Source organism: Amphibalanus amphitrite, unplaced genomic scaffold (assembly GCF_019059575.1).
Source record: "Amphibalanus amphitrite isolate SeventyFive unplaced genomic scaffold, NRLGWU_Aamphi_draft 000909F_arrow, whole genome shotgun sequence".
Classification (NCBI taxonomy): Eukaryota; Metazoa; Arthropoda; class Thecostraca; order Balanomorpha; family Balanidae; genus Amphibalanus; species Amphibalanus amphitrite.
Genome location: NW_024882403.1, coordinates 110,320 through 253,578, shown reverse-complemented (window position 1 = coordinate 253,578; position 143,259 = coordinate 110,320). Strand labels below are relative to the sequence as shown.

The window sequence follows — 143,259 nt, the reverse complement described above, 5'->3', positions numbered from 1 at the left end:
TACTGAGCTCACCGAACTGGAAGTTGGAGTAGCTGGGACAGACGTGGTAGCAGGCGCTCAGGATGCCCTCCATCATCAGCGCGGCGCCCATGGCGTAGAAGAGGCCAAAGTGGCGCGGGATGCCGTAATACTGGCGGCGTACACAGACGACGGCGATGGGTCAGTCGGGTCACCAATGGTCGGCGGTGGGATGGAAGGGACGCGGCAGGGCGTAATACTGAGCTCAAACCAAAGGCCAGCATTTCAGCCATCCTCAATATTCAGTGAGCGATGTCATCTATTTACTAGCACTCGCAACCATCGCCCCGAATCTGTCAACCATCGCTTTCCATCCAGTTCTACACTCGCGTGCGGCCCTCTCAGCCGTCACAGTCACGACGACTATCGACATTGGCGTGCGCGCGCACCTACCTGTTCATATCGGTCGTTGGCGCGCACGTGCTCCTGATGCATCAGATCCCTGCGCTTCACCAGCCCTATGAACAGCAGTCCGAGCAGCACGTAGCCCACGTTGGAGTAGACGTGGTTGAAGTCGGACAGCACGCCCAGCGGGTGGGCGCACAGGAAGTTGTAGTAGCAGATGTCCTGGTCGCCGGTCACGTTCAGTACCTGTGGAGATGGGAGATATCGTCAGGGAGGGAGAGGTAGCGGTAGAGACTGTGATAAAGCGTATGCTGGAATAATCTAAAAGGAAGGTGATCCCGGGAATCACTATCTTTTAGCAAATCTACATACCAGTATAACGCCTTTTGGGGCGACTAACGGAGCGAGCGAGAGGGTGGGCCTTGCACGTGCGAAATTTCGAGGGGGTACCTCCAACTGACTTGTGCATGGCACCTTACTAACCGGTCTCTAGCGATGTGCCAAATTTGAGCATAATCGGCCCAGCCGTTCTCGAGATCTGGGAGCGACACCCTGCACGTGCGCACGTGCAAAATGGGTCCCAACTAACTTGTGCACGGCACCCTACTAACCGGTCCCAACTGTGTACCAAATTTGAGCGCAATCGGTCCAGCCGTTCTCGAGATCTGGAAACGACCCCTGCACGTGCGCACGTGCAGCAGCACCCCAACTCTGGCACATGAATATGCAGTGCCTAGTGGGTGCCTACCTACATGCCAACTTTCAGCGCAATCGGCCAAGTAGTTACCGAGATATTGCAACAATTACAAAACTGACACCTCTTCGCTTTGCACGTGGCACGTGCATTAGGGGTCACCCACATGCATCAGGAATAGTCCAATACTTAGTAGAAGGAATGAAGCTACCCTGCAAAAATTACCGCATGTAAATCGGTCAAGTGGTTGCTGAGATATAAGCCTCGCAAAAGCGTCCGCACGGCCGGCCGGCCAGCCGCTCATACTCAGAAATTTCCGTTAATCTAAGGAAAGACTACGCTCGCTTCGCTCGCTCCGTAATTAGGCGGAAGTTAGTTGCGTCATTGTATTTCCAAGTTGCTTACCGTTTCTATTCAAATAGCAAGTGTTTAAGTGAAATGAGAAACAATTGCCATTCGCCAGCGACCCTATCCGCACATACCTTTTGATAGGTGATCACCAGCTGCACCACTGGCACCGCGTAGAAGACGGCGATCGTAATCAGATTGTAGATGTAGAGCTGTGACTTTTTGGCCAGCACGCGAGGGTTCTTCCGCGCCAGGTCGGACACGAAGAGGAACGTCTTTGTCCTGTCGGAGTCAGGTCAGGTCAGGTCCGGTCAGTGTACAATCTCAGCCAGCTTATGCAGGGAGCGATGGGTTCACCGCATCTATAGGGGACCAACACTGATGACTCCGACTGGGGACATACGATGCTTGCCATTTGCCAATGTATCGAGCTGTGACCATGGCACCTGCCAGATCAGGGCCCAGTTGGATGAAGCTGGCATCAGAGTGAGGCATATTCTATCGCGTTATTATTTAGGTTATTGAAACATCCACTGTTGAGGTATATAGGTAGCTATGTAAAAATCCTCACCTGACAGAGAAGTCCCAAAACCATGCGATCAGCGTAAAACGACGCCTGCTCCACCCCGTTATTCGCTCGTTCAATCATGCATCACAATATAACTCGTCAAAAATTGATCAAGACAGCGGCAAGTAGTGTCGGAGCACCATTAGAAACCACACAGAATATATTAACCGACACCCCCATCATTTCTAGCCGTACGTGCATCAACTAGCCACACTGGTTCGGATGTGTACCGAGGCAACTAGCTATCAAATCACTTTTGCTGCATTTATTTTCCTTTTATCGTCTCCTCGACGTCTTCATCCCAACGCAAAACAACTCGGCTTGAATGTGAATGGTTCCAATGTGGACCCACTAGGAACGAAGATATGACTAAACACCGTCAAAGCAACTACACCTTTGTATTCTACGGCTCAGCAAAGCTGTCGCAAGAAAAGGATAGCTTGTTGCGCCTGATGTTTGTCTTGGGCGCAATTCTTCGTCGAGCTATCTTTGACTGGTGCCAGTCTCATATGTCCACTTATTCATTCCTAGCACTGACAACCAATGCGCATAAGCCGCTGTTTCCAATGCCATTTTCCGGTAGAATTAGGTTGTCGCCGCCGCCTCCAAGATCGACTCGGCAGCTGTTCCTACTGCAGGACCTGTTTAGTTTGTATCTTGTCGCCGTCGTCCCAAAGGCTGAGCAGCCGGCCACGGAAGGATAGGTGCCGAAGCTGCAGCGCATTAGTCCCTGCCAGCGCTAGCAAGCCTGGCCCCGAACTTGGCCATATCCTCAGCGGCGCAATCGCAGTAGCAGCCCAGCGCTCCGTTAGTTCCTTACGGCGCAACGTCCCCGGCATTAACGCATGGAGTGCAAAGACCCAAATAAGCACCAACACAGTTTGTGAGCTGCCCACACTTCTCGCAAACACATGCGAGCGACCTATCAGTCGTCGGTACACCAGATTATCCCAGCCGCACCAAAACCAATCATGGACCACAGCAACCCATCCGCTACTGCGGTCTACGCCTCACGCCAAACCTCGCACCTCCAGCGTTGCCGTTTCCAGTTCACAAAACCAGCACCACACCCACAGCCAGACCCACTAACAGCCCCCGTGCCTGTCAAAGGAGTCGGGCCCAATGCATCGGTACCTGACGCACGCTTCCCTGTACAGCTCGTCGAGCCTCAGAGTACTGTGCCGCTCGTCAGCAGAGCATTCGTCACTGCTGATCAGTCTGTCACGGCTCTGGTGTGCCGAGCGAACACGGCTGAAACGCGCCACAGCGCCCCGAGTATAGGGTGAAAGTGGGGTGCAAGAGATAGGATGCTGCTTATACAGCATCAGCAGCTGTCGAGATGGTGATAGACAGCCCAGAAACTTGGCGCAGAGGGGAAACAGTGCCCTCAGCAGGAAACATTTAATATATAAATTTCCCGCTCTGCAAGAATAGGTAACCTCGTAAACCGCCAATCTCACAACCCGGTATACACAGACAGAGCTATGATTTAACACTCAAAACCAAACACTCATCGCCTACCCTCACTATCTAGCCCAAGCTGCCATTCAGTACCCAATCTTTCCCTCCCATCCACTCCTACCGTCCACGCACTGTCTCCTCATCAGACCATCCCCACACATCATTTCAACATATCCCCTCCCACCACCACTCAGTACCTGGAGGTATATAGTTCACTAGGGTGACCCTTTTTGCAACTTTTTTTTAGAAGTTAGCCAGCACGCCCCTAGATCGACGTGGCTTGATGCCCTGAGTACGAAAATACCATTTTTGACCAGAAATTTTGAATTTGGAAGCCCGCCCCAAAATTTAAAGATGGGAAAATGAGCACATTTTTGCGATTCTGGCACTTTCGGTGCAGGTATTCGATAGTTGCTATTTAAAAAGCATAGTGAAATGGCATAATATAAGTTACGACACTAATTCTGCGCCGGCATGGCAAGTTTCATGCATCTACACCCGTTTTACCGCTTTTTATCGCTGTTTTTTCCGACGAGAGTCAGCCGCCCGCAGCTCCCGAGTTTCATAGATCTGTCCATAGATGGCAGCACAATGGGCTTCACGTCTCGGCTTTGGGGAAGGTTTTCAGAGTGTCTTTTAGTGTTGTTTCCATTCCAGTATGAAGGAACTGGCATGTTTTTATGTTTTTGTCGCCATTAGCCCTATATTTGATCACATTTGTAATATATTCCAGCTTGAAAACTACACAATTCAGCGAAAAATCGCATTTAACTCGCGGTTGTTTCCAGTAACGTGTCTAACGGCAAATGAGAGCTGTCTGACCATGGGCTCTGGAACCTTTGGGACCTAGGAAATGGAACATGAGAGCACTGGGGCACCGTGTCCGCTTTAACTATGACAATAAACACTAATTATCCCATGGACGTTGCCAGGAAAGTGTGAGAGTTTGCAGCGTCTCTTGGCCATTTAACGGCGCTGTGCAGCCTGAAAAAGACAATTGTCTACAAATGAGATCTGTATTGCACGAGTTACCGCACTGTGTGCCCATAACATACTTCACATAAAATACGACGGACGCACAGCGCCAGACAAGCAGCGCTCATCACAGCGGGACGACGGAAAACACAGCATTGTATGTACAAGGTCTTTGCGCAGTAAATAAGTTTCTTATCGTCCGTGCCTGGCTTTTCCTGTCGCCCCGACCGGCGCGCCCGACTCCCGGTCTGCTGCTGAATTTGGTGCATTCAGCTCTCCGAGCTGTCTATCCCTCCTTCTCTGCTGTGGTTTTGACTGGGCGGTACTTCTTCTTCACCACCTGTCCTGGGTTTCGCCTCCTCCACGCCAGCTTGTTTAGCGCATGGCCGTCCTGTCGCCGAGCCCCTCTGACCTGCCCGGCCGCCTCCGTCGTCACTTTGACGGCTCGCTCCGTGGACTGCGTATGGCACGGCAGTCCGGTCAGAAGCGGGGTCTCCAAAAACTTCTCCAACTGGTCTCCGGTCATCCCTTGGGTCAGCGGCGGCTCCAGCGTGGCGCGGTCGAGGTCCACCAGGCTCCAGTAGGTCGCCGCTGAATCGTTCAGCGCCGTCGTGGCGCCCACGGACCCAGGGACTCGGAAGGGCCGCACGAGGCCCGGGACTGGTGACTCGCGTGTCGCTCGGATCCGCTTGATGACACCGACTGCTTCGGTCCGAACGGTAGGGTCGGCGTCGCCGAGCATCGCGAGTAAAACGTTCTCTTCATGCGCCATAAAGGCGTTGCGGCGCACGCTGGCCCGGAGCACCGGCAGGTCTTCAGGTCGGCAGTAGCGCTCCTGGCGGCGGAGCTCGGCGTGGAGGTGTGGCGCAGCGTGGACAGCATCGGATTTGTGTTTTATGGCCATCACCGTTGGCACATAAACACAGCACACGTACACCGCCAGGGCCGCCAGAGCATCGCCGGGTCGCTCCTGCGCCATGTAGTGTCGCAAGAGGCGACTTTGGGCGGTGTGCCAGCGGGCGGCGTAGAGCTTGCCGTGTGCCGCCGCAGCCACCCGTGGTGGGACGTCGTCCTCCGTCACGACCGCTCGAGCGGTCTCGTAGAGCAGTCGCAGGTCACTGCTGAGACTGTGAACCACAGCCGGTGGGAGGCTGGGGAAGTCGGGACAAGCCAGCCGAGGGAAACTCTTAATAGCCAGCTTCTGGACGTCCCCGGCTATTTGTCGTCCGATGGGTCCGGAGAAGGTTGAAGGCCCGGTGGTCTTGCCGTCCAGATGCTGGAAGAGCGCACGGAATGGCAGCTCGGCGTGGTGGCACAGACAGACCAGGCGTTGCAGCGGACGGCCCAGCAGGCGCTCGAAACAGGCCATCTGACCCATCTTCCAACCAGTGACCTGCCAATGAGGCCCAGTGACGCGTTAGCTTATGACAGTTTTATACAATTATTTAGAGTTAAAAACTCGACCGCTGTGGAATGAACTTGGGTGTCGAGCTCCATTTAAAATTTGTTTGTCTGAAATTAAACAAAGAAAAGTTTTTAAGACAGTACATAGGTACCCTTTTCAGTTATATTCGACGAAAGATCATTTCTGCCAATACTAGGAACTTAATAATTTGTGAATTAATAATTGATGTGCGTTTTCGGCGTTGAAAACGTAGCATGCAAAATGCAATCTATTATTTCTCATACCTGATTTGCTCCGTCGCCACCGAAGGCGGTCAGCCTCTCGCAGCTGACGCCTCGTTCCGCCAAAAAGGCGAGCAGCTTGTTGGCGTAGACCTCCCCGCTGTGTCTTTCTCCCGGCTCGCAGGAGAAATGTCCGATGTGGATGTCGCCGGGGTGCATATTGATCGTCACGTTGCCAACAGTGCGGCTGCCGCCTGGACTCAGCTCCTTGTCCTGGCGGCCGTCGCAGAACAGGGCCGTACATGCAGCTGTGTCTGCCGCCAGGCCTTGGAGCTTGTCCTCACGGCACTTGTCCAGCGAGTTCTGCACTTTCCGTTTCGTTACAAGTCCGCTGTTTTGGAAGCCCAACAGGCCCAGGTCTTCCTTTAGAGCTGTTAAGATTTTTGATCCTTTCCTAGCCCCCACGTGACTTGCGTCTAGAGCTTCGGCTGTTGCACGGAGAGGCTGCGATCCCTGCTGTGTGGCCTTTCTCGGAGGTTGGTAGCTGTCGTCCGAGTCTTCGCTGGAGCAGTCTGCGCTGCTGGCCTCCTCCCCCGTCCTCCTGTCTCCGGCAGCGATGACCGCCGTAGCAGCAACGGCAGCAGCGCGCTTGCAGCGACCGGCGGTGTGGTCGGCGACGGCTACGGCTGCGTTCTGGTGGTCAGGGCCGCGGCTGGGCCCGGCCGTGTCGCGTCCGCGCTGTAGCAGCCTTGCCTCAGCAGCCCGGCGTGCCTCGGAACGCCGCCGTGCGATCGTTGCGGTCCTGTGAAACAGAAAAACGCAATTGTCAATTCGAAATTGAAACTTGGGGATTATATCGGTGCGAAACACATAGATATCATAAACATGTATTTATCTGCCACTTACCAGTCCACAGGTCCAATATAAAGACGCCGCTTGGTGCGCTGGTCCTCGAGGAATTTCAGGTCTTCCTTCGACACGGGCTTCTGCGACCCGCTCCTGATGTCGAACAGCCGACTCATCTCTGCTGGTTTAGCGGTGACAAGCTTGCCCTTTCTTGCTCCGTGTTTTCGAACCATATCCTTCGTCTTCCACAACGTGTGAACCTTCTTGACAACCCGGAATCTCGCCAGGGTCGGCAGCGATGCGCGTCTCCAGATATCGAGGCACTCGTCCCCCACCTGTGCCAACAACGGTGACATTGCGACGCAAGATTCAGCCACACCCCTTTCGTTTCTCTCATCTGACCTTAAATACAAAATTCTGGCCACTATGTCTCGACACGTCGGAAGCTGATTTTTGGGAAGATTCGCTGGCTTGATGCCAAAGAGATGGTGTGTTTTTTTGGTAGATCGCAAAGCCCGCCGAGTACCCGCCATGGCGAAGCTGTGTCAGCGACTGCCGCCCTTTATGAGATTGACCCATTACGTGCGAGCGGCGCCTCGGGCGCTGACATGTGACCTAGAGCTGCTGGATTTATTTATGACGAACCGCAATTTTCTAAATCTGAACAAAGCATCTACCTTGCTAGTAGCAATGTCTCTCGTAACAGACTGAGTGCTCCCGCAAGTGGTTGAAAGGGAATAAACATGCATAGGTACCTATAACAGTTGTTATACATACTATACATATAGGATAAAATATAAGACTAATGGAGACAAAAACATAAAAATATGAATTTTTAATGCGGATATGGAAATGACAATAAAAGACACACTGAGAGCCCTCCATAAAGCCGGTACTCAAAATCCACACACTTTAAAACACGTTATTGAGCGTAAAAACGCATCATCGCTTTCGGGCACGCGTGTTTTTCATGCTTCAGTATGCATGCAAGGTGAAATGAATGTGATGGAAATGTGGTAAACATCGAAATGTACAAGTTTCCTTCTGCTGAAGAGGAAATAATAATACAAACCACGTCGAGAGCCAATCACAGGCGTCCCGTCCATGGTACGAATGTGCAGCCATCTACTGACCGGTTCTGAAAGCTCGAGCTAAACGGGCGGCCGACGCTCATCGGAAAATCTTCGATAAAAACTGGTAAAATGGGAGTAGAGGTATGAAACTTACCATGCCGGCGCAGAATTAGTGTGGTAACTTATATTATGCCATTTCACTATGCTCTTTAAATAGAAACTATTGAATAGCTGCACCGAAAATGTCAGAATCGCAAAAACAGGCTCATTTTTCCATCTTTAAATTTCGGGGCGGGCTTTCAAATTCAAAAATTCTGGTCAAAAATGGTATTTTCGTGCTCAGGGCATCAAGCCACGTCGATCTAGGGGCGTGCTGGCTAGCTTCTCAAAAAAAGTTGCAAAAAGGGTCACCCTAATAGTTCACCCCTTCCTTCGTGCGCGTCCAGTCCTCACCTGAACAGGTTCTTATCCTGGTCGGTCTCCGGCAGCATATCGACCTCAGTCTCTGAGAGGGACGAGTCGGAATCAGCCCGCTGCAGACTGCCCTGTCGACCGGAGCCCGAGCTGGGTGTGGAGGCCGGTCCGGCCCCCGACAGGGTGTCCCTCAGCCGCGCGCCCGTGTCGCCCGGTACGGCGTCACTGCCTGTGAGCACGGAGAGGAGGTGTTACAATAAGGAAATCGGTGGGAGAAAGAATGGGAAGAGTAAAATTGTACATGTGCATTATGCATTTGACCAATGGGAGTAAGCTTCAATTTTTGTTTTATCTGAACCGGGGTCGCCGATAGATGGCCAATAAATAGACGAAGAGGACGGCGCTGGCTCCATATCCCTTTCTCTGAGGTATGTACTTCATTGTCCTGCAGACCAATGATCGTACTGGAGCTGCCCCCTGAGGTACTTATTTCACTGTCCTACAGACCAATTATCGTACTGAACCTGGGCTGCCCCCTCTGGCGTATGTATTTCACTATCCTACAGACCAATAATCGTACTGGAGCTGTCCCCTGAGGTACATAGTTCACTGTCCTACAGACCAATGATCGTACTGGAGCTGCCGGCCGAGATGGCTCCATAGTTGGCCACTGGCGGCGGCGTGTCGTCCGGGAGCTGCTGCCGCTGACGACGCTGTCTGTGAAACAAAACAGAAACACGTCCTGTCAGAACGGTCTGAGACAATGGCGGGTAGAAGACAGAATGTCAAAGAATATGGAAAATCGCAGAAGAAATGTTGGTAGTTATTACTGCGGTACATCGCTGTTAAACCAGGGTCCAAATCAGCTATCAGTGTAATCAGCAATCTTATTCCAAATCAGTCCACATGGAATATGTGGTCAACATTTTAGTTCCTTCTTCTGCCTAGTCTATGTATACAAACGATGGCCAACAGATTTGGCTGAACGTTTCGTTCAAAGCCAACTGTAAGTTTGCTCAATAGTTTTGCTCTATTTTCATCTCCTAGTATCGTTGCTAGCGAGTTTCGTTAAATCCCGCCCTCAGCATCATCTGGTTTCATTCAATGCAACTGCGTACAGTGTCGTCATCGCTAACACCGCACACTCGGACACGCACTGCCACTGAGCACTCCCGCCACAGGAGAGCGGATGAACGCCGTCAACAAAACAGTTCTGGTGCACGGACATTGCAACACCTCGGGTGATTGGAGGACGGAAAGGATTGTGAAATGTCTACCGTCACGACATAGTTTCAGCACGGCGGGAAACCCGTCAGATGCCGCCTGCACGCACCGAGCCGTCCTCTACCGACCAGAGTGAAGCTGGCTCTCCTGATGTGTGATAGGCAGTGTTCGGTCACCGTAGAACCCGGTAGGAATCATACGCCTTTGCTATAAGCTCATGACGCTGGCGGAAGACGGATAAGGGGAGAACTGTGGCTCAACGTTTCAACGGCTCAACGTCTGTCGTGAAAATTCAAACTACCCTAAACTTAGCATTGTGCTCACTAATCCAGCCTTTGTTTTAGCTGGCTCAAACTAACGCGTGTTGCCTATTAGCTAGTATCGCTGGCTAGCTTGACCTGCGAACTAAGTACAGAGTACAGGGTCACACTCTCCCATTTATCATAAGATTGCTGGCGCTGCAGGAAGTTTTACAGGGCGATGAACCGCGGGTCGTTCGCTTATCTTAACCAGCGTAACAACACTGTCCTGTTACTTCACAGTCCACGCACATATTATCTCTCCTGCGTCCTGTTTCAACGTCACGACTGCCCTCGTAGGCAGGCTGGCAGGGATAGTTTCAGGACAGAGCAGATCCCAAACAACGATGGAGATTTCCGAGTCGCCGGGGACCGCTAGATTTATGCCAGTTGCAACACACCGGTGCGAGCTACTTTAGCGAGTGTCATTTGAGCGAACGTCATTTGAGCGAACCATTTTCAGCGGCTGTCATTTCAGCGATTATCAAGTTAAGCGATTATAAAAACTAATGTTAAGATGGGATGGTCACTTTAAGCAAGAGGGTCAGACTAATCCAGAGTTAGGTAACGGAAGTAAAATATTTTTTAATTGGGTCTGATGCAATCATGCCGGAAGCACTCCACCACTTATTCACTGACTCCCAAGTTCCAGCAGCCGATCACTCAAACGGTATATAGGGCCTTGACTCAAACCACCCAGCCTGTCCCATCACAGTGGCTGCCGCCCGCTCGTATCCATGGCAACGGCACGCGCCGACCCCCCCCCCCCCCCGAGGCATTACCCGACCACCATACGGTCTGGGTGATATCAGGCTACCGGGGGGGGGGGGCTGCTGGGGGGGGACGACCCGCATTCTGAGTGGGCGACATCCGACGACGAAAATCCGGACGTCAAAGGCTGGTGTCGTGAGATAACCCCGGAGCGACAGAAATGAGAAAATGGAGGGTATCAATTCAAGAAATATGCGCAAAAATATGCTAGCTCTCTAGCATAAGCAATGAGAAAAAAAATCAGAGACTGGTTAGGACAAAGGCAAAACAAGAATGCACTACCATACTGGACCATAAAACTACCATTTGGTCCTCCTACAACATAAAAACACACAGACAATGCCAGACACACCGTCCATGATCACTGCGACGCGTCCTCTCCAGTCAGACAGGGGCCATCGACCCGGCGCGGCCGGACCTGGCCCGATAACAAACCTAGTTATACGGGCCTGTCGGGCCGCGGGGACGGCAGGCGGGCCGCTCCCTGTGGGGATACTCCTCTGCTCCAGGAGGGGTCCCGAGTGAGGTCGCAGCGAGGCAGAGCGGTCGAGAGAGAGAGAGAGAGCCTCTCGAGTGAGATAGAGTGACCGGGGTTCTCTCGGGAGTGTCAGGGTGTGCGAGGGCCGAGGAGAGATGGAGAGAGAGAGAGAGAGAGAGAGAGAGAGAGAGAGAGAGAGAGAGAGAGAGAGAGAGAGAGAGAGAGAGAGAGAGAGAGAGAGAGAGAGAGAGAGAGAGAGAGAGAGAGAGAGATCGGGGGTCTCTCAATACTGTCAGGGTACATCATGAGAGAGGGAAAGGAGAAGAGTGAAGGGAGAGGGAAGGAGAAGGATGGAGAGAGAATAGAGAGGAGAGAGGAGAGAGGAGAGATAGAGACAGAGACAGAGACAGAGACAGAGACAGAGACAGAGACAGAGACAGAGACAGAGACAGAGACAGAGACAGAGACAGAGACAGAGACAGAGACAGAGAGAGAGAGAGAGAGAGAGAGAGAGAGGGGGGGGGGAGGGTGGACACCGACCTGACGAAGTGGACCACGCTGAGCACGATGGAGAGCAGGTAGAAGAGGCCACAGAAGCACAGCGCGCCCACCGTGGCCGTCAGGTAGTCCACGGGCGATATCTTCTCCTGAGGGACGAAAGGGTACCGGGGGTTACACATGGGGCAGTCTAACAAGTATAAGCCCACCCTCTCCCTCCGAGAGACGGGAGTGGGGAGGGAGTGCACCATCAGTAGCCGACAGTGGAAGCCTCAAATCAGACCGACTCTAATCAGAACCTCACGTCTTAATATGTGTGATCTCACGTGCCATAAATGACAGCACGTTATTGCAGGACCCGCAGGTCAGTATCATATGTTCTCACCTACCTGCATGAGCAGCTGAACAGTCTACCTGCGGTATCACACGCTCCCACCTACCTGCACGAGCAGCTGAACCGTCTTCCTGCGGTATCACACGCGGCTCCCACCTACCTGCACGAGCAGCTGAACCGTCTTCCTGCGGTATCACACGCGGCTCCCACCTACCTGCACGAGCAGCTGGACGGTCTTCCTGCGGTCGGCACCAATGTGCTGGTAGCTGCGACTGCACTGCGTGTCGTCACCGTGGACCACCAGCACGATGAACATGCCGTTCGGAAAGTTCTCCCGCTGCGGGCAGATGGCCAGTGACGTCAGACGGCTTGGTGTTGACAGTTCGATATTGACAGTTCGGTGTTGACAGTTGAATATTGACAGTTCGGTGCTGACAATTATTGAGTGGTGATGAGAAACTGAAGTAGACAAGTTGACGTGGAAAGTACACGGTGAAAAGGTTAATCTGACGACGTACAGCTAAAAGACCTCCAGGACATAGAGATCGCTAAATCGACTGAAACTCGACGACTGAGAAGTTCGGCAAGCGTAAAGATATTGAAGTATTGAATAACAAGCTTTCTAGCCGCCGCTAAAGAGACTAAACAACAGATATTGTGATCGATGTCAGCCCGGAGTGGCTGCATTATAGTGCATATTTGGCTACTCTATCGTGCTCGCCAGCTCAAAAGACGGGCTGTGATGAATTGTATCCTCACCCGGACTGTAATGCCCGCCTTCAGCGTCATCGTCTGGTACTGGTTACCGTACACGACGTCCCGCTGAGTGTCAAATATCGGGCACTGGAATACAGCAGCCGGCATTCGACATCAGAAAACGGTACATAGCGTCGTTCTTTCAATATCAGACACTGGTAACACGGCCAGTGACATTTCATATAGCGGGGAACAGTGCATAACGCTCGATATCGGACAGTGAAATAGCGACAGTCGGACAGCGTCGAGCATCCGTTAACGTCCAGCGCGATAGTAGAGAAACTGACACCTGATACAACAATCGATAACCAATAAAAACCCTTTCATAATCTACATTCCTAGAGCAATATCAACCACCTGTCCAAACACACAAAACAAAAACACTGCGACTGGGTGTGTTTTTGTTTGTTTTTCTTAGTCATAACAACACTACCCAGTACCCAGCATTTTTTCTTATCCACCACACCCAGCCCTCCTCCTCCCACCCACCCCCACATCCACACACCCACACACCCATGACACACCCACCCCCACAACCCACACATACACACAGACGCACGACCCTCACTCACCGAGACGTTTTGAATGCTGACAGTGGCGCAGATGTCATCCGGAGAGGTGGCCCGTACCAGGGCGGTGCTCACGCCCGGCGGGAACGTGAACCGCGCCAGGCGGGGCGCCGACGGGGTCACCTGGAACTCTGTGGAGTTCTCCAGTCTGAGGGTGGAGTGAAAGTGTTTCGTCATTATATAGGTTTGGGGAAGATGGAACGGAGTCGGTTTTGGGCTTGGTTACGGGGAGTGTGGCGAATATTACATTGTAGTTATATTTGTCCCATAATATAAAACGGGACAAATTTTAAGCCACGCTTCCGATTCATGCAACGCGCAACCACTCGTGTTTGGATTTGTGATGGCATCTTATCACATCACATCGCGTTTCATTTAACCAAAGCGAGCTTTATATAACTCCCTCTGATTCTGAGCTGATCTGTGCGATGTTTATATTTCCAACCATTGACCTCTGGGCTCTGGCACAGCTGCAGAAAAGCCAGCAGTATGGGGCTGGCGGTCGCCGATAGTATTGTGTGCGGCGGGCTGGGACCGCATCTGTCTGCACTCCGTATGTGTGCGACCGGCACGACCATATTAGCTTGATTTGGGGCTCGAATATAGTGAGCGGAGCCAAGGTCCGTACTTTCCCCTGCCCAGGCCTCTAAGGATAAGTACACGGATTTCATTGCAACCCAACAATTTCGCATTCCATTCTATGCGCATCTGACCATTCTATCATCCGGGATAGCGAGAGGGTGACACAATACGGACCGGCCCGCTGAGACGACAGTCAACAGGTCGGTGAGAGCAGCGGAGGAGGGGAGAGAGAGCCCGAGGGAGACGGAGACGACCCACGCTCATCTCTCGTCCTGTACCCCTACACCCACCAGTTGCGCTACCAAAGCCGCCACCCCTCCCTCCTCTGTCCCGCCCGCCCTCATCAGTTCTCCCCACCCCCACCCCCACCCCACTCCGCCCCGCCGCTACTTGGTGAGTTGGGCAGTGAACGGCCCTCGTATATCGATCCCTGAGCGCCGGCTGACAGAGGCTGACGCCACAGCAGCAGCGGCCGACCGCGGCGGCCGCCGTCACCGCTCGATGGGCGGACAAATACAGCCGAGCGGGGCACCGACAACAAACGCAGCGCGAGCCACCGGCCGGCCGGGCACTCAGGACACGAGCACCAGACGGGAGGGATGTATGTACTTCAGAGCGAGCGTAGAGGAGAAGGAACAATCTGGTTTCAATCTCAAAACACAAACAGAAATCGACTGTTATCAGAAGATATGACAAACGTCTGGTTATTGACATTGTGAACGTAGCTCAGGAGGTCTGCTGTGGATTACAAATATAAACAGAACAGGAAGGACTGGAGATCTGCTTACAAAGTTGTGTCATATTCCTTAAACCAAACAAATAAGAACGAACTAATACAGTTCCGAGTCCAATTCCGCCGCATTTAGCCCCATTCTAGTCAACATCTATGCCCGTTGAGACCGCTTCAAAAACGGGCTCCCCATAAATGTGTCTTCGATATTTTCGAGCCACATGATCACAGCTTGGAAGGAGTAGCGGCTGATCGTCGGCAAAATAACCGAATGTATGTACACTCGATGTCAGTGTATCCGCTAAGTTACCGCCGAACGCTCGCAGAGCTATATACACGCTCGGCGCAGCTCGAGCAGGCAGCAAGGTTAAGCGGAGGACCACGGAGCACTTTATACGTTATCAGTGATAGAGGCCGTGCACTTTATACCTTAGGATCAGTAGGAGATGTTTATCGTGATATTTTGGCTGGCTGTAATGCCTGAGCAAATATGAATGCAGGATAGGTATGAGCATTGATAAGGTATATCGTATGATTTGATGGCAGTTCTAAGGCCATGGACTACTACCACCGCCTTAGTAGTCCGGTGGTAGTACGTTCTCCAGCATCTGCGATGCTGGGCTCCGCATCGCGGGACCGCAGGTTGTTTGAGCAAGCACCTTTGTAAACGCAGCAAAAACGCCCGCCGCCAAACGAAAGGATGAGCCTTGCACGTGCAGACCGGAGTCGGTGTGCTACGGACTGACGTGCACGGCACCCTATTCGCCCGTCTATAGCGGTGTGCCAAATTTGAGTGCGATCGGCCCGGCCGTTTTCGAGATCTCGAAGCGGCACCCTGCACGTGCACACGTGCAAGCTGGGTCCCAATTGACTTTTGCACGGCACCCTTTTCGCCGGTCTCTAGCGGTGTACCGAATTTAATCTGAATCGGCCCAGCCGTTTCCAAGATCTGGAAGCGACCCCTACACGTGCGCACGTGCAGCTGCACCCCAACCGTGGCACATGAAAATACATACTTACTGACTTGTGCACGGCACCCTACTAACCAGTCTCTAGTGGTATGCCAAATCTAAGCACAATCGGCCCGGCCGTTCTCGAGATCTGGAAGCGTCAGCCTACACGTGCGCACGTGCAAAATGACTCCCATCTGACTTGTGCACGGCACCCTACTCGCCGATCCCTAACGGTGTGCCAAGTTTGATCACAATCGGCCCAGCCGTTCTCGAGATCTGGAAGCGTCACCCTGCCCGTGCGCACGTGCAGCTGCACCCCAACCGTGACACATGGAAATGCATTGCGTGGCAAGTGCCTACAACCATGCCAAGTATCAGCGCAATCGGCAAACTAACTACAGAGTTATTAGACTTGTTACCGAACTGACACCTCTTCGTTTTGCACGTGGCACGTGCATTAGGGGTCACCCATACGCATCGAGAACAGCACACTACGTGTAATAAAGGAAGAAGCTATCCCAAACAAAAGACCGCGAGTGAATCGTTCCAGTGGTTGCAGAGATATAAGGTTTGTAAAGGCACCCCACAGGCGGCCTACTGCTAATATTTAGCAATAATCAGTGTCGCATCCGCACACGGGAGGTATCGCCGTCACCTGTTCGTATACTCTAATGTGGTTGGGTTCAAGTCACAGTCGAGCCCTGATTTTTTACAGCTTTTCTTAAAAACGGCACATCGTGTGGTGACGTTCTATACATTGTTGGATAGAGCATCGGAAGTTGTATATTTTATTACCTTTTCACTTTGATACATAAGCAATGTAAAAAGTTATTAAGCAACAAAGACGCTCCCATTGACTTTCCATGTTAAAAATTTTAAATTTCAAATTAACTTTATAAGAAAAAATGAGTTATGCCAGCTTAACGAAGCATAACGGCATGTACAATACTCTTTCCTCTACAAGATATAAGAATATGGGCGAAATCTATCTCTAAAATTTTGTACAAAGATCGAATGAAAATGTCTCTGCAAAGTCTCGACATCGCCGTCCATTGACTTAACATGGGACACAGCAAAATTCCAACTTTGACCTCGCGCAAAGACACGTTCCGAGATTCTGAGGGGTATACGGCGCACACGGGCGTGTACCTGAACGTGTTTGCCATAAAATGCTGGGATGAAAACCACCCCTTTCTTGGCTCGTTTTTCCGCCATTCGCGATCGCGCAAAAAGTGTCCAAAACCCCGTTGACTTAACATGGGGAAAATGGAATCGCACGTGCCACGCGCAAAAGACTTCTTAGCGAGTAGCGACCGGTGCCATCAGGTAGATCGCCTGCGGGAGCCCATACCCTGAACTTTTTACGAAGATTGTACATTTCGTCTAGGCCCCCGTCAAGTTGTACTGATTCGCGGCCAGACTTGCAAAACATACCCCGGACAACGACCGCTCCGGTTGTTTTTCAATAGAAAAACACAATTCTAACGAATAGTGTTTGTCTTTTCAAATTGCCAGACGCCTCAAAAACGGCAAAAGTTCAAACGCCGCTAACATCTTCATTTTTAAAGGAATCAAGACGTAACAAAAAGGTTATACGTAGACCGGCATCTGCGATGCCGGGCTCCGCATCGCGGGACCGCAGGTTGTTTGAGCAAGCACCTTTGTAAACGCCCGCCGCAAAACGCAAAACCGCAAAACTCGCAAAACGCACTTTCAAAACGCCAACGCAAAAGCCGCAAAAAAAAACAAAAAACAATCGCCCGCACGCTCAAAACCGCAGAAAAAGAAACGCAAAAAAAGCCGCAAAAACGCCCGTCCGCCGCAAAACGCAAACACCGCAAAAAACGCAAATACCAGCATCTGCGATGCTGGGCTCCGCATCGCGGGACCGCAGGTTGTTTGAGCAAGCACCTCTTTAACGCCGCAAAAACGCCACCCGCCAAACGAGAGGATGAGCCTTGCACGTGCAGACCGGAGTGGGTGTGCTAAAAACTGACGTGCACGGCACCTTATTCGCCGGTCTATAGCGGTGTGCCAAATTTGAGTGCAAACGACCCGGCCGTTTTCGAGATCTGGAAGCGACACCCTGCACGTGCGCACGTGCAGCCTGGGCCCCAATTGACTTGTGCACGGCACTCTATTCGCCGGTTTCTAGCGATGTATCAAATTTAATCTGAATCGGCCCAGCCGTTTCCAAGATCGGGAAACGACCCCTACATGTGCGCACGTGCAGCTGCACCCCAACCACGGCACATGAAAATACATACTTACTGACTTGTGCACGGCACCCTTCTGATCGTTCTCTAGAAGTGTACCGAATTTGAGTGCAATCGGCCCGGCCGTTCTCGAGATCTGGAAGCGTCGTCCTGCACGTGCGCACGTGCAAACTGGGTCCCATCTGACTTTTGCTCGGCACCCTACTCGCCGAGCCCTAACGGTGTGCCAACTTTGATCACAATCGGCCCAGCCGTTCTCGAGATCTGGAAGCGTCACCCTGCCCGTGCGCACGTGCAGCGGCACCCCAACCGTGACACATGGAAATGCATTGCCGGGTGCGTGCCAACATCCATGCCAAGATCAGCGCAATCGGCAAAATAACTACAGAGTTATTAGACTTGCTACCGAACTGACACCTCTTCGTTTTGCACGTGGCACGTGCATTAGGGGTCACCCATACGCATCGAGAGTAGCACACTACGTTTGGGAAAGGAAGAAATTATCCCACACAAAAGACCGCGAGTGAATCGGGTCAGTGGTTGCAGAGATATAAGGTTTGTAAAGGCGCCCCCACGGCGGCCGACTGCTAATAATTAGCAATAATCAGTGTCGCGTCCGCACATGGGAGGTGTCCCCTTCACCTGTTCGTATATTCTAATGTGATTGGGTTCAAGTCACAGTCGAGCCCTGCTTTTTTACAACTTTTCTCAGAAACGGCACATCGTGCAGTGACGTTCTATGCATTGTTGGAAAGAGCACCAAAAGTTGTATATTATATTAACTTTTCACCTATATATAATACTAACGATAAAAGTTATGGAGGAATAAAGACGCTCCCATTGACTTTCCATGTTAAAAATTTTAATTTTCAAATGAACTTTATAAGAAAAAATGAGTTCTGCCAGCTTAACGAAGCATAAGCGCATGCACTATGCTCTTTCCTCTACAAGATATATGAGTTTGGGCAAAATCTATCTCTAAAATTTTGTACAAAGATCGAATGAAAATGTCTCTGCAAAGTCTCGGCATCGCCGTCCATTGACTTAACATGGGACACAGCAAAATTCCAACTTTGACCTCGTGCAAAGACACGTTCCAAGATTCTGAGGGGTATACAGCGCACACTAGCGTGTACCTGAACGTGTTTGCCATAAAATGCTGGGAAGAAAACCACCTCTTCCTTGGCTAGTTTTCCCGCCATTGGCGATCGCGCAAAATGTGTCCAAAACCCCATTGACTTAACACGGGGAAAATGGAATCGCACGTGCCACGTGCCACGAGGTTTTAAGCGAGTAGCGACCGGTGCCATAAGGTAGATCGCCTCCGGGAGCCCATACACTGAACTTTTTACGAAGATTGTACATTTCGTCTAGGCCCCTACCAAGTTGCCCCAATTCGCTGCCAGACTTGCAAAACATAGCCCGGACAACGACCGCTCCGGTTGTTTTTCAATAGAAAAACACAATTCTAACGAATAGTGTTTGTCTTTTCAAACAACCTGCGGTTACCAGCATCTGCGATGCTGGGCTCCGCATCGCGGGACCGCAGGTTGTTTAAGCAAGCACCTTTGTAAACGCAGCAAAAACGCCCGCCGCCAAACGAGAGGATGAGTCTTGCACGTGCAGACCGGAGTGGGTGTGCTACAAACTGACGTGCACGGCACCCTATTCGCCGGTCTATAACGGTGTGCCAAATTTGAGTGCAATCGACCTGGCCGTTTTCGAGATCTGGAAGCGACACCTTGCACGTGCGCACGTGCAACCTGGGTCCCAATTGACTTGTGCACGGCACTCTGTTCGCCGGTCTCTAGCGGTGTACCAAATTTGAGCTCAATCGGCCCAGCCAATTTCAAGATCTGGAAGCGACACCTTGCACGTGAGTTCGTGCAACCTGGGTCCCAATTGACTTGTGCACGGCACTCTGTTCGCCGGTCTCTAGCGGTGTACCAAATTTGAGCTCAATCGGCCCAGCCAATTTCAAGATCTGGAAGCGACCCCTACACGTGCGCACGTGCAGCTGCACCCCAACCGCGGCACATGAAAATACATACTTACTGACTTGTGCACGGCACCCTACTAACCAATCTCTAGTGGTATGCCAAATTTGAGCACAGTCGGTCCAGCCGTTCTTGAGATATGGAAGCGTCAGCCTGCACGTGCGCACGTGCAAACTGGGTCCCATCTGACTTGTGCACGGCACCCTACTCGCCGAGCCCTAACGGTGTGCCAACTTTGATCACAATCGGCCCAGCCGCTCTCGAGATCTGGAAGCGTCACCCTGCACGTGCGCACGTGCAGCGGCACCCCAACCGTGACACACAGAAATGTATTACCCGGCGGGTGCCTACCCCCATGCCATGTATCAGCGCAATCGGCAAAATAACTACAGAGTTATTAGACTTGCTACCGAACTGACACCTCTTCGTTTTGCACGTGGCACGTGCACTAGGGGTGACCCATATGCATCGAGAATAGCGATGAACGTCTACGTGTAAGAAAGGAAGAAGCAATCTCACTCAAAAGACCGCGAGTGAATCGGTCCAGTGGTTGCAGAGATATAAGGTTTGTAAAGGCACCCCACAGGCGGCCTACTGCTAATATTCAGCAATAATCAGTGTCGCGTCCGCACATGGGAGGTGTCCCCTTCACCTGTTCGTATATTTTAATGTGGTTGGCTTCAAGTCACAGTCGAGCCCTGCTTTTTTACAACTTTTCTTGAAAACGGCACACCGTGCAGTGACGTTCTATACATCAGTGGAAAGCGCATCAAAAGTTGTATATTATATTAACTTTTCACCTATATATATTACTAACAATAAAAGTTATAGAGGAATAAAGACGCACCCATTGACTTTCCATGTTAAAAATTTCCATTTTCAAACGAACTTTATGAGAAAAAAACGATTTCTGCCAGCTTAACGAAGCATACCAGCATGTACTATGCTCCTTTCTCTACACTGTATAGGAGTTTGGGCGAAATCTATCTCTAAAATTTTGTACAAAGATCGAATGAAAATGTCTCTGCAAAGTCTCGGCATCGCCGTCCATTGACTTAACATGGGACATAGCAAAATTCCAACTTTGATCTCGTGCAAAGACACGTTCCGAGATTCTGAGGGGTATACAGCGCACACTGGCGTGTACCCAAACGTGTTTGCCATAAAATGCTGGGAAGAAAACCACCTCTTCCTTGGCTCGTTTGCCCGCCATTGGCGATCGCGCAAAAAGTGTCCAAAACCCCGTTCACTTAACATGGGGAAAATGGAATCGCACGTGCCACGTGCCACGAGATTCTGGCGGGTATACAGCGCACACGGGCGTGTACCCAAACGTGTTTGCCATAAAATGCTGGGAAGAAAACCACCTCCTTCTTGGCTCGTTTCCCCGCTATTAGCGATCGCGCAAAAAGTGTCCAAAACCCCGTTCACTTAACATGGGGAAAATGGAATCGCACGTGCCACGCGCAAAAGACTTCTTAGCGAGTAGCGACCGGTGCCATCAGGTAGATCGCCTCCGGGAGCCCATACCCTGAACTTTTTACGAAGATTGAGCGATTCGTCTAGGCCCCGCTCAAGTTGCCCCAATTCGCGGCCAGACTTGCAAAACATAGCCCGGACAACGACCGCTCCGGTTGTTTTTCAATAGAAAAACACAATTCTAACGAATAGTGTTTGTCTTTTCAAACAACCTGCGGTTACAAGCGTTCTCTGGAAGCGTCATCCTGCACGTGCGCACGTGCATAACGAGTCCCATCTGACTTGTGCACGGCACCACACTAACCAGCCTCTAGCGGTGTGCCAAGTTTGATCACAATCGGCCCAGCCGTTCTCGAGATCTGGAAGCGTCACCCTGCCCGTGCGCACGTGCAGCGGCACCCCAACCGTGACACATGGAAATGCATTGCACGGCGGGTGCCTACATCCATGCCAAGTATCAGTGCAATCGGCAAACTAACTGCAGAGTTATTAGACTTGTTACCGAACTGACACCTCTTCGTTTTGCACGTGGCACGTGCATTAGGGGTCACCCATACGTATCGAGGGTAGCACACTACGTGTGAGAAAGGAAGAAGCTATCCCACACAAAAGACCGCAAGTGAATCGGTCAAGCGGTTGTGGAGATATAAGCTTTGCAAAGGCGCCCCCAGGGCGGCCGACTGCCAATAATTAGCAATAATCAGCGTCGCGTCCGCACATGGGAGGTGTCCCCTTCACCTGTTCGTATACTCTAATGTGGTTGGGTTCAAGTCACAGTCGAGCCCTGATTTTTTACAGCTTCTCTTAAAAACGGCACATCGTGCAGTGACGTTCTATGCACCAGTGGAAAGAGCATCAGAAGTTGTATATTATATTAACTTTTCACCTATATGTCTTACTAAAGATAAAAGTTATAGAGGAATAAAGACGCTCCCATTGACTTTCCATGTTAAAAATTTTCATTTTCCAACGAACTTTATTAGAAAAAACGATTTCTGCCAGCTTAACGAAGCATACCAGCATGTACTACGCTCTTTCCTTTACAAGCTATAAGAGTTTGGGCAAATTCTATCTCTAAAATTTTGTACAATGAACGAATGAAAATGTCTCTGCAAAGTCTCGGCATCGCCGTCCATTGACTTAACATGGGACATAGCAAAATTCCAACTTTGATCTCGTGCAAAGACACGTTCCGAGATTCTGAGGGGTATACAGCGCACACTGGCGTGTACCCAAACGTGTTTGCCATAAAATGCTGGGAAGAAAACCACCTCTTCCTTGGCTCGTTTTCCCGCCATTGGCGATCGCGCAAAAAGTGTCCAAAACCCCGTTCACTTAACATGGGGAAAATGGAATCGCACGTGCCACGTGCCACGAGATTCTGGCGGGTATACAGCGCACACGGGCGTGTACCCAAACGTGTTTGCCATAAAATGCTGGGAAGAAAACCACCTCCTTCTTGGCTCGTTTCCCCGCTATTAGCGATCGCGCAAAAAGTGTCCAAAACCCCGTTCACTTAACATGGGGAAAATGGAATCGCACGTGCCACGCGCAAAAGACTTCTTAGCGAGTAGCGACCGGTGCCATCAGGTAGATCGCCTCCGGGAGCCCATACCCTGAACTTTTTACGAAGATTGAGCGATTCGTCTAGGCCCCGCTCAAGTTGCCCCAATTCGCGGCCAGACTTGCAAAACATAGCCCGGACAACGACCGCTCCGGTTGTTTTTCAATAGAAAAACACAATTCTAACGAATAGTGTTTGTAGTGTTTGTCTTTTCAAACAACCTGCGGTTACAAGCGTTCTCTGGAAGCGTCATCCTGCACGTGCGCACGTGCATAACGAGTCCCATCTGACTTGTGCACGGCACCACACTAACCAGCCTCTAGCGGTGTGCCAAGTTTGATCACAATCGGCCCAGCCGTTCTCGAGATCTGGAAGCGTCACCCTGCCCGTGCGCACGTGCAGCGGCACCCCAACCGTGACACATGGAAATGCATTGCACGGCGGGTGCCTACATCCATGCCAAGTATCAGTGCAATCGGCAAACTAACTGCAGAGTTATTAGACTTGTTACCGAACTGACACCTCTTCGTTTTGCACGTGGCACGTGCATTAGGGGTCACCCATACGTATCGAGGGTAGCACACTACGTGTGAGAAAGGAAGAAGCTATCCCACACAAAAGACCGCAAGTGAATCGGTCAAGCGGTTGTGGAGATATAAGCTTTGCAAAGGCGCCCCCAGGGCGGCCGACTGCCAATAATTAGCAATAATCAGCGTCGCGTCCGCACATGGGAGGTGTCCCCTTCACCTGTTCGTATACTCTAATGTGGTTGGGTTCAAGTCACAGTCGAGCCCTGATTTTTTACAGCTTCTCTTAAAAACGGCACATCGTGCAGTGACGTTCTATGCACCAGTGGAAAGAGCATCAGAAGTTGTATATTATATTAACTTTTCACCTATATGTCTTACTAAAGATAAAAGTTATAGAGGAATAAAGACGCTCCCATTGACTTTCCATGTTAAAAATTTTCATTTTCCAACGAACTTTATTAGAAAAAAACGATTTCTGCCAGCTTAACGAAGCATACCAGCATGTACTACGCTCTTTCCTTTACAAGCTATAAGAGTTTGGGCAAATTCTATCTCTAAAATTTTGTACAATGAACGAATGAAAATGTCTCTGCAAAGTCTCGGCATCGCCGTCCATTGACTTAACATGGGACATAGCAAAATTCCAACTTTGATCTCGTGCAAAGACACGTTCCGAGATTCTGAGGGGTATACAGCGCACACTGGCGTGTACCCAAACGTGTTTGCCATAAAATGCTGGGAAGAAAACCACCTCTTCCTTGGCTCGTTTTCCCGCCATTGGCGATCGCGCAAAAAGTGTCCAAAACCCCGTTCACTTAACATGGGGAAAATGGAATCGCACGTGCCACGTGCCACGAGATTCTGGCGGGTATACAGCGCACACGGGCGTGTACCCAAACGTGTTTGCCATAAAATGCTGGGAAGAAAACCACCTCCTTCTTGGCTCGTTTCCCCGCTATTAGCGATCGCGCAAAAAGTGTCCAAAACCCCGTTCACTTAACATGGGGAAAATGGAATCGCACGTGCCACGCGCAAAAGACTTCTTAGCGAGTAGCGACCGGTGCCATCAGGTAGATCGCCTCCGGGAGCCCATACCCTGAACTTTTTACGAAGATTGAGCGATTCGTCTAGGCCCCGCTCAAGTTGCCCCAATTCGCGGCCAGACTTGCAAAACATAGCCCGGAGACGGACCGCTCCGGTTGTTTTTCAATAGAAAAACACAATTCTAACGAATAGTGTTTGTCTTTTCAAACAACCTGCGGTTACTTTGTCTATCAAATGGCTATCTCGGTTTTTTGAAAATTTTGGATTTTGGCCTAAATTTTTTCAAAAAACTGACTTTTTTGGGAAAATCATTATAAAATCCAAAATTTTGAGTCCATCGAAAAAACCGGAATATATGTCAGAGAAGTGGTCTATGTGCACCTACATACCAAATTTTAGAAGAATCGGTTCAAAAATGTGGGAGTTATTCAAAATTTTATGACGTCACGACACACAAAATTTTTGAAAAATGACTTTTTGGAAGTTCTAGACCTCGTACGGAAACAAAAATAGCACCATTCGATTCGCCGTGAAAAACTGCATCAGATAGACACCTTTTTAGGCCTTAACAAGCAACTTCAAAATTTGACCTCACTTGACCTGACCTTGACCTGACCTCGACCTGAAATTCATCCAGAGGTGGTCCATATCACTTATTGAGTGTGCCTATTGAATTCTATGAGTAAAATGACCCATAAAACATGTGTCGCATATGCCCTTTTCTATATTTTGTTTTTTGGTGACCTGACCTGACCTGACCTGACCTTGACCTTGACCTCTGAATGATATTTTATGCAACGAATATTGTCTTGGTAGCCTAAGAACACGTTTTGGGCGATCAGTCTCAGTCCATGACTCCATTCTTCGGCAACTACGGTGCAAGGCCGATACTGTAGAAACTTGCAATTTGTACCCTTGACCTGACCTTGACCTTGACCTCAAACTTTAAATTAAGTACATGTTTTTAGTAGTTCGTGATGAGAGCTTTCGATTGGCGTTTGAATTTTCCAAATCGGACCGTTAGTTCGGGAGATAACAGGGGGGGGGGGTAAAATTTACCCCCCCCCCCCCCCCAGCCCCGCGCGTTCGGCTGGAGACCCCAGCCCCGCGCGGGTTAAGGGGGGGGGGCACTGCCGACTTTTGGTCCCATTCTTTCAATGCAACGCCCATAGGGCTAATGTTAAAATGCCCAAATCAAAGGGGGGCACGGTGCCCCGGTGCCCTCCCCGTTCCGCCGTCTAGACTACCAAGCAAGCTCGCCTGGAGGCTCCCCACCGTCTCTTGGCGCCCGGGTAGCCTCGATGCCTGAATAAGGCCCCGAGACATCGACCTTGGCCAAAAAGCGTTCGTGTAGGCCCTCAGAAACTGGTGTGAGCCCTGATATTACTGTGTGGGCTGCTCAGGCATTTCTGTCGGGCCATCATGCATCGATTTGGGTCCGAGCTAGTAAGGGTTATCAGAAGCATCCTTTAGCCCTGCGACTTCAGAGGTTGGTGTGAGATCCTAAAAAAGAAAGTGAGGGCACTCCGAGGCTTGCAAAGGGCTTTTCCTCGGAGGTCGGCCTTGGCCGAACGGCGTTCCTCAAACTGGTGTAGGGCGCTGAGATTACTGAATGGGACTCTCGAGTATTGGCATGGGGCCCTCAACTATCAGCACGGAGCCCTCAGGAGCCGGTAAGGGCTCCTCTGCGGCATGCATAAGCCATCCGATCTCAGAGGCCGGTGTGAGATCCTAAACAAGAGCTGAGTGCACTTAAAAACCTGCGTAGGTCCCCCAGAGATCAGCTTTGACCAGACGGCGGTCATGGACGCCCTTAGAAACTGACGTAGGGGCCGCCTCAGTCGGTCGGCCCTCTCACATCAGCCTGGGGATCTCAGGAATCGGCCTGGGGCCCTCAAGAGCCGGTTAGGGCCCTCGGAAAGTGGCATTATACCCTGCGATAGCCGTGTTAGGCCCTCGGGTAACGGCTTGGGGCCCTCGGGCATCGGCCTGCGCCCCCGGGCATTGGCCAGAGGTCCTTGGATATCGGTCTGGGGCCCCTCAAGAGCCGGTGAGGGCCTTCAGAAAATGGTATGGGGCCCTGAGATAACTCTGTGGGCTTTCAGGTGCTCATGTGGGACCCTTAGGCATCGGCCCCAAGAGGGGGTTAAGGAGGGCAGGGGGCAGGGGCCCTCAAGAGCTGACAGAGCCCAGCATCTGCGATGCTGGGCTCCTGGGCTGGGCTTTCAGGTGCTCATGTGGGACCCTTAGGCATCGGCCCCAAGAGGGGGTTAAGGAGGGCAGGGGGCAGGGGCCCTCAAGAGCTGACAGAGCCCAGCATCTGCGATGCTGGGCTCCGCATCGCGGGACCGCAGGTTGTTTGAGCAAGCACCTTTGTAAACGCAGCAAAAACGCCCGCCGCCAAACGAGAGGATGAACCTTGCACGTGCAGACCGGAGTCGGTGTGCTACGGACTGACGTGCACGGCACCCTATTCGCCGGTCTATAGCGGTGTGCCAAATTTGAGTGCAATCGGCCCGGCCATTTTCGAGATCTTGAAGCGGCACCCTTCACGTGCGCACGTGCAAGCTGGGTCCCAACTGACTTGTGCACGGCACTCTATTCGCCGGTCTCTAGCGGTGTACGAAATTTGAGCTCAATCGGCCCAGCCGTTTTCAAGATCTGGAAGCGACCCCTACACGTGAGCACGTGCAGTTGCACCCCAATCGTGACACATGAATATACATACTAACTGACTTGTGCGCAGCACCCTACTAACCGGTCTCTAAATGTGTGCCGAATTTGAGTGCAATCGATCCAGCCGTTCTTGAGATCTGGAAGCGTCACTCTGCACGTGCGCACGTGCAAAATGGATCCCATCTGACTTGTGCACGGCACCCTACTAACCAGTCTCTAGTGGTATGCCAAATTTGAGCACAGTCGGTCCAGACGTTCTTGAGATATGGAAGCGTCAGCCTGCACGTGCGCACGTGCAAACTGGGTCCCATCTGACTTGTGCACGGCACCCTACTCGCCGAGCCCTAAGGGTGTACCAACTTTGATCACAATCGGCCCAGCCATTCTCGAGATCTGGAAGCGTCACCCTGCCCGTGCGCACGTGCAGCGGCACCCCAACCGTGACACATGGAAATGCATTGCCGGGTGCGTGCCAACATCCATGCAAAGTACCAGCGCAATCGGCAAACTAACTACAGAGTTATTAGACTTGTTACTGAACTGACTTCTCATCGTTTTGCACGTGGCACGTGCATTAGGGGTCACACATACGCATCGAGAGTAGCACACTACGTGTGAGAAAGGAAGAAGCTATCCCACACAAAAGACCGCGAGTGAATGGGTCCAGTGGTTGCAGAGATATAAGGTTTGTAAAGGCACCCCACAGGCGGCCTACTGCTAATATTTAGCAATAATCAGTGTCGCGTCCGCACATGGGAGGTATCGCCGTCACCTGTTCGTATACTCTAATGTGGTTGGGTTCAAGTCACAGTCGAGCCCCGCTTTTTTACAGCTTTTCTTAAAAACGGCACATCGTGCAGTGACGTTCTATACATTGTTGGAAAGAGCATCGTAAGTTGTATATTTTATTAACTTTTCACTTTGGTATATCTGCAACGTAAAAAGTTATTAAGCAACAAAGACGCTCCCATTGACTTTCCATGTTAAAAATTTTAAATTTCAAATGAACTTTATAAGAAAAAATGAGTTTTGCCAGCTTAACGAAGCATAACGGCATGTACTATGCTCTTTCCTCTACAAGATATAAGAGTTTGGGCAAAATCTATCTCTAAAATTTTGTACAAAGATCGAATGAAAATGTCTCTGCAAAGTCTCGGCATCGCCGTCCATTGACTTAACATGGAACACAGCAAAATTCCAACTTTGACCTCGTGCAAAGCACCGTTCCAAGATTCTGAGGGGTATACAGCGCACACTGGCGTGTACCCAAACGTGTTTGCCATAAAATGCTGGGAAGAAAACCACCTCCTTCTTGGCTCGTTTTCCCGCCATTCGCGATCGCGCAAAAAGTGTCCAAAACCCCGTTGACTTAACATGGGGAAAATGGAATCGCACGTGCCACGCGCAAAAGACTTCTTAGCGAGTAGCGACCGGTGCCATCAGGTAGATCGCCTGCGGGAGCCCATACCCTGAACTTTTTACGAAGATTGTACATTTCGTCTAGGCCCCCGTCAAGTTGTACTGATTCGCGGCCAGACATGTAGAAGAAGCTGTATCTCGTTCCGTAGCACTGGCGACAGCTGAAGGCACATCGAACCGGGAGGCTCATAACTCAGAAAAAAATAGTGGAGCTAATAGGACAGCGGATACCAGCATCTGCGATGCTGGGCTCCGCATCGCGGGACCGCAGGTTGTTTGAGCAAGCACCTCTGTAACGCCGCAAAAACGCCCGCCGCCAAACGAAAGGATGAGCCTGGCACGTGCAGACCGGAGTGGGTGTGCTACGGACTGACGTGCACGGCACCCTATTCGCCGGTCTGTAGCGGTGTGCCAAATTTGAGTGCAATCGGCACGGCCATTTTAGAGATCCGGAAGCGTCACACTGCACGTGCGCACGTGCAAAATGGTTCCAACTGACTTTTGCACGGCACCCTATTCGCCGATCTCTGGCGGTGTGCTAAGTTTGATAACAATCGGCCCGGCCGTTCTCGAGATATGAAAGCGTCACCCTGCACGTGCGCACGTGCAGCTGCATTCCAACCGTGGCACATGGAAATACATACTAACTGACTTGTGCACGGCATCCTACTAACCAGTCTCTAGCGGTATGCCAAATTTGAGCACAGTCGGCCCAGCCGTTCTTGAGATCTGGAAGCGTCAGCCTGCACGTGCGCACGTGCCAAATGGGTCCCATCTGACTTGTGCACGGCACCCTACTCACCGATCCCTAACGGTGTGCCAACTTTTATCACAATCGGCCCAGCCGTTCTCGAGATCTGGAAGCGTCACCCTGCCCGTGCGCACGTGCAGCGGCACCCCAACCGTGACACATGGAAATGCATTGCCGGGTGCGTGCCAACATCCATGCAAAGTACCAGCGCAATCGGCAAACTAACTACAGAGTTATTAGACTTGTTACTGAACTGACTTCTCATCGTTTTGCACGTGGCACGTGCATTAGGGGTCACCCATACGCATCGAGAATAGCACACTACGTGTAAGAAAGGAAGAAGCTATCCCACACAAAAGACCGCGAGTGAATCGGTCCAGTGGTTGCAGAGATATAAGGTTTGTAAAGGCACCCCACAGGCGGCCTACTGCTAATATTTAGCAATAATCAGTGTCGCATCCGCACACGGGAGGTATCTCCGTCACCTGTTCGTATACTCTAATGTGGTTGGGTTCAAGTCACAGTCGAGCCCTGCTTTTTTACAACTTTTCTTAAAAACGGCACATCGTGCAGTGACGTTCTATACATCAGTGGAAAGAGCATCAAAAGTTGTATATTATATTAACTTTTCACCTATATATTTTACTAACGATAAAAGTTATAGAGGAATAAAGACGCTCCTATTGACTTTCCATGTTAAAAATTTTAATTTTCAAATGAACTTTACAAGAAAAAACGATTTCTGCCAGCTTAACGAAGCATACCAGCATGTACTATGCTCCTTTCTCTACAAGATATAAGAGTTTGGGCGAAATCTATCTCTAAAATTTTGTATAAAGATCGAATGAAAATGTCTCTGCAAAGTCTCGACATCGCCGTCCATTGACTTAACATGGAACACAGCAAAATTCCAACTTTGATCTCGTGCAAAGACACGTTCCGAGATTCTGAGGGGTATACAGCGCACACTGGCGTGTACCGGAACGTGTTTGCCATAAAATGCTGGGAAGAAAACCACCTCTTCCTTGGCTCGTTTTCCCGCCATTGGCGATCGCGCAAAAAGTGTCCAAAACCCCGTTGACTTAACATGGGGAAAATGGAATCGCACGTGCCACGTGCCACGAGGTTTTAAGCGAGTAGCGACCGTTGCCATCAGGTAGATCGCCTCCGGGAGCCCATACACTGAACTTTTTACGAAGATTGTACATTTCGTCTAGGCCCCAATCAAGATGTCTCGATTCGCTGCCAGACTTGCAAAACATAGCCCGGAGAACGACCGCTCCGGTTGTTTTTCAATACCGGCATCTGCGATGCCGGGCTCCGCATCGCGGGACCGCAGGTTGTTTGAGCAAGCACCTTTGTAAACGCAGCAAAAACGCCCGCCACCAAACGAGAGAATGAGCCTTGCACGTGCAGACCGGAGTCGGTGTGCTACGGACTGACGTGCACTGCACCCTATTCGCCGGTCTATAGCGGTGTGCCAAATTTGAGTGCAATCGACCCGGTCGTTTTCGAGATCTGGAAGCGACACCCTGCACGTGCGCACGTGCAGCCTAGGCCCCAATTGACTTGTGCACGGCACTCTATTCGCCGGTTTCTAGCGGTGTACCAAATTGGAGCTCAATCAGCCCCGTCAATTTCAAGATCTGGAAGAGACCCCTACACGTGCGCTGGTGCAACTGCACCCCAACCGTGGCACATGAAAATACATACTAACTGACTTGTGCACGGCACCCTACTAACCAGTCTCTAGCGGTATGCCAAATTTCAGCAGAGTCGGCCCAGCCGTTCTTGAGATCTGGAAGCGTCAGCCTGCACGTGCGCACGTGCATAGCGGGTCCCATCTGACTTGTGCACGGCACCCTACTTACCAGCCTCTAGCGGTGTGCCAAGTTTGATCACAATCGGCCCAGCCGTTCTCGACATCTGGAAGCGTCACCCTGCCCGTGCGCACGTGCAGTTGCACCCCTACCAAGACACGTGGAAATGCATCGCCTGGAATGTGTCTACCTCCATGCCAAGTTTTAGCGCAATCGGCCCAGTAATTACCGCGAGCTATTGCACTTATTACAAAACAGGCACCTCTTGGCTTTGCACGTGGAACGTGCGTTAGGGGTCACCCATATGCATCGAGAGTAGCACACTATGTGAAAGAAGGAAAAAAGCTACCCAACACAAAAAACCGCACGTGTATCAGCCCAGTGGTTGCCGAGATATAAGTCGTACAAAAACGTCCCCACGGCGGCCGGCCGCTATTTAGCAGTAAAATCGTGTCGCATCCTTCTATGGGAGGTATCCCCGTCACCTGTTCGTATACTGTCTGAGCAAAGACCATACGTTACGGTCCAAACTCCATAGTGAGGCGGACATACGAATTTACGAGAGTTTAGCGACGAAATGATTCACTTAATTGTTAAGTAATGGGTACCATTAGGTAGACCATAAATTTTATCTAGCATCTCACCGTAGATGCAGTAAAAAGTGCTTTACTTTTCAATGTATATAAAGACTTGCTCAGCTCAATCAGTTCACTCTGTATTGGCTCAAGCCGTATCATGCGAACGCAATGCAAACTAGAGCACCGACAGCGCAGCGCTCCCCAACTCACTGCTCGCCCAGTCCACCCGGGCCGCCGCCACGACGGCCCCCCGCAAGTAGGCATCCCGCACTGCACCGACAGCCGCGGGCGACCAGCTGACCGGCCAGCTGACCGGCCAGCAGCCGGCGGGCGGCAGGGCGCGGATGGCCGACCCGCCGGCGCGGCGAGGGAGGGGAGGAACGCAGCTGAAAGACCCGACTACATATATATCAAAGAAACATTATATGTAATCATCGATGACGCGACATAAATCTGCTTTATTGGGGTTAGCGGTGTAGTCTGTGATGCCATCACAATGAAAATAGGCGCCTAGTTTTGTACAGCATCAAATTCTGATTCCATAACGACTCTCGCTAGTCCATTTTCAATTGTAAATAAGCCTTTTATTGCGATGCAAAGTCCCGAAATGGTGCCGACGGCGGCCGGTCCCCCGATGGTACCATACCATAGATGGTAAACAGGTTAGTTCACATTCCCGCCGCTATGCGGGCGGCGGCGGCGCCACCTGTCCTCGTGTCCGCCTGACACCGTAACGATATAGGTCTGAGCTCAAATCTCGGTAATGTCGTGCTTTTTTACTATATTTCTCAAAAACGGCACCACGTGCAATAAAGTTGTATATATCATTGGAAAGAGCATCAAAAGTTGTATAAAATATCAACTTTTCACTTGAATATGTCTTCAAGGTACAAAGTTATTAAGCACCAAAGACGCTCCCATTGACTTTCCATGTTAAAATTTTTCATTTTTAAAGAAGCCTAAAGACAACAAACGAATTTGCACAGCTTAAAGAAGCATAACAACATGTTCTATGGTCTTTTCTCAACAAGTCCTGAAAGTTTAAACAAAATCGTATCATATAATTTTGTACAATGAGCGAATGAAAAAGTCTCTGCAAAAACGCCCATTGACTTAACATGGGGAGCGAAAAAAGTTCAACTTTGACCTCGTGCAAAGACACGTTACGAAGTTCTGAGGGGTATACGGCGCACACTAGCGTGTACCTGAACGTGTTTGCCATAAAATGCTGGGAAGAAAACCACCTCTTCCTTGGCTCGTTTTCCCGCTATTCGCGATTGCGCAAAAAGTGTCCAAAACCCCGTTGACTTAACATGGGGAAAATGGAATCGCACGTGCCACGTGCCACGAGGTTTTAAGCGAGTAGCGACCGGTGCCAACAGGTAGATCGCCTGCGGGAGCCCATACACTGAAATTTTTAAGAAAATCGAGCCACAAGTTTAGGCCTGACCCAAGTTGCCCCAATTCGCGGCCAGACTTGCAAAACATAGCCCGGAGACGGACCGCTCCGGTTGTTTTTCAATAGAAAAACACAATTCTAACGAATAGTGTTTGTCTTTTCAAACAACCTGCGGTTATTCACTTTCCATGTTAAAATTTTTCATTTTTAAACGAGCCTAAAAAGAACAAACGAATTTGCACAGCTTAAAGAAGCATAACAACATGTTCTATGGTCTTTTCTCAACAAGTCCTGAAAGTTTAAACAAAATCGTATCATATAATTTTGTACAATGAGCGAATGAAAAAGTCTCTGCAAAAACGCCCATTGACTTAACATGGGGAGCGAAAAAAGTTCAACTTTGACCTCGTGCAAAGACACGTTACGAAGTTCTGAGGGGTATACGGCGCACACTAGCGTGTACCCAAACGTGTTTGCCATAAAATGCTGGGAAGAAAACCACCTCTTCCTTGGCTCGTTTTCCCGCCATTGGCGATCGCGCAAAAAGTGTCCAAAACCCCGTTGACTTAACATGGGGAAAATGGAATCGCACGTGCCACGTGCCACGAGGTTTTAAACGAGTAGCGACCGGTGCCATCAGGTAGATCGCCTCCGGGAGCCCATACCCTGAACTTTTTACGAAGATTGAGCGATTCGTCTAGGCCTGACCCAAGTTGCCCCAATTCGCGGCCAGACTTGCAAAACATAGCCCGGAGAACGACCGCTCCGGTTGTTTTTCAATAGAAAAACACAATTCTAACGAATAGTGTTTGTCTTTTCAAACAACCTGCGGTTACACAGCAAAATTCCAACTTTGACCTCGTGCAAAGACACGTTCCGAGATTCTGAGGGGTATACAGCGCACACTGGCGTGTACCTGAACGTGTTTGTCATAAAATGCTGGGAAGAAAACCACCTCCTTCTTGGCTCGTTTTTCCGCCATTGGCGATCGCGCAAAAAGTGTCCAAAACCCCGTTCACTTAATATGGGGAAAATGGAATCGCACGTGCCACGCGCAAAAGACTTCTTAGCGAGTAGCGACCGGTGCCATCAGGTAGATCGCCTCCGGGAGCCCATACCCTGAACTTTTTACGGAAATTGAGCGATTCGTCTAGGCCCCCGTCAAGATGTCTCGATTCGCGGCCAACTTTGCAAAACATACCCCGGACAACGACCGCTCCGGTTGTTTTTCAATAGAAAAACACAATTCTAACGAATAGTGTTTGTCTTTTCAAACAACCTGCGGTTAATCTGAATCGGCCCAGCCGTTTCCAAGATCGGGAAACGACCCCTACACGTGCGCACGTGCAGCTGCACCCCAACCGCGGCACATGAAAATACATACTTACTGACTTGTGCACGGCACCCTACTAACCAGTCTCTAGTGGTATGCCAAATTTGAGCACAGTCGGTCCAGCCGTTCTTGAGATATGGAAGCGTCAGCCTGCACGTGCGCACGTGCAAACTGGATCCCATCTGACTTGTGCACGGCACCCTACTCGCCGATCCCTAACGGTGTGCCAACTTTGATCACAATCGGCCCAGCCGTTCTCGAGATCTGGAAGCGTCACCCTGCCCGTCCGCACGTGCAGCGGCACCCCAACCGTGACACATGGAAATGCATTGCGGGGCGGGTGCCTACATCCATGCCAAGGATCAGCGCAATCGGCAAAATAACTACAGAGTTATTACACTTACTACCGAACTGACACCTCTTCGTTTTGCACGTGGCACGTGCATTAGGGGTCACTCATACGCATCAAGAACAGCACACTACGTGTAAGAAAGGAAGAAGCTATCCCACACAAAAGACCGCGAGTGAATCGGTCCAGTGGTTGCGGAGATAGAAGCTTTGCAAGGCGCCCCCACGGCGGCCGACTGCTAATATTTAGCAATAATCAGTGTCGCATCCGCACACGGGAGGTATCCCCGTCACCTGTTCGTATACTCTAATGTGGTTGGGTTCAAGTCACAGTCGAGCCCTGATTTTTTACAGCATTTCTTAAAAACGGCACATCGTGCAGTGACGTTCTATGCATCAGTGGAAAGAGCATCAAAAGTTGTATATTATATTAACTTTTCACCTATATATCTTACTAAAGATAAAAGTTATAGAAGAATAAAGACGCTCCCATTGACTTTCCATGTTAAAAATTTTCATTTTCAAACGAACTTTATTAGAAAAAACGATTTCTGCCAGCTTAACGAAGCATACCAGCATGTACTACGCTCTTTCCTCTACAAGATATCAGAGTTTGGGCAAATTCTATCTCTAAAATTTTGTACAAAGATCGAATGAAAATGTCTCTGCAAAGTCTCGGAATCGCCGTCCATTGACTTAACATGGGACACAGCAAAATTCCAACTTTGACCTTGTGCATAGAGGTGCTGCGAGATTCTGGCGGGTATACGGCGCACACGGGCGTGTACCTGAACGTGTTTGCCATAAAATGCTGGGAAGAAAACCACCCCTTCCTTGGCTCGTTTTCCCGCCATTCGCGATCGCGCAAAAAGTGTCCAAAACCCCGTTGACTTAACATGGGGAAAATTGAATCGCACGTGCCACGTGCCACGAGATTCTGGCGGGTATACGGCGCACACGGGCGTGTACCTGAACGTGTTTGCCATAAAATGCTGGGAAGAAAACCACCTCCTTCTTGGCTCGTTTCCCCGCTATTAGCGATCGCGCAAAAAGTGTCCAAAACCCCGTTCACTTAACATGGGGAAAATGGAATCGCACGTGCCACGCGCAAAAGACTTCTTAGCGAGTAGCGACCGGTGCCATCAGGTAGATCGCCTCCGGGAGCCCATACCCTGAACTTTTTACGAAGATTGAGCGATTCGTCTAGGCCCCGCTCAAGTTGCCCCAATTCGCGGCCAGACTTGCAAAACATAGCCCGGACAACGACCGCTCCGGTTGTTTTTCAATAGAAAAACACAATTCTAACGAATAGTGTTTGTCTTTTCAAACAACCTGCGGTTATAGAAAAACACAATTCTAACGAATAGTGTTTGTCTTTTCAAACAACCTGCGGTTATCGCCGCCGCGATTGACATCCGCGCCCTAGGTGCGGCAATCGCCAGCTCACTGCAGTGGAACGCGGGTGACTCCGAGTCTGAAGCTGAGAATGACGCATGCTGCGGCGGTTCACGGCCACCAGTTCAACAACTGCAACGCGAAACGCGACCGCTGGCTCCAGTTCGAGACACTCTCACCGGCAATAGGGAACGGTCATTTGCTGAAGCGGCTCGTACTGGCGGGGCACAAGCACAAACTCAGAGCACGAGATCTGATGACTCCCAACGAAGCCCCCCTGGTGTTGTAACAGGCACGGGTGTGCAATCATCGCTGATCATGCCGAGGACTGAACAGTATGGCCCACACAAGAAGTTCTTCATCTCAGGATTTCGACAGGAAGTCTCTGACAGCGATGTCCGTTCGCTCGTGTTCGGTGTCGTAAGGAACCTGCATGACTTTCACAGGGTCAAGTACGGTGGAAGTGCACATCAGGCGCGATCGAAGTCGTACATGATTGAAGTTGACGGCCAAGACGCTGACCTAGTTATGGACCCTATGAGATGGCCAGCTGGACTCACGGTAGCTATGAAGTTGGATGAAGGCGGACCCCGCCGACCAACGTTTCAGACCCAAGGAAGTGGACCGAGGACAGCCGAAGCACGATGGTCAGGCGGACGCCCTCCGTACACATCGTCTGAAACTGAACAGACCCATGGAATGTCAGCCGAATTCAACCGCACCAGAGTACCCGGTAACAGTAGCTTCGGCCATCCTGAAGGATGGGCCGGTGCTCAACCTCAGCGCGCAACCACCGGCTATACTTCACAGTACGGTGACTGGCAAACGGTCAACTATGGACGCAAACGAGGCAGGCGAGTCGACCAACAGCAACAGTACAGTAACAGACGCGCTCACCATTGGTAGTTACAACTGTGAGGGCTTCCTTAGTGCAGCGCATTACATAGTGGAACAGCTTTTGCCTAACAGTGATCTGCTGTTCCTGTCAGAGACATGGCTCTCACGAGCTGAGGAACCCTACCTTTCAAATGTAATTGATTCGCTAGATGATGGCGATTATTATTATGCGCAAGATTTTGCTGCAGAGCTACCACCTCGGGTGGGTGAAGGCAGACCTCATGGAGGGGTAGCCTGGATTTGCCGGAGGCGCATGAACCGCAGCTTTGAAGCTATATGCTGTAATGACCACAGACTGTGTGGTGTCACCCTTCTTGAGAGCAACACTCCCGTTCTAAATCTTATAGGATGTTATATGCCCTTCTGGGACTCGTACGGACCGAATGGCGAAGAGTACCTTACAGTTATTGCAAAACTTGATGCAATATTAGAGTCTGTCCGAGCCGACGCTCCAATTCTACTTGTCGGGGATTTCAACTGTGCACTTCTCCCTCTGGCAGACACAGCTCGCACAGTCGGATGGCAGCATCTCCGAGGTCTTACACCCAACAGTTTGGCTATGCAGTCTCTCCTCGACGACTATGACCTGACAGTTGCAGAGTTTCGGTTTCCGCAAAAAGTTGGTTACACATATTCTCGTGGTAACAGCCGCTCCCACATAGATCATATCGCGGTGCCCAATAGCCGTGTTCAAGACGTACGCAGCTGCACAATATTGCCTCCTTGCAAGGACAACCTCAGCCCGCACCTGCCAATAATCTGTGAACTTTTGATAAAAGTTCCAATGGCTATGCGTTGGAGTAGCCCGAATGATAAATCCTATTGGAATTCCACAGAGCAAGTAGATTGGAGCTGCCCCGCGAAAGTAGCCGCCTACCAGAGTATTCTGGAAGAAATCCTGCCTTCACAGCTAGCATGCTGCGGCGATTCTCTCGATAACCTGGATTCTGCTATCACACACAGCATGCATACCGCTGCTCGAGTCTCTGGTTGTTCCAGACCCAGACACCGACCAAGGGCCTGGTGGACTCCCGATGTGGCACGAGCGAGAGACCGCAGTAGGTTCTGGTTCAACATTTGGAAAAGCTGTGATAGACGGCAAGGGACAGCGGTGAGCGCCTGTTATCACGCCGCTCGACGCAGCTACAGGAAGGCTCGCCGAGCAGCAGCAATGTCTAGCATTGAAAAAGATGCTAAACTCATCCATTCATTGCGCCGTAATGGAAATAGTAATGCTTTTTGGCGCAGTGTGCAGCGTGCTAGAAGAGGAAATAATTGCACGGTGTCGGTGTGCAGTGCACCGGACTTTGCAGATTACTTTAGAGACGTCTACAGAGACTCTCAAGAAGAGCTGACCACTGAACAGCACCGGATCTCAAATACTGTCGCTGATATGGTTCGTGGTGCTGCTGCAGTAGTAGAAGAACGAGTCGTCACGCCGGCGGATGTATCTGCGCTCATCTCTCGCCTACACAGGGGTAAATCGGCTGGAGTCGACGGTATAACAGCCGAACACCTCGTACTGGGTTCGACCCCTGCGCTACTATCTGCAGTGGCTCTTCTGCTAAGTAAGTGTCTCACCGAAAAGACAGTCCCTGTGACCTTTACTGAAGGCCTGATGGTACCAGTGTTGAAAAAATCCCAGTTAGACTCCCACTCTATGGATAACTATCGGCCAATATCGATCACAACAACAATATCCAAGCTGCTAGAACTGCATATTCTTCGCGAATTGCAGGACAAGTACACCCCGCATGATCTCCAATTTGGGTTCATACCAGGACGTGGTGTCAGCGAGGCATCCCTAATGGTAGGCGAGACACTGAACTGGAACCTGAGCAGAAGTCTCCCAGTATTTGCAGCCAATCTCGATGCCAGAAAGTGCTTCGACAGGATATGGCATGACGGACTATTCTACCAGCTGCGAGATTTTTTGGACACAAGTACATGGCTTCTAATTGTGAACTGGTATCGGAAGTTAACAGCGAAGATAAAATTTTCCGGGCAAATATCTGCTGCGTTCCCTGTACTCCGCGGTACCAGACAGGGTGCGATACTCTCTCCCACATTCGCAAATATCTACCTGTACCCACTGGTAGCCTCTCTGGACTACAGTGGCCGTGGCGCCTTTTGGCACCGTCACCATGTTCCCGCGGTCTGCTACGCAGACGACTTGTTACTCATGTCCACAAACACAGGGCACCTGTCACAAATGCTTCAAATAGTAGAAGACTTTGCAAGATCCTGGAGGCTTGAGTTTACGCACCCACAAGCGGAGAGAACCAAGAGCCACATCATAGTTTTTGGAGGTGATACCCTATCCGAACTACCTACATGGCACCTCGATGGCCAGATTCTAATAAAAAAGAATCGATCAGAGCACCTTGGAGTGATCCTAGACTGCAAGTTTTCTGGCACACCTCACACAGAAATGCGCATAAAACGGGGAAGAGCCGCTTTTTATGGCCTCTCCACGGTTGGAATACTGTCCAGACGTCTATCGCCAAATGACAAGATTTTTCTGTGGAAAGCGGTGGTAGTACCAGCCCTTGTATTTGGCTGCGATGTAGCGCCTCTGAGTCCAACTGATGTCATTCGGCTAGAAGCATTGCAATCGTCGTGTCTAAAAGCTGCCCTGGGATTACCACGATTTGCCCACCATACGCTGCTTTTGGAGGCTGCTGACGTCCCTCAAGTTCACGAGGTTTTACGCAGTCGGACGCTGAAGACATTTTATTCAGCGATGAATAGCTCGGATCGCCTGGTCAGCGGCCTACTCTCCTCTGTCGCTGTTCTCGGGTGTAACTCCACAGCACTTCCCGGATCTTTCGCCCAGATTGTGTTCCAGATGTGTGGAACCAGGTTAAATGGAACCGGGTTAAATGGGATAATGGATATTGCTGCCGGACATATCGATCCAGACGTCATCACTGCACCGCGCCCCGAAAATGGCCTCAGAGACTCTTTAGCAGGCCTCTTGAGCTCCACATGCGAGATGTCGCGGAAGCTGTTGCGTTTGCTTACTGTGAATACCTGATTTGTATGAGTATGAAAGCATGTTTGTCGCTGATATGTGACGCCTAATAAACATTATTATTATTATTATTATTACTAGCACCGCCAGTGAATTACATACCTTAACGGTTATGCAGGTTGATATAAACCAAGGGAGCTGGGAGCTAAGCGATTTTCGCAATCACAGGCTTCAAAATATTACACACCGGATCCGTCCAAACATCCATTTCAGGGTTGCTGTGGACTGATCACGTCTGACGATTCTGCCACAGACTGGAATACAATGTTCTTGGAATACTGAGCGAACAAATCGCCGGGACAAAGCCTCGGGAAACTACCACTCAGGCGGTTCCTGGAAATCTCTAACCAAGACTAGCGCCTCCTGGGAACAACAGACTGGAGTGGAAATGTCGTGTCTCATAGTTATCGGCCGGTATACGGATATGTGCTTTCAGTGCTGCATGGGCTATGCATTACCGAGATTAGACGGACCGGATATACTGATGGCCGATCAAATAACAAACAATTACGTCATGATTCTCTGCTGCCTATCCAGCTACTCCCGCTCCCATACTCGGCTTTCAAGTACAAGCGTACCAGAGAAACATGTGGCGCGTTCGTTTTTCGGCCATATTTCGCTCTCAAGACTCCACGACGTTCATGTTGGGCAGCAGGGTCGTTGGGTATTTTCTGCGTGGCACTTACACGTACTATGAGTCATTAGAGGCGTCCTTTAGGATTTCACTCCACCATGAGGCAATGACAAAGGAGCAGCCGACGGCTATGGCGCGGCTCAAATCCCCACCCACACATATTCTTCACCCAGCCAGACGGCATAATGCCCTGCCATTCGGCCGACTGTCGGCACCCATTCAGGTCACGAACGGGAGACGGCAGGCTATAGGGAGGCATAAGAATGGTCGGCAATCAAAACTGGCCATTGGGAAATTCAGGGTGGAAAGAAAGCAAGCAATTCCAAATCAAGATGTAGGCCCAAGATGTAGGCGCAAGATGTAGGACCAAATCAAGACAAGTAGGCACAAACTCCATGCAGCAATACTCTGGTCACCCATAGCGCCTCCCTGCCTCCGGTAGCTCGTTTTCCGGCCTCCTGTGGCTCGTCTCCCGGCCTCAGCCCTCACACGGCACGTCTCCCACCATCGCACCGCACGCCTCCCGGCCTCCCGGGACGCGTCTCCCGTCCCGTGGCTCCTCTCCCGGCCTCTCATTGCTACTCTCCCGTCCTATGGCACACTCACCCCATGGAGACCCGCTCCTGTCGCAACACCAGGCTGAAGCCGACGTCTCGCGCGCTGGCAGTGGCCACCTCCAGGTACAGATTCTCAGTGGTGGCCGCGTCGGCCGCCTCTGCGTGCACGTAGTCCTGTACCGGGCAGATGGTTTTGCTGACCTCCATGTATAGGTGTCTGGGGGCGAGGGCGGAGGGGCAGGTCAGGTCCAGGAAGTGCAAATAGGGTGAAGGGAACATGCTGAATCCATCGTAAATTTGAGCGTCAGAGATGTGGCATGGAAAGCGCCGACGCCGTATAAGGATTGCGTCTTAACCCTGCCCGTATAGGAGGGGGGGGGGTTGAACGGACCCCCCCCCCCTCAGTCTTTCGCGAATAACTCACGTAAAAAGCGGCCGATCGCGACGAAACTTTCAGTACCCTCGCGTTAATCAATAACACCTACCCTAACAAATTTATGACCCTCACCCAAATGATCTTTGACCTGACTCTCAGACCTACTTTCCGAGACCATGTTTGGCCGGAATCGCGATTCGGCGTATGTCAGCTCGTATTAGCTGCGCGTTTGCAGTCTTTTCGTGGTTTCAAGCGTTCAAACATGTGACATGATGTTGCTCCCATGCATTACGGTGGGTGTCAAGGTCACCTGAAGGTCAGGTCAGATCCTTGACCTTAAATGACCTCGGTTCACTTTTTCGAGTTTCCATGTTTCTAGGCTAGTTTTTGGAGCTGAATTCGAATTTAGCAGCCATTTGAACATTAGCGAAGAAGATTTGGTGCCTTCGTAACATGTGACAAAGCTGTCAGAGGCGGTTGACACCTAGGAACTACGAATACGCAGCAGGACCCCTACTGGTTGACCTGACCTGGCCTAAATGCATGAAGACATCATGTGTGATCAAAATTAGCATAATATTCGTGATCAGCATCCCCAAAAACTCCATAGCAGCCACACTTTACGACATTCTAACAGGTCCCGATTTTCCCGACTTCTAGGCTATTGACCTGACCTGGAAAATCCACCAATGACCTAGGACCTTAAAATTTGGTATCATCGGCTTCCTCTCGTCACGGGCAGCACGCTCGTTTTTTTCCGCGAAGCTCTAGCTCGATCAGGGGCGAAAGGGCAAGGGGATCCAACGGACCTCCCCCCCCCCCCCCCCACCCCCGTCTTATACGTTCGCGGCTGGCAAAACACCAAAACGGGCGAGGGTTAAAAATGAAAATAACGAAATGTGACATGAGACAAAGTCGGCTAAGCAAAGGTGGAACTTTTTGACGACCCGCGGGTGCCCGGGCGCAATATATCCGCCGCCGCTCTAGCGGTGACCTTAACATTCGCCGTCCGTTGCAGTTCCACAGCCAAGTTAGCGTGGATTGGGGACAGCTCGGGTACCCCCAGTTCGGCTCAAACCTCCCCCTATGCCGCTAAGTGATTGTTTACAAAACATTACGACTACAAGAACACATTCGACTCACTGTTGATTTCCCCTCTTCAGCGAGAGTGGCACGGGCCAGGAGAGGATGCCCCTCTGCTGTCGGACGGCGAACAGCAGCGGCAGGTCTAGCGTGGCGTCATCGGAGGACACGGACACGCGCAGCGCAGAGTCCTGACGGAGGAGAGGGGGGACCTTTGTAACAGAAGGAGATATAAACACACTAATGGCAGACTCTGATAGCAGCAGTACAGCAATAAACCACCGAGTTTTAGAATACTGAATAACACAATACCTCTTTAAATCCTGTGGTAAATACTCCTGCCTTTCAAATCAGCAAGGGTTTTGAGTGAATGGACTTCCCAAGCTGGCAATCATCAGAATCACTTGGGAGGTAACTCCAGACATAAAACTATGGATCCCAAATCCCAATCTGCAGATCTTGTCAGCTCCCAACATCCACCAAGTTCATGTAGTCAGGCGTGGAGCTAGGCATTCACAAAATCATCCAGCCTGTATCATGACTCCACAACCACTGACAGAGACCACAGGCTCTCCCAGTAGGGAAAAATAGCGAGCACTGAAGTGACACAAACTGGACTCTTGCCACCAGTCCACTAAGGAATGAGACAATCTCCCTTCAAGCTACAGCCGTCATGAAAAACTAATAAGTCAGCTAATCATCCAAACATTCACTCACCGATGACATGTTGGCAACGCTGAATACGTAGATGAACTCTGTTAAAGCATTGACAACATCTTCATATGTGTGGTCCAGGCTGGCATTTATCACCCTTGGCTGGACAGTGGCTGTAAGCCTTGGAGGTGGTGGCGGAGGCTCCTGTTCTCCGGGTGCCCTCTGCCAGACATAGAGGTGGTGTTAATTAAACAATGCCAAACACCACTCACAAAGACATTTACAAGACTTTGCTTCATCTTCTATCATCTGTATCATATCAGATCATCTTCAAAAATTTAAAAAAAGTTATCCCTTCATATCATATATGATTGGAATTATACAAGAAATGGTGACTAAAGAGCAAAACAAAACACTTAGGACCTAGTCTGTTGATAATATGGCACAGTGCACACCATTCTTTCAGCCAGGTTTCAGGTATGGGGAGGGAGAGAGAGAGAGAGGGAGAGAGAGAAGAATGAGAGAGAGAGAGGGGGAGAGATAAAAGAATGAGAGAGAGAGAGAGAGGGGGAGAGAGAAGAATGAGAGAGAGAGAGAGAGAGAGAGAGAGAGAGAGAGAGAGAGAGAGAGAGAGAGAGAGAGAGAGAGAGAGAGAGAGAGAGAGAGAGAGAGAGAGAGAGAGAGAGAGAGAGAGAGAGAGAGAGAGAGAGAGAGAGAGAGAGAGAGAGAGAGAGAGAGAGAGAGAGAGAGAGAGAGAGAGAGAGAGAGAGAGAGAGAGAGAGAGAGAGAGAGAGAGAGAGAGAGAGAGAGAGAGAGAGAGAGAGAGAGAGAGAGAGAGAGAGAGAGAGAGAGAGAGAGAGAGAGAGAGAGAGAGAGAGAGAGAGAGAGAGAGAGAGAGAGAGAGAGAGAGAGAGAGAGAGAGAGAGAGAGAGAGAGAGAGAGAGAGAGAGAGAGGAGAGAGAGAGAGAGAGAGAGAGAGAGAGAGAGAGAGAGAGAGAGAGAGAGAGAGAGAGAGAGAGAGAGAGAGAGAGAGAGAGAGAGAGAGAGAGAGAGAGAGAGAGAGAGAGAGAGAGAGAGAGAGAGAGAGAGAGAGAGAGAGAGAGAGAGAGAGAGAGTAGGTGAGTAATTAAGGAGACATGGAGGAAGAACAGAAAGACTATTATATCAATCGGGAAAATATAAGAACAGGGCGGTGTTTCACGGGCTGCTGCTACCACGCTGCTATCAAATTGCGCGAGCTGACGTCACACTTGTGGTAGTGTTGGAGCAATGGGCCTGTTGATGTCTCCATGGAAACCCAATTTGACAAGTCGTAAAATCGGCGTGCTGCTATCACCGGTGAAACAGGGCCGAGATGTAAGAGTAAAATACTCTCAAGCATTTCACCGCAGGAATACTCACCAAAGGGTACCTATTATGGAACGACAAAGACCAGCATGTGCTTGAAATGGTCAAAAGAAAGAATGAAGTCTTCATGGTCCAGAAACCCATATTAACAACAACCATTGTGAATAGGCAGAAAAGTGGCCCTATTGGCCCTAGCCTTAATTCTACTGGACCAATATGATTGATATTGATGTTTTCACCCTGAAATATCAACAACCGTCAGATTTTTAACTGTATATTGTTCATTTTCACAAATGTTCACTTTAATGAAAAACAATATCAAATTATTATCTGTTATTATCTTATATTAAATTATTATAAGTTCTAGGTGACTTCAATGTAAACCCGTTTTGATTATTTCTTTATCAATACATTGATACAATACAGATATAATGAGTAATTGTGTTCATAATCATTTAGGTAATCATTATATCTGAATTGTATCAATGTATTGATAAAGAAATAAACGAAACGTGTTTACATTGAATAAGATAAGAATTTGATATTGGTTTTCATTAAAGTGAAGATTTTTAACTATCAGCACATTGAAATTATTAGGTACACATCAACATTACTAAAAACATTGCAGAAGACATCTGTTTATTACGGCGTTCGCACTTTATTGTCAAGAAGCAACTCAAACTGGTAGTAATCGAAAAAAAAGCACTCACTTTCATGTTGCACATACTGATCAATGAATTATGAAATAAAATTGCAACCTTCATAAGCATACCTTTCCCGAACAAATTTTCCTCCTCTGTCACCGACCAAACACAAATCAAAACACAGACTGACACAGACCACACACACACAACTCCACAACACAAGTGTGGAAACGTCTCAGGTGTATCAGTATGGTGAGCAGGGGGGTACGCTCCGGCTGTTAAGCATTATGAAAAATGGTGACAGACGTTTGTGGAGGATTGTCGACGAACTCTTGTTCCGTGAGCAGTACTTACACGCTAGCGGAAAATTCACCAATCAGCGCTCGGCGGTACTCGACGCTGATTGGTCCGACGCTTGTGACGAAATTGCGGGGGACCGCAGTTATTCTCTATGGACCCGAATAGGCTTTTGGATTTCGGAGGGGTTTCTTTAAAATTATATGCTGTTTCGAGCTGTTTTCGAGTTGAAATATATTTCTTATGACTGTTACCTATATAATGGCACCATAAAATCATGATTTTGATAAATATTACCGATGAAATATCGGCCGAAAAGACATGCTGTCATGGTACGGACTGCCCTGCGGCTGATGTGGGGTCCCTAATGCCAGCGTATGGTAATAATGGGGTGACGAAGGTTTATTGGAGACTCTTAGAGCCCCATCAGCATTCAGCATAGGGTCATCAGAGGCCGGGAACGTCCATCAGGGGTCTGAGTAGGCCTGTCATAGGGGCATACATGACACATCATGGCCCATGGGTCAATGTAGATCCATGGGGCCGTTGAAGGGCCAGCATTGTTCAGCGTGGGCTCGCAATTACCTCTGATGGGCATATGCCGTGCCCCGATGGACTAACGCTGGCCCCTGATGAACCATCACCAGCCCCTGATAGGTCATACAAAGCCCACTGCTGGGTCTAAATTGGTCACTGATATGCCCAAATGGGCCACTGAGAAACCCGTACAACATCCCCTGACTGCACCTGCTGGACCAGTGCCGTCCTCTCATGGGCCCACCACAGCTCTTGAATGACCTTTTCAAGTCCCTTGAAGTGCCTTTATTGGCCTAAATGGCCCCTGATTGGCTTATGTGGTCCCTATTGGTCCTATATGGCCCCCATGAGCCCTCAACGTCCCTAGACGGCCTTACATTATATGTCACTGGGCCCTGTTGGGTCAGCACCGGCCCCTGATAGGCTTGCACTGGACCCACCGGGCCTATACCGACCCATGAAGGGCCTATGTCGAGCCCTCATGGGCCTCCGATGACCACACGCCGGCATGTGTGGCCCCATCAGCAGTGGTCCGTCTATCCCATGTACTTACGGTCTTTTTGGTCGATGTGACACCGGTAGTATATAGAAATGTTATGATTAAATGTCGTTATTACACAGTCAAAAGTCACAGAAAGAATATCCAAGCTCAAAAATGGCCTCAAACCCAACAAAAACTGGTACAAATCCCCTTCAAAAGCCGTAAGTCTATTAAACGCCATAGGGGAATAGCTGCAGTCCCCCGCAATTTCGTCACGAGCATCGGGCCAATCAGCGTTGAGTATTGCCGAACGCCGATTGGTCGATTTCCGCTAGCCTGTAAATGCTGCTTGCGGATATAGTTTTGAACAAAAGAGGGTCGCGGCTACTAATTATCGCTTGTCACCACTTTTTCGTCGGGAGCGTTCTACCTGGTTTATATAGCCTTGATGGTGAGTGAATTGATAAGGGATCTACTGTTGCTAGCTTTTCAAAGTAGTCTAATGACGTCATAGTAATTGAACCAATCAGAGTAGGTTAACAATATACATTTTGCTAGTTGGGTATAAATATGACTGCTTTCAGTTGATGCCGCCTTTGTTATCGCCCCTCATTTTGAAAACTTTTCACTTTCTTCAAGACAGATCATGATGCGCAGCATCATCCAGGTAAAAAGTATAAAAGCCAGTGACGTCATCATCCTAGCTTGACTTAAGATTGACGCTTACTGACCTTGATCAAAAATAAAGAAAGAGCAATTGGTGTATATACCCTGAATTGGTGTCTAAAAAGCAGACAAGATAAGCAGGCAAGCCTAGGTTCCAAAACTACTAAAGTGATTTCAAAGAAATGTTTACCTTTCAATGCGCTGTTATCTAAGACGGGCTCTGGTATTAACTGGATAATTCGCCAGCTGACGCCGTATGGTGGCGCTAGTGGAGCAGCACCATATGACGTCAGCAGAAAACACCGTGAGCAGCTATGAAATGGGAGCGAGCACCACGGAAATATCGAAAGGTGATGGACATGTACTGACGTTGGTCATTCAAGTACCACCAACACCATACAAAAACCATATAATATCATCAAGACTGATTGTGGAATCGATTGCTTTGGGTATTTAAAACACATAAAAAATATTTGTAACCCAATTCTGAAACAGTATAAGGATATTCTTCTTTCTTACTTTTACCTTGTGGAGTACTTTTACTTGCTTTCTAGTGTGCCCATCACTATCTTGAAATCTGGATTGCAGCGCTGTAGGAAAACTTTTTTTTCATTTGTCATTTCTTCCTATTTTGAGCAGTGATAATTTATTTGGTTTTATACATTAAATAATGAAGACGGCTCCTAACTTTTTAGGGATCTGCATTGGCCCAGAGAGCAAAATCAGATATTTTCTAGAAACTTGAGGCCACTATTTTCTTATATGCTAGATAATATACTAATATTGACATGTAAAGAATGATACGGGTGTATAATTCTGCAGAAATATAAATTCAAAGTTTTTAAATTTTTCAAGAACCTTTTTAAAATCTTCCATAATGACTTCTTTCAATACAAGGTGGAAGCAATTTCAGTTAACAATAAAGCAGCACAAGGCAGTACCTTGAGCTGCGATGATCCATAACCAATCGGCACCTGCAATTTGATTGATCTTCGAGATGTAACCTGCCTCTGTTCCCTGACTTTCCCTTTTCGTTGTACCGGGTGAAGTGAATATTCTGTGAATATTCTTCTGACAGTCAGTTTTTAGTCCTACATTATGTTGTCAATCAGATTTAATTGGTTCAAAAACCGTCGTAGTCCGTCTCATTCGCAGTCTACATCTCCACATGCGCACCCATACATGCTCAAAATTTTCACTACGTATGTACTATGTACCCTGCAGCGTATCCTGATGAAAAATGTTTTGTTGAAATCAGAGACACTTCCCAAGGTAGGCCATAGTCCATGGCCATATATTTAAGTCAAAACAGATGAAACAGGTAAACACAATTCCAATCATCAAGTCAACCAGCATCGACAATCTGCACATAAGTTCTAAACCTATTGCAAGACTACTTTGTATTCAAACTTTGTATTGCAGAAGGGTGGAAGCTGCATGGAATTATGCGACAATTTCAGCGTGCATCCACGCTCGAAAGAGCAGGGTTAATTGTAACAATGTCAATACCATAACAATAACGTAATTGTAGGTGTTGTGATTCGGTTGTCTCTTGTCTGTGCTGGCCATTGCGCGGGTGTCCAGCGGCGGAACTCGGCTTCGCCGCCGTGGCGCGCTGGCAGTTGCTTCTTCTTCTTCTTCTTCTGCATCCCACCGCCAACCCGCTCAGGGGGGGCGGCGGCGCAGGCGGGTCGAGCGGCGGCTCGGTCCGCCCAACATCCTCGATGAAGGTGACGACCTTCGTCGCCGGGCCGCCGAGGACGTCGACCAGGCGAGGGTCGACACCCCAGCGGCGGCGGCGGGCCGCCTCATAGGCCGGACAATCGGTCAGTAGGTGCGCCGCGCTGTCGGGCTCCCCGCACGCGGGGCATTCGTCGTCGACTTCCGGGCCAATCTTGTGGAGCGTATCACGGGTCAGCGGTGATGTGCCGGTCCTCACCTGGGACAGCGTCACCGACCCCCAGCGCGCCAGGGAGTCGTGACCAGGCGTGGGGTCCGGGTGCGGGTGGGCAGCGGTTGCCCTCTGTCGCGACAGCTCCCGGACATGGCGCATGACGGCGGCCCGCGCACTCGACAGGTCGATCGGTGCGCTGTCTTGGTCGCCCGCCGTGGCCTCGCCAGCCAGGCGGTCGGCGGTTTCGTTGCCGTCCAGCCCGGCATAGCCTGGCACCCACTGGAGCACCGTCTCGGTGCCGTTCTCGGCGAGGGTGCTCAGCACTCAGCAGCCTCCACACCTCGGCGGCCAGGGCCATGGTCTAGTTAGCTGGGCCGCGGCCGAGTAGTTGGAGCCCAGACCTTGAGTCGGTGAGGTGAGGAGGCGGACCGACTTGGTCGATGCCAACTCCCCGTCCTCCAGGCCGGCCACAGCCGCGAACGCCTCGCGCATGGCGGTCAGTTCTGCTCTTAGGCTGGAGCAGACCGCCCCTGCAGGAGCGCGCACGGTCTCTTCTCTGTTGAGGTGGTGGAACTGGATCAGCGCCTGCGCCGCCCTGTTCCGTCCGCCGCGAGCCGAGCCGTCCGACCAGATAGTGACGTCCGGGTGCGGGAGCTCTGCAATGGCTCGCAGGGCAGCTTCCCTGCAGACTGCAGGCGGGTCCGACCGGCGGGTGGCCATGGGCAGGTCCACCCTGAAGGTGATGCCGCCGCGGTGGCCCAGCCATGGCGGGTCGCAGCTGTAGAATGCTGAACCTGTAACACAATAGAATTGCAATTGTAACAAAGACCTGCATGGTCAGCACACATCTGCAGTGACTGTCATCCCAAGTTGGTATGAATTGGCACAAAGTTGGGTCATGGTAGCAGACGTAGCACAAGCTGTTGTGATATGCCATACCGTAGGACTAGGTCGTAGGTTGTAAATTTTAGGTTTAAGGCTGTAGGTTGTAGGTCAGGTTAGGTAAGGTTTGGTTAGAAAGACCCATTCTCGTGCATCGGGCAGCTTGTGCTACATCTACCTTACCAATACCCAATTTGAATTCCCAAAATTGATGGCAAACAGGCTTTTTGTATAACAAGTGTGGTTAATTGTTCTAATCCCCGCTGCAATGTGAGGGTAACTGCTTTTCTACAATCACAATATTTGAATTCATATAGGTAGGTGTTTACATGTTCAGAAAATGATACAAAATATGACACAATTATAGCTGCAACTGGATAGTGGATACCAACCTCAACTAAAAGTTTATGAAGCCTTACAACCTAACAAATGACTTAATTGCCAAAATAAATCCCTTAGTACAATAGCTTGACCCTAAAATAACAGAAATTTTGCATGCAGACCCTGAAATGGAGGGTTTATGAAAAGTAACAAAAATAAACATTCACTAATATTGATATCAACATGTTGTTATAAATTTCATATGCAGCATAAGCGCCAATACTGCCTTCATTTACAATGTTGCTACTGTTTTCCACTCACAAACGCTGCCGTCCGTGGACAGCAGCAGCAGCAGTGAAACGTCACCCGTGGTGTGACATCATCACCCATGACGTAATGGAAATCCAGTTGTTACCAAGGCCCTCTAAGACGGTGTCATTCATGCAAATTTTTGACTGTTTCCCTCTAAGTGGACCAAATCAGTTCGAAAACCCTAACATCGTTGCAGAAGAGCCGGTGTTCCGAAACCACGTAGGTACTGGGCCGATTCGGATAAGGTAAGTACAGGGTATTCATAAGTAAAAGTATTGATAAGCTTTTATCGGTTCACTAAAAGTGGGCCACTGGCCACATGAGAGTTATCAAAAGTTGCACGGTAGTTTCGGAATATGGGTGACCTGAGCAGGCCTCCTTCAGACGACCGTACGGCGTCACTGCTGGGCTTGTCTCGTGAAAGTCCGGTGTTTGGACGTTCGGGCGAAGCTCGTCGTTCAGGTCAGACCAGTTCAGAACCAGGGAGAGACTCAGGTATTGGCTGGCTAGTGGCTGGAGTGAGTGATACAGGAGTTACTTCATATTGAACGGCTGTCTCCATTTAGTCTGCGAGAATATATATTTGTCATGAGTTGCCGTCTGCCAGAGGAAAACCCTATAGGACGCCTAAATTGGCTCTGCCAATGGAGCCTGTTGGTCATGAATTCTGCAATTATTAACCTGTATTACATGCAAGCTATGCAATACGTTATAGGATGTTGAACAGAACTATCGATGGGATAAGCCGCTACATCAACTCATGACTTACCGACAGAGACAGCGCAGGCAGCACACGAAGGCTCCGTGACGCAGCTCGGACTTCATGTCAGAGCTGGGGACTGGCCGATTGATGCTGCTGGCTTTACCGCTGTGTTGATATACCCGATGTTCGGGTCCTCTTCGTCCCCGCATTGTGGCCTGGTCTTCAACTGAGGTGCGTTAAACGAACGTCGAACACTTGGGCGTAACACGAACCTAACGGGGGTAGCGAAACTAATCCCAACGACGAGAGGTAACTAATGCTGTATGAAGGAATTCTGTTAGGACATATGACCCTTAGATAAAGCTAACACACACAGGGTATAAGTCGACGAATAATACCTGTTCATACGATGGAGCGGGTCGACCGAAGCAAGGACGGGCATCGCAAGACGGCATTTGACCGAATGACCGAATGAAGATACAATGTAGTCATCCAGGTGAACATCGACACCCGTATATGTTACCCAGTGTTCCGGCCAACTTGCCCCAGGTACCTAGCTCGACTACCACCCCTGTGTTTTCCGTACCCAGTAGTCGGCGCTGGAGTTGTCACCAGCCCCCTCCTATTGCATCCCGCGTTACACTTACGACCCCCTCCCGCACCCCCTCCCCCCAAAGGTCCTATGCCCTCTGAAACCCGACACAATCGAAGCACCATATATTTCACTATAAATATCTTGCACGCGCGCGCACGAGGGAGGCGGCCGCTGAGCAGGAGACCCGAGCGGCGGCCGCGCGACACGGAGCGCTCCGCGCGCCATCTGCCGGCCCGAGCGGCAGACTCGAGTTGGGCCGGCGCCGCACAGGTGGCGCGGCCGTGCTCTCTATCACAGTTGGGACCGGCTCTGGTGCCGGCCGGGGCGTCAGACCACGGTGCTCGTGTCGCCGTGCGTGGCCGCTGGACTCGAGCTCGAGCACGCACCCTGCCGACGACGGAAGGTGGGGGTCAGAGGCGCCGACGTGGTCGAATGGGCAGAGGACAGCTGACAGGATAGTTGAGTGGGCCCCGAGGACGAAAAGGTCTGAGGCGCCAGGGGGTCGTGTGGGACCCGTGGACGGAGGGGTAGGTTGGAGGTGCCAAGGGCGCCTGACCGCTCGGTTAAGCCCACAAGGGACGGTGCGAATGGCACGTTATTTCAGCAGCCATCGCACGGTGACCAGATGGTAGAGACAGACAGGTGACAAAGAGGACGAGAAATAAATATACACGTACAAACTTACCACATTGTAATTCCATGTTTACGATGGAACAGAAAGAATAGGTACCAAACAGATACCTGGGCATCTAAGACGATATTTTGTTTGTACCTACTCAAGCTTACGGCGTGACGCAAATTGACAAAGGCAGATTTTCAATCACAACCATCACAATCACTAATGGCAGGTCGATGTAGCCCTTTATAAATAAACACAGTCAAATGGCAAATGGCAAACTCAAACAAATGTCACTCAAATAAACACAGCGCAAATTGACTTAACCGCGTAGCGCATAGTTGGTTGCATATTGACTGGTGTGGATTCATCGCGAGATTAAATGAAAATTGTGAAGCAAGGGAAGAGATGAGTAACAGACATTTGAGTGAAACAAATAATTCATTAATCTGGTCAAGAACGAGGCCACTTTGGAATTCAAATGTCCCGGGAGAACGGCAAATCGCACAGCAGATCAACAGCCGAGAAGAAAGTGTTGCTCATCGGCTGAACGTGTTGCTGCCGCTAGTGAGTAACTAACTCACCGTGAGAACAATGCTGCTAACAATACGCGAGCCTGTTCAGTGTTCGTTCACCATACCGGCGGTAATCACCCGTGCCCCAGACTCCCACCATACCCTAGACTCCCACCAGCCCCTAGACGCCCACCTTCCTCTCGGCACTTACGGTGACGGTGCCGGGCCTCGCCCAGGTGCAGACGTAGCCGTCGCAGCAGGCGGTCACCACGCAATCTCGGCGGAAGGTCAGTGCCGTCAGGCGCTCGTGCGACACGCGGCAGCTGACGTGCGGCTCCAGGATGGGACAGTCGGCCAGCCGCGGGCAGCCCGGCGTGCCGATGAGCCGGTCACGCTCGCGGCGCTGCGCGGCGCCGCCGCCGCCGGCCGCCGAGCCGGCGCGCTCTGCGGCCTTCTCTGCGCGGTGTCCGCCGAGCAGCAGACCGAGCCGGCGGCCGGGCTCGCGCCGCTGCTCGCCGCCCAGACCCAGGGAGGAGAGCCGCGCGGACAGCGAGCCCGTCGAGGCGGGCGGCGCCGGCTCGGAGGCCACGCCGGCCACACTGGCGCGGCTGCGTCCGTACGGCCGGCGCAGCACGTCGTCAGTGAGCTCCCACAGACAGAGCTGGGTGTCCTGGCCCACCGAGCCGATCCGGTAGGTGACGAGCGGCGGCGCCGGCGCCGCGCCGCCCTCGTCCGACGAGTAGCCGTTGCCGTTGGAGGCGGGCTCGCCGCCGCCGTCCACCACGCTCGTGTACGGGTCGAAGGCGACGTCGGCCACCCAGGAGCGGTGGCCGCGGCCACGCGCCACCACGCGGCGCTCTGCCACGCTCCACACGGTCAGCAGGTCGTCCTCACCACCGGCGGCCACGTACCGGCAGTCGGGCGACCAGGCCACGCAGGTCAGCGCGCCGAAATAGCTGCGCGCCACCCCTGCCAGCTCCATGTTATCATACCGGAACACCCTTAGACAGCCATCCTGGGAGACTGTGGCCAGGTAACGCCCGCTGGGAGAGAACTCGAACCGGTTGACGGCGCCCTCGCCCACCGCCCAGCGGTAGAGAGGGTTGCGCGTGCTGCGTGCCTTGCACGTGTACACGGTGAAGCCGTCCCCCTGTTTGAAGGTCTGGTAGGTGGGCGCGGCCGGGCCGCACGGCAGCCGCTCCGAGTACAGGTACAGGTGGCCGCTGGCGTGTGACGCCAGGAACTGGTGCGGTGTGTTGGGCAGCCACTTGACGCACGTCACCCGGGTCTTCTCGATCAGTTGCTGTGGGCGAGAGAAAAGGGTAAGGGTTAGAACTAGAGAGAAGATGGAAGGTTAGATATGGCAGCCGTGAACAGGGGGTGTCAACAGGCTGGCGTATGTCGAATGCAAAGCATCAGTTTGCTTCAATGGCATAATATTGTGATCGACTTTTGTCTGAATGATCACTTGTGAACTCGGAAAGTGTGGCATAGACCCGGGAACAGGGGGGGGGGCAGCGGGGGCGCTTGCCCCCCCCCCCCCCAACTTGGGAGCCGAGGGGGCGGCGCCCCCTCAACATTGAGGCAGCGAGAAAAGATCTTTCCTCCCTTTTCCGGACTTCTTTCCTTCTTGTTTCCTTTATAATCTACACATCAACACACGGCATTTCCCTTGCCATCTGAATGGTTTCTGCTGATACAGTATCGATTTGACAACATCTACTATTGTCATCCCGCTTTGATTTGGGCCTGACCTTGGCCATAAGTTTGGCAAGCCAGATTTTATATTGCACCAGCTTGAGTCAACTTTGAGAAATACATAACGTACAACGGTGGTAAAATCGTTGCTATAGGTGTAACACAGTTTACCCGCTCCTAGTGTGATGGAGGGGTGTGGGGCAATGAGTGCACTGACGTTGCGCCCTCGGAGGGCCGGTATGGGATTAAAGCTCAGTGACACTAAGGGCTTGTGTGGTGCCTTCGGTTATCGGTAGCACCCTCAGAATCACCGGCGTAGGGCCCTCAGAGCCGTCGGTAAGGGGCCTTTAGAGGCACCGGTGTGGGGCCGCCATGCAGGTGCCGGTGTGGGCACTCAGAGGTGCTAGTGTGATTCTCTCAGAGGCGCCGATGAGGGTCCTTACAGGCGTAGCTATGGGCCCTCATAGACGCTGGTGTGGAGCCGTTACAGACGGGTGTGGGGCCTTTAGAGCTGCTGACGCGAACTCTCTACAAGCCGGCAGGGGGTCTCAGTGGTCTCAGTCTCAGTGACCGGCAAGGGGTCGTTAGGCCGGCAGAAGAAGTCCTGTGGGGTCCTTAGAGACCGGCATGGTACTGTCAGACGCCGGTGGGGCCCTCAGAGTCACCAGTATGGGCCCTCAAAAGTCACCAGTGGGTGGCCTTTAGATGGGCAGGTGTTGGTTGGGTCGTCAGAGCCGCCAATATAGGGCTTTAATAGGTACTGGTGTAGGCACTCAGAGTTGGGGGTGTGAAACCCTCAGAGACACCGGTGTGGACCCTCATAGGCGCCGAAGAGGGCCCCACAGTTGCCGTTATGGGGCCCTCAGAAAAATAAGTGTGGGACCATCACAGGCGGAAAATGCCCCTAGAACTGGTCCCTCATAGGCCGGTAAGACCTCTCAGAGGCCAGTAACGGGCCTTTGGAGACCACCGAAGTGCCCTTAAATTGCTTATAAGCCGCAAGAGGCCCTCAGAAGCCGGCGTGGGGCCCTTATGGAGATCTTAGTGTGGCTATTTAGGGCCCATGAGGTGCTCTAACGAGCACCATGGGGCCCTTCTGAGTAGAAATAGGCCATCGTTAACCCTCAGCGGTCAAATGGCGCCGCAGGGCCCCTCGGTCCCGAGGGTCCCTTTTGTCCCGATGGGGGGGGGGGGTAGTGTCCCCTTAGACCCCTAGCTACGCCACTGTTTCATATGCATCATGTCAGGCATTTTAGGCTCGCCCCCCCCCCCCCCCCAACTTGAAAATCGCTCCCGGGGCCCCTGATTAGTGTGGTGTGCGACACCAAAAAAAAAAAAGAGCCAGAGAGATAATCCCGCTTTTTATGGCTATATTGGATGTGCAAATTGTTTGACCATTGACCACAAACGCGAGATGTCTCTCGCACTAAGCGTGATGTACAAACAACATAGTAGCGTAGGTAAACAACAGGTAGGTAAACAACGTATGCGAGATGCGACTTATGGTCATTGCTCTGCAGATTAACGCTTGATTCACAAGATAATTATAAAAGAACTTTAATAATGAAACAACAATTATACGATCATTCATAAGTTGATTGTGTAACTTTGCGTCAATCAATACGTTATCGCAGCCAAATGGTTATCGCTGCCCGGTAAGCCAGGCTGACCAGCTTGGAAAGCTCGAGAGGCAATGTGTACAGTGCACATCACCCGATAAGTCCCATATGAGCTCTGCAATGTGAGAGACACCAATCCTCTGACACCATAAGACACCAAATGGAAAGCGAGAGGCACTGACCTCCAGAATATGCTATTCATCTTTTAGCGTTATTTATTTCAGCATGCGGGTGAATTATAACAAAATTAAACAAAATCAATGAAAAAAGGTAATCTCAGTTTACAAATAGCAGTACAGCTCTCTTCCCAAAGAAAGTGATCGGTTCTATAGGTCATGCATCACCCAGGATTGGTCGGCGCAGCATCCTCGGCTGCTTTAATGACGTCATAGGAGGCATTACTGGCATTTTATCGTCATTCGATCCCCAGAGATACTGTATCGCTCTCCATCATGACGCGACGAAGAATCCAATCAATCCCCAATTGAGTTGTAACATGTTATATTAGAATATTATACCGACTATCAGCCTAAAGTCGAATCCATTTAAATATGACGAAAATACTGAAAGGCAGCTGACAAGTAAGTATGTTTCAGGACGACAATACAACGAGGACATGAAACGCAGCCCTGAAATCCCTGCTCAGAAGACAGCATACTATCTCAAATCACGGTGCGTTGGTCCGTCTTAATCGTCCACGCTTCTGTCACGTGTACAATGTTCAGTGACGGATAGTATTGTATCGATGTCTGATAGCGGGTAAAGATAGCAGTCGAGAAGGTTAGCCATCTCGAAAGGCGACGGGAGCGCAAGGGTCGACAGGCTGACATCTGGAGGACAGGAGTGGAAAACGAAGCAGGTGGTGAAAGAGGCTTGAGCCTGAACTGTCCAGTGTCCAGTGTCCATTCCATCTCATACCATACATTGTCAAAAATAGCCTCAATAGTCAGAAAGGGCCTAACTATTAAAAAAACAACGTGCCCAACATAAGAAATAGTATCGGTGAAAGGATGAACATCCATTGTTCAGGTCATCCACTTCGGTTAATAAAATAGGTGCGGGAGCAAAAGTGTAAAAATAAGGTATAACCCACAGTGTATATAAATAGTAAAACCAAGCGACCCGTGTTTGGATACGGCTTAGGTCAAATCGGTCAGTTAACAAGTAACTAGGTAAAACTGGAACATCACACCTAAGGTGGGGTGACATTACTGTAAAGAAAACTGCAGAAGTGGGCAAAGATCATTAAGCGCGAACAGGATAGCCAGGATAGTCAAATAAATACCTCTTTAATCAAACACTGCGCCAGCTTTGTTTCATCATATGACAACGTCATAAAACGTCATCACACAACAGTATTCATCACTGACAGTAGCAATTAACATAGTCCCCGCATTATTGAAAGAGCCTGTGCTTGTCTATAGCATTCTTGTATCAGCATTATCTGCCTTTCTCCACGTGGCTACCGTGAAGAGTGCCGTGTTGACAGTAGGATAACGATAGGGCGTCATGTCAGCCCTCGGTGTCGACCGTCAAGGAAGCTAGACTCAAATTACGCTGATTGAAAATGTTATCTTATAAAAGTTAATAAAAGCCCCTGAAAGAAAAGTAATAAAGTGACAAAAATATTACAATCAAAGAATTTGCGCGGAAACCAAACCATTTTACCCTCATCTAATATTTGTTTGGGTGATATAGTCGCTGCTAACTTGCTCAGACGTAATTTAAAAATAACGCTTTATCAACAAAAATGCTTCTCATCCTCATCCAGAAAATGTTTTGCGCTTAGATGGATATGTTAAGTCTTAAGCTTAACTCAGTGTGCATATAGAGTGAAGCCCATCATCAATGGAGTCAATCTCCTCTCTTCCCCCTTCCCCGGCCAGCGAATCTTCTGCCTAGGCAAAACGATAGATATGGAAATGACTTTTACGGACAAGGCAAACACTCGTACGTAGCTCCCAAAACAACTGTTTTCAAACACTCCCTTATAAATTGACTAAAAATCAGTGAATGGTGACTACAGAACGTGGACATGGGTGCAAGCTATTAGAGCTCGTTCCACCACACCACGGATACGCAGACTGGCCACCCTAACGTCCTGTGCTTGACACGAGTTTTGGGATGAACGGGCACCACCAGTGTCTAACTTTGTGGCAGAGAGTCCGGAGACAGCGGCTTAATCACTTAACCCACACAGGGAACGAAACACATCGCAATTTATCAAGTAAGCAGCATGTAAGTCACACCTACCTAACGGTAGCCAATGGCGTGAAAAAGAAGCCAACTAGCCTCATGAATTACCACAAACTGACAATTAGTTGTGGCAGTCATATTACCGCCCGAAACGTCAGCGTAGGACGCGTTGGAGAACCACAATCAGTAAGGCCGCAAACAATAGGCTATCTCCTTTCATCAGTGGTGACGGCACTCGAGTAATAATACGTAAAAAGGCCCCAAAAACTAGCTCGAGAGAAAAGCAGCTTCGGCCGACATGGTAACGACCAGATATGTAGTTACTGAAACTCACGACAAATGTTCAATGTTCATTAGACGTTGTAAACGATCCGCATTACAGCGCATTGAACACATGGAAAGCAAATTCTCGCCCATTCCTGTCATCGACTACTTCAATCATTCAAATTTTCATACACTCGCATTTGATCGAGTCAGGTTGTCAAAGGGACAAGACTGGACAAGATCTGAAATGGCGCCTCAATCTTAAACACAAGGCATAATATCCGAAACACAAGACATCAACGCCAGTTATCCGCCGGATAGTTAGGTCACAGTGACTTAATGACAAACGACATGGAACGAGACTCGTGACAAGAACAAAAAGGCGAAAGGGAGAACTACACTCGCATTGAAGATGAAACGCATTTTAGCATCCATATCGATAGGTAATGTTGCTAAAAAAAAAAAAACTTGAGGGAATTTCGAAGTCACAAAGAGAGCATTAAAAAATGATATTTATTCATTTGTAACACTTCCAGATAGTAAAAGTTAAAATTTCACAAGCAGCACGCGAGACTCACGGAAATTAGCCAGCTCGAGAGTCGGGAGCTCGATCAAAAACAGAGCTGGTAGTAGTGAAGAACAATGAAAAGAAGTTTGCCGATCAATCAAGACGGCAACTACGCACGATCCTAAGTACCATCTGACGGAGTCTGCCTGCAATTCAATACATCCGTCGATAAATTAGCATAAGCAGTATTGAGTTTGGCGGGAAATTCGATGCTCCCTAGAGGCGGAAGCATGTCAAGCATGTTAGTTTATGCAGCAAGTGGAGTTATTATAAGTAGAGAACAACTTTTGCCATAACCAGTTGGGCTGAAATTCCGCAGGGCCTCGCGGCAATGTTGATGGCTAATACGTATGAATGGGTGAATTGAATGACTTTGAAGACCGGATGCTCATACGATAAAATATCGTGACTGCGGAACAGCAGACTAATGCATCCAGCTTCATACAAACACAGAAACAGCATCCGTACCGGCGGCTAAGACGCTCTCGAACAAAAATGTCCCGACACACAGCCAACTAGGCCAGAGTTTACGCCTATCTTTGAAATGATACCGGCAGGATAGTCTTTTTTGCCGGCGGAGTCACCAACAGAGATTACCGCAATATCTCGGCTCAATGGGTGGTACTGGTAACAGCATTACAGCAATGGCTCTATTGAATCAATATAATACGTGTGTGCGCGGAGGTTCAGCTGTTGCTATATCGCCACAACGCTGGAATGAGGACGACACAAAGCGACATGAGGCACAGGACCCTAAGGTTGATTCCGTGAGTTGCCCATGTAACTACTCGGTGTCGTGTTTCATGACACCAGCCTGAGAAGCTGCTAGACAGAAAACATCAATCAGCAATCGGTTATAAATGAACCGGAAACGAGACCTGGCCTAATGGTCAGTTGGGAAGACGTTGTATCGCAACGATAGTGGATTCTCGGGACTGTGCGGTTCGGGTCGCTACAGTGCTCGCTATTTACTCCCCACAGTTGGTAGAACGACCTGCAGTCGGTGAGAGGATAGTGCTGTAGGTCATAGAAAACCCACATAGGTCTGGCTACAACGGCGGTCATAAATTTGAATGAGTTTGTCATTTTCCCGATCGTTCAGGTGACTTCGTCATTTTACTATCATTTACCATTTTGAATGAGCTTCTCATATCGTTCAAATAAATCGATATCGTTCATATTATCGTCCGTCGTCTTTCAGACATTATAGAGAAATCCGAAAACAAATGGTTCAGTCGATACCTCATAAAACACCTATTGTGTCGAACAGGTTTCGCCAAAGTAAGCAAATGTTTTGACCCGGGAGGTAGATAACTCAGCCACATACAAACTGACGTTTTTTGTCAGATTCCATCCTTTAACCATCTCATAATTGAATAGATGCTAATAAAAACAATATAAAATCACACAAACCAACACACTTATCAAGCCGCTGAGTGTCATCCTGTGCAAAGATACCCCTCCACTGAGCTCACCTCATCATTGAAGATGTTGCTGGCGTCCTGCCGTGCCGAGTCGATGAGCTGAACCTGACCGCCGGTGAAGCCCACCAGCAGAGATGTTGAGTCCGGTGAGCTCTTGGACACAATGAAGTCGTGACATGTTGGACTCGTGCTCTTGTACACCCTCTTGTCCACAGGTTTGCTCAGATCCACTGCCTGAAAAGGACGGTGAACAGATCAGGTGAGAGTGGGGCAAGGGCAATTGTTGATGTCATGGGACAAGGAAAAACACAGGCAATGAAGTTTTATCATTTTCACATTGCATGGATGGTAGAAGCAGGGAATGCATTAGGTACTATATTTAGAAGATGGTAGCATCACAGGTAACATGTAACTCAGCAAGGTAGGTAATTAGTTACAACATGGCTTATTATAATTTTGTTGATGCTATGATTAAGTAATGCATAATCAATTGCCATTATGCTACATGTTTAAGAACAACAAAAAATGTTATTTAGCTCAACTTGCAAAGATTATAATAATCTAACCATAAATTTCAGACTTTGTTGAACAAAGCAAATGTTTGGGACACAGCCAATATGCAGATTTGTTTTCCAAGTCTGGCACAAAGGGATAAGCTTACCTTTTGTACACCCTTGTACACATACACATATAGTTCCCTTCCATAATTAAAGCATATCCTCTCACTTGGGCCACATGTATCATCTACAGTAACAAATGAAACTCTGACAGGAATATTCCCATGTCCTGTACTACTATAACCAACTCTATTTTGTCTGGAGTAGTCTGAATGTGTCATCAACCTATAGGTTCCCTCGCGTGCAGTAAATTGAGTCTTGGGCTCATCTTTAACACCATTCTCCATGGAATTAGCCATTCTTTGGAGATATGCAATCAATCTTCTGCAGCAAACTGATGCTCATAACACTATTGTTCATTAGTCATATCTTCATTACATCCTTCAACAGGCAGGTTCACCACCACCACTAGCTGGATCGTAATGGCTGGCGGCTTCACGGATGGCTTTTTAAAGTTGTTGCAGGTCTTCCCTTCTCTTGCAGACAAGTGGCAAACAATGTCCTTGATTTGAAGTATGGGGCAATATGTTCCCAGTAACACCTTGAAATATGCAAAGAACCATGAAACACTTGACAAATTCACTAGGAAACAGCAAACAATAATTGCATCTGAACCAGACGCTCAACCTCTTCAAATAAGCCGTTAGTTGGCAGCTTCGAATCTAAGTCTAATACTTGCGCGTCTTATTCCTTGGCACAGTTACTTTGCCTTCAACAAAACACACGACGTCTATTTTCAGTAGGCGGAACTATGGTCATGAGTACCCAAATATAGGAACGTTCCCATTTTTGGGAACGGAGTTCCCAAATATGGGAACGGGCGTTCCCATTAATGGGAACGGAAGGTAATTTTTCGGTCGTTCACCCACTAAAACTCATAAGTGCATCACGTCTCAAAAAAGTGCACGCTAATTTAAGTATCTACTAAGTCTCTATAAAATTATCTTTAATCTGACCGTTGCACAAGGAAATTGACCGTCGAATGATATTTTTAATGATTTTTTGAAATGACGGATTGGTGAAAACATGGGTTATACTACATTTAACTTGCAATTTTAAGGAAAATGAAGCGTTTTTTACATTTTGAGGTCAAGTATAATAATTTTCGCCTGGTTATGAAGTTTCATACTAGCGACACCAGATGCTGACATATGCAAGCGAACACGCGGACAGTCCGGGGGTAATATTGGTGACATTTGGTGTCGGGGCGCACGACCGCATGGAACGTCAGTGATTTTACCGAACTACTGTTGTAAACTCAGTTTCAGTGGTTTTAAATTATTCAGCTGTATTATATCATCCCAGATAGACATATTTTATTTGGATGCTAGCTGTTTCGAGTTTTTTATGAGGAGCGTCATGAGCGTGGTTTTTGTCTTCTGTGTTTCTAAGCGTGATCGTTTTGGGGGAATTTCTCTTATATAGGTCGCTCTGTGTGGCTTATTTATAATTTTTATGCTGATTTCGATCATTCCTCGTGCCCATCCTACCAGGCCTTTTGCCACTTACACTCATCAAGAAAGGAAAAAACTAGATTTTCATTGGGACTAGGTGTTTTGAGGGTGTAACATATTCAGCGTTCCCATTTTTGGATACTTCCTTGTGCTCGTCAACTATCGGTGATAAACAGACAGGTGCTTGACATGTCTCCACCCTCGGCGCGGACGGTGGATATAGGTATGGAAGACCTTGTTGAACATCGCTGAGCGTTGTGAATTACGTAATCCTGCAGAGGGGGGCGTGCCCGCTGCGAGATCGACGGGAATAAAAGCGCAGAAGACCGGGCGAAACATGCGACGGTCTTGCCGGAAAGGTCATCTGATGATTGTTGCGTTAACAATAATTTGCGGCGTTGGACGTGATGCTTGTTAATGAAAAGAGCCCCTGAAAGGCGTCGGTGAAATCGTTCCCAATTTTGGGTACGCCGTTCCCATAATAAGGAACGCTTGCAGCGCTAGTGTATGAGAGCGTTCCCAAATTTGGGCTCGCGGCCCGGATGATGGACTGCTTTAGAAATAGGGGAACGATTTGAAACTACGATGGGCCTTACAATATCAAACTCGTTCCCAACAATATTGAGACAAATATCAGGTGGTTCACGATCGTTTTATATTTTTTGGACGTCATTTAACGGTTCTTTTTCTTGTTTTAAATAATGCCTACATGGCGTTCCCATATTTGGGTTTATCGTTCCCAAACATGGGAACGAAAATGCGTTCCCGAAAATGGGTACGCTTGACCATAGTTCCGCCTACTGTTTTACGAACACCGGATAATTTCTAATTGACCCACTCTCCCGTGGGCGTCCAATTTTACAAACTTCTCCGTTGATTCACAGGGAAATACGTACATGCGTCGGTATTCTACAGCGTCACATTAGCTGTCAAAGAAAAACTAATTTTTATGCTTGTGGAAAATAAAAAGACAGCTTTGCTTTCAAAATACACGTGAAACACATGTAATCTTTCAAGTAAGACCTAACTTTTGTCTTTCATTTTTATAAAGCATATTTCTTAAAACAATACCACGCATATTTAGTAAAAAATATGAATTAAATATCGAAAATAATAAAGGTATAATACTTAATGAGAAGGATTTCCCTTCATAATTTGGTTACAATAACGCCTTGAAAACCCTAATGTTCATAATCTTTACCACAGAGCAAAGTCAGCATTTCATTGGCTTAAGATTCACGAGCAGCTGCTCATCATTTGCTTAAGCAGATTAAAGACCAATCAAATAATTTGTTTACATATCGATGTGCTGTGTACCAATTACCAAGTGCAGGAGGAGGGGGTTGGGCTCTTTTCCGATTGATTTTGATTTTTCGTCTGTTTCCTTTTGTTTGCGTGAGTGTTAGCCTACTTTACAATTTTATTATGTCCTATTCCAACAACAACAACAACAACAATTTTATTATTACTCCACTTACTCCGCATGCCAGCGGATCGTAATCGTATTTTTCAATGGCTTTCCATTTCCATCTTTTGGCGTACAATACGCCAAAAGATGGAAAGACGCGATCAGAAGATTCCAACCCGCACCTTTAACAACTTGTCGGCTTTCCATTTCCCACCAATTACCTTGGGCTGAACTTATATAGCCTTGGGCTGAACTCAAAGTAGGCACTGAGCAAGTGAGCTTCGAGATGCTGAAGTTTGATCCAGGGCATTCAATTATTGGTTTATTATCCTGGGTTATCATGCCACACAAGCATTCCTATTCAGTTGGTGACACTCCAGGGAAATAAGCTAAAATTAGAGCGCTCTATTTATTGCTCCTGCCCCATGTTGAAGAGATACCCTTAAAAGCGTGATCTTTTATCGGCCCTTACGCAGCAAGGCAGTACTTCTCAGACCGGTGGATGGTATCAATAGAAAGAGAATGCGTCAAAGATTAACATGAATTAATTAAAATAACATTAAAATGTTAATTAAGCGTGGAAATTAGTCCCAAACTTAAGCTAATTATTGCTCCGACCTCGGCGACGGCGCTCCCCGCAGTCAGCGGAGAAGCTAAAATAAAAGCCACCATCCTCCTCCGTAAGTCAATTTTAGAGCGGCCGAGCGCGGCCGAGTGGGCCGATGCGGGGCCACCAAACTGAGGTGAGACGTGGCTAGCAATTGCGAACTGCCATAGAAATCAATATCTTAAGACGTACAATATGGGATGATTACTCTGAAGCTGGAGTGAAAGCATGAGTAGATTGCAAGAAACGAAATGCATAGATTGGTTGAATTATGTACAATAGGCACGGCTCAGATGAAGCCATTTCTTTGATGTTGACATTTGACATAACCCTTCCTCTCCTCACCTACGACCTAAGTATGTTGGCAGTTACCGGCATAGTTTTTTAGCACGAGTGTAATTCGCCATCGGACCACAATGCATGTTGCTAGGCTGCTGCAATTACAACGAACATACGAATACAGCTGCCTTCATTTGTAGACGTTTGTTTTTTAGGCGGTCTTTGACGTACAAGGGGGCATACCTGTCGACAACTTGAGTTTCTCCGAATTTCAAAAACTCCCAGAATTCCAATTCCTTATGCACTGTTGTAGGTACAGCTATGTTCACAAGTTTTCGTTTCCTCCTGCTCTAAAAAGGATGATATTTGTCGATTTCGTGCGTCGCTGATAGAAGGGTGCGTTTAATAATTAGGCCCAACGCTTTCTGCATCCGCAAGTACCTTGAAAAGGGAACAACAGTTTCCATTTATTACACTATGGGACAAGTGACAAAATGACCACTGCAACACGCATGAAACGGAGCTCATATTCCTAAAAATGTCTACAATCACTTCTTTTCTGACACTATTAGCAAATACCATCTCAAGTTAGGTGGTTGACAGACAGTCAATGGAGATCTGGGGAGACTGAGTGATGCCAATTCACCACTTAACTGATAATGAGGGCCGAGGGAAGAGAAACATGCAACATGCACAACTGACAACTTGACAAGTGACAAAACACTACCACTATTGCGCAGTGCACAACAAATTACAGCAGCCAGCCCAAAAATGCTTTTGGTGGCTAATTGCAAAACAAGTCACTAATAAATGTCTTAGTTGCAGCTGAACACTGCACAATGATCACACTGTTCACACATTGAGTGAGATGCCACAGGTGGTTTGAATCACACTTTGGTACAAATGCAAATCTGAAGTGTTGTCATGAGGTTCATGCCTCCATGATCACAGCACTTTGGTTGTGGTTGGCATAACACTTGTAGTCTGCAGAGTTCCACATGAACCGCAGACACCTCATCTGGTGGTCTTCATGTTGCTCAACTTCTTCAGGAGGCAAATGTTGACCACCCAGCGGAAGCATAGTCCTGCAGAAAAGAAAGGTAATGCATAAGGTACAAACATTATCTGCTGAAACAGTCCCTTCTGTTTGCTGTTATTAAACTTTTAACATAACATAACAACATGCATTCCATGTATATTACATTTGTTGAAGTAAAATACTGCCGGCTATTTCAAAACCAGAAAATGAAATTATATTGTGGCATAATTCACATGCTCAGCTATCAGTATCATTAATTTAAAATTTGGCATATTATATATATAACACATTCATAGAATGTTCTACTTCACGTCACAAGGACTCACAATCTTTCTGTTGGGTGTTTGATTGACCCATTAACTAGGTTTGTCTTAGGTTTTATTATTGCAAAAAATTCATATTGCATTATTGTATCAAAATACTGCCAGCAATAACAAAACAAGAACATGAAATGTCAATGAGCAAGCCGCCTTTCCTAAAAATGGATTACTTTGAAAATAATTTTAGTTTCTTTTAAGGAAAAGGAGAAATGATTATCAGGTTATTATCAAAAACCACTCAACCAGCAAGTGGCTGGGTGGTTTCACAGCAAACATCAAGCCAAAACATATGCTTACATTTATCTAACAATTGAGCCATTTGACTACACAAGGATATGTGAGCAAAATAAGAATCCAATTATCCAATGTTGACTTCCTTGCAAAGTTTATGCCTTATTTTATGAAAATGTGTCACTAGAATATGATACTTATCATCGAATATTATTTAATTTACGATTTATTTCGATCGGAACGCACATGGGGTCCCGCGCCATTTTCGTCGACGATAAATATGATCGTGTTTCATGAAGAGATAAGGGGTTTCAATGGTCTTTCAAAGCAATAATTTGATGCAAAAATTTGTAGGAAATAATATAAAGCTGGTTCAAATGGCCATCAACCATTTAAAACACCGAAAATACTCACAACTCCGTCCCGACGACCACGCAGCACCGCGCACGCCACACTACTGGCACAATGCCAAAACACGTCTGTCAAACTAGCAGCGAGCAGCGAGCAGCGAATCCAGCAGCGAGAAACGGGCCATCCCGATTTAGCTGAAAATTGGCTCACAGAGCTTTCTCAGCACGCTGATTCCGAAAATCATGGTCTCTAGGGTGGAAATATTGACCGTTCTCGAGATAGAACCCTCTAAAGTTCTTACCACCCATGACCGGGCCATCCCGATTTGGCTGAAAATTGGCTCACAGAGCCTTCTCAGCACGCTGATTCCGAAAATCATGGTCTCTAGGGTGGAAATATTGACCGTTCTCGAGATAGAACCCTCTAAAGTTCTTACCACCCATGACCGGGCCATCCCGATTTGGCTGAAAAATGGCTCACAGAGCCTTCTCAGCACGCTGATTCCGAAAATCGTGGTCTCTAGGGTGGAAATATTGACCGTTCTCGAGATAGAACCCTCTAAAGTTCTTACCACCCAAGACCGGGCCATCCCGATTTGGCTGAAAATTGGCTAACAGAGCCTTCTCAGCACGCTGATTCCGAAAATCATGGTCTCTAGGGTGGAAATATTGACCGTTCTCGAGATAGAACCCTCTAAAGTTCTTACCACCCATGACCGGGCCATCCCGATTTCGCTGAAAAATGGCTCACAGAGCCTTCTCAGCACGCTGATTCCGAAAATCATGGTCTCTAGGGTGGAAATATTGACCGTTCTCGAGATAGAACTCTCTAAAGTTCTTACCACCCATGACCGGGCCATCCCGATTTGGCTAAAAAATGGCTCACAGAGCCTTCGCAGCACGCTGATTCCGAAAATCATGGTCTCTAGGGTGGAAATATTGACCGTTCTCGAGATAGAACCCTCTAAAGTTCTTACCACCCAAGACCGGGCCATCCCGATTTGGCTGAAAATTGGCTAACAGAGCCTTCTCAGCACGCTGATTCCGAAAATCATGGTCTCTAGGGTGGAAATATTGACCGTTCTCGAGATAGAACCCTCTAAAGTTCTTACCACCCATGACCGGGCCATCCCGATTTCGCTGAAAAATGGCTCACAGAGCCTTCTCAGCACGCTAATTCCGAAAATCATGGTCTCTAGGGTGGAAATATTGACCGTTCTCGAGATAGAACCCTCTAAATTTCTTACCACCCAAGACCGGGCCATCCCGATTTGGCTGAAAATTGGCTAACAGAGCCTTCTCAGCACGCTGAATCCGAAAATCATGGTCTCTAGGGTGGAAATATTGACCGTTCTCGAGATAGAACCCTCGCAGCGAGTCCAGCAACGAGAAACGGGCCATCCCGATTTAGCTGAAATTTGGCTCACAGAGCCTTCTCAGCACGCTGATTCCGAAAATCATGGTCTCTAGGGTGGAAATATTGACCGTTCTCGAGATAGAACCCTCTAAAGTTCTTACCATCCATGACCGGGCCATCCTGATTTGGCTGAAAATTGGCTCACAGAGCCTTCTCAGCACGCTGATTCCGAAAATCATGGTCTCTAGGGTGGAAATCTTGACCGTTCTCGAGATAGAACCCTCTAAAGTTCTTACCACCCATGACCGGGCCATCCCGATTTGGCTGAAAATTGGCTCACAGAGCCTTCTCAGCACGCTGATTCCGAAAATTATGATCTCTAGAGTGGAAATATTGACCGTTCTCGAAATAGAACCCTCTAAAGTTCTTACCATCCATGACCGGGCCATCCCGATTTGGCTGAAAATTGGCTCACAGAGCCTTCTCAGCACGCTGATTCCGAAAATCATGGTCTCTAGGGTGGAAATATTGACCGTTCTCGAGATAGAACCCTCTAAAGTTCTTACCATCCATGACCGGGCCATCCCGATTTGGCTGAAAATTGGCTCACAGAGCCTTCTCAGTACGCTGATTCCGAAAATCATGGTCTCTAGGGTGGAAATATTGACCGTTCTCGAGATAGAACCCTCAATATTTCCACCCTAGAGACCATGATTTTCGGAATCAGCGTGCTGAGAAGGCTCTGTGAGCCAATTTTCAGCCAAATCGGGATGGCCCGGTCATGGGTGGTAAGAACTTTAGAGGGTTCTATCTCGAGAACGGTCAATATTTCCACCCTAGAGACCATGGTTTTCGGAATCAGCGTGCTGAGAAGGCTCTGTGAGCCAATTTTCAGCTAAATCGGGATGGCCCGTTTCTCGCTGCTGGACTCGATGCGAGGGTTCTATCTCGAGAACGGTCAATATTTCCACCCTAGATACCATGATTTTCGGAATCAGCGTGCTGAGAAGGCTCTGTGAGCCAATTTTCAGCCAAATCAGGATGGCCCGGTCATGGGCGGTAAGAACTTTAGAGGGTTCTATCTCGAGAACGGTCAATATTTCCACCCTAGAGACCATGATTTTCGGAATCAGCGTGCTGAGAAGGCTCTGTGAGCCAAATTTCAGCTAAATCGGGATGGCCCGTTTCTCGCTGCTGGACTCGCTGCGAGGGTTCTATCTCGAGAACGGTCAATATTTCCACCCTAGAGACCATGATTTTCGGAATCAGCGTGCTGAGAAGGCTCTGTGAGCCAATTTTCAGCCAAATCGGGATGGCCCGGTCATGGGCGGTAAGAACTTTAGAGGGTTCTATCTCGAGAATGGTCAATATTTCCACCCTAGAGACCATGATTTTCGGAATCAGCGTGCTGAGAAAGCTCTGTGAGCCAAATTTCAGCTAAATCGGGATGGCCCGTTTCTCGCTGCTGGACTCGCTGCGAGGGTTCTATCTCGAGAACGGTCAATATTTCCACCCAAGAGACCATGATTTTCGGAATCAGCGTGCTGAGAAGGCTCTGTGAGCCAATTTTCAGCCAAATCGGGATGGCCCGTTTCTCGCTGCTGGACTCGCTGCGAGGGTTCTATCTCGAGAACGGTCAATATTTCCACCCAAGAGACCATGATTTTCGGAATCAGCGTGCTGAGGAGGCTCTGTGAGCCAATTTTCAGCCAAATCGGGATGGCCCGGTCATGGGCGGTAAGAACTTTAGAGGGTTCTATCTCGAGAATGGTCAATATTTCCACCCTAGAGACCATGATTTTCGGAATCAGCGTGCTGAGAAGGCTCTGTGAGCCAAATTTCAGCTAAATCGGGATGGCCCGTTTCTCGCTGCTGGACTCGCTTCGAGGGTTCTATCTCGAGAACGGTCAATATTTCCACCCTAGATACCATGATTTTCGGAATCAGCGTGCTGAGAAGGCTCTGTGAGCCAATTTTCAGCCAAATCGGGATGGCCCGGTCATGGGCGGTAAGAACTTTAGAGGGTTCTATCTCGAGAACGGTCAATATTTTCACCCTAGAGACCATGATTTTCGGAATCAGCGTGCTGAGAAGGCTCTGTGAGCCAAATTTCAGCTAAATCGGGATGGCCCGTTTCTCGCTGCTGGACTCGCTGCGAGGGTTCTATCTCGAGAACGGTCAATATTTCCACCCTAGAGACCATGATTTTCGGAATCAGCGTGCTGAGAAGGCTCTGTGAGCCAATTTTCAGCCAAATCGGGATGGCCCGGTCATGGGCGGTAAGAACTTTAGAGGGTTCTATCTCGAGAATGGTCAATATTTCCACCCTAGAGACCATGATTTTCGGAATCAGCGTGCTGAGAAGGCTCTGTGAGCCAAATTTCAGCTAAATCGGGATGGCCCGTTTCTCGCTGCTGGACTCGCTGCGAGGGTTCTATCTCGAGAACGGTCAATATTTCCATCCTAGAGACCATGATTTTCGGAATCAGCGTGCTGAGAAGGCTCTGTGAGCCAATTTTCAGCCAAATCGGGATGGCCCGGTCATGGGCGGTAAGAACTTTCGAGGGTTCTATCTCGAGAATGGTCAATATTTCCATCCTAGAGACCATGATTTTCGGAATCAGCGTGCTGAGAAGGCTCTGTGAGCCAAATTTCAGCTAAATCGGGATGGCCCGTTTTTCGCTGCTGGACTCGCTGCGAGGGTTCTATCTCGAGAACGGTCAATATTTCCACCCAAGAGACCATGATTTTCGGAATCAGCGTGCTGAGGAGGCTCTGTGAGCCAATTTTCAGCCAAATCGGGATGGCCCGGTCATGGGTGGTAAGAACTTTAGAGGGTTCTATCTCGAGAACGGTCAATATTTACACCTTTGAGACCATGATTTTCAATATCACCGTGCTGAGAAGGCTCTGTGAGCCAATTTTCAGCCAAATCGGGATGGCCCGGTCATGGGTGGTAAGAACTTTAGAGGGTTCTATCTCGAGAACGGTCAATATTTCCACCCTAGAGACCATGATTTTTGGAATCAGTGTGCTGAGAAGGCTCTGTGAGCCAAATTTCAGCTAGATCGGGATGGCCCGTTTCTCGCTGCTGGACTCGCTGCGAGGGTTCTATCTCGAGAACGGTCAATATTTCCACCCTAGATACCATGATTTTCGGAATCAGCGTGCTGAGAAGGCGCTGTGAGCCAATTTTCAGCCAAATCGGGATGGCCCGGTCATGGGCGGTAAGAACTTTAGAGGGTTCTATCTCGAGAACGGTCAATATTTCCACCCTAGAGACCATGATTTTCGGAATCAGCGTGCTGAGAAGGCTCTGTGAGCCAAATTTCAGCTAAATCGGGATGGCCCGTTTCTCGCTGCTGGACTCGCTGCGCGGGTTCTATCTCGAGAACGGTCAATATTTCCACCCTAGAGACCATGATTTTCGGAATCAGCGTGCTGAGAAGGCTCTGTGAGCCTATTTTCAGCCAAATCGGGATGGCCCGGTCATGGGCGGTAAGAACTTTAGAGGGTTCTATCTCGAGAACGGTCAATATTTCCACCCTAGAGACCATGATTTTCGGAATCAGCGTGCTGAGAAGGCTCTGTGAGCCAAATTTCAGCTAAATCGGGATGGCCCGTTTCTCGCTGCTGGACTCGCTGCGAGGGTTCTATCTCGAGAACGGTCAATATTTCCACCCTAGAGACCATGATTTTCGGAATCAGCGTGCTGAGAAGGCTCTGTGAGCCTATTTTCAGCCAAATCGGGATGGCCCGGTCATGGGCGGTAAGAACTTTAGAGGGTTCTATCTCGAGAACGGTCAATATTTCCACCCTAGAGACCATGATTTTCGGAATCAGCGTGCTGAGAAGGCTCTGTGAGCCAAATTTCAGCTAAATCGGGATGGCCCGTTTCTCGCTGCTGGACTCGCTGCGAGGGTTCTATCTCGAGAACGGTCAATATTTCCACCCTAGAGACCATGATTTTCGGAATCAGCGTGCTGAGAAGGCTCTGTGAGCCTATTTTCAGCCAAATCGGGATGGCCCGGTCATGGGCGGTAAGAACTTTAGAGGGTTCTATCTCGAGAACGGTCAATATTTCCACCCTAGAGACCATGATTTTCGGAATCAGCGTGCTGAGAAGGCTCTGTGAGCCAAATTTCAGCTAAATCGGGATGGCCCGTTTCTCGCTGCTGGACTCGCTGCGAGGGTTCTATCTCGAGAACGGTCAATATTTCCACCCAAGAGACCATGATTTTCGGAATCAGCGTGCTGAGGAGGCTCTGTGAGCCAATTTTCAGCCAAATCGGGATGGCCCGGTCATGGGTGGTAAGAACTTTAGAGGGTTCTATCTCGAGAACGGTCAATATTTACACCTTTGAGACCATGATTTTCGGAATCAGCGTGCTGAGAAGGCTCTGTGAGCCAAATTTCAGCTAAATCGGGATGGCCCGTTTCTCGCTGCTGGACTCGCTGCGAGGGTTCTATCTCGAGAACGGTCAATATTTCCACCCTAGAGACCATGATTTTCGGAATCAGCGTGCTGAGAAGGCTCTGTGAGCCTATTTTCAGCCAAATCGGGATGGCCCGGTCATGGGCGGTAAGAACTTTAGAGGGTTCTATCTTGAGAACGGTCAATATTTCCACCCTAGAGACCATGATTTTCGGAATCAGCGTGCTGAGAAAGCTCTGTGAGCCAAATTTCAGCTAAATCGGGATGGCCCGTTTCTCGCTGCTGGACTCGCTGCGAGGGTTCTATCTCGAGAACGGTCAATATTTCCACCCTAGAGACCATGATTTTCGGAATCAGCGTGCTGAGAAGGCTCTGTGAGCCTATTTTCAGCCAAATCGGGATGGCCCGGTCATGGGCGGTAAGAACTTTAGAGGGTTCTATCTCGAGAACGGTCAATATTTCCACCCTAGAGACCATGATTTTCGGAATCAGCGTGCTGAGAAGGCTCTGTGAGCCAAATTTCAGCTAAATCGGGATGGCCCGTTTCTCGCTGCTGGACTCGCTGCGAGGGTTCTATCTCGAGAACGGTCAATATTTCCACCCTAGAGACCATGATTTTCGGAATCAGCGTGCTGAGAAGGCTCTGTGAGCCTATTTTCAGCCAAATCGGGATGGCCCGGTCATGGGCGGTAAGAACTTTAGAGGGTTCTATCTCGAGAACGGTCAATATTTCCACCCTAGAGACCATGATTTTCGGAATCAGCGTGCTGAGAAGGCTCTGTGAGCCAAATTTCAGCTAAATCGGGATGGCCCGTTTCTCGCTGCTGGACTCGCTGCGAGGGTTCTATCTCGAGAACGGTCAATATTTCCACCCAAGAGACCATGATTTTCGGAATCAGCGTGCTGAGGAGGCTCTGTGAGCCAATTTTCAGCCAAATCGGGATGGCCCGGTCATGGGTGGTAAGAACTTTAGAGGGTTCTATCTCGAGAACGGTCAATATTTACACCTTTGAGACCATGATTTTCGGAATCAGCGTGCTGAGAAGGCTCTGTGAGCCAAATTTCAGCTAAATCGGGATGGCCCGTTTCTCGCTGCTGGACTCGCTGCGAGGGTTCTATCTCGAGAACGGTCAATATTTCCACCCTAGAGACCATGATTTTCGGAATCAGCGTGCTGAGAAGGCTCTGTGAGCCTATTTTCAGCCAAATCGGGATGGCCCGGTCATGGGCGGTAAGAACTTTAGAGGGTTCTATCTTGAGAACGGTCAATATTTCCACCCTAGAGACCATGATTTTCGGAATCAGCGTGCTGAGAAAGCTCTGTGAGCCAAATTTCAGCTAAATCGGGATGGCCCGTTTCTCGCTGCTGGACTCGCTGCGAGGGTTCTATCTCGAGAACTGTCAATATTTCCACCCTAGAGACCATGATTTTCGGAATCAGCGTGCTGAGAAGGCTCTGTGAGCCAATTTTCAGCCAAATCGGGATGGCCCGGTCATGGGTGGTAAGAACTTTAGAGGGTTCTATCTCGAGAACGGTCAATATTTCCACCCTTGAGACCATGATTTTCGGAATCACCGTGCTGAGAAGGCTCTGTGAGCCAATTTTTTGCCAAATCGGGATGGCCCGGTCATGGGTGGTAAGAACTTTAGAGGGTTCTATCTCGAGAACGGTCAATATTTCCACCCTAGAGACCATGATTTTCGGAATCAGCGTGCTGAGAAGGCTCTGTGAGCCAATTTTCAGCCAAATCGGGATGGCCCGGTCATGGATGGTAAGAACTTTAGAGGGTTCTATCTCGAGAATGGTCAATATTTCCACCCTAGAGACCATGATTTTCGGAATCAGCGTGCTGAGAAGGCTCTGTGAGCCAATTTTCAGCCAAATCGGGATGGCCCGTTTCTCGCTGCTGGACTCGCTGCTCGCTGCTCGCTGCTAGTTTGACAGACGTTGCCAAAACTGCCGTCACAGCAGAAATGTTTTTTTTTTCTCGATTGCAATTGTGGAATTATTTATTAAACAGAAGATTATCTTTCCGAAAAACCGACTGATTTCATACACAGATGCATGGAAAATAAAAAAATCCCGGTAAGTTTATTTGTATTGTTTTGTCGATTTTGACATGCTCCTAGTTTGCAGCCATATTTCGATATGTTCTACAGGGAGTTCAGAATTATTTCAGGACCAATCTTTTCCTCATTCATTTTCCCGTCGATCATGAAATTTTTAGAGCGGAACAATTAGTTTCCAGGCGGTCCGAGCGGTTTTCGTGAGAAGGGTGCAAAAATCGGCGTCATTTTTAGAGCCTCGACACCAGCTCAACACAGGACCCTATGGGAGACGGTGAAGTAGCGGGAGCAATAAATAGAGCGCTCTAATTTTAGCTTATTTCCCTGGTGTGTCACCGACTGTATTGGATGTGCTTTGGCAGACATGACACAGGACAAACTGAACCTGCATCTGTTTTTTCAGGTTTACATAAGCAACAGCCAATAGTTATGTGGATTTTTGGATATGGCTCTCTGATCTGGAAAGTTGACTTCCCATATAAGACAAAAGAGATTGGATATATCAAAGGCTATGTGAGACGATTTTGGCAAGCGTCAATCGACCACAGAGGCACACCAGAAAAGGTAATAATCATCTTCATCTCAATATCAATCTTTCATGAAGCAAAATATTTGATGCTGGTACATGATTGATGATGATGCTGGCAGTGCCACTTAATGCTTTAGATTGTGATATTTTTCACCATCATTAAACTTAGGTTCGACCAAACCTAAAATGATTATGGATTGCAGCATTTTCTTACTATTTTGGTTGGTGTGGTAGGGCTATTGTATCTTGCTACCCTCTGTTGCAGCCTGGACGTGTTGCCACATTGGTACCCTCAGAAGACCCAGAGGTAAGCCACGTACTATCACTCTCTTCTCAGTTATCAATCCCACTAAGCTGACCACTATTGCATGTGTTCAATTAATTAGATAGAAGCCTTTCATCACATTATTGTAAAAAGAAACAGACCAAGCCACCCTGCAGGGCTATTCCAATTCTTCCTTTTCCTTTTCAAAGAGCATTCCTTTTCAACACACATAAATACTGTTCTGTTTGAGTCGACATTACTGTCACCTTTGACTTGCTCCTCTCCCATACTGGGTTCTGCGTCCCATGTAACCCCCTGGTTCCGCCTTATGATCTTGGTAACCGATGTCACCTCCGTTCCCTCCCGTCTCGCGTGCCCCCGCTCCGACCGTGCGCGACCGGCGCGCCACGTCTGTTCCAGTCCCGCGTCTGGGGCGTTGCCTATGAGCTGGACGAGCACCACCCGGACGCCGCTGCGGCGCGAGACCGCCTCACCCACCGCGAGCGGTGGTTCGAGCAGCGCCGGGTGCCTTTCTGGTGCGCCACGTTCACCGAAGACGCGTCAGACTCGCCTCCGGCGCAGCAGTCATTGGTCCTTCCCCAGTGGGAGGTGGAGTTGTTCATAGCCACCTCGGAGGGACCCAACTTCTTGGGCGCGGCGCCGCCAGAGCAGCTGGCCAGGGAGATTGTGGAGCCGCACGGACCGTCCGGCAAGGCGCTGGAATATTTCCAGCGGGTACTGGAGTTCCAGCGAGGTCTGGGGCACGAGGCGCGGGATGAGCACCTGGAAATACTGGCACCGCTGGTGGAGCGGGCGGCAGCAGAGCTGGCGGAGAAGGAAGTCTGTCTGGAGCGAGACACGGTGTGAATAGATCATAAACTCCGAACGGACTGTGCAAATGGTGCAGTGGGGAAAGGTGGTCGGTCTTGAGTGTCGCCTGTTGTATTTTACTGACGTGTATGAGTTTCGTTCAATCATTGATAGTGCGTCGAATGATAGTCGTTATGAATGTCCAACGGCGTTATAGGGGCATGTTTTTAATGTCGATTATACCTTTTCGTTTCAAACTGTAACGAAGAGTTATGTAATGAACGAATTGTCTTTAGGCCATTTTAATGTGTGATGGAGGAGACTTTGAATATATATTTACTATGCTGATTGGAAAAGTCCGAAAGCCTTGTGAGCGGGGTCTCACGCATTGGGGTATGTAGTGTTTCGGAGGGCAAGTACCCACCTCATGTATGCCCAGAAGACAGATGTAGTCAACTTTTTTACTTTACGGTGCTGAATTGTATGGCATTGAACAGGAACGAGCTACTCGTCTCTCACCCGCCCGTTAGAAAATGTTACCGTAATATCGGACGTGAATGTACCCACAATACATACGCTAATCCGTAATACATCTGGATGTTTGATTGATTTGCCGACTCTTTACTGCCCGACCTACAGCTGATGGCCCATGCCCCATGGGTTGCTGACCAATGTACTCATCCCTCTCCAACGGGTGACCTCACCGCACCCTCTCACCCTCTCACCCTTTTACCTCACCCCCTCCCCGTTCCGTCGCTCAGGCGCGAGTCTGGGGCGTGGCCTACGAGATCCCGGCGGACGAAGTGGAGGCCACGATCTCCCACCTGGACTTCCGCGAGCGGTGCGGCTACGAGCGGCGCTCGGTGGCGTTTCACCCGCAGGACGAGCGCCGTCCGCCGCACCGGCTCACCATCTATGTCGGGACGGAGGATAACCCGTACTTCACCGGCCCGACCAGCGAGGAGGAGCTGGCAGCGGTCAGTTGTGGCTCGAGGGGGGAGAGGTGTCCATGTGTTGTGGTGTGGTTGATGAGGTATTGGCAGTGGGAGGTAGGAGGGGATTTGGGGTTGAAGTATTGGGAAGATTTTCAGGCTTATGCATAGAATAATGAAGCATGACAACTGCTTACAGACACACTATCTCGGTTTTAATGCGACGTTTTCTTCGTCTTATTTTTTCTTCCTTAACACATTTCAAATACTGCAGCTGTTGATCTCCTGTTACAACGCTTGGGTTATATTTATTCACAGAATGGTATCATCGCATCATTGAAGGGAGAGGGAATCGCATGCGGCGCGTTATTTGACCCAAGCTTCCGAACTCGTCCACCAGGTGGTGGTGGAGGCGCGTGGCATGGCCGGCCCCAACACGGAATACATCTACAACCTGGCTGAGGCCGTGCGAACCACCATGCCGCACGTGAAGGAGAGCCACCTCTTCATCCTGGAGGAGGCCGTCCGTAAGAGGGAGCTCCAGGCGAAGGTCGCCTCGTGATATCGGCGTTATGATAGTCCGACGTCCGCTCGTCTTGTATGAGCGGCGATGTTGGCGGTTTCCATGGCTACGCAGTGGCTGTCATGACTACATCTCTTGGAGTGGTGTTCGAACGCGGAGCTCAGGGGTTTTAGATTGAATTATGCATGGCGATTAGCGAAGAGATTGTCACTTCGATGCTCGAAAGTACTGGCTGCCATTCTGTTGGTGGAGACAAGATCGTGAGTTTTATGTGATCTCGGAGTGCAAATCCTTGTGCAATATTGTAGCTAGTTGGATCTTATGCGCTTGTCTATTTGTGTTGCCGAATGCAAATATCCTCTACCTCTATTTAATGTCAACTGATCTTTTATTTGGGGCTAACCATTGATTCCCGTGACACTTGCTCTATATTTTACCGTCCCCGATTGGTGTTATTTTTTTCACTTTGCTTCCGGGCACTTTTCCGTCGAAATCACCGTTTTGTGCAGACATTTGTAGTCCTATAAATGTTGTTTATAAATATTATTGGTGAAATTCACATTCTACGTAATAAATATGGCATATTGCCTATTTCATGAACTTCTTTCGTATCACAACCGACACTTTCATGAGACGATGTTCTTGAATGATATATGTATTTCTATAATATTTTTCTTTTGATGATATGTAGATCAAACATCAGTATCTTTATGTGTATATAGTTATTGGGGATTTGGCCGATTTTATGGCAGATTCCGGAAATAAGTGTTTATAATGTGCATCACCAGGATGTCGATATTAATTGTTGTTTGCCACCTCAGCAAACGGACCGTTTATTAGTGAGCCCTTTTTGACTTCTGAATTCTCAGTAAGCCCAAACTCGTATTGATTGGGCCGTAACGGGTTCATTCCGTTTAGCCGACCGACGGGCCGGGGTCGGTGACGGGGCCGATCGGTGATGAGAGTGAAGCAATCGGTCATATCCGCCGACCGGACCGGCGTAGGGCAGAGTCAGAGACAGAGAGTAAGGGCTGGGGAGCCCGGTCATAAACGGGCATTGCTATACTGAACTACTACCGACGCATCTGAATATCTGAACTCGGTACTGGCTGACCATATTCTCACTCCCCAATGATTCCCAGTTCCCCTCTTTTCCTCTCTTTTTTATTAAGGCCATTCGTTAATGCCTTCCGCGCCGCGGTAAGACATTACCCGATTATAACATACCGGCTTTAGCCAGCCTCTTCCAGCTCCGAAGAACAGAAACGGACCACTGACCAGAAGAACCGATGCTAATGGTATAATCTGACTGAGTCGTTGAAGAACCAAGAAAGTAAACAAAGAAACAAACAAACAAACAAACAACTGGACGCATCGAAGTACAGGTGTGTGCTTCGCCGTGAAGACTAATAAGGCGGATTGTTTGTTACGTTTTAATGTGCTTTTTTAAATGGTGATTGAACTGGGTGGGACTGTTTAACATGCGCGTTTTCGTAATGCTAAACACGAGGTTTTCATGTTTTGTCTTCCATAGTGCATACTGCATGGGGTTGATGGAATCGTGCTAAGTGTGCTCCTATTATGATGACGACTAGCCATCCGAGGAATATCTGCCAGTCGCCGCATTCGAGTGAATAATTCAAACACCGATGTGAATTGCACTCGCCACATGCATCTTACGCCAGCATTTTTATTTCCTATCCTCAGATGGCGCCTGGCAACAGCGTCGTCTCGCACTGGAAGACGTCCGGGTGACTGGTTTTTCGCGCCGGCCGGAGCCCCGTGCCCCTGTTTTTGTTCAGCCGCCGACCCTGTTTTGTTGACATGGCCCGGACTCGATAATCGGACACCCTCCGTCACCGACTCCACGGGGCCGGACGCTCGCTATCTGTCCGTTTAGCGAGTGACTCGTGGCGGAGGGGCCCGGCGCGGAGAGGGAGCGCGCTCGGCCGCGCTGGGCGGCTCGCGTCAGTCGCCGGGAGCCGAGGGACCAGGGGAGCACGGGGCGCCGAGAGGTCCGTGCGCGTGCCCCGGACAACGCTGCGGGAAGACACGATAAGCTAGGTGAGTACTGACGGGAGTTGGGGATGGTGATCGTGTGTGGACTGGTGGATTTTGCCGGGCCTGGGGAGGGCTATGAGATAGATGCTAATTTTATTTCACGGGCTTCCGTTTGCGGTTCAAATTTCGATCATGGCGATTTAGACGCCGGCGAAACGGTTTTGAGAAATTTTAGCCTCCCAACCGAACCTGAACCCGGCATCTGTCCACTGTTGTGTAATATGTGCAGGCGGTATTTGAGTGCGAGCTCGATCCATCCATGTGATTCTTCATGGTGTTTTCACTTTCACCGTCGTCTGCCGGGCGCCTTTTGGTAAACGTTTGATTGAATGTTGACGCCCACTGGGCTGATGTTCAGTATGAAATCAGAATTCGAGCACCGTCTGTTGCATCCCATGACAGTGCCATCGCGGTGACCATGAACTCGAAAAACATCCGTCACGCGCGTCCCGTCTACCGGTGGGCGGCGTCTACCCGTCTGCCCGGGTCCAAGGTCATCGGTCTGGTCCGCCCGATCGACAACTTTTCGGCGTTCACCTTGAAGGAGCGTCATGACAGTGAACCTCGCCGCCAGTTTTTCTAGATTTCGTTCCACCTCGTGAACACATGGTCTCTCAAACATCCCACACCGATCAGAGATCGAAGCGCTTAGCTGATGACGAGGCACGTGAACTTTGACGATCGACACCACCTTTGTCCACCAACCGGCAGTCTCAGCTGACACACGACACAGAGTGTGTTTGTACGGAACGCCATGTCGTTCAGGACATGGGACGCCATGACTGGACTCCAGCGAGGTCTAGCGCCTATCGCGGCCCCCAGCCTCCAGACCAAACAAAAACTGGTCACGCGTCTGTCGCTAGGCGCGTCCGGCCGAACAGGTCACGTGGTAGACTCTGTCAGACAGATACGTCGCCGTTGTCTGAGACTTGCAGATAGTCCGCGCGTGTTGAGTCGCACTCTTGACTCTGACGACGGCTGGGGTTTACCCGGGTTCATTTGGGTGGTTGTGTTTTGCTTAGGTTTTGCTCGTCCTATGCGTATTGGCATTCTGATTTTATTCGTTCCGAAGTCGAACTAGCATGGTGGAAAATGAAGGCTGAGATCGAGTGACACTGAATGTTGCATGTTGTTGTCTGAATGTTGCATCTACCGTAGGTAATAGGTATACCTAATTCTACACTTAGAGAAGAACATTGCAACACTTCAGCGATTGCCTGACCCTGGTGTTCAATCAGGGGCGTAGGCAGGGGGGGCCACTGGGCCATGGCCCCCCCTTGGGCGCCGAAGGCGCCCTCCAATCGCAAATGCAATTGTGATATAATCGAATCGAAAAACAATCGCGACTGGAGGGCGCCCTCCAATCGCGAATGTGTTTACAGGGAAAATACGGATGGAGGGCGCCCTCGGAGGACGCCCATTCCAAATACGCCCTCCAAATACGGTTGGAGGGCTCCCTCGGGCGCCCTCCAACCACATTTGTAGGCTGTAGCTCTCTAAGCGTAACGGTGGTCGCCTATGTAAGCCGCTGTCGTGTAAATAAGCGCCCTCTCACCCGAAGGCGCCCTCCTGTAGGTTTCCACCCTGCTACACATTGCCGCCCTTCTGCTGATCGGCGTCCTCATAATTATTGGCGCTCTCCTACCTATTGCGCCCTCATGTGAAATTTTGAAGGCCGCCTTTCTCCCTTTTGGCACCCTCTTGTTCAGTGCCGCCCTCCTACCTATTGGTTCCCTAGTCCTTCCTGTTGAATGTTAATCGGGGCCCTTCTCCTATTGGCGCCCTCGTGTAGATCGCCGCCCTCCTAACCACTGGCACCCTCCTGTTGATCACCGCCCTCCTATCCACTGGCACCTTCCTGTTGACCAGCGCCCTCCGCACAGACGCCCTCCTGTTCGTGTCATCCTCTTGAGCAAAGGCGCCCTCCTCACCATTGCCACCCCCATTTTAATCGTCACCCTTCCGCTCATTGGCGACTTCCAGTTGATGACCGCCCTCCCACCTATTGGCGACCTCTTGTTGATCGCCACCCTCCTATTGGTGCTCTCCTGTTCCTCGCCACCCTCTTACCTGGTGGCGCCCTCCTGTTGATTGTTGATCGGCGCCCTCCTACCTATTGGTGCCCTCCTGTTGATCGCTGCCCTTCTATCCATTGGCGCCCTCCTGCTGCTCACCAACTTCCTACCTATCGGTGCCCTACACACAGAAAAATATTAACACCGTTAGCGGTGTAATTGCACAGTACATATCTGAGCACTTGAGGAAAATTAATTTAGTCCCTTCCCCGCTTAAATTACTCGCGCTTCTAAATGAACACCAGGAAGAAGGTAATAGAACACTGTTAGGAGGGTTGAGTGTTTTGCTACATGTAGTAAAACACCCAACCCTCCTAACAGTGTTCTATTACCTTCTTCCTGGTGTTCATTTGGAAGCGCGAGTAATTTAAGCGGGGAAGGGACTAAATTAACTTTCCTCAAGTGCTCAGATATGTACTGTGCAATTACACCGCTAACGGTGTCAATATTTTTCTGTGTGTACTGTCGAAACTCGGGATGTTGATCGGGGCTCTTCTACCTATTAGTGCCCTCCTGTGGATCGCAGCCCTTCTACCTATTGGCAACATCCGTTGATCGCTGCCCTCCTATCATTTATTTACTCCTTTGGCATGTTTTTCAACTTAGTCGTTCTATTGCACATAGTTGATGTCTTGCCTGTGAAAACTGCCACAAATGAACGTGCATTCAGCACAATGAATGAAGTATCTATACCTACCAAAACTATCTACGCTCTACGATGCATAAAACACGTCTTTGGTCTTAACGGATTGATCCTACTTTACGTGCATCATGGCATCTATATGGATTACGATTAAGTATTGTCAACAGGTTCGGGCGCAACAGCAGGCATCTGAAGTTTCGGTGATTGAAACGCGTATTTGGAATTTCCGACCTCGACGAGCGTCTGTGGTAGAAAACCACCACTTTGGTAGGGGAAACTACTGCTGTCTGCTACCGTTTGCACTGCATGTCTCGCTGTAGTTGCGACCGATTGCGACATCTATGCTTAGCGATATACGTACTTTATAATTTACGTACTTTTTCGATGCGTATTTTCTTCCTTGACGTAGGTACTTTTGTCTAGGTATACGTACTTTGTACTGTACGTACCTACCTCTGCGATACCTACGCCTACTTCCGTCCTTGACGTACTTATTCCATACGTACTTTATACTCGACGTACTTTTGAAACTGGTTATGTGGGTACACTCAAGGCTATAGAACTCCAGGTAAGGACACCAGCCGTTTGACCTTGAACGCCGCCGGCCGGCCGATGACGTCATTGGAGGCAAGCCGGCTCGGCGGACACACAGGGCGAATGCATAACGGAGGGGCGTTGGAACGTTGCGGGAGCCAGGGAGATATTTTAAAGTGGTTGCATACCACCATTGTTTGTTGCTTGATCTACAGACTGCATCCTTTTAAACCTCGATGCATCCTAGGCCTGGATGGTGCGTACATTCGTGGAACGATCACCCCGTCCGACGTCCGTGGTCGAAGCTGTCATAGTATTTAAGACACTAAGACGGGTGCAATAACGGCGACCCGATCCCGTCTCTGGCGAATTTAGAGGGGTCGTAAGGACCCAGGCCGAATCTGACCGTCTATTTTTAGGGAAACGGGGTGGGTGAATTGACAACCGATGGCTTAAGAGATAATGAGAAGGGATCCCGTCGTCGATTGTTGTTTGACAGACAACACATGTTGTACTGGGCGTATGACCATCAGAGGTAATGCCTGAACGTAGGCAAGCATAATTGGTCTGTCATATTGTTTAGGAATATAAAATGGTAATGGAGATCATTGAGGATATGATCTCTACATTACGGGAATTCACTAATTACTACGGCCCATAGGGCCACCGCCGGAGCTGTTGTTTTGCCATCGGTCCCAGGCAACTCCAGGGAGCTGCAGTACCCGGCGGCCAAAGCGGCCACCTCGTCGACTCGCAGGTCCTCTGGGATTCCGTGATGCTTTAGTGCTTCATCCACAGAAGCACGGGCATAGCAGTAGGATGTGGGGCTATGTGTCTGTCCACCTCTTCATTCAAAGAACAACGTGTACAGCTGGTGTACATACAGCGCCTGGTCCCGCCGAAGCTCGGTATCGACCGTGACTTATTCACAACTGGCGGATCCAGGAAGCGGTATTGGACACTGCGGGGGCTTACCCCAAAAAGGTTTCTCGGAATTAATTTAAAAAACTCGGATTTCGATTCCTTGCGCACTGCTGTGCGGTGTGATTAACCAACATTTCCTCAGAAAAGTTGTGAAGTTTTCATTTATTCTCGAAAATCGATTTCGGGCGCTGCCCTGGTTGTTGGGGAAGACATTTGCCCCAAATGCCTTCCCCTGGATCCGCCAGTGGCCGTTGCCCCACTCCGAGCTTGACTAAAGACGTCTTCAAACCTCACCAGAAACCGATGGTAAGGTGAATTTAACTCCAATAACTCATCTCTGTCTGCCCGCGTAAATATACTATACATGGTACAGCACCCGGCCCTGTCGGAGCTATGAGCCGATCGTGATATTTTCGGCTTTCCCCATCCCAAGCTCGATTAGAAACGTTCTCCTTCCCCACCCAATTGCTGATGTCAATTCAAATTCAATGCCTCATCTCTGTCTGCCCGACCATAACCCATTCATTGCACACCGTTCAGCGCCCGGCCCCGCCAGAAGTATCCTAGCGCGCTGAGCAGTTGCCTCCAGCCGCGTCATCGCGAGGCCCCGCGCGGCCCATAAACTAATACATTGCGCGAATAGCCGTGTCGCCCCCCTGGGTACACTATGCATCTGTGAGAAGGCTATGAAGGCTGGTCTGAGGTAATTTGGATGATGTTTACGCATCTCGCGCTCCGGTATCAATCCGATACGGTGATCTGGTGCGTAGATATGCCACCGCCAATAAACTTTTATACATCGACACCCATGAGCCAAGCTTTCTGTACAGTTTGTGTCAGGGCCTCGGCTAAGGAATTTTGACTACTGGGGCAAATCGTCAAAGTGTGTTGGCGCCCTGCTGGGGGGGCCCCCCAGCAGGGGGGGGGGGGGCCGCAGGTGTTTGAACACCTGCGGTTTTTCCTGCGGTTTTTCGCGGATATCTAAAAAACGGCGGCGCTCCATCACCCATCAATTTTACACGTGTTGTAAAAATCTCAGACCAAGGTCATTCAAGATCAGGTTACCAGGTCACTTCAAGTGACCTCACCTCATGAAATGTTTCCATGTATGCCGTAGCTACACCGAGTGACCGATCGCTTTGAAACTTTCAGCGATTGATAAGGGCAACAGCATGTACAAAATTTATATCTCGGAATTTTCATATCGGTGACCTAAGGTCGGCTCACTTTTGCGACCGATCTATTATAAGTCAATGGGAGAAATTCAAAACCACCTCTTTTGGACGAAAGTTATTCTAAACACTATAAAACACTGTACGTGACTTTGACACACTGAACATGAAAATAGCACCCGTGACCCTTTTTTATGCCCCTGAGGTCATCTCAGTTCACGAATGGTATCTAACAGTTTTTCGCGAATAACTTTTGAAAGAGGCATGCTAGAGCGATGAAAATGCCTTAGATGTGTTTGGTTAGACGATGCAGATCGACTGATATGCAACATGACAATTTCCGGTCAGATCATGACTTGAACCTGAGGTCGAATTTTCAAGTTGACCTTCAAGGTCAAATTGTAGTTAATTTGATGCGTCTTGACGAGAGGAACACGATGTCGGATAAAAGAAAGCGCTTGCATTGGGCCTTGGCTCGTGCAAAGCATGAGTCAAAAGTTATTGCAGAAAAACTGTTCCCCCAAAATCGTCTTTAGTAGTTTTTGCCCCTTGCAGGCAAAACCGTTGGCGTTAGGTCAAATCTAAGAGAAAATAACCAGAAAGCATGCTAATATGGCTATCAAATGCGCTTTTCCGCGGTGCTGTAGCTCTAATTGGTTCCCGAGTTAAGCGTCGGCATCTTGTAAACTGTCGATATTCGACCTGAAAATCGGCGAAAGTTGGCCTTCACCATGACCTGACCTTTGACCTCACCAAAAAAGTGGCTCAAGTAATTTCGTCATTATTTTTGACGCTCTTTCGAACGAAGATGGATTATGGGGTGTAAAAAGATATGCTTGCTAATGTACAGTCCACAGCAGAAGTAATGTGCGGTTTCAGTCATGGGTATGTTCTGCTTCTGAAGCTTAGGAACGATTAGTCAGACTACAATGAAACTTTGAATGTAGCTTATATGTATCGTCAGTCGTCACCCTTGCAGCTGCAATTTTAGCTATTGACATCTTCTTTTCGATCACTCCGCATTAAACAATCGCCAGTCAAAGCCAATCGTTGAGATTGGTAAAACCCTACATTACTTTAGCGGTGGGCTGTACGCCTATGTTTTTGGATGGAAATTGAGGGTGCAGCTGCACACCGTGCACTCCCTCTTCCGCCGCCCCTGATTTCTTGCCACAAACGTCTTCAACCGCTCCCGAATGAAAGAATGTACGTTAATATTGATATATTCTCATTTTGTGGAGGTTGGGCAAAGCCTGACCACTACTGGGGCATTCCTCGACTCTACTGGGGCATTTGCCCCAGTAGTTAACATGTTAGCCGAGGCCCTGGTTGTGTGGCAGCGGCCCGACCAAACCTTAGGTATTTTTTACACCTTCAAATTTGGTAAAAGAGCGAGAGGAGCTTTGAACAGTGATCGTATAAAAGGCGTGCCTAAAAAGCGGAGGAAAAGGTTGTTTTCAAAAATTTCGCGCGCCTTCGGCGCAGCATTTCAAGAACACTTGACCTTTTGTGACCTGAAGTATAAAGAATACACACGATGCAAAATCAATGCAGCACGACCTATACGAGGTTACGCAAAAAAAAAACTGGTGGCATGGTAAAAAACGCCTCCCAACCCCCCAACCCCCACTGAGCGATTTTTTATCTCGCGACCGTATGGCGCCCTCCTTGGGTGAGGTGGCGCCCTCCAAACCCTTGCCCCCCCCCCCTTCGCGATTTTCTAAATACGCCGCTGTGTTCAATTGCCGCCTTCCTTTATGTGATGCAGCGGTCAGGTCATTATAATTTGTCTGGTTATTGTGAATGTAGGGTTATTATGATTTGCAACTATCTTAGAGGTAGGTCTATATCGCTAGACCCAACGCGCGCAATCGGGGTGGCCGGGATAACAATTATCAGCGTTTATGCGATATATTTGTCCCATCGGAGTCGCGTGCGGCACCTTGCTGCTGGCGAGCATCAACATAAGAAATAATGACCCAAATGCCAGTTCAAAAGCTGTAGCCTGTAATAGATAATTCGATGATAAAACATTTCATCACTGTTGCTGCAGTGTGTGTGATTTGCTTCTTACGAACGTTCAAACGACGTATTCGGTATAGCAAGACGTTTGTAACGTAAACAGCCGGCTGTGGCCCGTGGGCAAAACATCTCGTCCGACTAGGTCAGATCAGGGCATGTAAACCAGATTACGGGTCAGACAACGTGCAGGACGAATGTTTGGTCCGAACAAGGAGCCAAGAAGTAGATTCTAGTGTGCCCACAAGTCATCTTTGATTACTGTCTACCAGACTAACGTCCCCCGTGTGGTCACAGCCACACGGGGTTGTTACAGGCTAGAGCCTGAACGTTTTTTCAGTTTTCACTTGACGTTTATTGGAGTGCTTGTGCCGATGCATGATATAGCTTCGCATCAAAAGTTATAGATAGACCAAGAACGGGCAATCTGCACTGCCAATCAGGCGCTTCGTTCAGATGAGATAATTAAACAGCAGATTGTATAGCAGGATAGCCATCTGCTTACGCCATCTGCTTATTGTCTGAACAGAGCCAAATGGCTTAAGAGCCCGTCAATAGTACGGGTGGCACTAACAAGAAGGTCCAATGAGCAGCAATTGGGTTACGCGCGGCGGGGATGCGAGGAAAGGTCACATTCATCTGAGGTAACCATGCATATCCGGTCAGAGTGCTGCGTCACTCCCACATTACATGGAATGGAATGGAGGGAAGGGACGGAGGGGGACGAGGGGTAGATGACGAGAGGAAGGCTTCAGCTGTTTTAATATGAGCCGATAAGATTCTAATATTTACCCGTAAATCTTTTCGAATTGAATAAAAACAACCATTTCTTCTACTCCTTGCCGTTTTCGTATTCACACTCCGTTTCATGGATAATGAAAAAGGTATCACTCGAGAAGCCCTACCTATATTTACGCGAGTGGTCTTGCTGTGATGAGTGATGACAATGTGATACGGCTTTGTGTGATTGATGACTTCCTTTGCAGGTGCCAGCGGGAGTTCAGTCTTCGACCGGACCGGACTGGACTTATAAACATGGCTGCGTCACGGACCCTTCTGTTCGCCGTCGGAGCCTCTCTGCTCATTTCAGGTAAATATTTGTAAAACTATGGTACAATTGACCGAATGCCCAGGGTACAACCAATATCACCAGATACAGCTAAAAGTGAGGCAACTTCTGCCGTTCGTGCCCATGAGTGTTGACCGTATATGTGTCCGTCCTTGGTAATGTCATCATCCCGGCTCCTATTCTCTGACGCTGTCCTACGACCGCCGGATGTGGCCGTTTGTTCTACTCCCGTCCCCACCGGCCTCTGCCTCCTCCCCCCCCCCGTCCGTCCTCCCGACTGTTCAGCGTTGACCCCCAGCCAGCACCACTCTGGGTACGACTCTACGACTCTACGACTCTGCACGCGTGACCCGTGACAGGATGAATCACAAGGTGCATCTGCACTAGAGTGTCAGATTGCAGGATGTATGCAAAAAGCACGGCGACGCGGAGGCGCCCCCAAAGACGATATTGTACTCGTGCAAAAACTACAAACCATTTCCCTCAAACACGTCGCTTAGTATCGTGTTCTAACGCACCATCTCATGCAAGTGACGCGCTGGGTATGTAAAAAGCTGCAATGCTTCCTTTGAACATCACGTCTGTATTGCTGACACTGCTTCCTTTGCAGCCGGCTGTGTTCTCAAGGAGAAGCGGCTGCACGCCGATCTCCTGGCTGGGTACAATCGTCAGACGCGTCCCGTGCTGAACGAATCGGACACGGTTCATCTGCAGATGGGCCTCGGCTTGATCGACTTTACCATCGTCAGTACCGCTCCAGATTTCAATGTGTTCACAATCGCATTACGAGTGGGCCTTTGTGGGTGTAAACTTGAATCATGTATTACCGTATGGTATATGGAATAGGTATCACTTGAGAAGCCCCACCAATATTTACGCGAGTGGTCCTGCTTCCTCTTCTGCAGAGCGCAGAGGTTTGATGAATGCAGCACGTAATGCGTGCATTGCGCCAATAATTGATGCTACGCAAGGTAAATCTGAAAAAAATACTTACTAAACGTGGCGTAGTGAACAATGCCCGAGAAGTTGGAACGTTTCAAATGTGCTGAGACATGCTGAGTAGGATGCTGACGGATGTTTTGTCTGTGCTCGCACACTAAGTGGCTATTTGCGCTGACCGTTGGTCCTTTGTCAGGACCCCGTCTCCGATGTCATGGAATCCCTTGTTTGGGTTCGGGCGGTGAGTACCGGGAAGCGAGCATGACTGGCACAATCCGTTGTCCTTGAGACAGATGGCAAGGACAGGCATTCTAGTTATAATTTAACTCCCATTCGTCCTTTATGATGAACCACTTAACAAATAAGCATAACCACAGATAACAGTAGTAACAGTAAGTCATCATTTTAGCTTAAAGTCCTCATTGTTTGACACAGTTTGTCCGCAGCTTTCACCTTTACGGATAAGCAATTATCTTAATAAAATCCTCCAAGTATCTCCCATAGGCCATAGCCTCATCTATATGTGTTCATTAGCCTTACGTGAGTCCCTGTGATGCCTGTCCGCAGATGTGGGTGGATGAATACCTACGGTGGGAGCCGAGCGAATACGAAGGTCTAACCAAGAGCTTCTTCAACCCCAATCAAATCTGGATGCCCGATATTTGTCTGTATAACGGGTGAGACAGGACACTTCGGCGCATGGGCGGGTTGACCGGGATGTTCGCTGATCAATAGTCTGTCTGCATCACTTCATAGCTTTAGACATTGAGACGGTATCACTTGATTGGTTCAGAATATGTCCTTGACGACAATCTGCTCTAACTCGCGGTTTTGGTAACTTTTGACGACGTTGCGACCGTTTCGGACGAACCTGTACCCGTCTCACAGAAGCCTCTCGTCTGCAGTTGGGACGCCTCGTGTCACGTGATGGCCAAGCTCTCGTCGAACGCGATCGTCGACTCGAAGGGAGGCGTGCTGATCGTGCCACCCGTACGGCTATCGCACCGCTGCGAACTCGACCGCACCAACTGGCCCCGCGATGTGGCCTCGTGTCGGCTCAAGTTTGGCTCGTGGACCTACGACGGTAACCGACTCAACGTCAGCTACTACGGCGGCAGTGCGGTGAGCGGTCGTGGGGTGGCGGCGGTGGGTAGCCAGGCGGACTGGTAACCGGGATATAGGGAGAACGAGCTAAGACGTAAACAGTAACTCACACACGGGCTGCTAAAGTAAGAAGTCGGTCCGATACATCAAAGCCCATCGCGATGGGCTAATGGTTGACTGTTTGAGTAACTGTAATGAGGGCCCATTTTTAGCGGAGCATGCCTTGTGCCTCTTCGCAGTCTTGAGCCGACACTCCTCTGCTATAGGCTGCTGCTGCGGACATCTCCGATTTGGTCCAGTCGAGTGAGTGGGAGGTGGCCAACTTCACGGCCGAGCGAGAGGTCAAGTACTACGACTGCTGCCCGGAGGCCTATCATTCCATCACGTTCATGATCACGGCGCGGAGGAACGAGCACCGCACCGCCGAGCTCTCCGTGCCCATTGTCTGTGAGTGGCAGTACCTCGTGGTTCAGCTCTGTGAGTGACCGTACCTCGTGATTCAGCTCTGTGACGGAGTGCACCTCGTGGGTCAGCTCTGTGACGAAGCACTGCCCGTAGTTAAAGGAAATAGTTCACTTTTTAACATGGGTTTTGAACTGGAATAGCAGTTCCGTAGCTTGGGCTGAGACGAGCATAAATCAGGAGCTTTTACAGCCCAACGATCACCCTAGGCAAAGATATTCTATTTCTCGTCCCGAAAAAGGTGTCTTGCGTTGAGGATGTGTGCCTTGCATATATTTCCATCCAGTATGAAAAGAGCATGGGTCCCGAAAATTCTTCAGAAACTAGAGAAATTATCTACGAGAACTCTAGAGAAATTCTCGTACTGATCAATTAGGACATTCAGGGGAACATTATCAGATCGAGCAGATCGCCCAAATGCCGGTGGCTGCGATAATTTCTCTGTTTCTGAAGAATTTTCGGGACCCATGCTCTTTTCATACTGGATCGCGTGTGCCTTACAGAAACTGAAAAGTTCTTCCTATATCAAAATAAAGAAAAAAAAATATTTTGTTATAAAAAGGTTTTATTTTCTTTGCTGATTATTTTGAACATAAAAAATAATAAATCGTTGCAAAAAAAAATAATTTCGTGAAAGTGAACTATTTCCTTTAAGCTCTGCGACAGAGGGACTGGCTGTGTCCATTGTCTTTGATAAGCACCTGTCAGGCAGGCCGCGATCAAGCTATGCGGTCGTGTTACTTTACTTCAAGCGGGATAAACCAACTACGGAAGTTGCATGCCATCGAGCTACGTTCCTGACCACGCTTCCCTGTGTATTATTTGTATAACTATTCCCGTCCAAGAAGTTTAACCGCTCGATGCTGCTCCATGAGTGGTGAGCTGACCAAACTCTCTCACTGGTCGCAGGCTCGTCGGTCCTGATGCTGCTGTCGTTCCTGATCCCGGTTCAGTCGCCCCAGAAGCTGACGTTCTGCTGGGTGAGCGTGCTCATCACCGTGCTGGGGCTCTTCAACATGTTCAGTCGGATGCCCAGTGACGCCCACGGCACTGCATCCATTGGTGAGTTGACGCCCATGGCACTAAGGCATTGCGTCCATTGGTGACAATCTTCGAGGACACTTGTAAGTTGTAATGCTGGTGACTTGCGCCAAACGCTTTTGAAGTGTGTAATGTATTTGGCTCATTGCGCATTAGTCGCTGCTCCGCTGCCTGAATAGATTTATTTACGTTGTTCTCGTAAATTGGATTTGTTGAGATATATTCAGATGGCTAAGTGTTTTCTCATCATGGTCTGCCTTGATGTATCTGAAATTTGCTTGCAAGTTTATAAGTCGTCCCGTTATCTTTTTGGTATCGTTGAACGTTCATTGTGACAAGTATGACTAGATAAGTGAAACTTTTTGAATATAAAGGTACTGTATTATAGAAAGCCTTTGCGTTTCGAGCTTCGTCTTCGTCAGTGCTAGCTTTCCATTAATACAAAGTTTCACTTATCTAGTCATTTTGGTATTTTTTTATATAGTTTTGCGCTGTACTCTTCGCTTCTTTTGCATATTCGTATTTCGCCGCTTTTCGCGGTGTTTTGCGTTGTGATTTAATACATTTCTCCAGTGTCGTTTTATGTGGCGTTTACGTAATTTTGAGCTCCGCCCGGTGCGCTGTTTTTCAGCGTCGTTTTACGTGGTGTTCGTGGTGCTGCTGCTGGTGTTCACGCTGCTGGAGGTGCTGGTGGTGCTGCTGAGCCGGCCGCGCAGCACGCCACTGCCCCGCTGTCTGCGCGCCTGTCTGTCCGGCCTGGTCGGCCGCCTGCTCTGTCTCGACACGCCCCTGTTCCACGTGAGTCGCCCACCCGTGTGAACGGTCCTTAAGCGGGTATGGGAACTGGACGGAGCGTAGGAGCTGGTCTCGCACCGGGCGGCTATTTCCTTCCTCTGCCGAGCCTGCCTTTTCAAATGTACTCGTAGCCAAGAGCTGGACTAGCGTTCATTGCGATAATCTTCCACTATGATTTAGCTGCGTAGGTACTCTTGATGTGTTTCAGCGACATTTTGAAGCTCCTGTCCATCAATTCTTCCTCTTGTACGTCTCACGATCCATTGCAGTCCCGTAAGCGCCAGCTCTTGCTCATCAACCCTTCCTCTCGTACGTCCCACGATACGATGTGGGGTTTTGTCAACCGCACCCACAGCTGCTGTCACTCTCATAGCCCGACATCCGCCCGGTGTTCCAGGACTACTCTCAGGAGGATAACGAGATGCTGGACGCGCCGCACGAGAACGGCGGCGAGATGAAGCACATGGTGAAGGACATTGGCAAGACATACGAGTGGGCGCTGCTGGCGGGAGCCGCCGACCGGCTGTGCGGCCTCGCCTTCCTCCTGATTGTGGCTGTCAGCGTGCCGCCCAGCATCACCTGGGCCTAGGGAGGCCCTACGCGGGCTGGGGGCAGCCCTACACGGGCTGGGGACGGCACTACCCCGGCTGGGAGGGGGAGGTAGTCTCACCTGGGCCCAGGGAGGCCCTGTGCGAGTTGGGGGCGGTCCTACACGGGCCTATGGCGGCCCTACATGGGTTGGGGCGACCCTGCCTGGGCCTAGGGTTGCCTTACGTGGGCTGGGAGTGACGACTACGGGGCTCAGGGAGGCGTTATACGCGTTCGGGGCGGTCCTGTGTCGGGCTGGTTTCGCTCCACACAGGTATCTTGCGGCCATTTACGGACCTAAGACGGTCCTTCGTGTTCTGGCGGATGCCTTACATCGGCCTAGGGTAGCCGTGCACGAGCTCAGGGCTGTCGTAAGTGGGTCCAGGCAGCCTTACACTAACCTAAGGTGACCCATGTGAACTTAGGGCGGTCCTGTGCATGTCTGGGTGCGCCCTGGACTGGCCTGTGGAGCGGCCCAGTAGCAAGTGCGGTACGACAGAGCGGACCCTAGACCGACGACCTACTCTGACCCAGGAATACTTCATACAGACGTAGTTGGCCTCCCCTCCCTCGCTGCTAGCTCGTGTTACGATGATCTTAATGCATATCAGTTTGACCCAAGGGCATTCCGAGGCATTATATGAACTGAGTTCTATTTCAGCGCAATGCTAGACATTTGGAGGGCTATTCGATTCTGTTTTACTTGCGGTGACTTCTGACAGTTTGTACGATAAAGTTTTGAAAAATGAATGATAGGTTGATATGTCGCTAAATACCGAAATAGTGGAAATGCTGCGAGTGAACGTAAATGTATCCGTAGCGTGTCCAGTGTCCTCTGTATTTTACTCTTGGAAAATAACATCCTGAGTGACAAAGTCGCTGGAACGAGTAGATAAAAGAGTCACCAGAATGGCCAAGATGGTTTACATTCTTACCATTTTCATATTCATTATAAACGCTGACACTATAAATATGCGGTGTTAGCTCGTTCGGATGCGTCCTCACTCATTGATAGGTCCCATGTAATAGCGTGCATGATATTATTTCGTTCCCTCACCACGTACTCATCAGGCTTAGTTGCATGCGCATGAGGTACCATAGCGTACGTTCATTGTATAGCGTTATACCAGGGTTACATCAGGGAGCACTGGCGGATCCAGGGGGGGGCATTAGGGGCATATGCCCCCCCCGACAGGAGCCTGGGGAGGGCATTCAGTACAAGTATGCCCCCCCCCCCCGTTCAGACTTACACTTCTTACGCCTATAACGAGGAACTAAATAAAAATGGTTTAGAAAGCCTTCCTAGTAACTACTTTTGTGATCAGAGTCGTTTTAGTCAGCGGCGCGAGAACTTCTTCCAGACTGGGGGGGCTGAACCATAATAGAGATCAACCTAGGGTACCCCCAAATCTAGTTTTCTCACCGGTTTTAGGCCACTTATTTTTCAGACTTTGGTCTTTTCAACAACAACAACAAAAAAAAAAACGAAAAAATGCAAAAAGTGAGTCATTCAGTCTCAGCTGAGTGAAGAAACTACCGTTCTGGCAACCTGGAGTAAAGGTTTTAATCTGTCAAATGAGTTGCCGAGCCAGTGAAAGAGGTGGATTTTTCACTTACATGCTTTCTTCCTATGTGACCCACAACCCCTAATTTGGGAAGGACAAGCTGCCCAACGGTTCCTGGCCTCATGAAAAGTTGTGTGGACCGCCCCCACGGCCGCAGAATTGTGGGGACAAGCTTCCCCCATTGCCCCCTCCCCCGGTTCCCGCGCCTATGTATGAATCTATGAAATTAGGTATGTTGGTAGATTTCCGATTTCGATTCCTCCAGCTGGGGGGGGGAGGCTCAAATACATTACGAGCCCCCCCCAGCTTTTCGGCTGGGGGGCTCAGCCCCCGCTAGTCCCCCCCTCCCGGTTCCCGTGCCACTGGTTTTAGTAACCTCAATTTAGTTGTCATTGCTTTATTTTGTCTAAAAATATGCTGCTTCTTAGTTCTAACCACAGGGAGTCATGCCGCTTCAACCCTTTTGACCGTATTGTCTAACGATGGCACTCATATTGCGCAAATCATGCAGGAATCGGCCGCCGCCTATGGTTGGGAATAGGGATGGTTAGAATATGATTTACCTGTATGGCCGCACCAGTGCAGCATAACCAGGGGGGGGGGGCACAAGGGGCGCGTGCCGCCTCATTAGATGCATGGTGCCCTATGGGCCCGAGAGACCCTGCAGTGCCAATTGGCCGCTCAGGGTCCAAGCGTGCCTTATTTCGACTGAGATAAGACCCGCAGGCCTCGTGAGGGCACCTCACAGAGTCACGGGCTCCTGAGTCACATCACACATCACACATCTCCATAAGGGCCCCACTCCGGCTTCTGAGGGCCCTGTGCTGGCCTCTGAGTGACCTTGCTGACCTATTAAGCGTCAGCTCTAATTAGGGTCCTGGCCCATACCCGCATGGAACGGCTCCACAGTTCCACACCAGTGTCTCTGAGGGCCCATAACGGCGCCTGTGAGGGTCTTACACCAGCGCCTTTGAGGGCCCAACACCGCCAATCTGAGGGACTAACACCAATATTTCTCAAGGCCCTACTTCGGCGGCGGCTCTGAGGGCCCCACACTGGCGCCTCTGAAGGTCTTTCACAGGCGCATCTGACGGCTACCTACCTGCACTCTGTGGGCCCCACACTGGTGAGTCTGAGGGCTCCCAGTGACGCCTGAGAGTACCACGCCGGTCTCCAGAATCCCGCAAGGCTCCTGAAACCCTCTGCTGGCCCTTGCTGGTCTCTTGAAGACCCCTTGCCCCCATGCATGTGTCTCTGAGGAGTGAGGACTCCCACAACGATGCCTTTGAAAGTCTTCACCGGCGACTGTGAGGGCACCACACAGACGCGTCTGAGGGCCTTACACCGCCACCTCTGAGACACCAGTGTCTCCTGAGGCCCACATCGGCGACTCTCAGGGTCCCACACCGGCGCCTCTGGGGCCTCACACCAGTGCCTCTGGCAGCCAGCCACCGGTAACTCTGTAGGTCCTACACCGGTGACTATGAGGGCCCCACCGGCGTCTGAGAGTACCATGCCGATCTCTAAGGATTCCACAGGGCTCCTGAAGACACTTGCCGGCCTGTGAAGGCCCATTGTTGACATCATACGGCCTGTTACCGGCCTCTGAGGGCCCTTTGTCGGTCTCTGAGAGGTCCTACTGGGTTATTAAGCATTCGCATTTCGCACCAACAACTCCAAGGGCCCCACATGCAGCCATCTGTGAATGGTGTGGGCTTAGCGCCACACCAGTGTCTGAGGCACCACAACGACGTCCATGTGAGGGCCTCACACCAGCACCTTAGAGGGCCCACACGGGCTCCTTTGTGGTTCCTGCGCCAGTGCCTCTGAGGGCCCCACACCACTGCCTCTGGGGAACCCACACCGATACCTTTGATGGTCCCACGCTAGCACCTCTTAAGGTTCCACACCGGCGGCCCTGGGTCGGCTCTATACACCAGTCATTCTGAGGGGCTGAGGGCCCCAACGGCCCCACCAATTTTCGTCGATTTCTGGCGCTGCCCGGGTATTTGTCCCAAATGCCTCCTCCTGGATCTGCCAATGGGGGTCAGGTGTCATACCATTTCTGTTTTTTTTTTTTAGAAAAAAAAACTCGTGTCAGGGCTATGACGAAAAATAAGTGGCCTAAATCCGATGAGAAAACAGGATTTGGGGGTACCCTAGGTTTGGCTCCGTGACCTGGTATGCCCCCCCCGCGCTGAACCCCTGGATCCGCCAGTGTCAGGGAGACAGACTCTGCGACGCGTCCGAAAAGTAACTCGCATGTTAGACACTAACGACATTGCTACGAAGAACATCAAGGATAGGGCTAGCTCAGTTATTTTTCCCGCTGTTTAACTACGTTGGTTGTGTTCTGTAGTTTCCAGGAACTTCACTAACGTTGCGGCTGTATATATGGCTGGGTGTTCTGTGCCGTGACACCCCAATCGTGGTCAGGACAGGTCAGCTCACGTTGCGGCCTGTCTTTCTGTGTGAGCTGTCTTCAGCGTGTGTAGACAGTAAGCGTCCAAATGTGAAGCTGATCAATTGTACGGGACCAAGTGACTCCTTAGCCAGACGTGCTCGTGTGTACCGCTCCAATACAATACAATTCGATATAATACGGTATGATACGGTGTGCTTGAGCGGTGAAGGGAATGACGGGTTTTGATTCAAGAAACATTGAAACAAAATGCTTAGAAAGTTATCAACAATTAATTATGCGAAGTAAACTCGCACCCAAAATTTCAACTCAAGAACAAAAGCTCTGCGACGGTCGATAACTAATTATGAGTGATAACACCCAGTGTACTGAGGGACACGCCATTCCCTAATCCCTTTCGATCGTTGTCAGCAATCCAAATCGTGATCAGTTATCTCTGCAATGGCTCTCGGACAGCGCTACAAAACCGGCCTCAGATCGGGCATGCCCACGGGGCATGGGTCACGTGACCGTGCGGCGGACGCGTCTCGTCTTTCACTGTTCGTCGCCCCGGGCGAGGCGCCCGTCGCAGGTGACAGCACGCGTCGGCCGGCGGCCATAATCGGACGTCTGAAAGCATCCGGTGGTGCGTGAGGTGCTGTGAGGTGCCGTGAGATGCCTGTCTGTGGGTGCGATAGGACAAGGACGGTGCAGTAACCAAGACTTCAGTGGTGTAACAAAATTTGAGCACTTTTGTGTTGAGGAATATCTGAAACGAATCAGAATGAGAATTTAACAAAGATTGACAGAAAGGAGAACATGGCAAATTGCGAAGGTAAGTTGGCACTGCCATTTTTAAGCATGATCCTGCTTTTACTTTGAAATATTATTGACGAAGCTTGAATCGGTAACTGTGATGCGGGTTGTCCCGTATAATTTGGAATCTCTATGGCGGATGGTTCATATGTGTTAACCCTATTAGTGGCAGGCTCTTGGCTACCCCATATTAGTGGCAGGGGGGGGGGGGCTGTTTACGACCCCCCCTTGATATCTCGAGATCTAATGGGCCGATTTTCAAAATTCAAACGGCATTCGATTTCGCTCAACGTGATCTACATTTCTCAAAAATAAAAATTAAAAAATGTCAATAGGGGGGGGGGGGGTAGAGGGGGGTAAAAACGGGCAAATTGCAGATACATTTTAGACTGTTTATCACGGCCAGGTTTCTGAACCAATCTTAACGCAACTTTTGCCGATCGATAGAGAATGAACCAGGAATTCACATGGATCCTAAAAATATGCATTTTCAAAAATCATAGGCGGATACAGATCATTGAAATTGGGGGTACACAAAAAGTAAAGTAAATAAGGTTTTTGTTGGTACTGTTTCTAAAAAGGGTGGCAATGGTCTTGTTATGTTACAGTTTTCTTATGAGAAAACGACTACAATTGTATTGGTCATGCATAGGCGGTGTCAGGGCACCTATGTTGGGAGGTAAAACATAACCCCCCTTTTTGGACGCCTGGATCCGCCTATTATAGCAAAAACGTGTCAAAAGAGGATGCACAATAACTTTGTATATGTTATCACATGATACCTTTCATTCAATGTTCGTAAAACTGGTGTATTTAGTTATAATACATCAGCATCGTGATCTTCGCCCCAAATGACTCGCTTCACGAATAGGACCCCCCAATTCCCAGTGCTCTGGAGCCGCCCCTGGTAAAGGTATGAACTTGAAATTTTCAGGGAATGTGCCGGGTGCCCAGTTTAGTTTCAGGAAAAGTCAGAAAATTTCAGCATCGTAGCTTCAGCAGTTTCGGAGATATTCCCGAAAAACCTGAGGGGTGGATAAAAACAACCCCCCCCCCGCCACTAATAGGGTTAAGTCCAGCTGTCCTGTCCTGTGCGCCAGCCGCCAGGACTCAGCTCAGGGGTTAGCTGGGAGGGGGGGTGCCTGTCGCCCTTAATTCTGGTAATCACGCCTCGCCCACCATAAGAATTACAGAAAGATACTCCATAGAAAAACAGCAGTGAAATGACTTTTGTCGATCGAGTCGATTTCAAATTGTCCGATGCGAAGCACCGCGCTGGCGAAGCCTGCTGTGCTCCCCTGACATCTACAGGCTAAATTGGAAAACTCTAGTTGCTATTCCGCCCGGAGGGGCGTTGTCTGTGCCCGTTTGTGCGGTGTTCTGTTCAGTGCTCCTACTGAAATTGACTAAATAGGACGAGTCACGAGCTCCCGCGCTAAAAGTCTGAAATCTATCTGTTCTCCGAATGTGTCCGTTCTCTGTATTCTCAGGATTGGGCTTTATCCTTGATTGTTGATCCGTCCAAGCCATCCTCAGGACATGTTCATCTTTGTCCCCACTCACGCTCCCTCTCCGGGCTGGCGGTAACCCAACCCACCTGACAACCGGTGGATGAAGTCGGCTCCACACCGGACCTGTAATTCCTCTCCGGGGTGACCGTTTGGGAGGCGGGCGGACTGTCCCAATGGGGCAGTCCAGTCTGGCACCCAGACGGTCTCGCCTCCGCGGCTCACTGTCGGTGTCCCGCACAGCCCAATGTCTAGGTACGCCCTATCCTAGCATCCCATAGCTCTGCAATGGTCTTATATGGCCGAAAGAGCCTGCTCCCAGGAAAACATACAAACAAACAAAACAGAACATGATTATTGATAAATATTCCCTGTCTGGGACGACCCCGCGGGGTCACTCCACCCAGTCAACTCAACCGGAAGGCGGGGAGGCTGCTGCAATTGGAATGGATTGCACTGCCGGTTGGCCGTTTCATTCAGCGGCTGAGCCTGAATGGCCTGTCCCTTCGGGACTAGTGATGTAAATTACAGAAAATCGGAATACCGATACCAAACCAAATTCCAACCAAAACCATCAGTAAATACCGAAACCGAACCAACTTGAGAAGATGAGGAAAATACCAACTTTTTACCGAGTTTTCAACCTTGTATACATGCAAGGGTTCATAATACCAACAAAATACCAAAAGCAATCGGATTGAAATACCAAATACCAACTTGGTATCGGTTTGGTATCGGCATACCAAAAAGTTGGTATCCGATTGACATCACTAATCGGGACACTCCAAATGTTTTTTTTTTTTGTGCGTTGGGAAACCTATTGCAACCCCACTCCGCACTCGGCACTTATGTCTCAAAGGCGACGAAGATGGTTCCTACTCCGGTTTCTCTCACTCACTCTTCTGTCTCTCCCGCCACCCATCTTCCATCTCTCCCATCACCCTCTTGTCCCTCCCGCCACCCCCGTCTCCCTACCCACTGTCTCAAGCCCAAGCCTGAAACAGACTCTTTCCGCAGTCAGGAAATCGCATGCGAGAGCCTATTCAAATACATGGAAGCACGCTCGCATCAATCGCACGCACCTCCCGCAAGCGATTGATGCGAGAAGAATTACAATGTATTTGAATAGGCTCTCGCATGCGATTTCCTGAACGCGGAAAGAGTCTGTTTCAGCCTTCAGCGCCGGGGGAGGGGGAATGTCTCGGGCCGGGCGGGGAAGTGTCTTATCGGCCGGCGGGGAAGTGTCTCAGCGGCTGGCGGGGGAGTTTCTTATCAGCGGGCGGGAGTGTCTGAGCGGCGGCCGGGGGAGTGTCTTATCGGCAGGCGGGAGAGTGTCTTATCGGCGGGCGGGGGAGTGTCTTATCGGCGGGTGGGGAAGTGTTTCAGCGCCGGGCGGGGTAGTGTCTCGGGGCGGGCGGGGAGTGTCTTATCGCCGGGCGGGGGAGTGTCTCAGCGCCGGGCGGGAGTGTGTCTCAGCGGCGGGTGGGAGTGTCTTATCGGCGGGCGGGGGAGTGTCTTATTGGCGGGCGGGGAAGTGTCTCGGGGCGGGGGAGTGTCTCACCGGCAGGCGGGAGTGTCTTATCGGCGGGTGGGGAGTGTCTTATCGGCGGGCGGAGAGTGTCTTATTGGCGGACGGGGAGTGTCTTATCGGCGGGTGGGGAATGTCTTATTGGCGGGCGGGAGTGTCTTATCGGCGGGTGGGGAAGTGTCTCGGGGCGGGCGGGGGAGTGTCTCGGGGCGGGGAAGTATCTCGGGGCGGGTGAGGAAGTGTCTCGGGGCGGGTGGGGAAGTGTCCCGTGTCCCAGGGCGGGCGGGAAATGTCTCAGCGCCGGGCGGGGAAGTGTCTCAGCAGCGGGCGGGAGTGTCTCAGCGGCGGGCGGGGGAGTCCCCTGGCCGCCGATAAGACACTCGTCTCAGCGGCGGGTGGGGAGGTGTCTTATCGGCGGCGGTCTGTCGTCACCGAGCGACACAAACGGCGGTCAGTTCCGGACCGGTCGCGGTCGGAGCTCGGACCGACACCGACCGACGCCATCCATTACGCCCATTACGTCCATTACGTCCATTATGTCCATTATGAGGCGGCGCTCTTCCGTGTCTGGCCGATTCGGCGGTAGATAATGGCTGGTTATTGACAGCGCCTAAGCACGTGCGGCTAACAATCACTGTCTCCGCTGTTCCGGCGAGTTCCGGTCGTCCGTGTTCTTCCTTTGTCAGCCCCGAGGCGGTGGCACGGTACCGCTTCGGAAATGGATGGTCCATGAGACGCGATAGACGGACGAGGTGCGAAGCTACAATCACGCCGCCATGGAAAATATGGCATGACGCGCTTGACGTTAGTGCTTTTTATTCTCAGTAACAATACTGGCGTTCTTGGCGTTTATAATTTATTTTCATCTATCTTCATGGCTCGCGCCCCTAAGGTAGGTATACCTACGCATATCTGCAAATGAGCAGGATTACAGTAATGCAGCTTTTTATCCATTACCACAGTATTCGCACTCTGTACTCAATCGTAAACAAATAATAGGTAAAACAAAAATGTATTACAAAGCATGACTGTACAAATCAAGTCTCAACACGAACGCGACATGCTCCCAGACCCGGAAACAAGCATCTTGACTATCTGACACAATGACTATCGCAGCACCCCTGACTTCTGAGACATGTTGATTCATGAAAGACAATATCCGGTCCATACACCGTTGACAACAAAGCACATTTACAAACAGCTTTACACATTTGGTCAAACATTTGATAATATTTTACACATTTCCAGCGAAAGACAAAGTAGCTCGACTCTACCCGAGTCGGACCCGGGTACACATTTCAAGAGCCTGTCCAGTGGCGTCTCTTGTGGTTCTCTTCAGACCTCGGTCCACTTGTAGGCACCTGTCTGAGCGCACCCGTCCATCTTCTCCGAGGTCAGCTGGTTCGACTCTCCGTCTGGGCTTCCTTTCTCCTCGTCTTCATCGATGATCTCGAATCCGTTCGAGTCCTGCGCGGGTTTCTTCAGCCCCCAGTAGAGCACCAGGCCGCCGACCGGCAGAAAGGCCGCCGCCGAGCCGACCAGCATGGGCACGAAGGTGGGGAACCCGAACGGGGCCAGCGCCGCGGCGGAGCCGACCAGCGCGGCGCACCAGACGGCGTCGGCGGCCGCCCAGACCAGCAGAGGCCAGCGGCGGCCCAGCAGCAGGCCGACCAGCGCCGGCGGCGTGGCCACCGCCAGACCAGCGCCCGCCACCGCCTGCGCTACGTAGGAGGTCCACAGCGGCACCTCCAGCTGCTCGACCGTGTAGTCGAGGATGATGGTCGAGCGGCAGACAGTGGGCGAGGCGTCGACCACGTCCTCCCGGCCGAGGCGCCGCTTCTTGAACTGATTTTGGCGACAGTAATGCTCCTCGGTGAGACCCGGGTCGGTGATGTGCCTCACTGCCAGCACCGCCCACACCACGGCGAAGAGCATGCTGACGTAGATAATGACGGCGACCACGAGCGGCGTCACGCGCGAGCGCCGGCAGGCGACGCGATCGCGATGGAACATCATCACACGCAATGAATGAACCATCGGTCCGGAAATAAAATCCCCACCACTGCTCACTAGCACTCGCAGTAGTCGGAACACGTCACCAATTCACCACACAGACAATCGCGGAATTATTTGCGCACCGCTCCTCACCCTCCGGCGGCTGGAGCGCAACTGAAAAATATCATCAATCGTCGGCTGCGCATCTCCGACATGACGGAACTTGACATCAGTTGCGAGACGGCCCGTCAGCTCGCGGGTTCTTCGCGAGTAAAGTGCACATGCCCTGCCTTATGTCCGACGTCTGACGTGATTGAACGTGATCTAAGCCGTGATCTAAGCCATCTAAGCAGGTGAAATATGCGCAGCCAATCACAGTCGGTCGTGACGTGACGTCATGATCATGTTAACCAATCAGCGCTCTGTAATGTGGGACGATCGGTTCATTGATATTGTCTCGCTCAGGGGAGTGGTCGTCGCAAATAAGCACGTGACATCTCGCGTGCTAATGTCATGAGGAAGATCGGGCGCGATGTCTTTAAATGACATTATGACATGTTTGGTCACGCTTTGTCGTGACATGTTTGATCGCACTGTTTTGTTTGTTATCTAGGTCAAGTGCTCAGCCCCGATTATCGAATTTAATATGCGATCCGTGATGCATTTAGTTGAAATGTAGATATAAGGCTTTGATAAGTGAGTAAAATTTTGAATTATAATCTGTTAATATAATTTCGTCATTTAATATCATATAATATATTTAATTATTTAATGAATTAATATCATATCATTTAATCATGAATCAAGCTAGACGTAATCGTATTGCTATTTTATCATGCATGCTGCTAAATTGGTTCAAGGCAGCATGTTATTATAAATTAAACCGCGAGTAGGTAGAGCAAATCTTTTAAGCGTCGATCCGATAGGCGAGACGTTTAAAAGATTTTTCTACCTAAGAGCGGTTTAATAATTTTATCCCGTACCGCCGATATGTTTCGTGCGCTTAAAGGGAAAAATACATTTTATGTAAAAAAAAAATACGACATAATTCAGACTATGTAGACGAAATGTCTACTAGACGTTTAACAGTTTGTTAATCGTCTAGATGTTTAACAGATCAGTTAAACGACATCTGATAATTTTCTCTCCTTGCACGTGAAGCAATTGTAAACACTGTCTACGGTGCGGGATAATAGTAATTATCCCGCACTATCGGCGAAAAGATATGAAAGATATCGGCGCTACGGGATAAAATTATTAAACCGCTCGTGGGTAGAATAATCTTTGAAACGTCTCTTTGTTTTACCTACTCGCGGTTTAATATATATTAGAATGTCGCATGGCAGGCATTAATTATATAAAACAATAGGTATTTGATTTGACAAGGAACAAAGAAGCAAACAATGAAAAATGGACAAAATCACCTTCCCGATCTCACCAACTATAGACGTTATAGAAAAAGAAAAAAAACTCCACAATCGACTGGCGACGATTATGGCGATTGATCGTCTCCCATTGACCGTCGCTCCATTGTCGCTGTGTATCCATTACCATCAGACTCGTCGTCCATTATTCTTATGACTGGCCGTGTCGTGGCTTGCTGCCATCGGTTCGACCAAAGCGGTGGGATGCGAGCGAGAGACGCGATATTCTCACTGAATTGGATTAGGGTAGGGTATACGGTAGCGTGTTAATACTAGCGCGACATAAATAATTTACAGTGAAATGTATTACGCAATACTTTTTGACGCACAAATGCTCTTATTGTGATTGTTTCTCATTTGTCATTCCCCAGTGCGGCAGCAAACGTGTGAGTCACCAGCCTGGCTGAGCTCGGGGCCGCCAACCATGTCTGTATTTTAATGACGTCATTTGTATCCCCAAAAAAGACACCTCGCGCGGCCGACAATCCGTCCCCCGGGCCCCGAGCGACACATGCTGCGGCCTTTCCCATCGATCACGATTTAAATTCAGTTCGTTGGCGGGGCGTTAAAGGACTAATGAATATCAGCTGAGGGGTGGTGACGCGCGCGACATCCCTGACACCCCCCCCCCCTGCGGCGGCACCCCTCGCTGACCTGTCATGTACCCTTCAGCACCCCCTCAGCACCTCGGGGGGGGGGGGGGTAGGCGGCTCCCCTTCCCTATCGATCACCGCTGCACGGCAGACCGGTGCACTTTCGTGAGAGCTCGCGGGGATATAGCACGTGATGAGCTGTGAGATTTTTTTTAGGCAAGACTGGGTAACAAATTAACGAAGCAACCGCTGGCGTTGAGGCATCGACGTCTCCTCAATACGGTCTGCATGGGGCCTACACTGAGTGACCGAACTCGACGAACTCTAAAATTCGAAGCTTGGAAGTCAAAGGGCTTGGGTTTGATCTCCATTTTCCAAACGCTCTGTTCAGTATTCTTTGAGTTCGGGCTGCCTTGCTGCGGGTGCAGCATGAGCGTTTCACAAGTATTTATTCCACCTATAGGCATCCTCAGTTCGCATTAGGTATTCCTATCTTTTGGCATTCGATCGAAATGCACACTGCATTCATGATTCATTGCATAATGCACAAGTAGATACCTCTCACCTCTGGCCATTCTAAAAGAGACATATTTTCCCTAGTGAATTTGCAGATCTTAATTATCTTCCCTTGAATAAGTATACAAGCATAATAATTTCTAGAAATATCCTGATGGAGGAATATATACATCAAAACGATTGTTTATATTAAAAAATATTATTTTAAAACGATAGGGAATAAGACGTGAGCTATTAAACGATTATTTACACTAACCCAAATCCTGCAAACTGTGATCAATTATAAGTGCCTATAGCGCCAAATCCGACCAATTATGAGTGCCTACAGTGCTGAATCCGAGAGACTAACTAATCATTTGCAGCCTGTGTCACGATTCCGTGCCTCCGCGATGAGCGTGCGCTCACACTTCCACATACATCACACTAATACGGCTGTCACTGGAGGAGCAACCATCGATTTAACACTCGACGCTTATTTACGACACAGCGGCGCGCATATAATTAGCCGCATACAAACCCTATTGTCGGTAACGCAGAGGAGCGCAGTGATGCGCTCAGCTATACCCCTGTGTTTGGTCGATGTTGGCACATGCTATAGTTCGGCTTTGTTTCCTCCAGCCGACCAGCGTCAGTGGGGAGATCCCCAGTTGTCAGACTAGCGGCAGTGGCGACCACCTAGCCATCGGCAGACTGCAGTGTCAGTGATGAACCCCCTTCCCACTCCGATCAGCAGACCTCATTGACGGCACCTCTCTGATCAGCCACAAAACAGCGGCGCTAATCTCTCCCGGTGACTGATTGTCGGATCTCGCCGTGTGCTGACGGATGTAACGCCGGATTATCACAGCTCGGCACCTCGTCCGATCCGCCGTCCACACCCCGCAGCTGCTCCGGCAGCAGCCATTCGCGGCTGTTGGTTTCATTATCCGCCTGGCCGCGTCGGGAGGCTGCCTCGCGGTCCCCCAGCGCTGTGGTCTGTCTCGTGGATCCGGGCCTCTCCCTTCGGCCCGTGTTGTCCCCGCGCGCCGCTACCCTTCCCTCCAGTCGGCGGAATTGAGCCAGCACAGCCAATCAGACGATTAGCGACGTGAGCCGGACCGGACCTCTCCCTTTCTGTGCGCGTGCTGAGTGGACACAGACGCCCCGCACGCACCCTGCAGACATCTCCCTCTTATCCACCCCACCCCCACCCTAACCCACACCCGCGTATATGATCTGTAACCGCATAGCCGGGCACAAAGTGCCGCAAACAACGACCCCAGTGCAGTCTGCATTGTGGCGAGGGGAGCGCGAGGGCTGCTGTCCGTCGATTGGCGAGGGACCGACGCGAGGGACGACGGAGACGTCCGACGCCGGAAGCTCCTGGAAAGGGCTCCGGAAGGGCGCGCGCGGCTCTCGGTCGGGAGACGCCGGCGGAGACAATCATCGCCGGGAGATGGAGACCATTAGCGGCCGCGATGATTGGTGAATGGAGATGGAGACGGAGACGTGAACAGAGACTGAGGCAGAGGAGATAGACGGAGCCTGATACAGAGATGGGGACATAGAAAGAGACAGATACGTAGACAGACCGAGACAGAGACGGAGAAGAAAATACATGCAGAGACAGAGACGAAGACAGAGACAGAGACAGAGACAGAGATAGAGATAGAGATGGAGACAAAGACGGAGACGGAGACGGAGACATAGAAAGGGACGGATATGGAGACAGACATGAGACAGGAACAGAGAAGGAAATGCAGACAGAGACCGAGCAGAAACGAAGACAGAGACGGAGACGGAGAAAGACTGATATGGGAGGGAGACATAAATGGAGACGAAGACGGAGACGGAGTACGTTCCGAAGACTGGGATGGAGGCGGTCACGAACAGCGCGAATGACGAACCGCTTAGAACAGGTGTGGGATATATTCGGGTTGAGTTGCATGGTCTGTTACCACAGCTTTATGCATCGGACGCTGAAGTTTTTAGCGATGCATCTTGGATGAATATTCAATATTCTTGAATGTCCGCTGCTCTGCAAGACTTTTTTGATGTCACGCTCATTAAGTGAAATTGTACTTCGATATTCAGCGGCATGCATATTGCATAGTACTGGACTAAAAAAGTATGGTAATCAGCAGCAGCCAGCAACTGACGAAGTCTGTGTGTTTTGTCTTAGCTTAGCATTAGCGAACTGTGTGAGGGACAGGCCTGTTGAACTTCACACGGAGATTTGCTCTTAAGAAACATTTTTTAAAGGCTTAATTAAACTCGCAAATGAATTGGCTAGAAATAGTGTAACGAAGAAATACGAAGGCACGCACTACCTACATAGGTTTCCTCTTCGTATTATCGAGAGTCCGTGACTTGTGTTGACAGAAGAGTTGTTTTCATAGAACCATTATCACATACGCATAAGATAAAATGATCGTTTGTTCCAAATGTTGTTAAATTCACTCTTGGATATGCATATATTAACACTCCCCTCTAATTGGCTCTCTGCTGGGTTAACACCCCTCCCCCCCCCGTCTCCACACCTGTCTACCTCTCCCCCCCCCCCGGCCCCGGCGGCACGCACGCACAGGGCCCATTTCCGTCGAGCGGGGCGACCGCCCGTGTGAGGCACCCCGCACGCAACGGCGACTGATTTCATTGTCAGCCCCCGGCCGCAGTAATTGACCCTTTCTGCCCCCGCTGTGCGTACTTACCTGTCCCCTCATCCCTTCGGTGGGTGAGGTTGGGGATTGGGGTGTTTCTACGTCTCAAAGGTGGAGTTGGATGAGGGCCGCGTACCCACCGAAAACCACTGTTTATGTATGTATTCATTAACATAACTGCTATCGAATATCCATGACTGCATTTGCCAACCACTGAGAGATAGCGGGAAAAAGCCGACCCTGGCAGGACTCGAACCTGCAGTCTTCGGATCCGGAATCCGACGCCTTATCCATTAGGCCACAGGGCCACGGGCTGTTTTTTCCCCTCCTTCGTTGTAACAATCGACCCCTATCCAACTGTCAGCGTTTATTTTCTGTTGACCGTGAAAATCCGGCCCGTGACCGTCTTTATAAGCGGATCCAGCCGCCACTGAAAGGCAGGGCCTGTAACTGTGTTGTTACGTTTTCCGAGATTGTTTAAATTATGTCGGACGGAGGACGGACTGCCTGCCCTGCCATGTCGCATCCGTCTGAAGCTGTCCGTTCCAATCGCTCAGTCATTTCGCTCAGCTTTGGCAATTTGTGCCAATTTTGAGATGGCTTGCTCCCAGCATTTACGGAAGCTTACCGAAATTATTTTCCGATGGGCTTCTCAACCCGCCTCTTCTATAAAATATGGCGTGAGCCATGACAAGGACTGGACCATAGTCGCGGGAACTACTTTCAGACTGGGGGGCACACCATAATGGAGATGAACCTAGGGTACCCCCAAATCTAGTTTTCTCACCGGTTTAGGCCACTTATTTTTCATCCCTTGGCTTTTTCAACAAAAAAGAAAAAACATTTGCAAAAAAGTGCAGTATTTCGTCTCAAAGTTGTGGGGGCACCGCCCCCACGGCCCTAGAGTTGGGGGGGGGGGGCAAGCTGCCCCCACTGCCCCCCCCGGCTCCCGCGCCTATGGACTGGACAGCATTTCGCCTCGCTTACCATCAGACTTTTCGGATGGTTGGCTTTCGGGCGCGAACCGAGGCCACTAAAACTGTGGACGAGGAGGCGGGCGATCACAAACAAGGCCGTTCCGAGGTGCTGATCGAGCTGCTCCGTCAGCACGGGGACGCACTACGGCGCGTCTCCGGTCACTGGTTCAACAGATGGATTACCGTCCGAACCGATCACCGACGTCACACCAGCGACTCAATCATGATCGCGACGACGGCGGCGAGGTCCATAACGGGCGCCAGATTCGCCGCAAATGTGCCGCCGCGCCATAAACCGGCGCGGAATGAACCCGTTAGCGCGCCATTTCGACACCATTATGTCTGAAATACCGGGCCGGCCGGTGGGCTCCGTCAGCGTGGGCCTTCATGGGTCGGTGATCGGTCCTCGGGGAGCGATCGGCCGCGACCCGACCGGGCGACACGACTGACTGGTGACCCACTGAAGGCCTCAGGGTCAGCGGGTGGCTCATAGTGCCGATAAAGACTGTTTTTGTGTGATGGAAAGCTGTAACTAAAGTCTTTAAGAAATTATATTCGACCAAGAAAGGTGCCCAAAATCAAGCATCAAAGCTGCACCGCCTACAACATTTGCAAACTTTTCCTTTCATGCCTACAGAACCAGTCATTAGTCAATACCTCGCCTTATCAGTTATCACCTACCTACTGTGTGCCTAGAGCGTGCGCCTCTGACCTCTTATGTTGTATGATTGACGTGCCAAATGATCGCTGTCGATTGCCCTACCCTCAATTAGCTCTTCTCCAGCTCACCGAGCCTTGTCTGCATGTAATCTGATACTCCGCCCTCGGCTGAGCCCGCCTTCAATCAGCTCACAGCCTGTAAAATACCGACGAATTTGACGCGTGTCGGCATGTCTCGATGCCTGTCGGCTGTCGGTACTTCTTTGTTACCGACCCCGACCCCGACCGCACATTGATATGCGTGTCCGCACGTGAGCTGTGGTCAGTGGTCACGAAATGTTTCGGTTATGTACGCAGTTGTAAGATATTAATGCGCAACACATTGTGTTCACTGTTCAGTCCTGTGCCTACTTGAGTCTTGACGGGAGCTATCAACTGTGCTAAGAGGTTTGGCTGCAGTGCATGATTGCTCGCATTGATAAAATCAATGGCGATTTTTACCCGCGCTTATTGCTCCACTCCGATCATACGGAAAGACATTAATGATCATTGCAAATCCGATTTCAGAAGTAGGTAATGTTTTTTTATAAATTTAGTCCGAACCTTTTGATAGGAAGGATTCTCAAGGACAGAGCCACCGCTAAGCGAAGCTTGTTGCGGTGACCCTTCCCTCTACCCTCCGATCGCGCTATTCCAGTTCCATGGCAGAATTTAGAGTCCAAAGTTTAACGTGCGCACATAGCCGCGCACGGCCGGTCCCCTCACTGACTTCGCCTGGCTACGGCCTGCCACCAACCGCAAACATACCTTTGTTTTGTTGGGTTAGGCCCTTTCGGTCCAATGAGACCATTTTAGAGCCGGGAGGATGATAGGATATAGGGGGAGACATCATGGTCTGGGCAGGCACCCTAGTGAGTCACCGGGGCTGAGTCCGTCCAGAAGCTAGGCCACCTAGCCCCAAGGTACTTACTGCACCCGGCTACGGGGTGCGCTCCCTCGGGAGCAGCGGTGCCGCTCTAAGGGAGCAGCCCGCATGAGATAAAGTTGCCTGTCCAGCCCGGAGGGGGGTTGCGGTGTTGAGGAGAAGGATTTCAGTATTCTGAGGATAGAAGCACGGAACGGTTGCAACCATACCTGTCAGGAGGCCCATAAATATCAAGCGCCCGTCGCGCTTCGAACCCGGACTGTTATAACCGGGAACGTGTGCTCTCACCACGCGGAGTCCAACGCTCTACCAACTGAGCTACGGGTCCGGCTACGTTTTTATTGTACCTATTGTGTGCATTTTCTTGTAGTGGTCTGTTCTTACCATGCCTAACTAAAGATAACATATTAAAATTGCTGTAAATAGTAAATGCTATGGCTAAGGACTCACGAGGAGCATGTGCCTGTTGCCGTGGGCAAATCATGATTCAGCCATTCCGATATAAGCAGCTATGACGAATAGATTGATGAGTTGAGTGATGATGCCGACATGTTAAATCCATGTTCGATTTGTAAGCACGAATAAGAGTGATGTATTGCTTTGGTGATGTTGTAATTCCCAAAGTCCCGGTCTTACGGAGCCATTTTCCACCGGCATTCCCTTCACACCTACTAGTTATTTCATTTATCATCACATCCATATCTACTGCAGCTATGACTGCAGCTATTTCATTAATCAGATCACCGGACGCTCAGACATGCCATTCGAGAGCCAACATTACCGCGATCACTCATCAAATGACGCTCAGATGACCATTAACTCTCAAATGGCTCCGATAATCCCTTGCCGTTGGCGGTCGGCACGGCGCGGGATATTTCCTCGAGCGTCCGAAATGCCCGCCGGCCATCTCCGGCGCCATAAAGGCCCATGTTCGTCATGGCCGGATGATGAACGCAGGTGATAACTCCACTCATGACCCCTCCCCATTCAACACACACGTTAGGAGGGCGAGCTATTGCTGAAGCCGCCATTTCAGTGTGCTGCAGCAATACGTGGGTAACGTATTGCACACTGCACAGCACACTGAAATGTCGAGTATGAATTGGCTTCGTTATGCAGGTGGAATGATCAATTAATTAAGATGGTAACTGGTCTAGTTTTGATGTCAGCTGTTGTTATGTTCAGCGGAGTTTGTGAGCATGTGTTTCCGTGCAGCGTGTCATATGTGCATCTGTAAATGTCCTTTTGCCCCTGTCTGGTAGTCATTTGTTGAGTTGAGCTCAATGTGTCATATTTTCTATAAATCACTTCTTTTTTCCGTTACACCTACGGTTATTTGTCCAGTTGACCACATTGATCACTGCCCGGATGTAGTTTTTGCACTCCGCTGTTTTAACTCTGTGCTGTGAAAGGTGTAATCACCGATACTAAATCAAACGGCTCAATCGCTTGCCGTGAAAAATTGTTAGCTTTAACGCGACCAGTGACAGAACTTCCGCACCCACTAATTTTCGAAATTGAACACAACGCTAGCAATAGTGAAACGCATGCCATCCCGTAATAAAGGCGATCCAATGAACACATTGCCTGTCTTTTGGCTACCCAACACAGTCGAACTTTTCCAAACGTCATCACAACATAACTGCACACTGCGCAATGTGCATTGACCCTTGCATTGACCGCACTCTCAATGCCGCGACCTTTGTGGTAACGGTGTGATAATGACATCGAGTCCTGTTGTGCACCTGTTCGACCTTGCACATGAATACCGCGATGCATGCAATGTCCAGTAATTTTGTGTTGCTGTTTCAGTCGTCAGTGGGGCCGGGGGTACCGTGATGGGAAGTGCCTGATGATCTGTCATACAGGGGGAAGCGAGTTGGCGGTATGTCGATAGCCGTACAAAGATGAGCAAATTTATCAATGTAAAGAGCTTCCTACTTTGCAAATATCCAGCGAAAATAACGAAAGCCAACAGTAAAGCAGTTATTATTTTGACGGTGGTTGGTCGGCACATCTTTTTGTAGCCAACTTTAGTTGCTCTAGCCAATAATAGTGACGGTGAATTGCAGTGCTGGGAACCGTCCGGGTGAAATATATAACCTAAAATGATCTTCCTGAGAGCGTTAAAATAATAATCTAATCATTGTCCTGCCCAGTGTCGTGCCAATGTCAATGACGATGTCGGTGTCATTGTCAGTGACGATGTCGTTATCAACGTCAAATTACCCGTCAATGGCGAGACGCTGTCAGGCTCAGTGAATCTCTCTCAGCCATCGCTATGTCGGAGACGTGGCAGCAGACACGGGCTTCGCGCGTGCTCGTATTCCCATCGGAAGTGGGTGGGCTATTCGGCGGCACTGCGCGGATAGGCCTTCCTTGGTCGAGAGAGAGAGAGAGAGAGAGAGAGAGAGAGAGAGAGAGAGAGAGAGAGAGAGAGAGAGAGAGAGAGAGAGAGAGAGAGAGAGAGAGAGAGAGAGAGAGAGAGAGGGAGAGAGAGAGAGGAGAGAGAAAAGAAAGAAAGAAAGAAAGAAAGAAAGAAAGAAAGAAAGAAAGAAAGAAAGAAAGAAAGAAAGAAAGAAAGAAAGAGCAGGGATGGATGGACGCCGAGGCGGCAAACCCATGGATGAGGGTCAGAGTGCTTCCTCGCTGCCTCCGTGTAAGGACCTTTACACACTCACAGTGAGGGAAGGTCAAGACCACTGTAAACGGCCCGACCCATTGTTCTTGCCCACTTCTCGACCACCATTTTAACCCGCCCTTCCGGCGTCCCATCCTCAAAATTAGCTCACTATTTTATCAAAGACAGACAAGTCGGACTGTCGCCGACAGTCCATCACAGTCGTCTGCCATTTATAACCGGCAGCCATCCATCCGTGCTGTCAGCTGCGGCTGTCAACCCGTGCGGTCCGCGGGTCCGTCCCGAGTCCCGACCGATTTCCACCGCACCGCCGAACAGACGCGTGACCCCCCCGCCCTCCCCCCTCCCAGCGCGCTGAACCCCTATCGCATTAATTGATCTGTCAACTGCGCAGCTCGGCTGACAAGCATGCTGAATGTCTAATTACGCCTTTGCAGGACGGTCAAATTAGCTGCTCGGCTTGCATCGGCGGGAGTTCTGCACGTCTGGTGTACCAGGTGTCGTTTGCAGCGCTGTTATAGGCTGTTCCTGTGTGTGCGGGGATTGAGCTAGCGGCACGTGTTTTGCGACTTTTCCTATAGGCGCCCTTCAAAACATGCATTCGTTGTCGGAATTCAATGCCCTACTGAAAAGTCCATAAACTGACATGAATTGACATAAGAACGTAAGCAATATCTCATCCAATTTCCAACCTCGAAACATTAGAATCAAGGAATCAAGGTGCGTGAATGTACGATTATAACGATTATGCATATTATTTATATTCCGTGTCGTATTTGATTCGTCACCACCCCGAGCTTGTAGTAGGTATTGGCATCCGTGCTGGAGCTGCACTGCAGCCGAGCTGACGCAGCCCAGAGCTCGTGTTACCCGAGAGACGACGGTGGGTGTGAATCAACACCACGCATGTTGCTGGTCAGAGACCGGGTGGCACCATGTTGTGCAGTGCGTTCGGACAATTAAATCGACCTAACGTTATATATCTGGAATTACGAGGTCAGCAGTGCAAGGTCACCTTAGTGGTCGGTGGTACGTATAGCAATTAGCAACCTAAGGTCTGTTTTATTTTTCATTTCATCTCAGTCGGATCTGAGTTCCGTCCTCACTGTGGAATAGATCAAACAGCCGCCTGGCCTGCCGATGTTGTCTGTGAAGCCACCGCGCTTCCTGACGCGCACGCGTACTTTTGTGTTTGTTAATTTGTAAAGACGCAGTGTGAACTACTTCAGTCGTTTTCCAAGGCCATCGTTTCTCGCATGTTCATCGGTAGCTCAAATCAGCGCAGCAGCGAGCGAGAACCGAGTCCGAGACCTAATTACGGCAACCTCTTATTCAGAGCAGCACCGCCCTATAGGTACGAACTCTTCGGCGGATGAGCATTGCACTACGCAGTTGCCAACTGATTGAAGTATTCGTGCAAGGATTTCGGACAAGGTTCAGAGCGTCAGACAGGGGTCAGTGTGTCGGACAGGGGTAGAATCGACCAAGGGCGACTGCGCCGGGGAATCGCCGTTCCGGTGGCTCAAAAATCAGATCAGGCGGCCTAGGACTCTATTAGTCGGAAGTGGAGTCAGGTATCCCGTGAATCATTGCTGCGAAGCTGTTGAGGGGATGTGTGTATGTGTGTGTGTGTGTGGGGGGGGGGGGGTACTATGAAGAAGGAAGATCGGTGTAAGTCGTGATGGGCCGTTTCGCACTCTGATACAGAGGGGCTGGTGGGAGTGATTCGACGTCCTTCAGGTTTGCTTGTCAGCGTCCAGCGAAATTCTAGCATTGGACCAAAGCTATAGCTTAACATTGGGCTGGAAAGCACTTAATGACTTATAAAAACTCTCAGTCTTACTTACAAATTTTATCTGATTAATATTTCGCTTAGAAAATATAGCGGTTTATTTTTGTCCCTCCTAATTGACCGATGAAACATTTTTTCTTGACGAAATGCCGATGCAGTTTTTTTTTCTCTGGATTTCGTTCGCCTGCTTGTCTTTGTCTCTGTGGTGTCGGTGTGCAGTGGCCGAGTTTTAGGACGCCGTTGGCGTAACGAGCTGAACGAACATGTGGTTTCGCATCCTGCCCCAATGACCGATGTAAAGCTGGACAGTCCCCGGAAACGGTGGACAGCGGACCGAATTCCTCGGAGAAAATTGTCGGACCCAGAATGGCCTCCATGTATAGGGTGAAGATTGAATGGTCAACATGGTTTGTTGATATTGTACGTAGTTTATGCAATAATTGATAATTATATATAGTCCCCGTATTTTCCAGTATTTTTCTGGATATTTTGCCCAACTCCTGACTCCTGAGAGGGACAGAATGAGTGGCAAGCCCTTGCTTGCCTTTATTCGGAAATGTTAAACTTATATAGAAAAGTCCCCGCAACAACTGTAATATGTAAGTAATACTTTCGGACAATGTTTGTGCTCACTGCTCTGCGCTCAGTCTCCCATCTATTTTTTACGCTCTGTGAGCCGTTCAAAAGGGTTCACTTATCCTTTTGAAGCTTGCCCGTAAGTTGCCAGATTTTACATCATAGGTAGCATAATTCATAAGTTACTAAAACAATGCTTGGCCACGTCTGGCAACGAAAAATGGCGATCATTTTGCACGGTCGTTGGCTATAGTTTTCGATCTTCATGACCTTGTCATGAGTTAAACTTCATTCTAAATAAAAACGTCTTTATTGTTTTTTTTTTCTTCTGTATTTTGCCCTTCTATCTTGCCGAACTTCCGTGGAATAACTGCTATCATGCAGTAACGGTTTCACAGAGTGTAAATACCCGGTCGGAAGTAGCTGAATTATTCAGCAGTGGTGGGCATTCATGAGCTGACTGCCGTGTGTTTCGCTGAAAATATTGCCTCACCATTCACCGGTGGCATTATGTTCGGTAAAATAGTGCCGCAAAGGACAGAAAGCGACGCCATTTAGTTGCCCAAATTATTATTCGGTTAACAGAACTGTCCGTGCCACATTGTTTTGTCTTATGAGTCTATTTTAACCCGCGCACCGACGGGGGGGGGGCGGATATCCGCCCCCCCCCCCTGAGGTTTTTCGCGAATAGCGGGAAAAGCGAAATTTGGTATGACTATAACCTCATCAATTTTACACATGGTGTGCAAGTTTGAACCTCCTACCTTTTAAGGTCAGGTCACCAGGTCACTTTGAATGACCGAACCTCAAGTCACTTTTTTGCAACTTTGTCACCGTGCCAGAGCTACAGTAGATGTCGGAGGCCTTTGAAAGTCGCAGGATATTGTTAGGTCATTAGTAGCTACAATTTGTATATCTCGGAATTTTGATATCGGTGACCTAAGGTCAGGTCAATTTCGCGACCTCCCCATTATAAGTCAATGGGGGGAAAATCAACTCCCTGTTTTTACCACTAAAACGGGTCGGAATGGCCCCATATACCATACATGACTTCATATACGATCAACCTTCACTACCTTGAGGTCTGTTTTGCTGTTGGGCAGCTATGAGGTCATGTGACGTCATCAAAGGTCACCAAAGATTTTTGGCCAATAACTCCGTACAGGAACAAGATACAGACGCGTGGATGGTCTCATTGTGTTCAGCTCGTCAAGACGCATCGAATGATATACATGATGACCTCGAGGTCACGTGACCTGAGGTCAACCTTTGACCTTGGTTGTATCATTCGATGCGGATTGACGAGAGGATCACGATGATGCCCTTAGTTTGTTCCTATCTTGACTAATTCGAAAGTTATTCGAGAAAAACTCTTTCCATATCTAGCGCCGCCATTTTGACTTTTTCGACCCCTGTGACGTCATCTTTGACCTGACCTGAAAATGACCTTAGTAAAAATTGTAGATCTTGGCCGTGCGTATCCGATGCCGTTTACCGTTTGTCGCTATCTTGCTTCGTTCTCGAGATCTCAGGGGGGGGGGGCGGTCATCCGCCCCCCCCCCCCCGTCGGTGCAAAGTTGGCGCAGACCCCCGTCGGTGCGCGGGTTAAGTTCGGAGCTTTGAAAAGGCAGGCACGCTCATTTTTGAGGAAGGGAGCTATTGTGCGAACAGAAACACTCCCGAACTTAGCAGGCATTAGGGAGAGGACGAACTGTCAAAACCAGGGCATTGGCAACTAAAAGGTTCAGGTGCTGAATTGTTTCTATAAACTGCTGTAGAGGCGATCTTTAAAATCGAATACGTACAAGAGCGGACCATGACCGACAAGGACTACGGCTCTTAGTAAACGGACTAAGGCCTGCTGAATGTATATGGCTCATTGCGAGCCGGAGGGGGGGGGGCGGGGCGGGTCATGGGGGCCAACTGTCCAGTGTTTAGGGGAGAGTGGGGATAACTGGGACGAAGGAGAAGTGGGACACCTTCAATATCTGGCTGACCGATTGGGCAAACAATTTTGTTTTTGCATATTTTCTCATGAATTTAGTCGGGGCACGTCACAACCAAGCGGTTTCTTTTTCCGGTTGCCTGTCTCTGAGATATTGAGTTGGGTTCTAAAATGTGATTTTTTGGCATTGTTCTCTAATTCAATATGCCGTTTACTCAGCGATGTGAGATGTTCAGGCCGTTCACCTGTGGATGTCAGTGAAGTCATCTAAATATATGCAGAAACATTTTTTTATGTATCTGTTATACTTTTGTGTGGGAGAGCAGTTGAAATGAAAATGACGACTTGGGGAGAACTGGGACAACGTGCCTAAACCTTGTCCCAGTTCTCCCGCATGCAAATGCATAGGAAAATTTTCCAGGATACTCAATGCTGTCAGTGTAGTTCAAAAAAGATAATCGAGGTGATTTCTTTAAGTGTCAATTTTTAAAACGCCTTTTTCTTCGTGATGGGTCATCAAATTTTAATTGTATTCCATTTAAATCACATTTTTTGACCAGTCCCAGTTCTCCCCATCATTTGTCCCACTTCTCCTGGACGTATGGGGGAGCATTCATTCTGGCCAGGGTTCATAATGTCCAGGGTACGCTATGCCCAGTGTCAAAATGGCCAGTGCCTTGAATGGGCCAGAGTTCATAATGTCCAGGGATTGCATGGTCCAAATGTGGCCAACTGGCTGCAGATAGGGTATATTCAAAGAGGCCAGGGTTCATAATGTCCAGGGCACGATGTGTCCAGTGTTCAAAACGGCCAGGGTTCATAATGTCCAGGGCACGATGTGTCCAGTATTCGAAATGGCCAGGGTTCATAATGTCCAGGGCACGATGTGTCCAGTGTTCAAAATGGCCAGTGCCTTGAATGGGCCAGAGTTCATAATGTCCAGGGATTACATAGTCACTGAAAGTGACGTCATTATGTAAAAAACACGGAATCAGCTCAATGCAAAGCAGTGCAGTGCCGAAGGCAATGCCTTAGGAGAGATTACAGGCAATAGTAAATCAAATATTTTTAGGTTAAGTGGTTATGTATCTGGCTTCAGGCCGAAGGCCTGAAGCCTGATGCATAACCACTTAACCTAAAAATATTTGATTTACTATTGCTTGCAATCTATTCATGCGAGAAACTATTTCCTTATCCCTGGTAGGCAAACATCATTACCTTAGGTTAGGTTAGGTTAGGTTAGGTTAGGTTAGGTTAGGTTAGGTTAGGGGTTAGGTTAGGTTAGGTTAGGTTAGGTTAGGTTAGGTTAGGTTAGGTTAGGTTAGGTTAGGTTAAGTTTGGTTTGGTTGGGTTGGGTTGACTATGTAATCCCTGGACACTATGAACTCTGGCCCATTCAAGGCACTGGCCATTTTGAACACTGGACACATCGTGCCCTGGACATTATGAACCCTGGCCATTTCGAACACTGGACACATCATGCCCTGGACATTATGAACCCTGGCCATTTTGAACACTGGACACATCGTGCCCTGGACATTATGAACCCTGGCCTCTTTGAATTTACCCTATCTGCAGCCAGTTGGCCACTTTTGGACCATGTAATCCCTGGACAATGTGAACACTGGCCAATTCAAGGTACTGGCCAATTCGAGCACTGGACACATTGTGCCCTGGACATTATGAACCCTGGCCTAAATAATACGCACCCGACGTATGTATGTATGTATGTATGTATTGACGATCAAGAGCAATCCACAATCGGCGTGGCGATTACACTCCGTGACGTGTCCCAGTTCACCCCATTGTCAACCTTTCCTAAAATTTAAATTTGAGAAGTAACACGTGAACAAACACGCATAAAAACAGTTAAGAATGAAGTAGAAATAAACTGTTTACCAGTAAATGCAATCAATTTACTTAAATCTCAAATATTCTGTTTTTTACGATTTTTCAAAGTTGACGTCAAAATAATGGCCCACTTCTCCCCGGTCTCCAGTAATTGGTAATGGCTTACGCCCTTCGTCTTTTCTAGAAACTAGATCGAGATTCTCAGTTTTGATGCATTTTAAGGAATCAACAACTTGTATGTGCACCTGCTTATTCTGATCAGGCCTTCATGAAATATGCCATTGAAGTCCAGCAAACTGCAAAGAAGTAAATCACCGTGAACGAGGAACGCATTTTTACTCTGATCAAAAAAGTTATTCAGTTCGGAATAGGAAAAACAATTTATTTCGATTCGATGGTCTAGCATTCCGGACGTCGTCGAATTTTCGCGATAAGGCTGTTTGCCTTTTACGGCTTTGAATACCGTCGTGACCGACGCGACTATCACCCGGCTAAATAAATCATAGCTAGCTCGTCGCGCTCGTCGACTGCTGCTCGTGCTGAAGTTTATGCGCCATCTTTCGCCAGCGAAGATAATACGTCGGGACTCGGCGGCGACGGTTGTCATATTGCGCCCGGGGCGCCGACGGTCAGTGTCCACGCCCCCCCCCCCCACCCTCATCCCGCGGGGGAGGGCTCTCATCACGTCCCTCTGTTCTGTCCGAGACACTGACCGGTCGAAATAGCCGCGCCGTGCCCGCCCACCCCTCAATAACAAGACAGAACACCGCGGATTATCGCCGAAAACCGGCGGACACATCGATTTTCGCGCCAAATTGTCGCCGACGCGGGAAGGGTGGCGCCCGGCGGGGGATGGGGGGTGAGGGTTGGATCGCCGACATCGACGAGATCAGACAACGCCGGGCGGCATAGCCTCCGAGACGTCGGCTGTGATCACAGACAATGGCGTCAATTTGAGAGAATACGTCCTCTGAGGGATCGTCCTAGTTTCTGAGTCCTAGTTTCAGCGAAAGCAAAGATTCAAAGAATTCGCCGGTTATATCGTTTCTGTTGTCCGTCCGGATATTGTTGGAAAGCTTTCCGGAAACGATCGCGGAAAGGACCGTGGAACACATCTGACCAATGTTTGACAATTGTTACCCGCAATATTTGTAAGCGGGACAATTTTGCAGCGCAAGCTATATAATTTTGCAAGCGGGACATTTCCGTGAAGAACGTGTCGCCAGGCATGGCTGGCATTTAGTTCGTGTCGCAGAACCAAACGGAGCGACCGAAAAATGTCACAGCGAAATGACTGCTTCATGCTTGGCGTCTCTCAGCAAACTTATGGACACCACTGACCGAAGTTGGCAGCGCGGGAGATACGTCCGAGGTAACTTGTCTGAGAAGTGAGACACGTCTGACTTTGAGACATGGCTGCACATGCGGAATCGTTGCTAATAGTAGGAAGAATGAGGATATTCGGACTCATCTGCCGTTTTATGCTTGTCAGGATAGAAGTTTAATGGTATCATCATGCATGTAATTGCTGCTGCTAACTTCGTTTCCATAGAGAGGATGGGTGAAAACCTATGATAAATTATCATTTTTAAGGCTGTGAATTGCGATGCTCCCGTGCGGTCGGTAGAAAAAAGGATAATCTTTTAAGCGAAATAATGCAATCAGTCACGTTAATCCATTTTACAATTGATGTATACGAAGTTGTTAAAGGGACACTCCCACCTTAACATTAGTTTTGAGTTGAGATAGCCAAATTGGTGGCCATGGCCTGCAAATACCGGTTTGGGCACTCACAACATCGACAAATGCTTTAATTCGGAGATATGGAATTTCAAACTTGCAGTTTTCGGATTCTAAGGGGCTAGTGCATTGGTATGCCCCCTTAGAATTTGTGACGTCAGCGGAGATCTAACGATTTTTAAATCTTTTACTAAAACGTTTGGTAGCACGCGGTGGTATATGCTGCTTTGCGCGCAACAAATGCCGCACTTTCAAATAAAGTCGCTAGGAACAGCGGAGATCCCAAAAAGTAAACAAAAGTAAAAGTCTAATATCTTGAAAATCGGTGAATATTTTTCGATGAAATTTGGTAGATATTCGTTTTCGCTCTTTCTGAACCGAGCGACATCACTTTCGTGCCAATTCATTAACTTTTTTGAAGGTGGGAGGGTCCCTTTAATAGCCTTTACAAAGCTCATGCGAAGGATTCATTAAGTCCATTTTAATTCGCTATATGGATGATTATTGATTAAGCATATCACCTATTGGCAGCCGGCAGGATGTTTCTGAACCCTTCTGTGATCTTCTTTGATCTTCTGCAACATGCATCGTCCAGCGTATTTTCCCTTTTCCACATATCCCACTTCTATTCCATCCTCGCCATCCGAGCTGATGCTAAGACGCTCCCAGACGCGTCCATCACGTCGGGTGCTATTACCGAGTCTCCCTCTGGAGGGTCGCCCACCCTCCCTGTGCGCCGCACACGTCTCCAGTGCGTCTTATTTGGCGCGGCCGTCTGAAGAGCCCTCGAATAATCGCCGGGCGACTGAAGGAGCTCGCCGGGTGCCGGGGGCAAACACAGAGTCAAATACCAATCATCTGCCCCCGCCACACACACACACCCGACGAATAGTCCGCGGGAATATCGCCCCGGGGCAGACATCCGACTGCAGGGAAGAAATCTTTGGTAGCTCTTGGTTTTTGTGGTGTGTTTATACCACTCGCTGATCCTTGTCTGCGATTATATAATGTTTTCACTGTGCAAAATCAAATATTACAGTCATTTTTACGACAGCGTATAACACGAAAAAATCTATCTTACGGATATCACTTGGCATGGCAGGGCCTCCTCTAAGGATTTTTCACTGGGTGGGCAAAATTTTTCGCCGCTCTCCCGCCCAAGGGCGGATCCAGCCACTTGTTTGGGGTTCAGCCAATTTCAAAACCTGCGACCAGGGCGGGGGGGGGGGGGGATGACGCGTAATAAACATTGGAAACAAGATGAAAGTTTGCAATGTTAATGTTTTTCGTATGAATTTTATGGTATTTCGTGTGTATTTCACCTAGTATGCCTATTGCCTACATAATTACATTTACGACTTTTAAGAAGACTGCAAATATGCCTAGTTAAACTTACTATGATTGCTCCTTGAAGCAGAGATCCAATAATGCTCGCTGTCTCTTTGTAGTATGCATGGTCAGGTCAGCTTACTTTTGACGCGTCCTCTTGATCTATATACGGCCTTATATTGATCTTAATCTACTCGTAATTAGTGGCGGATCCAAGGGGGATCACATGGGTCATGCCCCCCTTGGGACCCGGGGGCACCGCCGGCCTAGCAGGGGCACCCAAGGACCTGTCAAGGGCACCACAGGCCTGTCAGGAGCACCATCGGCCTAGCAAGAGCACCATGGTGCACCTGACAGGCCATTGGTGCCCCTGCGAGGCCGGTGGTGCCTATGCTAGGACGGTGGTGCCCCTGCTAGGGGCACCGTCGGCCCCTGCGAGGCCAACGGTGCCCCTGGCAGGCCTGTGGTGGCCCCGCTAGGCCGCTGGTGCCCCTGACAGGCTTGTGGTGCCCCTGGAAGGACTGTGGTGCCCCTGGGCCCTGACAAGCCTGAGGTGCCCCTGACAGGCTCATGGTGCCCCCGACAGGCCCGTGGTGCCCTTGCTAGGTCTGTGGTGCCCCTGGCAGGCCTGTGGTGTCCCTGCTAGGCCGCTCGTACCCCTCGGCCCTGACAGGACTGTGGTGCCCCTGAAAAGCCTTAAGTACCCCCTCACAGGTGGTGCCCCTGCGAGGCCGATGGTGTCCCTGGCAAGTCTGTGGTGCCCCTGGCAGACATGTGTTGACTGGTGCCCCTGCTAGGCCGCTGGTGCCTCTGACAGGCCTGCGGTGCCCCTGGAAGGACTGTGGTGCCCCTACCCCCGGGGGTACCCATGGGCCAAACAGGCCCGTGGTGCCCCTGACAGGCCTGTGGTGTTCTTGCTAGGCCTGTGGTGCCCCTGGCGGGCCTGTGGCGCCCCTACTAGGCCGCAGGTGCCCCTGACAGGATTGTGGTTCCCCTGGCAGGACTGTGGTGTCCCCAACAAGCCTGAAGTGCCAACGACAGGCCCTTTAGATGCCAGGGACAAGTTCGTCTGACTGACAACGATTCGCTTACCTGATAAGGTTCCTGGTGAGCTCAGCTGGTGAGCTCCTGGCGATAACGCTCAGTGTCCACAACGTATAAACGCATAGCATTTTGATATATATACTTGCTTACAATTGGCAAATTTGGTTGTGTTTAAAACACTGACCAAAAATTAAAAATATCAAAAAATAAAAAGCTGAAAATGGGGCACCACCAAGTGCCCCATTTGAAGTGGCGGAAATCTGTGATGTTTTAATTTTGGGCATCGGTAGGGGCACCACTTCGATTCATGACCCTCCCCTTCGAGATTTCCTGGAGCCGCCCCTGCTCGTAATACAGGCGGTAGCAATTCACGACAATGCACGTTTGGAGTTTGGACTGTAAACTATGCGTCAGTACTGTCGACAAAAAGTGCATCAAACCAGCGGCGGTCGCGGGGGGGGGGCATCAGGGCCATGGCCCCCAAAGGCAAATCAGGGGGTGATCATATCATTTATCCCCCCCCCCCCCCCAACAACCGATGGGTTCCCATGGGCGTATGGGGCCCTGGCCCTCATTCGATTGTCACAAGGCTCTAGAATCCCACGCCAGCTATCAACAGCCCCCATGCCGGTCTTTGAGGGTTCTACACTGACCTCTGAGGGCCCTTCAGTGGCGGTCAAGCGCCCGCATTGACCGTGGAGGACCCGCATTGACCTCTGAGGGCCCTCCGCTGGCCTTAGGACCCCTAAACCGTTATTCTTAGGTGTTGTTTTTATCCGCTGGGACTGAGAGCGTGAGATGATGTTTTTCGTACTCCAGCGTAGATGGGTAGCCATGATGATGTTTTACGCTGGAGTACGAAAAACATCATCTCACCCTAAACCGTTAGTTTTTTTTCGGGAAACCGAAGTGGTGGTACCGGACGCCCGGCCTGACCTTTATTTTAGCATTTGCTTCTGGGTGGGCAAATCGACGCCACTGGGTGGGCAATTGTGGTGACTGGGTGGGCATTTGCCCATTGGTGGGCATTTGCCCACCCAGTGGGTATGTTAGAGGAGGCCCTGTGGCATGGATTGGACCATGGACACGCTCTCAGCCCAGGCTCAGTTTTCAGGCATGTGCAATTGTGCATGGGTCGGAGAAACAATAAGGCGCAATTATGAAGTGCGAATCTTTCGCTTTCGCGCCTATTTCCATGCGTTTCCCACAGTAGCGGCGGAACACCCTCAATTTAGGGGGGGGGGGGCACTGCCGACTTTTGGACCCATTCTTTCCATGCAACGCCCATAGGGCTAATGTTAAAATGCCCAAATCAAAGGGGGGCACGGTGCCCCCGTTCCGCCGCCTATGGTTTCCCACACGTAACGTGTATTATGCCATTACAGGATGCATGTATTTTTATACCATTCACCATGCTGGGGACCTATTTTCATCCGTGCATGTCCCCGGCGGCCGATCTGTATTGCCGCCTGGCGCGGACAGCCGCTGACCGCGACAGTCTGTGTCGGACGTCGGACGCGGCCGCGGACACAACAACCCAACCGTAATAAACAGACGTCACCGGAAAAAGGCCGTGCCCAGAGCTGGTGCTGATGGCATTCAGCGCTAGTGCTGATGGCAGTCGGCGCTGGTGCTGATCCGTCAGCGGACGGACATCAGCCCCTCCGAGGGTGACCCCCTCCGAGGGTGACCCTGTCGAAACTTCAATCCACTAACGCCGATCGCGTGGCGTCAGGCAGGTCCTTCACGCCTCGGAGATATCTGACTTTTAGAACCGCGCGCTGGTGAGTGTGATGCATTCGCGAAGGACACCAGGGGATGAGATGTGATACGTCATTCCTGATGTACCTATGTTTCCAGCTTCCTTTCTGAACTGCTGTAAAGTGCATGGCTGAGTGCATGCCTGGGCCTGCACAATTTTTAAACATCATTAGATGACTCGAGACCAAACAGCTATTCTGAATCGCGTGAGCCTCAAGGTAAGGCTAAATAAAAGCCAGCAGACCAACAGAACAGTGGTAATTAATTACGTCAATGGCACTCTCGCCCACTGCTTGATTACAGGACTGCCCTACCCTATCGTCTATCGTAGAGGTCATCGTCATTTCACACCCACGCTGCTCTAACCGTCCACCCCTGGACATTTCCTCTATCAGAGCCGCTCGTCGCGACCCGGCGGCGAAATTTCAGCCGGCGAGACACTCTGCGCCGAATTTGCATGCGGTCGCAGGAAGTTGGAGTGATGAGTGCCGAGTGGTCTCGCTAATGGGGGGCCGTGGCGAGGCGACGGAGCGCATCACCCGAGGAGCTCCCCGAGGAGCCGTCACCGCGGGTCGCTACCAAATGAAATGCTGCTTCACGACGATCGTTTTGATGACAAGAGGGGAGCCAATATTGCGGGCTGGAAGTTATGGTGAGGGTTTCTGTTACGATTGCGGTGATTTATATGTAAAGATCATCGAATGGTTATTTCGCTGAGGAGAATTTAGGGGTTTGGGGAGGGTTATGTTATTGTTGTCTCTCGCATTGTTAGTAAATTTACATTGGCAGGGAAGTTTGACAAAGGAGAGACTGGGATCGAGGCATTTCCCAAATCGTTACAACATTATCATTAGCAAAAGGAAATCATGATGATCACCGTGGGAGCACCTACACGCGTGTGCAGCTCATTGTAGGCCGATTCAGCGCCACGTGCGCTGACTGCAGCTGTCGGCACGTGCTGGACAATGGCACGTGTGTCACATGCGGCAATCACGTGCGGTCGTAGTGGGGGGAGGGGGGCTGAACCTCAGCTGTGTTGGCTGAGGTCGTGGCTAAAGTTATCGTTGAATATACGCCATTCACCTCTCTTTAAAGGGGATTGATATAGCAGATTTGTTGGAGGGTGTTGAAGGTTGGAATAGCTCCAAAAGAGCCTTCTATGGCGTGGGCCGTGATTACTCTGAGTCTGTCTAACTTTGCATGGGTAGGTATTATCTATTGGGATCAGTTTGGCGGGTACTTAGTAATTGGTTGTCCATAAAAGGCCAATAAACGCTCGTCAATGGCTCTCAGGTATCTGAGCCGTGCGCTTGTTTCACGTATCCATAGCAAATGATCCTCGTAAGCTGGTGGCCCGCGTCACAGCCGTGGGCCGGGCCGATCGCCGCGCCCGCCGGCCCCGTCCTTGCTGCGGCGCCCGTGAATCGGTGACATCCTGTCCGGGGCGGGCCGGCGCAGCGTCCCTGTCGAACCCTGATCCGATCACGGTCATAAAGAGCCGCTCTCGGCCGATATGGCGCGCTGCCGGAGGGACTCGGCCGGTGACCAATCCAGGGCTCAGCGCGCCACTGCAGACACCGCTCTGGCCGGCCCCTCCCGCCCCCTCCAGGCCCGGTGGAGGCCGGTTTATGAGCCACCAGTTGTATAAAATCAGCGCCCGCTGAGCCGACCGGCCCATCGGCGCCCGGCCAGTATATCTGGATAGACCGAAATGACCGTTGTCGAACGGAATTGAGCCCTTACCGGGCGCCGGGCGCGCTGGAATTCGGTTACTGGTGGCGCCCGCTCGGCCAATCCATCGGCCGTCTGCGGCGAGTTCGGCGGGCGCGAGCGTCCACATCAGAGCTCCGAATTGGATGGACGCGACGATCCCGACGCGGCGCGCCACAAATGTAGATCCGATAGCCGGTCGGCGCGGCGGATTATCCGGCCGGCCGACGGACCGACGACGACGGTATTTCGGTAACCGAGTTAGGAGCTGAACGGACAGGAGGCGGCGCTCGGACCGATCATCGGAAATATGGCCAGATTGACTGCATTTTAGACTGTAATTGGATGGAATGGTAGTCCGTGTTCTCCCTCTGAATATGTGGAACGACTTGAGAGTGCTATAGGTATGCTAGTAAAGTTGCCCTCAGTTCGCCCCATGATCTCCAACAATCACGGAACACCATGCACCCTCCCGCGGGCTGTCCTCCGCCTTTCCACCTGGCTATTATCCGGAGAGCGATGAGGACAGCTCGCGTATGAGAAAGGGCGTTGGCGCTACGCCTAGTGTGAATTGATGAATAGCACAGGTAATCAGGCTTGGATTCGTTACGCATTACTGACCAATTTATCGTAGCTGCTTACCAGTGACTGATGTGCACTGGAATCCCGGTCAGGTCGATCCTTGAAACAGTCGGGAGACGAAGTGAATTGAAACATGTAATTGAGGTAATTACTTAGCGGTTATGCGGCTCTCGGAAATTGTTCGCGATCGAGTCATCTCTGTGTATCTGCCGCACTTTTTATGGCATAAGATTATGAAATGGGTGTAACATCTTACCATCAAAGTGACTTTTTGTGATTGATGTATAGGATTGAATAGTTTGTAATGAGACACGATATAAAAAATCAACACATTCACTCCGACACATTCCGTTCACTCCGCACACTCAGACATTCCGGCAATGTTGCACCTCAGGCAGGCGCCAAGAATGCACAGTGCACACCTACTTCATCCTATATGAATGTCACGTGCTCATTAGCACCAACTAGACGCACACATGTGTTCGTTCTTTGTCAGAGCACCCATAATTTAACGCAGCTCAACCCTATCCTCCTTTTTAGCCGGCTGCAGTCTCAGCCGCCGAACAATGGGACACTTTTCTCGGAGAGTCGCAGGAAACGAGAGTGGATTTATGAGTGCTCGCCGCCAGATATATTGTGCACCGCCAGCCTCGTGTTTATGGGAGCTCTGTCGGCCGCGCCCGACTGAAGTTATCACTTCAGTGGACCTCCCTGTTGGAAACAGGGTTGTATACCAATCAAGTCGATTGAATTGATTGATTTGATTCAACGCGTATTTTGAGTTGATTGGATTGAGTCGATTGACTTTTCGAGATGACTGGTTGACTGACTCGTTTGACTTTAGCGACTGGTTGACTGATTTGATTCCCGAAAATTAGAGTGACTCGTATGATTGAGTCGATTGAATGGAAAGTTGAAATAAGTTTTAGTTGACGAAAAATAATGACACCAATTGATGACATCAAAGATCACAAAACTACACTGAAAACTGCTTGTCATCACAACTGCAATATGGGGTAGATGGCCAAATAAAGAACAGGGCCTAAACATGAACAGCCAACTTTGACTTTCAACTGCAATAACTGCTCCAATCCTGTGATAGAACCTGGCGATGCACCTACCTACCTTTCTGCACTCAGCAGGAAACTTTTTTTTAATCCAGATGATAAAGTGCAAGGCCCTATATACTAATAAAGTGTGATTAATTACTAATTCACATCTCCACATCTCCTCAGAAGTCAGAAACAACCCACTGACTCTATAAATATCTGAAACCCCTACAAAAATAACTGAAACAAAAGCGCCGTTTTCGTCTCGCTAATTACGTTTACATTAATAGCTAATTTGCTGCATTGTTTAATTTGCAGCAGAACGTTTGTTGATCCTTTTCTCCTGAGAGCCTAGGCATAACATATTTAATAAATTTCATTTTCCTTAAAATATTTTACCGAATATTATTAAGTGGTTTTATTTCAAATGAAATAATAATTAAAACGAAATTGGTGTTGTACAACCGATTTATTTTATGATGATCTACCATACTACATGATAATCAATGACGTCATCTTACCAAAAAATCAAAAGACGTAGAGTAAGGATTTATAAAAGCTTGGCATACTTCTTGGCAAAACGTTTTCTTTGTTTTTTCGCAGTCGCACCAACGGCATTTAATTTTCCTTGTTCTTCTTCCTTTGTCCTTAACTTATCCTGTGGTTCCAGAGTCCCTGTCCTTTCCATTTCCTTTTAAATATATTTTTAATGCTCATTCCTATCCCCCAGTCCTAACAGTTTCAAATTGTATTGCAATAAAATGTTTTGAATTCTTCACATATAACCTATCTACCTTCGTTGGTACTGTTGGTAGCCAGTGACACATCTAGGCAGGTAAGTAGGTACCTACCTGCTTTCCTGCTGTCTTCATAAAGCATACCTAATGAAGTTGTCAAATTTATAGCACATTTTCAACACTTTCATATCAATATGGTGTCAGTGTGGCATGTAACCTAGCTAGGTTCATTATGTTCAGGGTTCAATTCAGAAGAGCTCCGCATAACTCACATAAGAGACAGACGGGGGCTTTACATGGGGTAGATGGCCTGATGACTTAGCTGGAATATGGCCAAAATTAAATTGACAACTTTTAGGTGAAAGGTGGTGATTTGGGTTAAGGGGCGTTTGTTGAAGTCAACTACTGGGTTATTTTGCACCCATTAAATGAAACTTCTGCTCCAATTCTACCCATTGAACCTCAATATCATGATCCACCTGTCCATCACTAGGTATCCTTCCTTATTACATCAACATAGAAACTTTGAATGGCATGGCAATTTATAATTTTAAATGACAATATTTTTGTTTCTTCTGTAGGTAGGTAGGTAGGTAGGTAGGTACACCAGACTGCTATGGACACTTTTCCAAGTTGGTGGGGCAAAAAACCTAATGTATATCTTGGTTTGAGTCGTTTGATTGAGTTGATTGATTCCTTTCATTGTCGCGTTTGAGTCGATTGAATCAATTCCCGAAAACTGCTCTGACTTGATTGATTTGATTGGTTTCCCAAATTTGTCGTGATTGAATTGATTGCTATTGATTGAGTCGTATACAACCCTGGTTGGAAACCAACCGGCTCTGGAAATGAGACTTTGATGACTTAATCAACACAGGCTCTGACAGAGACGGATAAAAAATCAGTGGTGATATTCAAATTACTTCAATTGTGGATGGGTGAGATGGGTGAGTATCGAATGATATGGAGATGAGCCGAGTGATGTGTGAAGTACCCCTGTGGCGACCCGTCCCGGTCATTTCCTCCGTTTATACGGTGATGCCGCGGCTAGCTCTTTGTTCTGGACGAATGAAGCCCACATTGGCTTTACAAGACGAGTCATATACTCGGCGCTCGAATAGTCGTAAAAGGAAATCAGTATGCCTGATGGCAAACCTGTCGAGTGTCCTTAGCGATTGCTATTTGTTTATTTAAGAAACTTGCTCTTTAATCGTTCCAATTCTTCATTTCAATTATATTTTTCCTTTCTGGCACCTGTGCATTGCACTGTTCCTCATAATTTGCGATAAGTATGTATGCATATGACACCTGACTTCGTGTGGTACAATGTAAAAAGCGATCGGTGTTAAATGTTTTTTTTTTCCTCAAAATGTGTGTCATTAATTGAGTGTGTTTGGAAAACCCGAAAAAGCCGGAGAAGTGTGTTTGAAAAAGCCGTATTTTCAATTTTTGGCATGCATCTGATCATTGTCGTATCAAGTTCCAAATGATTGCAGCCTGAGAGGGGCGGCAACAATCCAGACCGTTCCATGTCCACCACTCCCCAGCTGAGTTTTTGCTCCGCCATGATTTACCCCCTGCGGGCCAGTTTGGCGCCTCGGGGCTGTCTCCGCAATGCGCCACCCCTCCCCGTATCCCCCCTCATCCCTCCACCCCCTGCGGCGGCCCTGTGGTTTGAACCGTGACCACCAGTGGAGGGGGGGGGGGGGGAGCAGACTAGCAGCAGAGGAGTCGTTGCCTGGAAGCGCCCCAGCTGGGCACAGGAGCTGAACGGTGGGCGAGCAATCACCACGGGACGTTAGGTCGGCCCGTGGCCCCTGTAGTTCGTGGCAGAATGTCCGCCACGACTGTCTGTGTAAAATGTTTTATTACGGAGCGAGCGAAGCGAGCGTAGGGGAAGTTGGGGGAACGCCGAATACTTTTTTTCTGACGCCCGTAGCACGCAAGGTAGACAACATAAGCTATTCTTGTTGGCGTCATTCGAGAGGCCAGTCTTTTGCCTTTCAAACTTACCAGGCGCATTTGATGAATTCGCATACCGTTAAGCGCACAAACTAAAAATATCAAAGAAGTGACTTTTTCGGCGTTGCCCCGGACTGCGGGGAAAGCCGAAAATGGGAGAAATGATCTACGGGAATGCCGAAATTGATGTTTTGCTATTTTATCTCAAATTTTATCCAGAATTCGTCAAAGCTGACACGCGTTTTAAGAGCTTGAGGACGCTTGGTGCACACTGGAAGTTATAATTGTGTGATATAATAAGAAAAGGCCAGGTAAATCATTCCTTATGGTAACAGGCCGTTGTGTCGGTTAAAAGTGTAATTTGTGTGACTAAAAATACGCGTTGCTATTCTACAGCGGTAAAGTTCACGTAGCGTGCTTTAACGCGCGTAATTGCACGTTTTCGGCATTACTCCAGCCAGCCATACTTTCATTTGCAGGCCCATAACTTTTCAACGTGCTGTATAAATTTCAAATAGGCAGCACACTTATGCAAAGACGTGCTGAAGATTACTTGACCGAATTGGCCAGACAAACGGTAGCATAATGAGTAGGAAATGCAGCTTCGAAGACGCATGTAGTACAAAGGAAACGTGCCTTGAAAACGCTCTTGGCGCCCTCACAGCCGAAGTATTCCGAATGACGACTGGTAACAAACATGCCATAATTGGTAGTCACTTAAGCTTCAGAGCATCACTGACAGGTGGCATCCATGTCGTACGGTTTTCGAAATATCTCGAATTTCGGCTTTGCCCCAACTCCGGCATTGCCCCAACTTCCCCTAGTCTTTCCTTAGATTAACGGAAATTTCTGAGTATGAGCGGCCGGCCGGCCGGCCGGCCGTGCGGACGCTTTTGCGAGGCTTATATCTCAGCAACCACTTGACCGATTTACATGCGGTAAATTTTGTAGGGTAGCTTTATTCCTTCTACCAAGTATTGGACTATTCCCGATGCATGTGGGTGACCCCTTATGCACGTGCCACGTGCAAAACGAAGAGGTGTCAGTTTTGTAATTGTTGCAATATCTCGGTAACTACTTGGCCGATTGCGCTGAAAGTTGGCATGTAGATAAGCACCCACTAGGCACTGCATATCCATGTGCCAGAGTTGGGGTGCTGCTGCACGTGCGCACGTGCAGGGGTCGTTTCCAGATCTCGAGAGCGGCTGGACTGATGGCGCTCAAATTTGGTGCACGGTTAGGGACCAGTTAGTAGGGTGCCGTGCACAAGTCAGTTGGGACCCATTTTGCACGTGCGCACGTGCAGGGTGCCGCTCCCAGATCTCGAGAACGGCTGGGCCGATTGTGCTCAAATTTGGCACATCGCTAGAAACCGGTCAGTAGGGTGCCGTGCACAAGTCAGTTGGAGGTACCCCCTCGAAATTTCGCACGTGCAAGACTCACCCCCTCGCTCGCTCCGTTAGTCGCCCCCAAAAGGCGCTATACTGGTGTATAGGTATAGGTTGAGAGCTTACCCGCTATCCAACACATTTTCATGATTAGCTAAAAGCTGTCAAGTTTTGTCATGTGTTTATTTTCAATTGTAAATATTGATTTTGGATATTACATCCGTCTTCTGACACTGTTTCATTTCCAAAAAAGGAGACATAGACGGTTGTTTATTTCATAACTGCACAATGCTGACATACCAGCGACATTTAAAAATGTTCTTTGCCCCCAAAATGTCGCATGCAGCGCACATGACACACGACACCAGCGCTCGCCAGCAGCAGCGGCGGCGGCTGTGAAGCATCACTAAAGACATAACACTATGTTTTAGAGCCTTGATAACACACCCGATCAGCCGATAGCTGTCCAAGGCCTGCAGTCACTGGTTAGTCTGGACACTGGGCACACCCTATCCTCTCGATATCTACTCGTCTGGTCGGTCTGGACTAGTGATGTCAATTACGGAAAATCGGAATACCGATACCAAACCAAATACCTACCAACCAAAACCGTGGAGAAATACCGAAACCAAACCAACTTGGGAACATGAGGAAAATACCAACTATTTACCTATTTCTTAGCCTCTTAAACATTAGTAAGGTTTCATACTACCAACAAAATACCAAACACATTAGGATTGAAATACCAAATACCAAGTTGGTATCGGTTTGGTATCGGTATACCAAAAAGTTGGTATACGATTGACATCTCTACTCTCGATATCTACCCGTCTCTGGTCGGTCTGGACACACCCTACACCGGACACCCGCCGATATCTGCGCCCGTGACCTGGCAGGGCGGCACGACACCCCTGGGAGGCGGCCGATATGGCGCCAGCAAATGGCGCCAATTTGCCGCCGCCTGTACCGTGTCATGATCGGAATGTGCTCAGAGCCGGGCCGATCAGTGACCGCCGCGCCATGCAGGCCGGGCTGGCAATGATCGGGGACATATATGTAGAGTAGGCTCAGGGGACAGAGAATATGGGACAGTGTTGAGGCTGGTGGAGAGAAAAGATGGTAAGTGTTTTCAAGATGTTACCTAAAGCGGTCAGATTTTTTTATTGAAAATGAAGAAAAAAATATTTTCTGACTTTACTCTTCACATAAAATGCTCCATTTTGTCGTACCAATGTCGCAAAATACTAACTATTTTCTTCGTTCAGTTCCCATCTCCAGCACCAAAATGTTGTGCCAAATTTCCGGTTACCAGTCTCTCTCCTCACCTCCATCGACATGTAGAACCCACCTCCAACCGTCTCTGAATCACCTCCAGCCCAGTAGAGCTGGACAGAGCTGACGGGCACATCTGCAGGAGCGCCCAGCGAGCCGCTCTGCCCCGCTCGATGAAATCAGTTCAGCATGTGCGCTAATCTGTCGCATCCCATCAGCGCACATATCCTGCCCGGCACTCATAATTGGTTCAATCTGGGAGGGACCGACGGCGGGGGGTTCCGAGGGGGATAGAGGGGGAGGGGACGTCAGAATAAGAGCGGAAGGGAGGAACTAACCGATTCTGACAGTCACCGGGGTGCTACGGAGTAGATGACCATTCGCACTACTAACTCAATGTAGCCGGTCTCAGCTGGTCCACTGATATTCACTGGTGTGCTAACTATCTGGAACCCGGCCTGTCGACCAGCAGAGCCTCGGAGACCCATCCGGCGGCAGCGCACAACTCGTGCGCCCCCGGCGTCCAACTTGGCGGCCAATTTTCGCCGCCGAGCCGCTCCCGTGGGCGTCACAAATGCGCCCGGCTGGCTGTGACAGCGTCACATTCGACGCACTTCAAAGCCGAGAGCAAGTTCCCGTTAACAGGGCTCTGGCGGCCGCTCGCAGCGCCGCGGGGCGCCGCAGGGCGCCGGGAGGAGCTCGAGGAGCCTTTGTGCGCGGCCTCCCCCGCCGCCGGCGGCGCTCGGCGCTCGATGCCTGGGGGTTTTACAGGAGGTCATCTATTATGGGGAGCTTTGGATGATTCGGCTCTTATGAGGCGGACAGCGAGGGTGCCGGCTGCCAATTCGGCTCGTCGGTCCGTCCCCTGTCCCCCCGGGTATCGCATCCCTCCGCGGTAGCGCGGGTATTTGGACCGAGCTCCCTTTGGTGACAGGAGATGGGACGCCAAAACAGCTCCGCACACCAGCGACGACAGCCTCGCGTGCCTCCACAGCTCATTAGTGGAGACAGCCAGCCTGACATTTGAGCTGGGTTATGATGTTATGGGTAAGGGCCTGTGAAGTCATTGACTTGTTCTGCGGATGTTTTATGCGGTTCAGCATGCTTGAAATGACGTGATATGGTCCATGCAAACTCAAGTCGTGTTTTATATGTTGACTGAGCCCCGGTGGCAGGTCCCAGCCAATGAGTGGGGCTCGGGAACGGGCTACAGTTTGAGGAAGATCGCTCACGTTCCCGTTGGTAGCGTCTTTTCCCTATCACTGCAGTGACTGTGACTTAGTAGCTGACCTTTCAGGAATGTTCGCTTCAAAACGCGGCAGCTCGTAGTCGGCTGGAGGAAATTGTTCGGCGTTGGGCCACTTTTATCGTCGTCGAGCATTGTTTTACCTTGCGGCAGCATCGAGTTTACTGAATTGATGAACACACTGATTCCATACGTGATTCAAGATTTCCAGTTATGTTCATTGAAAAATCCGCTACGTTTTTTGCATGTACTCGCTTATTTTCTAATGGTACAGTCATGTTCCTGTTCCTTTGTGCTACTTGCTAGTGAGTGTGCTGAAAGTAAGTTACTTATATCGTTCATATCAGCAGCGTTCCCAAAACCGTCAATATTATCACATCGTATTATCGTGTCAATATTTGAAGCGTGCGCACTCTGCACACACCTGCAAACGCTTATGAAGTGACAGCCAATCGATGATATTTCAGAGTCAAACTCCCGGTCCCGGTCTGACTAGCGCTGGGGGAGTTTTTAGGAACTTTTTAAACGATACACCATATAATACAATATCCTGCAAAGATAAGCACAGTCAGTGTTTGCTAATTCTAGCTTCTCTCTGGGTGCGGCACTGCCATATCCATAACCAATGCTTTTGGCTCACGTTAGTAACGCTTCGTGCCGCCAGTCGGGCGTTTCAGCAGTGCCCTCGGTGCCTCCGGATGATTGCAGCTCCAGCTGGGTTCGGTTATCGCCGGAGCTTTGGTGCAGCTGCCTGCCGCCGTCTCACGTGCCCATAATACACACCACCATCTGGCAACCAGGCCATCTGGCCGGACCGACCATCTGGCCACTCCAGAGATATCGCATCGTATAGAGCGTATTGCAACGCCTGCAACAAATATAATAGGCTACAGCAGTAGCGGCGGAACACCTTCAATTAAGGGGGGGGGGGCTTTGCCGACATTTGGTCCCATTCTTTCCATGCAACGCCCTATATGTTTAAATGCCAAAATCAAAGGGGGGCACGGTGCCCCGATGCCCTCCCCGTTCTGCCGCCTATGGGCTACAGCGGCCCTGGACTGAAAGCATACTGTGACATTCGCTATGTGAGGGACTGTCTGATAAATTATGATTAGAAATGTTAAATTCTTTTAAACATAGCAATAGCATGTGCCAATCTAACATACGTTAATTGGAACACATAATTTTGAAAGAATAAATCTTATTTTACCTATTATTTGCACATGGGCCTTGACTAATTAATGACTATAGTCTATTGACCGTGAAATACTAAAAAGATACTAAGATACGTGAAGATACCTACTACCTATATTACAGATATTTATTTTTACGACAAATGAGATCCGTTCGTCATTTTATGTCAGAAATGCGTAAAGGACTGATCAAGTGATTATATAGATCTCAATACAGACGGCTTCAACGGACAAAGTCTATAACATACTGGATCGTAAATTCATCCAACAAATTCGAAGTTTTGTGCTGTGTATGCATGATAGCTTGTCTTAACGGCATTTCTTGAGTAAATTCTGGTCGTTTCCTTGGTTAATAGCTGTTTAACAGCCCATTACAATACACTGAATGAGAGCATGGATTACTCTTGTCCACGAAGAGCTGAGAAGCTTTCCGTAGTCGTCCGAAACACCACTCACCATCCGTTCTTCAAAATGCCTTCCCATGCAAATTGCAAATGGTGCCACCGAACCAATGCAAGGAGGCGGTGTTCGGCGGCCGGCGCGGTGGCACCGTTATCATTGCTTGGACCTGAACGGCGCGGCTTTAGTCGCCGGGGCATCAGCGCCGAACCTGGCCATGAATTCCCCTGTGGCGCCCTCGATCGTCCCCGAATCGTCCCCGTATATCGGGCCACAGTGGCCCCATGAATTGCCGCACCGAATCCAGTCGCGATCGTGCCCCACCGTCCGAATATATGACCGCTCGTTGGACTCAATTGCACTGTTTATCGGGCCCCCTGCCGCGCGGCGCGTCTTGTCCCGTATAATTTACCCATCGACGACGCGACGAGTGTCCTTCCGCCAGCGCGGCCTGCTCCGTTCCGTTATTTATTGCCGGTCCCGCTGGCGTGTTTTATTGCCGTAGGGTATACGCGGTCGCGCGGCGCGGCGGTACAGTATATGTGTAAGGGGCTGCGTGCCCGCGGCGAGGCCGTAAAGATGGCCGCCGGCAGCGACCGTGGCCTGAGGGGACAATATCGATGGAAATTGGCAGTGATGAGCGAGGCAACTTATCGAAATGATGTTTTGATGAATAGTGACAGCCCGAATGGCCGTCCCTTGGCAAGGGCATCGCTTATTAGTCCAGTCATATCACTGGCATTGGGGCAGTTTCGCATTAAAGATGCAGCGAAGTGGAAGCCACATGCTAATTTTCACGTGATTCCGACCCACCCATGTCGTCCGGCAGGAAATCAATTGTCGCATAGTTATTAGCTCTTTAATGTGATAAATGGCGGAAGGCAGCAATTACGCCATATTCATTCCGCTGTAGGTGTAGCAGCGACACGCTATACTCAAATTCTGCCTATGTCATTTAGGGCAGACGTGGGCAGGTACGTACTACTCAGTCCGCGGGTTTTGTCGCTCGTAATTTGATACGAGTGCAGTCATCCAGAGAAATTATATCCGCATGGCTTAATAAAACAGCAGTAGGTAAGTGGATCTGGATACCTAATTAGGGTCTACATCAATCCTTTCATTAACCATCAAGGCATGCGCCGCACGATGCGCCGTATTAGACGCAATTAGCCGCAGCTTACATCAGGGGCGCGGGAACTACTTTCCGACTGGGGGGGCACACCATAATAGAGATTAACCTAGGGTACCCCCAAATCTAGTTTTCTCAACGGTTTTAGGCCACTTATTTTTCACCCCTCGGCTTTTCAACAAAAAAAGAAAACATTTGCAAAACAAAGTATGGTATTCCGTCTCAAAGCTGTGGGGGCACCGCCCCCACGGCCCCAGAGTTGGGGGGGCAAGCTGCCCCCACTGCCCCCCCCCCGGCTCCCGCGCCTATGGCTTACATTGTAATTTAGACAAGCTCAGTGCATTCACTGGTTAAATATCCTGTTGGCTCGTTAAATACTTACACCTTGAATAGCATAAGATCAGCGTTTTCTGGGATTCGAACAGCAAGCTTATTTGTTAGATTCTGATCGTTTTCTGGTGTTTCCAGTTCCCTGTATTTGTTCATTGTTAGGCGTTCTTGTTTGCACAAGGGTTCGGACAGCCTCAAAGCCAACGGGCTGGCTGACACAGATGGTTATCGGTCAGATAACGAGCAATTCCTTCAGCATGCCCGAACAGCTCGTATGCTCTGAAACTTCATTTCAAATCCACTATTTATTCTCATGCGATGTAGATGTTAGATACGATACACAGAAGAAATTATGTCTTCTGCGTAAATAAACGTTAGAGAAAGTTTATACCTTATTACTGCTGATTCTTCAATTTATGATCATTCTTTGTGTGCAAGAAAAGCATGCATACGCGTAGAAAAGCATAGGAAAGTGGCAGAGCCATGTCACTCTCTACATAGTCACTGCCCCGGCGCATGTCCCGCCGCGCCCCGTAAACCGTGCCCTGGCCCGGGTCGGCGGTGGTCGGTGGCGTGTTGCGCCGTTTACAGATCGGTCGGTCTGTTCAACGGTTCAGCGACAGCTTTACTGACCGTCACCGACCGCTGTCAGCCGTCACAGACCGCTGTCAGTGACTGTCAGTGACTGTCACAGACTGCTGTCACTGACTGTCAGTGACCGCTGTCAGTGACTGTCACAAACCGCTGTTAGCTACTGTCACAGACCACTCTCAGTGACTGTCACAAACCGCTGTCACTGACTATCAGTGGCTGTCAGTGGCTGTCACAGACCGCTCTTAATGACTGTACAGACCAATGTCACAGACCACCATATAATACAATATCCACAGACCACAGTCGGTAACTGTCACTACTTAGAGTGTACTGTCAGTGACTGTCACCAACCGCAGTCAATGACCCCTGCCACAGACTGCTGTCCTCTAGTCTGTCAACGGTCGGTTCAGCGCAGCGGGGAACCGGACTGGCCCGTGTGTGGAGTCACTCGTGACCGCCACACTGTCAACCTGTGGTATCACGGCACGGAACCAGCTGTGCGCGTTCTATACAGAGGATGTATGGGGTTTATTTTCAATGGGCTTAGTTTGACATCAGGGTAAATGTTTGACCCATTGGTGAAGACATCTTACAAAGAGTTTCATTGAACAGTCATGAGAAGCGACGGTCAATGTTGATAAATTGCAAAGGTCCTGTCATTGGAAGAAACATTTGTTCTTCAAATTCTTGCCTAATGATTCCGTGTCTTTTATCATAAAAAAGTAAGAAGACACAAATGTTTACGAGTGGCTTATAAGAAGACCGTGAAAGGTTCAGAAATCTTCGAATAAAATCAAGTATATTGACGGTATAAACATTCATTACCCGTTAGTGTTGTACTGCAGTTTTGAAGTCCAAAGTTCTCTTGCCCTCTCATTTCCCCAGTTTGGTGTCATGCTCCGCGCCCACGCCTGTGTTGTTTACTATTTGTGGCATGGCGGCCAGATATATAATTAGGGAAGTCAATTATTATGCCTGACCAGCCGTGGCGGCTCTGCAGTTGGTGTAATTTCGTGACACACGATGATCCTGCCGTCAATTTCGGCGGTCGTATTTTCGTTTGATAGTGGACGTGTTATGAATTAATAGCCGCCGCCGTCGCACTTATCCACGCTGCGCAGTGTCCTTGACAGCTTATTACCACCTGGACATGACAGGTAATGAAAATGGATCGCCATTTTGTGGTGATATCCGCGCACCTATAGGAGTTTTGTGATGCATGTTACCGGCGTGAGTTATTGTTCGGCGCGCGGGTGGAGTAAAGCGGCCGGCGCCCATGGGTGCTGTATTTATCAATTCGGCGGGACGCAGGAGATGTATGGCGCTGCTGGACGCACTGTGATTAATATGTGCAGGAAATGCGCTCTGAACTTTCCGTCTATTTTCTTCTCAGCCATAGCCTTATACTTTTCCTGTGATTTATGCATGTTCCGGAAACTCAATTGGAGGATGAAGAAGAACAAGAATGGGCTAGATAAGCATACTTTGAACCATGGATGAAATAATACCTTTGAACCATACATAACATGACTCACGTTTTTCTATATTAGAGCGTATTACGCATTTAAAGTGTTCCGTAATGAATCTATGTAATCAATTGTAATTAAAACGTGCATACATATTAAAGCGAAATGTTAGTTTAAGCATCATATTTTTCATTTCTTTCTCGCCAACATCTACAGTCCCTGTCTCAAATAAAAATGATTTGAGATAGAACTGCCATTTGGAGATGCACTGTTCTTTCTCATTTGAAATGAAATAGATGCGTTTAATTTTTCTTTCTTTTTTGGCACAAGACGTGATACTTTTTCATTCGCCATTGTTCCCAGAATTAAATCTTGAATGCTGGACTTTCGATCTTAGAACAACAGTTTTTTTTCTACCAACGAGCAGCAGCCGCACCTGCTCTAATTCAGCCATCCCCAACAAATATCAGCCGAGCGCCGACCGTGCCTCAGGCAGCCGAGTCCGCGAACTGGCCACGTATTGATCTAATTATCGTGCCCTTGGCAGTTCCGCTGTATCGCCCCCGTCCCATGAGTCAGGGGTGCGCCCCTCCACAGGGGGGCCAGGGGTATCAGCTGTCGCGCCGCCGAGGGGCCACTGACTAATCATCTCATTTGGAGTCCGGTCACGGACAATGGACGGTCCCCAGTCACGGGTGTGTCCCGGGGGCCAGTGCGTACGGGATACTGATTAGTGGTCGTGAATGACCCCTGGGACACCGTCTCTCAGGTGTGGGCCACTCACGACACGCGCCGATTGGACCGTTCACTATCAGAGGGAACGGAATGCTTCGTCTACCTTTACAAACAGTCGATAGAGACTTAACTTCACGGTTGAAAACTCGACCGACTACGCACATGGTGCCTCCTTTGCGCCGCGGCCGAGTGTGCCGGGCGGCCGGCCGGGCCGGTTTCATGGCTCATCGGGCGATTTCACAGACCACTGGGCTGACAGGCCGGCGTGAAGTTGGCACGAGAAGGTCAGACCGAGTGGCGGGATGGACTCATTACCGAGTGAAGTCGTCTCCAACCGCCGGCACTCTGCGGTAAGTCAATGGCCGACCCGAGAGTCTGTTTCGAGTAGTTAAACGGCTGAATAGCGAGTATTTTGTGTTGGGTTTAGTTCTAGCTAGCCCATGAATTTAGTTAGTCTACACTTCTAACCTTTGAGTGAGTGACAAAATTGCATGCCTAACTAAATTGAAATAACATATGCTGCGATGAGAGGCATTAGGCTACTGATGCTGCTTGGTGCTACATTGTTCCGAAGCGATTGTTGTGCTACTGCACGTATCATTTTGTCTGTAAATTATTTACGTCAGAATGGGCCATTAGAAATAACAGATGCATTGACACGAATTAGCCAGACGGAACTGACGCAGCATAACGAAACGCGATACGATGCCTGGCACCAGCCGTCGATCATGTCTGTATATTTATTCGATCCGGATCATCAATGTACCAGTTTTGTGTTTTTGATGAAGCTTTAGCAATTCAGTACCTTATGCTCATGGGGTGCGTCGTATTTCAATACGAATCGGTTTCAATACTGATCTCTTATCGATCTGTTTGCTGTCCCACCAAAATATACATATGCTTACCAGCTCTCACTCATGGGAACTTATTATTAGAATGTTCTCTGAACAGCTTTTTTTCGGACATGACGTGGTCAGAAATAAAGGGAGATGTCCCAAATAAGCAGATAAAAATTGAATTTATATGTAGGTATTTGTTATTCCCGCCTGTTTTAGATCATCGTTGAATTTTTCATCTCGTCATCCGCCAGCCGCGGTAGAATTTGGCCACCATACACAAGTGATCACTGATCATTTTGAGTTTGACGGCAGTTATTACTCACAGCATTTTCTGAATGAATTACCAGACGTCACGGACGCACATGAACGCACCGGCATGTCACGACCGTGCCGCGCACGTCCGCCACTCTACTGTTTACGGTCCCATTGTTTGCCAATAACCGGCAGGTCTATTTCTGCGCGGCCGGCCGTCGCCGTCAGCCGGCAACAGACAGCCTGTCTGAAGTGTGGTGTGTTCTCGGCTGACCGTGGGCGTCGCGCACAGTGGCCGGGGTCGTGGCCGACGCGCCCCCGTCGTTACCGACCGGATCGCTCCGTCACGCGCCGGGCCCGCCCTCACCGATCACTGGGCGGCCCCGCCCCCGCCACCGGCAGCCCGGGCGGCTGGCAGCTCGGGCGGCGGCGGTGGCGGCGGAGAGGGCATTCAGAATTGTTGTTCTTAGACTTCTGTGGTTTATCGGAATCAGCAAAGTATTGCGTTTTTTCCAACTGGTGTGAAGATGTAACGTGAAGAAAAGCTTGTTAAGTCGGAATAAGGCAGGCCATGGA

General features: G+C 49.6%; 5 protein-coding genes and 1 non-coding gene across 12 annotated transcripts in view; 2 read left to right on the top strand and 4 right to left on the bottom strand.

The window, feature by feature from the left end:
- The window catches only part of LOC122367931 (SID1 transmembrane family member 1-like), a 51,472-nt gene extending 5,877 nt beyond the window's left edge, over positions 1–45,595 (bottom strand). Inside the window, exons 1-14 of one of the 3 annotated variants that reach the window (XM_043341474.1) lie at positions 45,466–45,595; positions 44,748–44,933; positions 43,410–43,568; positions 42,753–42,883; positions 41,283–41,450; positions 13,301–13,445; positions 12,732–12,815; positions 12,187–12,309; positions 11,681–11,787; positions 8,991–9,085; positions 8,408–8,597; positions 1,540–1,687; positions 412–609; positions 13–130 (exon numbers count right to left, since the gene is read on the bottom strand). In XM_043341474.1, coding sequence (XP_043197409.1) covers positions 13–130; positions 412–609; positions 1,540–1,687; positions 8,408–8,597; positions 8,991–9,085; positions 11,681–11,787; positions 12,187–12,309; positions 12,732–12,815; positions 13,301–13,445; positions 41,283–41,450; positions 42,753–42,883; positions 43,410–43,568; positions 44,748–44,852 — 1,771 coding nt within the window. In that variant the 5' untranslated portion in view covers positions 44,853–44,933; positions 45,466–45,595. Of the gene's footprint in view, positions 1–12; positions 131–411; positions 610–1,539; positions 1,688–8,407; positions 8,598–8,990; positions 9,086–11,680; positions 11,788–12,186; positions 12,310–12,731; positions 12,816–13,300; positions 13,446–41,282; positions 41,451–42,752; positions 42,884–43,409; positions 43,569–44,747; positions 44,934–45,403 lie in introns of all 3 variants that reach the window. The other 2 variants (XM_043341476.1, XM_043341475.1) reach the window with 2 other exon arrangements.
- On the bottom strand, positions 4,414–8,341 carry LOC122367930. The gene is made up of 3 exons (XM_043341473.1): positions 6,942–8,341; positions 6,099–6,837; positions 4,414–5,802 (listed from the first exon to the last, which is right to left on the bottom strand). Exons 1-3 carry the CDS (start codon positions 7,412–7,414, stop codon positions 4,696–4,698), a joined length of 2,319 nt encoding a protein of 772 aa, XP_043197408.1. The 5' UTR covers positions 7,415–8,341; the 3' UTR covers positions 4,414–4,695.
- Positions 45,596–52,132: 6,537 nt separating the features above from the next.
- On the bottom strand, positions 52,133–63,453 carry LOC122367934 (WD repeat-containing protein 20-like). The gene is made up of 4 exons (XM_043341488.1): positions 61,587–63,453; positions 60,977–61,159; positions 53,368–54,459; positions 52,133–52,412 (listed from the first exon to the last, which is right to left on the bottom strand). Exons 1-4 carry the CDS (start codon positions 61,839–61,841, stop codon positions 52,353–52,355), a joined length of 1,590 nt encoding a protein of 529 aa, XP_043197423.1. The 5' UTR covers positions 61,842–63,453; the 3' UTR covers positions 52,133–52,352.
- Positions 63,454–64,211: 758 nt separating this feature from the next.
- LOC122367933 (putative glutathione-specific gamma-glutamylcyclotransferase 2) lies at positions 64,212–78,748 on the top strand. 4 transcript variants are annotated; one of them, XM_043341487.1, is made up of 5 exons: positions 64,212–64,323; positions 75,493–75,653; positions 75,884–75,925; positions 77,455–77,670; positions 78,026–78,748. In XM_043341487.1, exons 2-5 carry the CDS (start codon positions 75,519–75,521, stop codon positions 78,185–78,187), a joined length of 555 nt encoding a protein of 184 aa, XP_043197422.1. In that variant the 5' UTR covers positions 64,212–64,323; positions 75,493–75,518; the 3' UTR covers positions 78,188–78,748. The 4 variants fall into 4 exon arrangements, with proteins under 4 accessions (XP_043197422.1, XP_043197421.1, XP_043197419.1 ...); XM_043341486.1 differs by having other exon boundaries at positions 64,216–64,391; XM_043341484.1 differs by having other exon boundaries at positions 64,309–64,338.
- Positions 78,749–79,966: 1,218 nt separating this feature from the next.
- On the top strand, positions 79,967–97,746 carry LOC122367936 (acetylcholine receptor subunit alpha-L1-like). 2 transcript variants are annotated; one of them, XM_043341490.1, is made up of 11 exons: positions 80,069–80,214; positions 87,863–87,866; positions 88,563–88,666; positions 89,256–89,389; positions 89,781–89,825; positions 90,152–90,261; positions 90,490–90,706; positions 90,955–91,135; positions 92,060–92,212; positions 92,823–92,989; positions 93,384–97,746. In XM_043341490.1, exons 3-11 carry the CDS (start codon positions 88,612–88,614, stop codon positions 93,573–93,575), a joined length of 1,254 nt encoding a protein of 417 aa, XP_043197425.1. In that variant the 5' UTR covers positions 80,069–80,214; positions 87,863–87,866; positions 88,563–88,611; the 3' UTR covers positions 93,576–97,746. The 2 variants fall into 2 exon arrangements, with proteins under 2 accessions (XP_043197427.1, XP_043197425.1); XM_043341492.1 differs by lacking the exon at positions 87,863–87,866 and having other exon boundaries at positions 79,967–80,212.
- An 11,048-nt stretch (positions 97,747–108,794) lies between these two features.
- On the bottom strand, positions 108,795–108,867 carry Trnar-ccg. The gene has a single exon. It is a non-coding gene; the product is annotated as a tRNA-Arg (tRNA).
- Between the last annotated feature and the right edge of the window lie 34,392 nt (positions 108,868–143,259).

Excerpts from the sequence above, each read along its gene's own strand:
- LOC122367933 (XM_043341486.1), top strand. The coding sequence starts at position 64,301 with ATGTGCTGTGTACCAATTACCAAGTGCAGGAGGAGGGGGTTGGGCTCT. Across the intron at positions 75,654-75,883 it reads ACAGAGGCACACCAGAAAAG|CCTGGACGTGTTGCCACATT; the intron begins GTAATAATCATC and ends CCTCTGTTGCAG. Across the intron at positions 77,671-78,025 it reads GCGAGGAGGAGCTGGCAGCG|GTGGTGGTGGAGGCGCGTGG; the intron begins GTCAGTTGTGGC and ends CTCGTCCACCAG.
- LOC122367936 (XM_043341492.1), top strand. The coding sequence starts at position 88,612 with ATGGCTGCGTCACGGACCCTTCTGTTCGCCGTCGGAGCCTCTCTGCTC. Across the intron at positions 91,136-92,059 it reads GCTCTCCGTGCCCATTGTCT|GCTCGTCGGTCCTGATGCTG; the intron begins GTGAGTGGCAGT and ends CACTGGTCGCAG. Across the intron at positions 92,990-93,383 it reads TCGACACGCCCCTGTTCCAC|GACTACTCTCAGGAGGATAA; the intron begins GTGAGTCGCCCA and ends CCGGTGTTCCAG.
- LOC122367934 (XM_043341488.1), bottom strand. The coding sequence starts at position 61,841 with ATGGCTAATTCCATGGAGAATGGTGTTAAAGATGAGCCCAAGACTCAA. Across the intron at positions 54,460-60,976 it reads GCAACATCTTCAATGATGAG|CAACTGATCGAGAAGACCCG; the intron begins GTGAGCTCAGTG and ends TCTCGCCCACAG. Across the intron at positions 52,413-53,367 it reads CGAGGCCCGGCACCGTCACC|GGTGCGTGCTCGAGCTCGAG; the intron begins GTAAGTGCCGAG and ends CGTCGTCGGCAG.
- LOC122367930 (XM_043341473.1), bottom strand. The coding sequence starts at position 7,414 with ATGGCGGGTACTCGGCGGGCTTTGCGATCTACCAAAAAAACACACCAT. Across the intron at positions 6,838-6,941 it reads TATATTGGACCTGTGGACTG|GACCGCAACGATCGCACGGC; the intron begins GTAAGTGGCAGA and ends TCTGTTTCACAG. Across the intron at positions 5,803-6,098 it reads GTGGCGACGGAGCAAATCAG|GTCACTGGTTGGAAGATGGG; the intron begins GTATGAGAAATA and ends CCTCATTGGCAG.